Source organism: Littorina saxatilis, unplaced genomic scaffold (assembly GCF_037325665.1).
Source record: "Littorina saxatilis isolate snail1 unplaced genomic scaffold, US_GU_Lsax_2.0 scaffold_159, whole genome shotgun sequence".
In the NCBI taxonomy this organism is placed as follows: Eukaryota; Metazoa; Mollusca; class Gastropoda; order Littorinimorpha; family Littorinidae; genus Littorina; species Littorina saxatilis.
Window position 1 is genome coordinate 6,752 of NW_027128822.1, and position 133,249 is coordinate 140,000.

The 133,249-nt window shown below is 41.8% G+C and overlaps 1 protein-coding gene and 2 long non-coding RNA genes across 3 annotated transcripts; 2 read left to right on the top strand and 1 right to left on the bottom strand.

Annotated features, from left to right (window-relative positions):
- Window positions 1–31,790: 31,790 nt before the first annotated feature.
- On the top strand, window positions 31,791–33,493 carry LOC138957139 (uncharacterized). Its single transcript, XR_011452938.1, has 2 exons — window positions 31,791–33,093; window positions 33,424–33,493. It is a non-coding gene; the product is annotated as an uncharacterized lncRNA (long non-coding RNA).
- An 8,573-nt stretch (window positions 33,494–42,066) lies between these two features.
- LOC138957141 (uncharacterized) lies at window positions 42,067–116,057 on the bottom strand. The gene is made up of 6 exons (XM_070328308.1): window positions 115,343–116,057; window positions 103,884–104,086; window positions 103,414–103,601; window positions 75,306–75,600; window positions 63,024–63,388; window positions 42,067–44,756 (listed from the first exon to the last, which is right to left on the bottom strand). The coding sequence occupies exons 1-6, from the start codon at window positions 115,784–115,786 to the stop codon at window positions 44,182–44,184; spliced, it is 2,070 nt and encodes a 689-aa protein (XP_070184409.1). The 5' UTR covers window positions 115,787–116,057; the 3' UTR covers window positions 42,067–44,181.
- Window positions 88,986–92,101, top strand: LOC138957140 (uncharacterized). Its single transcript, XR_011452939.1, has 3 exons — window positions 88,986–89,481; window positions 90,400–90,519; window positions 91,875–92,101. It is a non-coding gene; the product is annotated as an uncharacterized lncRNA (long non-coding RNA).
- Window positions 116,058–133,249: the final 17,192 nt, after the last annotated feature.

A 133,249-nucleotide genomic window follows, 5' to 3' on the forward strand; every position in this document is an offset into this window, starting at 1 on the left:
CGAAGTCCGGGCTTCGTCGAAGATTACTTGACCAAAATGTCAACCAATTTGGTTGAAAAATGAGGGCGTGACAGTGCCGCCTCAACTTTCACAAAAAGCCGGATATGACGTCATCAAAGACATTTATCAAAAAAATGAAAAAAACGTTCGGGGATTTCATACCCAGGAACTCTCATGTCAAATTTCATAAAGATCGGTCCAGTAGTTTAGTCTGAATCGCTCTACACACACACACACATGCACACACGCACATACACCACGACCCTCGTTTCGATTCCCCCTCGATGTTAAAATATTTAGTCAAAACTTGACTAAATATAAAAAGATAAAACAATAATAAAGTTTTGTTATGTATTGCAAATCCTGACATGGTTCTGGGCGTTTCACAAAATTAATGTGTTAACAAAATTACAAAGCAATGTACATAATGAACATTTTAAAACAAAACCATTTTCTCCCTATAAAAATCAACTAGTACTGTGGCATCAGCATTAACAGGGAAAACAAATCTGAAAATTATTAAAAGCACAATCACCTACAAGATGCACATTATAATACATTATTTATCCAGAATCTATCATAATATTGATTGTTTGTTATTATGTGTTTGCGGCTGCCAGTTTCGGTCAAACTAACGTTCACAACCTGTCTTTCACAACCTTTAAACTCATGTTTGTTTTGAATTTATTTTTTTTTAATGACATTGTACTATCTCTACATCACCAATAAATAAAATTCATACACTACCATCTCGTTATACCGACTGCTAAACGTACCAGGCGGGCGGGACGGCTCTGAGTTAGCCGAATGCAATCACGTTGTCTTCTGCGCTTGAGCGCACCCCATACACACCTCTTGACATACTCTTGAAAGCGATAAGACACCACCCGAGTAGCCAACGGCGGCTTTCTTTAATTGCGATAACAACTCGTTTCAAACTGTCGTTAAAGACAGGTCCAACTACACTTACTTGTAAGATGTTACATTATGGAGGTCAAAATGGCCAATTTTCTGTAGTTTTCGGGGGAGAAATCTATCCTGTTACTGTATTAAAAAAGAAGCTTAAATTTGTCAGCACATTATTTTATTTTAGTACCAGTTCAGTGCCTCATATGGCTTTTTGACCAATCAGGACGGATTCTAGGTGACCCTCTAAATGTTATAACGTTCAAGCAGGGACCCTTTTTGTTTATCAAGCAAAACATTGACAAGACAAAGTACAAATTTAAATCAACAATACCAACGTGATTTATTCTAAAGAATGACACTTCAAATGCTGCGAGATAATACTCTCTTTATCTAAAAAAAAAAAGTACAGAAAAGCTAGTTTTGTCGGTGGGTGCTTCACGGAATAGCAAAGCACCGCCCATCCTCTGAGTGTGCAATGCCGACCCGCTCACTTGGAATCTAAATGATCAAAGTTCGAAAAAATCTAGTGAAATTGCGTCACTCGCTTTACGTCAAATGTATCTTTACAGCATTTCCCATCGTCTGGAGTCGGTTCTAAATCTCTCTCTCTCTCTCTCTCTCTCTCTCTCTCTCTCTCTCTCTCTCTCTCTCTCTCTCTCTCTCTCCTCTCTCTCTCTCTCCCCCTCTCTCTCTCTCACTCTCTCCCTCTCTCTCCCCCTCTCTCTTTTTCTCTCTCTCCCCTCTCTCTCACTATTCTCTTTCTTTCTCTCTTTCTATCATCATCATCATCATCATCATCATCATCATCATCATCATCATCATCATCATCATCATTTTTCTTTTCTTTTCTTGCTCCTCTTACAGTATCACGGTAAATGTTCCCAAATAGATCCTAGTTACCTCAGAGGACGTTAATCCCCAAAGTCAGCCAGTCAGTCAGTCATTAAAGGCAAAAGCGAGGTAACGCACAACTGGGTCCGACCAGTAAAGCCGTCGCTGCCTGTGTGACAACCACCATAAAAATCTACCACAGCGGGAAACTTTCAAGTTAAGTATTTTCAACCATCATGTGCCCGCATTCAACTTTACAATCAAAGGATGTCTGTTGAGATAATCGAATGGATCAAAACTTTGAAACCTGCGCGCATATTCTAAGCCGACTAACACATAATTGTTAAGGACATCATAAAATGGTTCTCGGTGAAAACTTGACCGAGGGCCATTTTACGACGTCCTTGACTCGAGTGTGTGACGTATACTCTTATGCTCTTGGGCAAGGTAAAGAACACCGAAAATATTTCAATGCCGTTCTCAAGCTACGCTGACTTTTACAAAGGGTACAGCTGACACGGCTTACGTAATCTGGTTTCCTGGTCATTTGTGTGAAAAATCTGTCCGACAAAGAAGAAAAAGAAGAAGTGCGCGCAGAGAGAGAGAGAGAGAGAGAGAGAGAAAGAGAGAGAGAGAGACAGAGACAGAGAGACAGACAGACAGACAGACAGACAATCAGACAGACAGACAGACAGACAGACAGATAGACTTTCCGCACTCGTTAAAATGTCAGTCGATACTGGAATGAATGTTGAAACATTGTAAACCTAAAAAAAAATAAAAAAAAATATTAAAATTAAACATTCATACGAGTTACTATCTGTGACAAGAACGCATAAGAAGTATAGCAACTAAATATTAATCCGCTTACCCATTGCTCCTCTTCGCACCTCGGCCTGTGAGTCGTCCTTTTCCTGAGTACTTGCACACAAGTTTTGCGTATGCATACTTCAGTTCGTCTGGAAAGGGCTGTTTTGAATTCTTGTTCGCAAGTTGAACAGCACGACTGTATTTGACCACGTACACCAAATCGTTCTTTCTGGAAAAGTCTGCCAGCCGTTCAGTAAGATCATTCCAACTTCTGAATGTTTTCCCCAACTGTCATTTGTGCCATTTCTCAGCGATTGATCAACGGTGTGGTTATTATGGATGTAGTAAGTGTCGAATTGTGAGAATGCACAGTTCTGTCCGCCAAGTGGTTTTAAACACTGCGCGTATTTGCACCAAGTAATAACGTGTCACATCAAAATAGTTCTTTACCTGTCAGATAGTTTAGCGCCAAAAACATGAACCAATGATAGCCCATGGATTAGTAAGTCATATGATGTTGGGGCGGGGCCAATGAACTAATGTCAACACAGTAAGTATCAACCAATGTTTGGCTCCGCCCCCACATCACGTGGACTGGGTGGCCGAGTGGTAACGCACTTGCGCTCGGAAGCGAGAGGTTGCGAGTTCGACCCTGGGTCAGGGCGTTAGCAATTTTCTCCCCCCTTTCCTAACCTAGGTGGTGGGTTCAAGTGCTAGTCTTTCGGATGAGACGAAAAACCGAGGTCCCTTCGTGTACACTACATTGGGGTGTGCACGTTAAAGATCCCACGATTGACAAAAGGGTCTTTCCTGGCAAAATTGTATAGGCATAGATAAAACAATGTCCACCAAAATACCCGTGTGACTTGGAATAATAGGCCGTGAAAAGTAGGATATGCGCCGAAATGGCTGCGATCTGCTGGTCGATGTGAATGCATGATGTATTGTGTAAAAAATTCCATCTCACACGGCATAAATAGATTCCTGCGCCTTGAGTCCGAGTCTGGAGATACGCGCGCGATAGAAGACTTCATATATATATAATCACGTGACCCATAAACCCATCGCCTGTAATTAGATCATACTATTACCGCTTCAGTTCTGAGACATCCTGCTTGCTGGCGCGCGCGCAGAGAAAAAAATTCCCTCTTTATCTTCGCTTCTGATGCTCATCCTATTGTTGTTGGCACTCGGGTTTGTTTGTTTGTTTGCTTAACGCCCAGCCGACCACGAAGGGCCATATCAGGGCGGTGCTGCTTTTGACATATAACGTGCTCCACACACAAGACAGAAGTCGCAGCACAGGCTTCATGTCTCACCCAGTCACATTATTCTGACACCTGACCAACCAGTCCTAGCACTAACCCCATAATGCCAGACGCCAGGCGGAGCAGCCACTAGATTGCCAATTTTAAAGTCTTAGGTATGACCCGGCCGGGGTTCGAACCCACGACCTCCCGATCACGGGGCGGACGCCTTACCACGAGGATTGGAACTCGGGTAACAGGGAGCGAAGGGCAGTGCCCCACCTAGTGATCGAGTGCCACAACCCAGACTTTTCCCTTAATATATACATAGGTTTTAAACATCGAACGCAGAAGAAGAAGAATACATAGGTTTTAAACTCCTGCTTCCGGATTATACAAAACACATTAAAACATGTATTAAACAATGGCGACTGGACGTGAGCGGGAACAATAAAGAGACCAAAAAGCAATGTACTCACGTTAAAATGACGAACACGGAACGAATAACAGCGACGTTTCGACCTAAGGGTCTTCTTCAGGCACAAAAACACAAAAATACACACACAAAAAAGAAGAAGAAAGACGATAGAACAAATGAAGAGAAGAATAACTGACAAAACAACTGCACTGCACAAACCAACAAATGACAAAGACACAACACTTCGAATTAACCTAAAATAAATCTCATAACAAAATAATTGTAATCATTTTTTTTTTTACAGGAATGTATATGTTTCTGTGTTTGTTTTTGTTTTAATACCAAAAAAAAACCGTGATCAAATAATCAGAACTCTTTCAAAATATTCTGAATAAAATATATTAAATGCAATAACTTTTTTTTTTAATTCAAATAAATGTTTTAGTTTAACTGCATTTGAATAGAAACTGAATTCTGATGAAAGCAGTTACTGTAAAGTCATTTGAAGTCACATGATAAAAATCACATGGTTTAGTTGAGCAGACCAAAAAGTGCAGAGCTAAAATATGTGTATGAATCTGTGTGAAAATCCAGTCCGTTTGTCCACAGGGATGCTAGGAAGCAGTCAAATGGGGTCGCTCAATCTGCTCAAATCCAGTCAAATGGGGTCGCACGGGCCGACAAATGGGGACGTCCCCGTTTGTCGGAAGCGTCCCCATTTGACTGCTCTCCAGTGACAATCGTCCCCATTTGTCGGTAAAACCACCTACACACATACACATACACATACACACACACATACACCACGACCCCCGTCTCGATTCCCCCCTCGATGTTAAAACATTTAGTCATAACTTGACTAAATGTAAAAACGGCTGCGAGTCACACGAACTTATTGGCGGCGGCTGGCTTCAAAGAAGCAAGCGCTAGGCTGAAAATTCGTCTGCTTGGACAAACACCATCTTGCGTGACCTGCTTCCGGGCTCCTTTTTACATTTAGTAAAGTTTTGACTAAATGTTTTAACATAGAGGGGGGAATCGAGACGAGGGTCGTGGTGTATGTGTGTGTGTGTGTGTGTGTCTGTGTGTGTGTGTAGAGCGATTCAGACTAAACTACTGGGCCGATCTTTATGAAATTTGACATGAGAGTTCCTGGGTATGATATCCCCGGACGTTTTTTTCATTTTTTCGATAAATACCTTTGATGACGTCATATCCGGCTTTTTGTAAAAGTTGAGGCGGCACTGTCACACTCTCATTTTTCAATTAAATTGATTGAAATTTTGGCAAAGCAATCTTCGACGAAGGCCGGGGTTTGGTATTGCATTTCAGCTTGGTGGCTTAAAAACTAATGAGTGAGTTTGGTCATTAAAAATCGGAAACTTGTAATTAAAATTATTTTTTTATTAAACGATCCAAAAACAATTTCATCTTATTCTTCGTCATTTTCTGATTCCAAAAACATATACATATGTTATACTTGGATTAAAAACAAGCTCTGAAAATTAAAAATATAAAAATTATGATCAAAATTAAATTTCCGAAATCGTTTTAAAAACTATTTCATCTTATTCCTTGTCGGTTCTTGATTCCAAAAACATATAGATATGATATGTTTGGATTAAAAACACGCTCAGAAAGTTAAAACGAAGAGAGGTACAGTAAAGCGTGCTATGAAGCACAGCGCAACCGCTGCCGCGCCAAACAGGCTCGTCACTTTCACTGCCTTTTGCACTAGCGGCGGACTACGTTCAGTTTCATTCTGTGAGTTCCACAGCTTGACTAAATGTAGTAATTTCGCCTTACGCGACTTGTTTACATTTAGTCAAGTTTTGACTAAATGTTTTAACGTAGAGGGGGGAATCGAGACGAGGGTCATGGTGTATGTGCGTGCGTGTGTGTCTGTCTGTGTGTGTGTGTGTGCGTGTGTACGTGTGTGTGTAGAGCGATTCAGACTAAACTACTGGACCGATCTTTATGAAATTTTACATGAAAGTTCCTGGGATTGATATCCCCGAACGTTGTTTTTCTTTTTTTATATAAATGTCTTTGATGACGTCATATCCGGCTTTTCGTGAAAGTTGAGGCGGCACTGTCACGCCCTCATTTTTCAACCAAATGAGTTGAAATGTTGGTCAAGTAACCTTCGACGAAGCCCGGACTTCGGTATTGCATTTCAGCTTGGTGGCTTAAAAATTAATAAATGACTTTGGTCATTAAAAATCTGAAAATTGTAAAAAAAATAAAAAAAATATTAAACGATTCCAATTTACGTTCATCTTATTCTTCATTCATCATTTTCTGATTCCAAAAACATATAAAACAAGCTCTGAAAATTAAATATATGAAAATTAATATGATCAAAATTAAATTTTCGAAATCAATTTAAAAACACTTTCATCTTATTCCTTGTCGGTTTCTGATTCCAAAAACATATAGATATGATATGTTTGGATTAAAAACACGCTCAGAAAGTTAAAACGAAGAGAGGTACAGAAAAGCGTGCTATCCTTCTCAGCGCAAGTACTACCCCGCTCTTCTTGTCAATTTCACTGCCTTTGCCGTGCGCGGTGGACTGACGATGCTACGAGTATACGGTCTTGCTTCGTTGCATTGCGTTCAGTTTCATTCTGTGAGTTCGACAGCTACTTGACTAAATGTTGTATTTTCGACTTACGCGACTTGTTTACATTTAGTCAAGTTTTGGCTAAATGTTTTAACAGAGAGGGGGGAATCGAGAGGAGGGTCGTGGTGTATGTGCGTGCATGTGTGTGTGTGTAAGTCTGTGTGTGTGTGTAAAGCGATTCAGACTAAACTACTGGACCGATCTTAATGACATTTAACATAAGAGTTCCTGGGTATAATATCCCGGGACATTTCTTTCATTTTTTTGATAAATGTCTTTGATGACGTCATATCCGGCTTTTCGTGAAAGTTGAGGCGGCACTGTCACGCCCTCATTTTTCAACCAAATTGGTTGAAATTTTGGTCAAGTAATGTTTGACAAAGCCCAGACTTAGGTATTGCATTTCAGCTTGGTGGCTTAAAAATTAATTAATGACTTTGGTCATTAAAAATCTGAAAATTGTAAAAAAAAATTTTTTTTTATAAAACGATCCAAATGTACGTTCATCTTATTCTCCATCATTTGCTGATTCCAAAAACATATAAATATGTTATATTTGGATTAAAAACAAGCTCTGAAAATTAAATATATAAAAATTATTATCAAAATTAAATTTTCAAAATCAATTTAAAAACACTTTCATCTTATTCCTTGTCGGTTCCTGATTCCAAAAACATATAGATATGATATGTTTGGATTAAAAACACGCTCAGAAAGTTAAAACGAAGAGAGGTACAGAAAAGCGTGCTATCCTTCTCAGCGCAAGTACTACCCCGCTCTTCTTGTCAATTTCACGGCCTTTGCCGTGAGTGGTGGACTGACGATGCTACGAGTATACGGTCTTGTTGCGTTGCATTGCGTTCAGTTTCATTCTGTGAGTTCACCTTGGATGTTCACAAACGGTGATTGTTTAAACGAAAGGTTGTTTGTACTGTGTGTAAAAGCCTTACAGTGTCTGTGACCAGAAACTGATGGTTTACGTGACGCTGGGTGTGCCTTTAAATTACCCAACCCTCGTTTATATGACTCTTGGCATGTCATCATATTCAAAATTCTGTATCATAAAGTCTTTTTGATTTATTTCAGCGATTTTGTTGTGGGCAATCGGTGTGCAATGTCTCTAAACTTTTGTGACGCCCCCTCGAACTAGGTTCCCAGACAATTCTACAGCGGCACCCATTCAGTCTCCGATACAGTCAACGCTGTGTGATGGATTGAGCTTTTTAAAAATTATATTTTATTATATATATTATGATATGTTACTGGAGCAGTTAATGAAGAAAGTTGTCCTTTTTTCTGCAGATCCAGTGCTATATTCACAAACAAACATTCTGTTTTTTGATTATGTTAGTGTTCGTTTTTGTTTGTTGGTATGTGTTGATTTGTGTGTTTTTACACGATGTCCTTATTATGCTTGTGATTGCTGTACTGTAATTAAGGAGTTTATACCCTGCTGGGTGGAAGATAAACTTAGACTGCAGTATCCGTTGTGACATGTCCTGGTTGGCAATTGACAAGACAGTTGTTATTCGTTATTATATCAAGCATGGCGGTTATGATTGCCATTGGCCGTCTCTGTGTTGTTGAAAATATTATCTGCTGTTATCCTCTGTTTATGTGTCAGATGGTGAGTTTTTGTGCATGTATTTTCCATTGAACCTATGGCAAGTAATTCGGGAAATACTGTTACCTTTTAGTCGATGAATGTTAATTTGTTGCATGATTATTTATTCATAAGAATGTGTTGGCATATTTATTGGGCCAGAATTGACTTCTTTGTTTTACATTTAGTCAAGTTTTGACTAAATGTTAAAACATAGACGGGCAATTGAGACGAATGTGGATAGTGGTGGTGGTGGAGGTGTGTGTGTGTTTGTGTGGAGCGATTCAGGGAACTTTACATGAGAGTTTCTGAATATAAAATCCCCAGAAATTGTTTAAATGATTTTGATAAATGTCTTTGATAACGTTATATCCGGCTTTTTCTAAAAGTTGAGTCGGGACTGTCACATCCTCTTTTTCTCGATCAAATTTTGTTGACATTTTGGGTGAGGAATCTTTGAGGGCCCCAAATGGGGGGGGGGGGGGGGGGGAGTATCATCACGATCACAGGAAGGGAAATTAATTTTAGCTTTCACGATCACAGTTACCTTGATTTTTGTTTTCACGATCACAAACACCAGTGGCAAATCACGGTCACGGTAAAAGTTGCAGGTACAGAAAGCACGTGTCAAAGTAAACAACCACACAGTAATTCGCTCCTCTGGATCTATTGTTTATTCAACACAAAGTGACAACTGTTGCACTTTTTTATTATTATTTTTTTAATTCTCTTTCATACACACATAGAAACACATATCATGATTTGTAATCAGTAACAAGAATGTTGTTTTCATTGTTTTTTCTCCCGCTCTCTCTCTCTCATACAGACACTCACAGGAATATACACTCAGGGGCGGAGCAGTTAAGCCAGAGGGGGGGGGGGGGGGGGTTACAACCAGGGGTCCAGGGCAAGGCCCCAGAAGCTGAAGAGATTTAGCTATTTTATGAACAATTTATGGCTTATCCTTGATTTTAAACATGATGAACTGGTGTCAGCAGCCACTCATTATTTCTTTTAAACTTAAAGTTATTATTATTATTTTTTTTAATTATTGTTTTGACAGCCTGGGGGGGGGGGGGGGGTTCCGGAACCCCTGTAACCCCCCCCTCCCCCTAATCCGCCCCTGCACTCATGTGGAGAAAAGTGCAGTGCACACACATTTTTTGGGTATCTCTTATTTCCCCCATAGGAGCCTTGTAAGTGTACAAGAGGAGATACAGTACGAATAGCCAGTGCGTTGAGCAGAGAAAGTAGGTCATTTTAAGCTGAAAACTTTTGTGCAGCCAAATTGGGGTTTTACTCTATTCCTTGGCAAAACTCCGGTACCGAGCGAGTTAATTACTTTCACATGTGTTGCTGAGGCGAGCGTGGCTGGCCCACTGTGGGCTGGCCCTGGGAAGCCGACTGACCACAGAGGGGCCTTTGTTCTAGCCCCCTCTCCCCTCCCGCAACTTGACTTTACCCCCCCATGTAGCTGTAGCAGAGACTATAGAGTCTCTGGCTGTAGGAAATGATTCGACTTGAAGATTATAGGCCCATTGCAGAAACTCAAGTTAACAACAGCATTTCTACTCGGCGCGCGCGGTATGAGAATCACGGGTCGTAACTCTCTGGAATTGGTCATCCGCCGCCATGTTGGATGCCTTGCACGATCTCTGACAGTGCTTGAGCGTTGGGTGGCGACTCGACAAAAATGAAAATGACACGTTGTGTGGCCAAAAACTGCAGTCAGCAGGCACACTTTAGGATCCCTAAAGTTGTTTACCATCAGGGTGACAACTGGAAGGAAGTTACTGAGCGGAGAAGACGATTATAACTGGTTATTTTTTGCTGTGTGCAGTGCGCTAATCAACAATTGTCCATCGGTTGTGCCTTTAGAGTGAACACTGTGATAGGATTCTTTGAAAATTATACTTTGCAGTAGTTACCTGAGCTGCATTGTACCTCATTTGCCTGTCTTGAGAGCTTTATCTTGTGAATTTTGGTGCACTGTCTGCATGGTAATTTGAGATAAAGAATAAATAAATGAATATAATAATGTATTCTTGCTTTACTTTTTATGTTGTGCTGTTGTGTTAAAAAGGCAGATCCCCTTTGGACTCATGCATGCACAGTTTTCTTCATTTTGTCTGCATACACAGTGAAATACGCAAAAAGAACAAGAGTGCAATGAAGAAAACTAACAAAGACGGCATCCAATATGGCGGCGCGAAGAGAGTATGAGCGGAGTTGTGCCCCTTCGGGCTAAAGCTAGCCGATCCATTTGATAACGTCACGCCGAGTAAGAAGAATGAATTGGACCTATAGGATCTTCTTTGCCCTACCTTTTCTTGTAATGTTTTAATCACATCGTTTTTGGATACAACACATAAAGTCCCTTTGTGTTTTAGGACCATCTTTGTTAAGTTTTACGGTCAGTTTTTATGAAGGTTTAGTGAAGAGGGGCGTGCTCTTCTTACCCTCTCTTTCGTTTTTTCCACCCCCTTCTTTAGTTTGTTGATTATTAGGCTTGACGTTTCCTTCTGCTATACTCACAAACGCATACCCCCTCTCCCTCTCTCTCTCTCTCTCTCTGGAAGAAGATACGAAAATGCCGGTCGTTGGACTACCATTGACAGTGGCAGTGACAGTGTAAGAACAGAGAGCGATACAGCGGGACCTGTCGAACATCAGTTGTCTCTGCTGAAGCTGAGAGGTATGCCTTACAAAGACAAAGGGACTACAACCTGGAGGTAGTAAAATCACTCGCTTCAGAACTGACCCTCAACCCCACGACGCGAAAAAAACTGAAGTCTGTGCAAGATAAAACAAGGAACACCTTTCTGACCAGAGTGGTCTTTCTTTATTTATTTGGTGTTTTACGTCGTTTTCAACCACGAAGGTTATATCGCGACGGAGGAAGGGGGGAGATGGGATAGATGGGATAGAGCCACTTGTTAAGTGTTTCTTGTTCACAAAAGCACTAATCAAAAAATTGCTCCAGGGGCTTGCAACGTAGTACAATATATGACCTTACTGGGAGAATGCAAGTTTCCAGTACAAAGGACTAATAAACATTTCTTACATACTGCTTGACTAAAATCTTTACAAACATTGACTATATTCTATACAAGAACCACTTAACAAGGGTAAAAAGTAAAGAATTTTATGGGTGAGAAAAGGAAAGTAAAAGGACTTTGGGGAGGCAGAAATAGAGAAGAAACAAGAAAAAGATCCTAATTAGGTTCACGGCATCGAGAGTGATGCGACCTTCTCTCAGAAGTTAGTAGAGAAGGCTCCCCCATCCACCACCCGGGGGACGCGCCTCTACGCCAATTAGGGGGCGCGAGGTTCATCTAAACAGTTGATCGCAAAATCTGATGATTTCATGTTCACCTACGACTGTACTAAAGCTAAAACACTGTCCTGGGCGTTTCTCAGGGACAAAGCAGACATGATGTGGGGTGTCGGACCAAACTAAAAGACTGACATTCATTGAAGAGACCAAAGATGTGCGACGAACCCACTACCGACGCGAGATAGACCATGTGACCAAGGACTTGCATGTACTGGTCAATCTTCTCAGGGTTTACTTTTACAGTTGAACTTTCGTGTGTGAAAGACTGTATCGGTAACACATGCGTCTGACATTGGACATACCATGTCAGTCAATTACGGGTGTACGTGTACGCGATCGATCTCGATATGCGCGATGAGTATTGTACTATGCCAACGCCGCCCATACCCCCGGTTCACCCCCTACCCCCCTTGGTCATGGAAAAATGACCTAACCAGTAAACCATTTGAGTCTTGAGTCTTGAGTCTCTCTCTCTCTCTCTCTCCTCTCTCTCTCTCTCTCTCTCTCTCTATTTTATTTCGCCATTCTTTTCCTCGATATTCCTTGTATTCATATATTCAATACATGTATCAATTTAATCAGTAGAATGTAGGCGCTATGTTAATCATATATGTGGCTAATGCGAATGTATAAAGACGGATGAAACCGGTGTGTGCCGACGTTTTTGTTATGGCAAGGACCGTTGTTGCTTTGAGCACGCAGCGTTTTTGTGGGGTTTTTATGGGCATGGATTTGCCGTTTGATACGAACGTCTAGCGTACGTTTTGTGTATTAAAGAAGAAGTATTTGTGTGTGCAACATAATTGCTCAGTCTTTAAGAGACAGAGTGTAATTGGAAGTTTTGCAGTTCGTCGGCGTTTTTGTCTACCTACAAGTGTTTGGTATCTACAGATACGTTGTAAGGTTTGTCCTTTAATGACATGTTTGTACAGTCCAACTCGCTTAAGACGAATCACTGGGGATCGGAAAAAAAGTTCGTCTTAACCAAAATTCGTATTAAGAAAATTGATCGATTATTTTTTTATTTTATTTTTTTTTTAAGTCTTGTACATTTTATGGTGTTTCAATTTGTTTCTTTCGCAACTTTCATGCTGCTTCACGTTTAGACAATAAAGTGACATATTCAGGTACATGTTCATGTGTGTCTCATGTTGAGTGATGATTGTTGAGTTTGAGTGAGAGTGAGCACACAGATGTTTCATCCAGTTGTTACGTTTTTGGTCACACACACGCGCACACACTGACACTGTCCACATTCGCGGTGTTCCTATCATTTGTCCGGAATCACTTACCTTGGCGACGGGTAGCAAACCTTGGCCAATTTAGTTTTTGTTTTGTTTTGTTGCAACATGATGTTCAAATCCAAATCGAAAGCACTGACTGACTGATAAACTATCGCGAACCGGCGAACGCAAACGTTGAGAGTGTGGTTTCCCTTGTCCAAGGGAAACCACTCTGGCATCTATATTTTTTGGAAATGGCTTCCGTTCGATGTTTCGTTTTTGGTATTCGCGAAGGAAATAAACGTCAGTCAGTCATTCATGTTCAGTGTCTGAGCTATCAATCACTTTGATTCTAAATTTGAAATTGTTTTGTGAGTACAGTGTAATCAGTTTAACTTTATTCAGTGATCGGTTGAGCAATGGTTCAAGCAGTCGACGCAAGGGAAGACTTTGACACACGTGTATTCAAACTTCTCAAATTCCCATGATATGTCGATCTCGGGACGAGTTTAAAGATTTCGTCATAAGCGTGAGTAAATTACAGACATTATGCATGCTTGGGAATCCAAAAAGTGCTCGTTATAAGCGTAAATTCGTTATAAAGAATTCGTTTTAAGCATTTTTTTTAAGCATGAAAAAAGAGGTATTCAGTTGGGAACTTAAAACTAATTCGTTATAAGTCAAAATTCGTAACTAGCGTGTTCGTTTTAAGTGGGTTCGACTGTACATGGTTTTTCATAGCTTTTGTGTATATTTGAGGAATTTAACTTCAGTTTGTAAGGAGGCTGGCAGCCGGCTCGGAGCCCTCCACCTCCCCTCCCTTTTGCTCCCACGCTGCCAGAGCGAGATTCTCATTGGTCCTGCTAGGGTGACGTGGGAGGAAGCCCCGTTAGCTATAAAAGCCAGAGTCCTCATGAGGTCGGGAGACGTATGAGAGAGCAGGGTGCCTAGTAAGTGCCCGAAGCATGCGTCTCTTCTGTTTTAGAGTCAGGGTCATCAAAACTACCACTTGGAGAGATACACTGAGTTGGGCAAAAGGTGCGATAACCTATGCCATCTGCTTGGTACCTCTCCCTGGGGATACATTAAACTGGGTACAAGGTGCTCGAGCCTAGGCCTATGTTTGATGTCTCTCCAGAGTTGCGTGTGGTTTTCGATATGCAGCTGCAGTCCCACTCGGTTTCCACAAGGCTAATTAGAGTAGTGCGCGCTACTCTAAGGTTACCAACAAGCAGTGATCGAGCGGCGTCGCTCGATTTTGTCCAGGCCCCGAACCCCTGCCCGATTTTTCCTGCAGATTAGGACTTAGGTTTTGTTTTTGGAGAGTAAGTTAGGTTGCCAGGGTACCTACGGGTCATGCCCGATTTTTCAGAAGTTTAAGGATTTAGATTTTATTTGTTAGTATAGAAGAAGAGACTGTGTTTAAAGCCAACCTAGATTCTTTATAGATATATTTTCTATGGAAGAACCCACGTATGTTTTTTTGACTTGTTTTGTCTGAATACAATTTGAAATCCTATTATACTCTTGTTGATTTTGCCTTTTGTTCGTCTGGTGCGTGTGGTCTGAATGCCATCCTGACAAAGAAATGTCCTTTAAAACCGCACGCGCAGTAACACCTTAGACACACAGTTAATATTCCCGTGAAGCTACCACCGCTCGGCTTTACACTCATACACATTCAACTCCCACACCCTCACTCACACACATGAATATATACTTGCACAATTTCACATTTCCAGAGCTAAATCTTTCAAACCCATTTTCTCAAAAACTATTGTGTGGATTGAAATTAAAGTACATGTATGTGTGATGGTAGAGTCTATAATTCTGACTGAAGGTCAGTCTAGGAATCATGAAGGTGGGTGAAGGAATATACACTCATACACATTCAACTCCCACACCCTCACTCACACACATGAATATATACTTGCACAATTTCACATTTCCAGAGCTAAATCTTTTAAACCCATTTTCTCAAAAACTATTGGGTGGATTGAAATTAAAGTACATGTATGTGTGATGGTAGAGTCTATAATAACAAAATCCCCAACGAACATGACTTTGGTCGACTTTGACATGAGGATCAAGTGACCCAAACTGGCACGTCTCCCCGCCATAGTTCCTGAATTTAAACCATTGTTCATAAGTTTACAGGCGCTAAAATAAATCCAAGCTTAATGCAAAGAAGCGACAATTAGAATCTATGCCAAGCGTGTCCACGTTGCTGGGATGAAAAACACATTTCTAGTTTCGGTTTTGGCTACACGCAGACTCGATCAGACTCGAGCCAGTCGAGGTCACACTGAGCGAGTGACAGCCGGACGTGGCAATGTCAATGATCTCAATCAAACTCAAAGATCTTGAACAAATTTCAAGAGCTTTGCCTACATTCAGAACAGTCATAGAGCAACATAGACAGGGCCGGACTAGGGGGGGGTTACAGGGGTTGCGCAACCCCCCCACCCCCCTGGCTTAAGCATGTACCTCCCAAACGCATTTTTTGTGGGGGAGGGAGGGGGGGGGGGTTGCATCTGGATCATCATGAAATCCGAGGAGAAATCGTACTTCTCACCCCCTTTCGAAAGACATTTTTCTTCAACGATTTTTGTGATGAAAAGTATGAGTCCTTACAATCTCAATTCTTCTTCATTGCCTATACAGCTTGCTGTCGAATTTACCTTTTTCGTTCAAGGAGAGGCTTCCTTTCCCTCCAGAAACATAAAAAAACGTTCAGCTTCAAGGGGCTTTGCCCCCTTGCAACCCCCACCAAGGGGGCTTTGCCCCCTGGACCCCCACCAAGGGGCTTCGCCCCCTTGACCCACATCTGTAACCCCACCCAACCCCCCTAGTACTTACCTAGTCCGGCCCTGATAGATCAACATACCTTGACATTTCGTCTTCGGAAAGACGAACCTGTAGCCTGACCTTTCCACCAAGGAAGGCATTCTCGCCGCCTGCTTTGAATCCACAAAAGATAACAGATGTTCGATGACAGAACCGCTGCACGCCATTTTTGATCTTCGAATTCGAATTTGACTGAATGCACTCAAAACTTTAGCACGAAGCCCTTCCATTGGATGAAGTTTGGCAGACTTTTGCAATTCGCCTTCTGATTGGATGTCTTTTTTGTGTGATTGGTTCTCTTAAAGGGAAGCAATCGCTGTCAAAATCATATTTCTGAATGTGTTGTTGCTTCCCTTCAATCGGAATTAGCTCCTTGACGAATAGAGGATCATACTCATAGAGTGATACAGCTGTGAAAAATGTACGTTGAAAATAAAATGCTTTGCAATAATGCCCATCACGATCACGAAAACAAATGACAATCACGATCACGAGACTTGATTTTTTTGTCATCACGGATCACGGGCAAAGTCCCATCACGATCACAGAAATGGAAATTTCGGCAATCACGGTCACAGAAAGGTCAAAAAACACCAATCACGATCACGATTTTAAACCCTTTGGGGCCCTCAATTCTTTGAGGAAGCCCAGACTATGGGATTGCATTTCAGCTTGGTAACTTAAAAATTAATAAATGAGTTTGGTCATTAACAATCTCAAAATTGTAATTAGAATTAAAATTTGAGTAATCTACCCAAATATTATTTTATCTTCATTTCTCGTATTATCTCCTGAATCCAAAAATATATAGATATACCATGTTTACTGTGAACATTTACTTAAAATCAAGGAAAATATGTAATTTAGGACCGGCACGGTTGGCCTAGTGGTAAGGCGTCCGCCCGGTGATCGGGAGGTCGTGGGTTCGAACCCCGGCCGGGTCATACCGAAGACTTTAAAATTGGCAATCTAGTGGCTGCTCCGCCTGGCGTCTGGCATTATGGGGTTAGTGCTAGGACTGGTTGGTCCGGTGTCAGAATAATGTGACTGGGTGAGACATGAAGCCTGTGCTGCGACTTCTGTCTTGTGTGTGGCGCACGTTATATGTCAAAGCAGCACCGCCCTGATATGGCCCTTTGTGGTCGGCTGGGCGTTAAGCAAACAAACAAACAAACAAATGTAATTTAGGCAAAATCATGATTACATTGAAGTTCATGGGTTGAATAAGGTAACAACTAACATTTCGTGTGAAATTCTGTCTGACACGAAAGAGTGAGTTGATACATGGACTGAAGATCCCATGATCCTGTGCAGGAACTTAACTATAAAACATGTGGCACCAGAGACAGAACAACACACACAAACTTGAGGACATAATTCCTTCCTTATTGTTGCAGTTTGAAAAAGTATGGTATTCTGTTGGTGTTTCAGATGAAAGAAATATAACCGCTGAAAGCAGCGTTAATGATACATTGACAAACTGTTACAACAAAGACTGTCAACTGGTTGGTGTTGGATGTTACACCAGTCACAGTGAAGGTAGCCACAGAATAATGACTTCTACAGATATCTTTCAAACCTATTTTTATAATGGACTTAGAGAATACATTGAACATAAGTGTCAAACTTTTACGTACATTTAATTTTGATGTCTATACATTTCAAGTCTTCACTGTGTCTTGTGAAACATCCGACAGTACGCAGTACATACACATTCCACTAGAAATCACACAAAGACAAAATACTAGTGTTAACAACAAGAGTTTTCTTTAATAAACAACAAACAAACATCAGTATTCACATTGCTAACAGTAACATGATTTCTTACTAAATTGGATTATCGTGCAAACCAAACCACATACATACCCTTCAAAAAAAGTTAAGGACCACTTTTTCAAACGCATGCCATACAGAAATGACAAGGTTAAATGATTTCATTTTTTTCTGTATTGTTTTATTGAAGAACTGAGGACTGTCTCCAAAAAGTGTGACGTCAAACATGCCAGCAAAAACAACGCTAGAGCTTGTTACTCTAGACAACCCTCTTATTTCAAATTTACAACAGTAGTACTTGTATTTATGTCAACAAAGAACTGCAAAATCTTCAGACAGCGATCACTAGTTAATCTCCCACTAATCGGTAGTGAGATGCCCTACGACGTAAGGTGATATCTCCCCAGACCATCACAGATCCCCCATCAAACGATTTCGTTCTAGAATAGCGCCATCTGCAAAGCGCTCTTTGTGAGCTTCCAGACTCTGATGCGTCTATCAGCAGGATCCAAGAAGAGGCGGGACCCATCTGTAAAAGAGAACTGAGCCCTACGATGACGTAAGCACAACAAGATACAAGAAATGTTATTGTCCTCATCAATACAAGGAAATGTGGCATGTGTGTGGCAAGACATAATACACTGATACAAAGACATTTACAAAACACAACTGAAGTTCAATATTAGCACACCCTTACGCAAACATACCCACTACTTCAGACTCACAGGCTACATGTGCCCCTCGGACGTACACAACCCACAATTCACCCAGCCCTACTGGTTACACTTCTCAGAGCCTACCTTCAGACTTGAAATTTGATCGCTGTTGTATCACATTTACCTATCATTACATGCTGCTTCTCTTGCAAAACTTGTAAGCACTACTACTATTTTGCAGCTGATACTGGTAAAACGTTATTACTCTATTATTGTATTGAAACATTTTTGTACATAATGCACTGGGAACATTTTTTAACATAATGTCTCACGGTTCTTGACATGTTATTGATGCAAATTGTACTGTAGTTAACTTCTATTTCACCTCAATGGGCGAGGGTGGGATGAAAAAAAAGAGCATTTTAGCATTTCTTATTCTGTTACAGTGTTAAGATAAAGATCAATTCAATTCAATTCAATGCAATGCAATTCTACCCCCCGCGGGTTAGGGGGAGTCCCATATTGGTTGGAACGAGAAAGAATTTACCCGATGCTACCCAGCATGTCGTAAGAGGCGACTAACGGTTCTGTTTCTCCTTTTACCCTTGTTCAGTGTTTCTTGCATAGAATATAGTCAATGTGTGTAAAGATTTTAGTCAAGCAGTATGTAAGAAATGTTAAGTCCTTTGTACTGGAAACTTGCATTCTCCCAGTAAGGTCATATATTGTACTACGCTGCAAGCCCCTGGAGCAATTTTTTGATTAGTGCTTTTGTGAACAAGAAACAATTAACAAGTGGCTCTATCCCATCTCCCCCCTTTCCCTTATCCCATCTCCCCCTTTCCCTGTCGCGATATAACCTTGAATGGTTGAAAACGACGTTAAACACCAAATAAATAAAGAAAATGCAATTTCCTCTCCCTCATTCTCATAAATCAGACTCAAACCATCCGTTGTCAGGCTACTGACTGGATTGGAGATACTCTTATGTCGCCTAGCGCCATGTAACTGATGAAACCATTCATAGCACCGATGCCGTGATTGTGCAGATCTAGCTCTGCGGTTTTGGACGACCCCATTTCACTGCTGTACAGCAAACATCGTCCCCAAATACCTGGGTTTTTTTCTCTCTAAAAATCACGCTGGAGGTTGCATTTAATGTAATAACCTCCTGCAGAGTGTGTGTGTTTTACTGTCTTGCTCTACAGTGTGTGTGTGGTTCTGCTGAGTGTTTGTGTTATACTGCCTTGCTCTGCTGAGTGTGTGTGTGTGTCACGTTTCGCTATATCACTTGAGGTGATTATGAAACGGTTAGTTACTTCTAACTAACTAACCACACCACGATCCACTCTCGCAGTCATACAATTTAATAGAAACAACAAAAGTATAAGTTTCAGACGCCTGTTTATGTAATAACTCGCCACCTCCCTCGAGACTTCACTCCCAAAATGTTCTTTTAACCAATGGTCACTGACAAAATGCCAGTTAGAATATAGAAAATTATAGTAACACGCTGATCCCGTGTAAAGTTAGGAAGATATAGCTGATCTGCCCAAAAGTGCTAGTTAATGCAGGTGTCACACACCCCACGTTGTCACTACTCGAATATAATCACAAATAGCAAAGATGACAACGGTGGTCAACGGGGTGCAAAGACATGGTGCACTTAGCTTTGTTTTGCCACTGGGTGGACGGCCTGTAATTTGTTCATAGTCTCCACAACTGCTCCGTAGAATGTAGTGCCGGCTGGCGTTGTTACGAAGCAGGGAAAAGTGGAGACATCAGGCGCCGCACCCAGTCGCTGGTTAGCTGGTTAGCCGGTTTGCTGGTTAGCCGGTTAGCTGGTTACGTCAGATGACCCCGGTTACAGCGTCTGCAGCTAACAGTGTCCCGCAGATAGGCAGCCAAACAGAAGATAGAAAGGCTGCAACAGAAAGCACCGGTGCACTAAACATGCCAGCTACCCCTCAACCTCCACCTTTAAACATGTCATCTTTACATATCTCATCGAGCACGTGGGCCTGCACAAACGGACTTTTTACAACAACAAATCAGCCATTTTCCGTCCTTCTCTCCATATCTGCAAAAACCATATGCAGATTAATATTTTAGCGTCACAAAGAGCAAATTATGCGCTAACCTGGAAAGAACAACAGAGAGTATTTCATTCCACAAACACAGACTCGTCAACAGCGTTAAATAATGATTTATTACCTCAAAAAGCCTATGAATGTAGCACTCTCATGGAAGCAAAAACCGCTTCCTCCCTGGAATGGCCTCTGTTCGTCAACAGTGACACACCATCCAACCTCTTGCCGAATACTTTATGCGGTGAAGAACCATCCCCGCACGGCGAAGAGAAATTGACGACTCGTCCTCAGCAAACATGTAACAGCGAAAAGGTGGTATCTCGTTGAAGTTCCATTAGAGCCCTAACTGTGCTAGCAGAACGGCACGTAGATAGAAGTGAAACATCTAGTCGTGATGAAAACCATCATACTCTAAGGACGCAGACACCGACCCTTCTCCTCTTGCCGCTGATTGTCAAGTGTCCAGTTATCATGTCTCAGACAGACAACCTTGACGAAAACACGTGACTAACCTTGTCACATATCAAGTTCAGCTATCGACAATTCTGCCTCGACAGCAGAAATCACCCCGTCAGTGAAATCCGTGCGACACAATATCCGTCTTTGTCCTGCGCTGTCAGCAAAACTCTGCCGTAGCCCAGACTCACGCACAGGCGCTTTCTATCATAATTGACCAAGAGAAGGCACCCCACCGAGTGACACTTTCTTGATCCATGTCACTAGATCGTGACAGTGTCACCAACTTAGTTGCTCTGCAGAGTGTGTGTGAGTGTAATACTGCCTTGCTCTGCTGAGTGTGTGTTTGTGTTCATTACGGTCTGTCTGTCTGTATATTCTTTTGTCTGTCACTCTGTCCCTCAAGGGTAAGGGGGTGTCCTTAACCTCTCCTTTGTTGTCTCGGTCTGTCTCTGTCTCTGTCTCTGTCGCTCTTTCTGACACTCTCCCTCTCAGCGGAGATCAAAGCCAGTGAAAAAAACCACATCTCTGAAGCAGTTTTAGCTTGTGCCTCCATATGACTGCTGTACAACAACCAAACCTCATCTGACTGTTGTTTGGGAAACAGTCCCCAATTCACTGCTGTACACCATTTACGTATCATTACATACTGTATCTCTTGCAAAACTTGTGAAGCACTACTACTATTTTACAGCTGATACTGTTAAAATGTTAATACTCTATGATTGTATTGAAACATTATTGTACACAATGCACTGGGAACATTTTCAAACATAATGTGGTTAACTTCTATTTCACCTCAATGGGCAAGGGCGGGATGGAAAAAAAGAGCATTTTAGCATTTCTTATTCTGTTACAGTGTTAAGATAAATATCAATTCAATTCAATTCAATACAATTCTCACTCCCTCATTCTCATAAATCAGACTCAAACCATCCGTTGTCAGGGTCGTGAATGCTACTGACTGGATTGGAGATACTCTTATGTCGCCTAGCGCCATGTATCTGATTAAACCATTCATAGCACCGATGCCGTGATAGTGCAGAGCTGCTCTGCGGTTTCGGACGACCCCATTTCACTGCTGTACAGCAAACATCGTCCCCAAATACCGCTTTTTTTCTTCTAAAAATCACGCTGGAGGTTGCATTTTATGTAAAAAAAACCTCCTGCAGAGTGTGTGTGTTTTACTGCCTTGCTCTACAGTGTGTGTGTGTGGTTCTGCTGAGTGTTTGTGTTATACTGCCTTGCTCTGCTGAGTGTGTGTGTCACCGACTTAGTTGCTCTGCAGAGTGTGTGTGTATAATACTGCCTTGCTCTGCTGAGTTTGTGTGTTATACCGCTTTGCTCTGCTGAGTGTATGTGTTTGTGTTCATTACGGTCTGTCTGTCTGTATATTCTTTTGTCTGTCCGTCAGTCACTCAAGGGTAAGGGGGTGTCCTAACCTCTCCTTTGTTGTCTCGGTCTGTCTCTCTGTCTCTGTCTATCTGTCTCTGTCGCTTTTTCTGACTCTCTCCCTCTCAGCGGAGATCAAAGCCAGTGGAAAAAAACACCGTCATCTCTGAAGCAGTTTTAGCTTGTGCCTCCAAATGACTGCTGTACAACAACCAGACCCCATCTGACTGCTGTTTGGGAAACAGTCCCCAATTCACTGCTGTACACCATTTACGTATCATTACATGCTGTTTCTCTTGCAAAACTTGTAAAGCACTACTACTATTTTGCAGCTGATACTGGTAAAATGTTAATACACTATGATTGTATTGAAACATTATGGTACATAATGCACTGGGAACATTTTCAAACATAATGTGGTTAACTTCTATTTCACCTCAATGGGCAAGGGCGGGATGGAAAAAAAAGAGCATTTTAGCATTTCTTATTCTGTTACAGTGTTAAGATAAAGATCAATTCAATTTAATGTAATTCAATTCAATTCAATACAATACAATTCTCTCTCCCTCATTCTCATAAATCAGACTCAAACCATCGGTTGTCAGGGCCGTGAATGCTACTGACTGGATTGGAGATACTAATATGTCGCCTATGTTTGAGTTACGTTCACTCACAATGAATCCCAAGGCGTTGTTAACGGGAACGTATGTTTATTTTAACTCTTGTAAGCTTTTAACAACATGAACTAACTCCAGAACTGAACAAGAAGATGGCGACTGCCCACAGTGGTGCGCGATCACGTGACCCTTACTTTCGCGCCATATGACGACCACAGGACGTCATCACAAAATGACGTAATATCATAACATCTCCCTTCCTTTGAGATTGGTTATTAAAATGGACATTTCCAACTTTTTAAAATGTACTGAAACGAAAATTAGGGAGATCCAAACAAAATGTCTTCACGAGCGTTTCTGGACTGTCCCTCACCTCTGGAATGTCTTGTTAACTCGAACTGATATTTTTACTTCTTTCATCCATTGTCAATTCTTTCACTCATTCTCACTAACTTTGTAAACAATGTTCCTTTAAACAGTATTTTATTCGTAAACAGACACATGATAATGTAACATCATCATTAAGAAGGAGCACAACAAGTTTAAAACTTATGGTAAGTGCTCACATAAACATTCCTGAAATTTCATGGCGGATTATGATCAATGCGACACATTTTTGAAAAATGAGATGAGACAAAAAAAATAAGCTACTCACAAAAGGTTAAGGATCACTTGCACACAAATTCATAACTTTCCAAATAAGAAAGCCAATGCGTTGGTATTTGGCAAACGTTTAATTCAATGCTTTAGTGATAACGATACAACATTTCCTTCAATTTAGAGCAATCGTTTGGTCTGTACATTTTATCAAAGTGTGTACGTATCGAAATTTAATTTAACAGAGTCGTTAAAATCACAAGACATAGCATTCAGATGCTCCCAAAAGTTCAGTAATGCGTGTAACCGCCCTGGCTGTTCTGCCACTCGACGCAGCGAGTCCTCCTTGAGTTGACCAGAGTGGTGAAGATCCTCTGCGGAAGCGCCTGCCACTTAGCCTGCAGCATATGGTAGAGGTGCTGGACTTCCCTGGGAGGGGACTGCATGCTGGCCACTAAATTCTGTTGACCCCAGACTGCTGCAGGAAGTCGTTGACCACCCTTGCCCTGTGGGGGCGAGCGTTGTCATCCTGGTAGACAGCCTGCGGTCCCATCTGCTGCAGTGTAGGCACAGCCAACGGTCGAAGGATCTCATCCCGGTATCGGAGGCCAGTCAGGTTACCCTGTACATGAAACAAGGGTGTTCTGTGGCGAAGGCTGAAGGCCCCCCAGACCATTACAGAACCTCCACCAAAGGCCACCTTTTCTTGGACAGTGGCGTCAGTGTAGCGTTCCCCTTGGCGCCTCCAGACCCTCAGTCGGTCGTCGTTATGGTTCAGGGTGAATCGTGATTCATCACTGAACAGGACCTGGGACCATTGCTGACGTGTCCACCTCACGTGACGTCTGCAGAAGGCGCGGCGTGTTGCCCTATGGGCTGGAGTTAAGCGTGGCCGTACAGCTGGGCGACGAGAACGGACGTTAAACCCATGAAGGCGATTCCGTATGGTCTGCTGGCTGATGCTGGAGTTAGTAGCCACCCTCAGCTGCCTTCGAATAATGATGTAAGAGGCTGTTCTTGTTTGCAAGGTTAGTCGTTCAATGAGACGATCTTCATGTGGAGTTGTCTTCTTTGGTCGCCCAGGTCTGCGTCTTTCCTGGACCCTCCCAGTGGCTGTGAAACGTTGAATCAGTCTGACAATGACCGAGATGGACACGTGAAGTCGCCTGGCCACTTCTTGCTTGGGGACACCATCTTGGAACCATGCAACAGCTCGTCCCCTCTCAAACTCGTTCAATTTTCGTCGTTAGGCATTGTCAGATAATGCCTAATACTGGTGGTATGTCTTCTCAAAAAGCCAAGCAAGTGACAGCATCTCACACATAAACAGCAGTGCTTGCCCGTGCATAATGGTTTTTCCATGTGGCTATTGCAATGTGTTCGGGCTGAACGGTCCAATACAAGGTCCTTTTTCGCAAGTTTCCGATTTTTTCTTTTGCTGCCAAGCTCAGTAGTAGAGAATCCCGTGCAATGTTCCCACTAACACAACATCGCCCACTTACAGCTGAACAAGAATTCATAACAATTTGGTTTGACTGAGAAATAAATAACAGTAGCGAACTGATTTTATTGAGCACCTGTTTTCTCATAGTGATCCTTAACTTGTTGTGAGTAGTGTATATATATTAAATTTTTTTTTTTTTAAATTAAAAAAAAATTAAAAAAAAAGAAAAAAAAAGAAAAGGAGAAAAACAGCAAGGAAAACTTAGTTTGAATTATTGAACACAATCTGTGTCAATACCGAAAACGAAAACAAATACAAAACGAGAACGAAAGACACAACAAAATATCAAAAAAAAGATGGGCCCCAAGTAATATATTTAGAAAAACCCACACCAACATCGAACTAAGGTGTCCCAAAGCGGTTTGATTTCTCAATATAGCTTTGGACAACAACAAAAATAGCACTATTTTCAAATATGGAAATGTTTGAATCACCTGTCAGGAGTGTGTCAATATTAACAAATTCTGGAGCTAATGTACCGATTGTTGCGGTTCTTGCATCTTTAAACAGGGGACATGATAGCAAATAGTGATGAACAGTTTCAGCAAAATAACCACAAGAACATTCCGGGTTGTTTACTAGGTGGCGATTAAACATATCATATTGTAAATCACTCATTCCAAGTCTTAACCTGCAATGCAAAACTTCAGTTTTGCGATTTGGGGAATAGTAATATGGTGGAATTGAAATATCAAAAGCTGTGAAATGTCGCTTGAACAGACCAACAGAATCACATTGTTGTATCACCATGTTAAACCAAAGAGCTCAGCGAGCACATATCAAGAAGAAAAACAGCTTGCTGACAGATTTGACCATTACGAATCAAAGCTTTCTAATAAGATTATGCAAACGATTTATATCAATTTTAAAATTGGAAAACAAACTTTGATTTGCAAAAGACATATATATCTTCTAGCACACTAATTAAATCAACACTTAACCGATTTCACTTCTTGTGAACATTTCCTATTTCAAGCTCTCATAACCATGATCTACACCGAACTTGTTTCGTGCTCTTTGCACAAATAGCCTACAACAAGTTCTCATGATCAATTTACACCGAGCTTGTCATGTGTATGCATGTCACGAAATAACAGCTTTTAACTTTAAACTTTTGAAACTCAACTTGCAAACTTGAATTTAGCCCGTATCTTCTCTGAAACGAAGAGGCTTACTGGCTGTGTACCCGTGCGATGCTCGTATGGAATGGTATTGGGAGACGACCCCGTGATGTTCCGTGAATCGATGTCCTGTGAATCATGAGAATCCGTGATGTCGGGAACAGCTGCTGGAGTACCGCCGGAATCGCTAATCCTGAGGGGCGTCGGCAGTTGTTGCAGATGTTTCCTGTTGCGTCTGAATACCCCGGATGGAGAGTTGACCAGATATGTGCGGTTTACCGGATCTGTGGCAACCACTGTCCCTTTCATGTCTTAAGTCCGTCTTCATCAGGACCGGGTCACCTGGTTTCAGCGGTGCAAGGGGAACAACCCCGTGTCTCCGGTCGTATTGCTGTTTGTAATTCTGTTTGTAGTCTGCATCTGCTTCTCTGAACATGCCATCGTTCACAGCCACCGGTCGCAGGTTCTCTGGTAGTACTGGCAGCTTAGTTTTCAACTGCCTTCCCATGAGTGCTTGTGCTGGGCTCACACCCGTACTAGAGTGTGCAGTAGCTCGGTAGTTGAGTAGAGCAACATCCAGTGATTCTTGCTGAAGAATCTTCTTTGCGATTTTCACACCGCTCTCTGCTTCCCCGTTCGCTTGTGGAAACGCTGGACTACTAGTTTGATGCTTAAAGTCAAACTCTTGTGCGAATTCTCGGAATTCTTTGCACTGGAATTGCGGTCCATTGTCTGAAATGATCATGTCCGGTATGCCGTATGTGGAAAATAGCCGACGGAACCGTTTGATGGTTGCTGCTGCGGTGGTCGAGAAAAGTTGCTGTATTTCCAACCATCGACTGTAATAGTAGATTACAATGAGATACTCTTTTTCTTCGAATGTGCAAAGGTCTGCTCCCAACTTTTGCCACGGACGTTCCGGCAATACAAGATTGATGGACGTAGAGGCTCACTCCTCTGTGACGGTCTATTTTCTCTGCATATTCCGCAAGAGTCCACAAGCTGTTTCAAGTCCAAGCTCAGTCCCGGCCACCACACAGTAGCTTGTGCGTCTTGTCTGCATTTGTGAAGTCCCTGGTGTGTTTCATGCAGTTGTTTCAACAACTCTTTCCGTTGACTCTCAGGAACGACAATTCTGCCGTTGTAGACCAACAAGCCATTTACAAGCGATAGTTCACCCTGCGCTTGTCTGTATCCCTGGAGCTTGGTAGGCGTTGAGTAAGGCCAACCATTCAGCACGTATCCGATGACTTGCTGAAGCTCTGGATCATGTACAGTGGCTGCTCTGAGTTTTCCTAGTCGATTTTCAGTGACTGGCCAACTCGATTCGATCGCGTCAACGTAAGCGGTCACAGCTTCGGCGTCTTTCTCGTCGTCGGCGGTGTGAGGAATTGGACTCCTGCTGAGTGCATCCGAAATGATTATCTCTTTCCCGGGTATGTGCACAACAGCTGCGTTGAATCGCATCATGCGGATCAAAAGTCTCTGACAACGTATCGGAGCTTTATCAATGTCCTTGTTTTTCATCAGTGGCACAAGAGGTTTATGATCTGTCTGTAGTTCAAACTGACTCAGTCCAATCAAGTATTTTGCAAACTTCTCACACGCCCACACAGACGCCAAGCATTCTTTCTCGATCTGAGCGTATCGACGTTCCGCGTCTGTGAGAGTTCTGGAAGCATAAGCAATCGGAATGAGCTGATCTCCGTTCCACTGCATGAGAATGGCTCCGAGACCATAACTAGACTACTGCTATCAGCGCTCACCACTGTCTTTCTCTCTGGACTGTAAAATCCCAAGGCTTGCGCTGAGGATATTTTCTTCTTCACTGCGTCAAACGCCTGTTGCTGATTTTCTCCCCAATGCCATTCAGTGTTGCCTTTCATCAGATCTGTAAGAGGTTTCATGAGCGTTGCCAGCCCTGACACAAATTTGGACAGATAGTTCAGCATACCACACACTGTGCGTAGTTCAGTCACTGATGACGGTGCGGGCATTTCAGTGATTGCCTTCACTTTCTCTGGATCTGGACGAAGACCCGACGCGCTGATAATGTGCCCAAAGTACTTCACCTCCTTCTTCTTGAAGAAACATTTGGACTTGTTCAGTTTCAAGCCGGATTCCTTTATCCGCTCAAGAACTGCGTTCAGCCTTTTGTCGTGTTCTTTCTCAGTCTTCCCGAACACGATTGTGTCGTCCATGATCGTGCTGCAGCCTTCTAGACCTTCAAGCGTCTCTTTCATCTTTTCTTGGAACACTTCCGGTCCAAGACTGATGCCCATGGGAACACGCTCAAAACAGAATCTCCCGAGAGGCGTCATAAACGTTGTCATGGTCATGCTGTCTTTGTGTAGAGGAATTTGGAAAAATCTAGAGGAAGCGTCCAGTGTCGAAAACACAGTGGCATCTGCCATCTTCTGCGCTATGTCATCCAAGTTGGGAATCATGCTGTTTGGTCGTTTGACAGCCATATTGAGGAATTTGAAATCCACTGTCACGAATTTTTCCGTTGGGCTTCACGACAGGAACCATGGTGGCGCACCACTCGGTTGGTTCTTTGACCTCACGAATGATGCCTGCTGCCTTCATTTGTTCCAACTCGTCCTTCACCTTCTTCTGGATGGGAAAAGTAACTCGGCGTGCAGTTGTCACACAGTACGGAGTAGCGTTCTCTCGTCTGATTTGCACTGGTTCTGTTTTCAAGAGTCCCGTAGCGCCGAACACGTTTTCGTACACTTCATCCAAACGTTTGATCAGTCCCATTTTCACAGCGGCGTTCCTACTCAGTAGGTTGCTTCCACTTAGGTTTCGAACAACGATAACTCGGAACTTGTACGACTTTTCTTTGTAGGAAATCTTTGCAAAGAACTCTCCTCTTGTCATCAACTTGCCAGCTGGAGACGTAAGATGAACGTTCGTATGGCGAAGTTGTGGCTTGACTTTCATTTTCTCAAAACTCTTCTCCTTCATGATGGTGATGTCAGCACCAGAGTCAATCTTGAACTTGATGTCTGTTCCTTTGATCTTCAAATCAACCATCCAAGCTTCTGTGTCATCTTCAATTTCAGCTGAATCTAGCGAGAATTCTTCTTCCTCTGACTCGGTCAAAACTGTTTCTTGCACAGACCTGCACTTATTCGCATAGTGTCCTTTTTTCATGCATTTTCTGCAAATTCGCCCTCTTGCTGGACATTCCGATTCTCGTCCGTGTTGTCTACCACACCTGTCGCATTCAGAAAAGTTCCGCTTGTCTCTTTCCTGACGAAATCTGCCTCGCCCACGGCTGCTTGATGACGCGTTCTTTTGATCAGAGTGGTGACTTAGCTCGTTCCGATTTCCTGCGTATGACGTATAACGCGTGGTTGACGTCATGTCCTCGTCTCGGTTCTGTCTGTGAGGCCTAGATCTAAATTCATCTCTCGCTTCATCAGACGATGCATTGAAGCCTTGCTGCTTCATCTGTTGTTTGATCTGCTCATGCTGTCTTGCAACCTCTATGGTTTTGCTAAGAGTGAGATCATGTGTTAACTGAAGTTTTTCTTTCAGTTTAACGTCTTTGAGTCCGACCACAAAACGATCCCGAAGTTGGTCATCTATGTCTGTGTACTGGCAATGTGCTACCAAAGATCTCAAAGAACGATAAAATTCTTCAACAGTTTCTGTTTCTTTCTGCTTTCTTTCTTGGAATTGCGTGCGTTCATGAATTATGTTTCTCTTTACAATGAAGTAGGCATCAAACTTACTGATCAACGTCTCGAAGTCTGTGTCCACTTCTTGTTCTTCCCTGGCATCCGTTCCTTCCCCTACAGTGTGAACTCGAAATTCCAGGTTCGACAGAATCTTCTCGGATTCGCGACCCATCACGTACAACAAAGTGTCCCGTTGAGTTTCACCACTTTTTTGATTTAGTTCTGATGCACTTCTGAAGCGTTTGAACTCTTGAATCCACTGGGGCCATTCCTCAGGTTTGAAAGAGAACTTCTCCGGCGGTTGTAATGTCGACATTCTTCTTCTTTTGGCACTTTTCGTTTACTTCTGACACCATGTTTGAGTTACGTTCACTCACAATGAATCCCAAGGCGTTGTTAACTGGAACGTATGTTTATTCTAACTCTTGTTAGCTTTTAACAACATGAAGTAACTCCAGAACTGAACAAGAAGATGGCGACTGCCCACAGTGGTGCGCGATCACGTGACCCTTACTTTCGCGCCATATGACGACCACAGGACGTCATCACAAAATGACATAATATCACAACAGCCTAGCGCCATGTATCTGATGAAACCATTCATAGCACCGATGCCGTGATTGTGCAGAGCTAGCTCTGCGGTTTTGGACGACCCCATTTCACTGCTGTACAGCAAACATCGTCCCCAAACACATGTTTGTTTCTAAAAATCCCACTGGAGGTTGCATTTTATGTAATAACCTCCTGAAATGAGTTTTCACACTTTAGAATGGCATTTAATGCTCATTGAAGTTTTAAGAAACTTTCTGACACCTAAAACATTCATAGCACCGATGACGTAATTGTAGCTCTGCACTTTGTGGCCACATACGTCCCCATTTCACTGCTGTACAGCAAACATCGTCCCCCAAAACCTGTTTTTCTAACAATCACGCTGGAGGTTGCATTTTATGTAATGTGAATGCCCCTGCTAAGGAGCCTTTTGTGTATTTTAGATTCTTTTTGTTTTGTTTGTGTTTTTGGTCATGCTTCTAGCTTGACTCGCATGCGACTTTCCGTGGTGGTGGCTTCCTTTTTGGCTCACGTAAGTGTAGCCTATGCGATGCTAACTTTTGTCTGTCTGTGCGTGCGTGCGTGCGTGCGTGTGTGTGTGTGTGATAGAAACTTTAACATTTCCGAGTCTATGGATAAAGCTCGCATAAGAAGATTACGTCTCGGTCAAAAGTGTTTGACGTGTGTGAAGACGTCACATTATGACGTAAGAGGGTTAGACGTTACGCGAAGGAATTACTGAGTCTCGGTCATTGTTATTGTGAGCGGGCCGAGACTAGTTGGCAGATCTAGTGTCTCGCTTTCTTGCACAGTTTCACCTATGCTTACTGTGTGTGTGTGTGTGTGTGTGTGTGTGTGTGTGTGTGTGTGTGTGTGTGTGTGTATGTGTGACGGAGTGATTGAGTTTGTGTTACTGTTTGTCGATTTCTTACGGGAGCCTTGAAGGCTTTGCCTCTTGTTGCTTTTAACTCCTTCTCACCTCTCTTTTCTTTAACTTTTCTTTCCTTATCTCATTTTTGCCCCTATTTGTTCCCATCTTGCAGCCACCTCTGTAAGTTCGCGTGCGGGTCTAGCTTGCTTTTGATCTTTTATTTTTCTTTATAAATTATGAGCGTCCTGGTACGACTTTTTGCAGATCACTGGACGTTAAACAACGTAACTAACAAAATTATAAACGAGTGTGTAGCCTACGTTATTTTGATATTAATTGCATGTGCCTGAATGGCTTACGCTAGACGCCATTAGCAAGCCTATGGAGATTTTCCCCACGGAGCGCACGCTTTGTAACTGTGAGCCTAGTTTTTGCTGTCACGCGTAGTAATTTTTCGCTCACCTTCGCGGTTTATCATCTCTATTCTTTGTCACTTGCTGGCAAGCCGTTGAAGGATCAACATGTTTTAGAATAGATTTATTATTTTTTGCTCTGTTCCTGGACCCAGTTTTCTGCCAGCTTCCAGTTTTTATGAAATTTAATTTGTAATGTTAACTGTTCTGTATCCAAGAGTTGTTTTTCCTTGGTTTGTGTTGGGTGACTTCCCTTCCCCCTTTTTGGTTTGGCAGCCGCCATTTGTACTGGGCCGGAAAGAGAGTGTGTGGCTCCATGGATCGAGAGACCTTTTCGGAAGCTCTCTCTCCACAGAGATTTCTGACACCAAGTTTCCATTGGTTGCTCCTGATGCGGACAGTGAAGTGAGAGCCTGTGTGTGCAAGACAGAAGTTGCAGATGTTCCCTCATCTTTGACCTCCCGATTCGAAAAGTTCTCCAGTTGGGAAACCTTGGTCAACTCTCTGTCTATCCTCAGACACACCTGCCGCAGCTTCTCTTCGCCTTCAGAATCCTGCAAAGGCTGGCATCAGTGCTCTCATCACCGTGACGCAGATAGCCTCAGAGCAACAGAGGCCTTCATCATCAGCGCCGTCCAGAAAGACGCTTTCGGACCAGAGATAGAATGCCTCTCCATAGGTAAGCCCCTTCCCAAGTCCAGCAGCATCATCTCCCTCTCACCCTACCTGGACGAGGAAGGTCTGCTTCGTGTTGGAGGCAGGCTCTGCAATGCTAAAGAGACCATGGGGCTAGCCAGTGTGCACCCTGTGATACTTCCCAAGAACCACCACGTGTCAACTCTGCTAGTTCGACACTACCACAAGAAAGTGAAGCACCAAGGTCGGCATTTCACGGAAGGAGCACTTCGATCCAACGGCTTCTGGATCATCGGTGCAAAGCGGCTTGTGCAGTCCATAATCCAGCAGTGCTTCTTGTGCAAAAGAACATCGAGGAAGGCGATCTTGTTCTTCTCAAGGATGCAGAGACTCACAGAAATTACTGGCCAGTTGGTTTGGTGATTCGCACTTTCCCCAGTGACAGTGACACTTTGGTACGGTCAGCAGAAATTCGTGTGATCAAGAACCAAAAGCCTGTGAACTATACCAGGCCTATCACAGAGCTTGTGCCTTTGTAGGCCCCTCATGAGTTGAACTCAGACAATGCTGTTATTCGCGCCGTCTCTTTTAAAGCCTTTTCAAGCTTCATTTTGACTTTAAACTGCGCGTGTGTTGTAGCTTAAAGCTATTCAGTCGTTTTTAAGTTTTGGGTATATTTTGAACTCTAAGAATAGTGATATCAAGAAGATATCAGACGGGGAGTGTTCTGTATCCAAGAGTTGTTTTTCCTTGGTTTGTGTTGGGTGACTTCCCTTCCCCCTTTTTGGTTTGGCAGCCGCCATTTGTACTGGTCAGCCAGCACCAGGTCCCGCTTGATTCTGAAACATCTTTAGTTTAATGTACGCTCACATGTTGTAAGTACAGTCATTTTATTTCTAAAGGTTTCTTTGAGGTATATGTTCGATAATTTGTTTGTGTGAGGTGGAGTGGAATGCGTGTCGTTGGATTTATTTTTGGGGTTCATCGCCACAACGTGCTCTTGCTTTTGTTCAATTTGATTTTACGTACTCCGATATTTGGATGCTTAGTGGGGCGGCATCAGTGGAGATTGTTTTATTGGTGTGTGTGGTTCCGTGGTACGGACTCGTTTGCCAAATAGTGTTTTGATCTTATGTTATTATTGATGTTAAAACGACGTTAAACACCAAAGAGAGAAAGAAAGAATTATTGTTGTTGTTTTTCAGTTTTTCACCGCAATGACGCATGACGGGAGAAGCAATACTCAAGTCAATTAAAATGGTGACACTATCTGCGCACAGTTTGTTGTTGAGTTTCTGAACGAACGTGGAGGCAGAATATTAACGTTAGTTGCTCGCCTTGAGCCTGTTTAAAGTAGGAAGATGCTGTCAAAGGCGAGTATACATTTCTGCCTCCATTCTGCTCTTTTATTTACCAAATTCGCGAAATTTCGATTTGAATCTTTGTTTGTCTGACTTCTTTCCTTCTCTTTGTCTTACGTTTTATCCATGTGAGGGGCGAGCTGAGACTGGTTGGTAGTGGCCTCATTTCCTAGGAGGTTTTTCTTTTTTATTATGATTTGGCCTTGAGCCGGTTTTGTTTGCTAACAATTTGTAAGATTTTAATTGGTTCATGTTTGTGATAGTGGGGCTCGTATGTTGAAGACGCACTAATCAATCAATCACATCTTGCAACAAACATCATACTTTGTGATATTGTTCCTTATAATTATTTAAGGGATTTCAGATACAGAGCCACTTCAGATATCGGTTTTTTTGGTTTTTGATAGGGAATAAAAGGCTGCATTTACAGCAGACGAAGTTCGTACCATATTCCCAACTCAGCAAATGTAAAATTCAATGGTTTACCATGAACCAGAGGTTGTCTGCTGATAACACATGCATGACATAAATACTCTTGGGTATTTTTGTGTCCTGGTATTTAATTTGATCGTTTTTAGAATGTTATATATCCACAGCATGAAAATTCAAGATGGCGGCCTCCGCAACATTGCGTGTTTTGATTTGAGCAAAAACAACGTTTCTGAAGGTAAGTTTTCAAGAATACGCATCCATTCACCAATGTCACATCATTTTACTGTTTAATTCTCCCCTGGTGTCTGTTATTCATCGGGTGAAGCGCTGAAATGCAGAGACTTTGTTTAATCTTGCAATAGCTCATCAGCTGGATTGTGATGCTGATAGATCTAGATCTATCTGTTGATTACAAGTAAGGAAATCATGATCGGAAACGCGAGCGACGAATCTGGGCCCTGTCTGCAAGACCTGTTAAAAAAAACCTTCCCCCAAACAGTTCCGCACTATTTTAACAAATGCAAAAGCAAGCGAACCCTGCTCTGTAAAATTCTGGTTACATAAATATAATATTTCCATTGACGAGAAATATTGGCTCTTGGCAATTAAATGTACAAGCGAGGAAAGATTAAAGTTGCTTCAATGGAAAATATTACATAATATTTACCCCACAAACATTTTACTCCACAAGATGAAGTTGAAAGAAAATAATTTGTGTAGTCTTTGTAACGAAATAGATTATATTGAGCACTTTTTTTGGAAATGTAGAAAAATGAAGTTATTTTGGGAACATGTTATTAGATGTATTTTTGTTAATACGAAAGAAAATGTTATATTAACAGAACATGATGTATTGTTTGGTTATTTACCAGGAATGCATACCCCAACAAACAAAATTATAAATCATATTTTGTTGATAGCAAAAATGTGTATCAGCAAGTTTAGATATGGTAGGCCTATTGATTTAAATATAATGTTTAATTGCGAATTAGGGTTGAGACGTTTGAGTATTTTGTAAATGAAAATGATTAGGTATATGTGCATAATATGCATATGTATATGTGTGTGTGTGGATTCCTGGTTATGTTGATGTCGCAAATTTTGACACCGCAGACACAACCGCATAGATTAATACCTTCTTGTCCATTTATGTATTGTAAGAATTCGCCCCAAAAGTAAATGTTAAATGTGCTGTGCCACAGATTAATGTACAGATAAACATACAGATACCAAGTGTGTTATATAATGTTAATGTCACACGCATTCCTTCTTTGCCACTACTAAAGCAAACGTGTGCAAGATTGTATGTTACACGCTTTGATGCCGAAATCAATTATTTTGATGGTGCATTTATTTCTGAAAATGTTTACCTTTACATACATTCAGTCACTACCTTAAACACTTATGTTTTCAGTATTCATTTCAAGTAATCACGAACGTAGATAAATGGGTATCAAAGCGTTGTTACATTTCGTTGTGCATTCTGAATAGTGTGCCAACAGGCCTTGGTCAGTCAATCACGTTTTATCTGTGTACTAAGTGTTTGATGGTAAAAGAATAACACCAACCCCGTTCTCCTGTATACCGAGAGGCATAAATTCCGCAAACTGAACTTTAAAAAATCACAAAAAATCAACTCAGAGGTGAATGTTTTCAATGTTTGAATATTTTATTTATTGGCCATGTTAGTGTTTATAAACCTTCGCTTTATTGATTTTGAATAGAACATCATGAAATGACAATTTTTCAAAAAAACTGACTGAGTCCAAGCGCAATGATTTCGGAAAACGTTCAGTGTTTATCACGTTCAATGCTTTGGCCAGCTCTAAGCATCCCAATCGCTTGCTGTCTCTCTCCTTCATCAAGTCGTGGCATGATTGCGATATCTGATACAGCCAAACAGCCTGTTGCATTTTATAGGGCCATACACTATCTTTTTTACGTTATTGTCTCCCGTTCAGCCCATTGTCTTTATTAGCACAGTGAGCTGTGGCTGGATCAGCAATACTGCAAAGCGCACGCTGACAGCGTGAAACATTTGCTCCGACACTCAAGATGTCAACTACAAATTACAGGTTCAATCTGATTTTCGTTTGAGAGCAAAATCGTTCAATGCACTATTTGCAGAATTTATGCCTTTCAGTATATATAACTGAAAGCCACATTTTCTTCTTCATTCAATTTCTGTTTTCAAAAGCTTCGTCAACTTTCCACTTACACGACACGTCCCTTTACCAAGCTTCACTGAAGAACCCTGAATACGAAAGGCCAAAACAAAACAGTAGGTACTACTTTCACTATCGTCGTCTGCAACGAAAACCGAAAATGGCGAAACGCTTTGCTACGTATACAGAGGACGAAATTGCAAAGAAAAGATCGAACCTTTCACCTGTGACTAGGAAAAGTTGCATAGATAGTTCCGTGCGGATCTTACCACGTATCAACGTACATCCGATGCTCAGGACCTAAAGATGGGTGACGCTTTGGCGATTGAGGCTTCGTCTTCAGCTCTAACACGCACGCAGACAGTCAGGCATGTCTAATCTGCACTAGCGGTGATGGAAGGTTTGGATTTAGAAACACTCGAATGTTACTTCGACAAGATAAACGAACCAAAAGACGAAAGTGTGCCCCAAATTTGGAAAATATTCTTTCAAAATTGCACTGTAAACAACATCAACATCACTGTGAGAAAAAGAACAATCCAAACACAACCAGTTCCCCTGTGGAACATTTCGGGTGGACTTTCCCACGACCTGACCTACAAAAATTCTCCGTGTTCGTTCGCGCTTTGCATTCAATCTGTGTTAGTGCGCGCGTGTGTTTGTGTGTTTAGCTTTCGTTGGTTTGTGCTGTTTGGTTCAAAAAAAGTTTATTTTTTTCATTGAAAGATTCAGAAACGTTGATTGATACTTTGTTAAATGCATTCAACCAGAAAAAGACACGACACGAATTGGATCTATCTTCTGCGCGCATGCGTGTGTACGGTATGTGTGAAAAGGCAATTGTGTTGTCAGTGTGGTTTTGTGCCTGTTATTTCGTCCCCAAAAACTCATGTATATCTTTCTATGCCTATGCTGTGAGACATAATCGCCATTACGAGCTAGTCGTGTGACAGAGAGTTTTCTTGCACACTTGACTGCTGCTGTTTCACTCCGGCTGAAGCCGTCGTGAAACATCTACAGTCTCGTGTGCAAGAAAACTCTCTGTCACACGACTAGCTCGTAATAGCGGGTATTGTTTATCGATTAAAAGGGCACGCTTAAGCGTCTTCCCAAAAGTCAAAAAAAAAGAAAGAAAAAAAAAAAGTAATGAAATCATGATCGCCACGCTGGTGATTTTAAACAGATTAAACGAACTTTGAATAAAAGGCGAGGAGAAAGAGATTGTTCATGGTATGATAATTAGTCCTGCCTACGTTAAGTCTCTAAACGGCTGAGCTGGGGAGGGGTAGAGTCAAAAACTGAGTGAGGGTAGGCCAGATAGTAGGATGACCAGCTGGAGATAAAAACACTCCACTCCCCATGTCTTTACAGTGTTGTGATCAAACTTTCAAAGACGGTAGGTAACAGACAAAAGCATACAGTGTATGCTAATCAAATGAGATAAGTGGTTTTGAAAAATGAAGAGGTAGATCTACTGCTCTTTGAGTTTTACAATTTTGGTTTGTTGCTTGTTTCTCATCCTTTTGCTTAATATTTTAAGTTGACCGTGCATTGGTGTGAATTTCTGGAACGCCGAAGAAGAAGAAGAAGAAGGTGTGAATTTTATTTTTACAGGATATACAAGAGTTACACCACATGCTGGTTCCTGGGAACAAGCGTTCTGCAATTATACCGGTGCCACAGAAGGGAGCTGATTTCACTAGTACTATCAAGGTTTGTTACCTAGCTTAACAGTAAGCTTTTTTTATTTTTATTAATTGGAACATGTTTGCACATAATTTGTAAGCAACCTCTGTGAATTTGGTGGGTTTACCGTACCCTCACTATGATCAACATTCTGTTAGCGACTGTTTGAAGCGAATAAATATAGCGGTCAGAAAGATTCCAGAATCAGTTGGGTCACTGGAAACTTTTTAAAATTTTTTTTAACCTGAAAGTGAAACAGTAAGAATTATACGAATTCATGAAATAAAATGTTCTTTCATTTTGGTCTGTTGTGTGAAGGCTTGCTACCCCGGCTTTGACAGACTCTCTGAGATAGTACACATTATTCAAATACATTCAAATAAAAATGTCACTTTTCATTTTTTGCGTAAAGGGTACCCCAGGCTGATTTCCTGCACCATGGATGTAGAGGAGGCCAGACAGTCTGCTTCTCATTCCAGCTGTGTTGCGTTTTTTTCTGCTCGTGAAGTGTATCGCCACATTGCCAAATCCATTGGCCAAGAGAAGTCACCCTGTCTGCCCATTTTGCATAGCCTTACAGGCTGTGACACTATGTCGTTCTTCAATGGTATTGGGGAAACAGAAGGCTTGGGAAGTATGGCAAGCATTTGAAGATGTCACTTAAACTTTCTTCAGGTTGTCTGCTCCTCTTTGTAAGCCGAGTACCACTGACAGGGCAGCACAAGAGCTTTTTGGTGTACATCTGTAGGACAAAACCAGCAACGTACTGCCCTGGGTGTGAACGGTACTAGACGGTACCTCTTCAGTAAAAAGAGCTGCCAAATTGATCATAAGTGAGGTGCTGCTGAAGGACATGAGATTGAGAAGAGCCATTTACCTATTAGACTACCCAACTCTGCGGGCTGGCAGTTCAAGGCTGGAAAGTGGGAGTCATTCTGGATGAGCTTTCAAGAGGTATCCAGCGTGTGCCGAGAACTCATGAAGTGTGCCTGCAAGAAGGGCTGTACAACAAAACGCTGCAAATGCTGCAAAGAAGGACTGCAGAGCACTGCTCTCTGCAAATGTGCTTGCATGCCTGTGGAAACTGTCAGCATCTAAACTGTGCAAAAGTATTATTGCACCCATTTTCATACCCCAACTCAAACATTTATTCCTGTGTCATTTTATTCAAACTTTCTATGCCATTAAAGGCTCGCATCTTCGCTATCTTTTTGTTTGTTTATTTGTTGCTTAACGTCCAGCCGACTACGCAGAGCCATATCAGGACGAGGAAGGGGGGGATGAAGGGATCTTCGCTATCTGGCACATTTTTTTTTTTTACATCATCATTTACGCCGTCAAAATAAGGATACCCTTGACGTGACACCTTTTAAAAAGCCGACGACAATTCCTGAGGCACAACTGGGTCACTGTTGTATACGAAGAGAAAGTCAACTTGATTATCCATCCAGAACAGGTTATTTTATTTCGCCATCTTGCATATTTCTAGTGTTGTGCCATTGTACCTACTGATGTATGTGTCGATCTCACGGATGAGATGTTTTTGTGTCAAATTTGAGGGATACCCAAGTCAACTGAAATCCATGTATTTTAGCAATGACCAAGTGGGTTGCGTTGAAACTTTCAGGAATGTGTGTCTACACACGAGGCGTAGTTCAACCGTTTGAGTACACTTTCGAATCTTCACGAAATAATATTTTAAAAACTGCCACAGGTTTGTTGACTTACATCCCACATATTTTTGACTTCGCATGTATTATGACAGACTAGATAAATGGAAGAAGTAGAGCCGAATACCCGGCTTTGCCGGGTGAAACGCGAGACAGAGTATACAGCGTGGCGCACCGTACGCGATTGACGCCACACGAAGGAAGGGAGACTAAACGCGCAAAACACTAGAGAAGATAAGGAAGAGTTACTGGGAATGGATGTACAGAAAAACCATAAAAACCAAAATCGGTTCACCGCGCCGCGCTTAGAGCACGTGTTGAAATTTTTCATCGACCGGATTGTGTCCGGGGTCTACCTGAATATGCCCACCAAATTTGAAGCAGATCCATCGAGAACTTTGGCCGTGCATCGCGAACACACGGACACACACAAGCCGTATATAGTTATATAGATGGTTGTTTCAAGTACTGCCACAGTTTCTTTTGAGTATAGACACTTGCCGGAATGTGCTAGTTGTGTATAAAACACATGAGAACAAACGTTTTGGAAATACAGCGATTATGAATTTTAGTCGACTTTTGAGTTGATACATTACATTTTTATCAGTTTTATTTTGGGGGTACCCTTATTTGGGCGGCACTGTCAAATAACCCGGTAAAGGCCACCTTTTATCTTAAAAGTGTTCCAGTTAGCCAAGTTGAGTGCCCTCAATAGTATACATTGAATACAACAGCACAGGAATGAATGTTTTCGTTTTGGTATAACAATTAGTGCAATATATTTATTTTTGCACAGTTTAGGTAATCCACAAATTCTTCAACCCTGCCACTCACACCGTCCAATCATTCTCTGCACCAACAATACATGTATTGTTTTGTTTAAAAATGTTTTTGTGTTAGTTTCTATTGCAAGAGAATGTCTTGTCGCATCAAAAATGCCTAAATACCCTTTGCATTGGCGGCCATTTTGAAAATGTTTAAAAAAAAACTACTGATTTCTTAATTTTTTCACGGTGGCTCTGTATCAGGTTTTGTTAAGCAAAAGCAAATGTCCATTTACGCCAAATTTGCTGTTGATCACATGAAGTGAAATATGCCTAACATACCCAACCGTTTACACTGGCGGCCATTTTGATTTTTTTTTTAAAACTACCCATTTTTGACCCACATGCGAAGCAAAAGTGAGTCTATGTACTCACCCGAGTCGTCCGTCCGTCCGGAAAACTTTAACGTTGGATATTTCTTGGACACTATTCAGTCTATCAGTACCAAATTTGGCAAGATGGTGTATGATGACAAGGCCCCAAAAAACATACATAGCATCTTGATCTTGCTTCAAGGTCAAGGTCGCAGGGGCCATAAATGTTGCCTAAAAAACAGCTATTTTTCACATTTTTCCCATTTTCTCTGAAGTTTTTGAGATTCAATACCTCACCTATATATGATATATAGGGCAAAGTAAGCCCCATCTTTTGATACCAGTTTGGTTTACCTTGCTTCAAGGTCAAGGTCACAGGAGCTCTTCAAAGTTGGATTGTATACATATTTTGAAGTGACCTTGACCCTGAACTATGGAAGATAACTGTTTAAAACTTAAAAATTATGTGGGGCACATGTTATGCTTTCATCATGAGACACATTTGGTCACATATGATCAAGGTCAAGGTCACTTTGACCCTTATGAAATGTGACCAAAATAAGGTAGTGAACCACTAAAAGTGACTATATCTCATGGTAGAAAGAGCCAATAAGCACCATTGTACTTCCTATGTCTTGAATTAACAGCTTTGTGTTGCATGACCTTGGATGACCTTGACCTTGGGTCAAGGTCACATGTATTTTGGTAGGAAAAATGTGTAAAGCATGTGAGTCGTATGGGCTTTGCCCTTCTTGTTTACTTTTTCGCGGTGGCTCTGTATCTGGTTTTGTTAAGCACATAAAACTCTTCATATTTGCTAAATATACAAGCCCCACTATGAGTTGTATTTGTTTTTCTCCGTCCTGTAATGTTGGTCAGCTTTCCTTTCACTGCGTGTTGTTTCTTGTCTAGTTAGCCTAGTATGTCATACGTTTATTTTTTCTAACATTGTTTGCCTTGGTTTTCATGATAGCTTTAGTGATTTTTTCTTGATTTGCCGCCATGTTGGTTTTGGTCCGCCATCTTGTTTCGGCCGCCATTTTGTTCCGGTTCCTTCCAGTTCTGGCATCCATCTTTGATGTTTATGTTTTTAGGACAGTGTTAGGTTTAGTTTGAAGTTTCAAATTCTAAGTTTAGTTTTTTCTTTTATCAGTTTCCACCGCTCCGCGCTCTACCGCTCCCACTCCACCCAAGCCAGTGATGTCTACTCTACGCCCTAGCATCATTCCAATTTCCAAACTTAGATTAGCTTTTTTCCGCCACACTCCTATACAAAACCATTGACTCTCCATAGACTTGTTTAGCCCTTTCTATAATAATTTTGATGAACTGCTCGCTATGACTGTATGATCAGATCTACAATAAAACTTAGATTAACTTTTCAATCCTAGTGTTCGTTTTGCATTGTGAGCACGTTGGTTCTTTGCAGCATCCAAATAACATCCTCCATTAAATCACATGAGTCATCTCAGGATCTTTCAGTAACTCAAGGGCAAGCACATGTAATAACCTCCTGAAATGAGTATTTACACTTTAGAATGGCATTTAATCCTCATTGAAGTTTTAAGAAATTTTCTAACACGTAAAACAAAAGAGACCCCAAATGCCTGTGTTTTGAGCAAGATGGCATTTTGATACACAGCCGACCCCAAATAACTGCAAAACCATGTATGTGTGTGTGTGTAGATCGATTTCGAGAAAACTACTGGACCGATCTTCATAAAACTTCACACGAGAGATCCTGGGTATGTTGGACCAAGGTAGGTCCCACAGTTGTGGCACTCAACCCCACACTTTTGTTGTGTTTATGTAATACTGTTGCTGAGGCATGGCTCAGGCTTGAGCCAATGCTGGATGACATACTTTTGGTGAAAAATGTTTTCCTAATATTTTAGTGCTCAACAGTGGGTTTTTTAATAATAATTTTGTGTTTATTTGCTGCAGCGGTTGTCCCGCCTACAGAGTACAAGATGTAAATTTTTTTGTGCAAAGATCAAAGTTTGTTTTAGCGGGACCACCCCTATTCTAATCCAATTGGCACTTATAAAATACAGTTGGCCATTATTTATCTTACTCTGTGTCCCTCTGAGTTTGTGCATAAATGGTTGTATGCGAGTGTGCGAACATAAAGGACATCAATTTATGTCTCAAAGGATGGAAGGACGTTGCTTTTTGGTTTTCAGTTATTGGTACAGGAAGTAATATGAAAGAACAATGCATGCTGGACTTGATGCTCTATCACTTACTTTCGCCCAAACATTTTCAAGTTGGACAGCTCAGATTCTTTGCTGACCCTCCATCCTCCCCATGTATTGTTGTTGGTTTTTTTTGCTTAACGCCCAGCCGACCACGAAGGGCCATATCAGGGCGGCTCCCCATGTATAATCGACCTTGTATGATTTTTCAACTTGTCGTGTATTTGTTTATTCTTTTTCATGTTGCGGTCAACCCCACACTTTTGTTGTGTTTATGTAATTATTTTAATGAGGCATGGCTCAGGCTTGAGCCAATGCTGGATGACATAATATTTGTGAAAAATGTTTTCTGTACATTCTAGTGCTCAACAGCACATTTTAATGTTTTTATAATTGTGTGTTTATTTGCTGCAGGGGTGGTCCGATCTACAGATGACAAGATGTACATATTTGTGCACGATCAAAGTTTGTTTTTGCGGGACCACCCCTATTTTAATCGAATTAGCACTTTAAAAACAAGAAGAGCAAACGCTCGATCGAGTCACTTTCGCAGTTCTGAATATTATATGAGGCATCAGATGGACAGGAAGAAATTGCTATTCACAACACAATGAGTCACGTTCACATAAAATTTGAGCCCGGTCACTTTTATAGTTTCCGAGAAAAGCCCAACGTTAAGTTGTGTGTTGCCGAACAGAAAAGGCTAGTTATCTCCCTTGTTTTTCTGATAACGTTCGTAAAAGGCTACAGATGTAAATACTTTGATGTAAAGAATAATCCTACAAAGTTTCAATCACATCCGATGAACTTTGTCAAAGATATAAAATGTCTAATTTTTCCTTTGACGCTGACCTGTGACCTTGAAAAAGGTCAAAGGTCAACGAAACCATCGTTAAAGTGTAGAGGTCATTGGAGGTCACGACTAAACAAAATATGAGCCCGATCGCTTTGATAGTTTCCGAGAAAAGTCCAACGTTAAGGTGGTGTCTACGGACGGCCGGCCGGACGGCCGGCCGGCCGGACAGACTAACACTGACCGATTACATAGAGTCACTTTTTCTCAAGTGACTCAATAAAATGGAATTGATCAATCTTACTCTGTGTCCTTCTGAGCTTTTGCATATATGGTTTTATGTGAGTGTGCGAACACAGATTAGTGCCTGTATAGTGGTTGTTGTGTTAAAGACTGCCATGGTGTTGGTGGAGGTTGTTGTGTAGAACAAGAATTAGCGCATGTTATAGTTGTTGTGTTGAACAAAAGCTGTTGTTTGTTATGGCTGTTGTGTCGTTGAACATAGGGCTACTGCTAGTAGTTATTACAGCAGGAATCCTTTCCTTTTAACCCAGGCCACTCCACTTGGGTCAGAGTCACCCTTCCTTGATTTTGTTTGACCTTGCATGGGACGGTCGTTGTATGATGCGTTGGCGTTGCCGTCGCCCTCGTGATCGTCTTTGTTGTAGCTAAGAGCAATGGGAGGAGGTACATCTACCATGATGAGCTGTGTCGTGCAGCGTGATGCTGCAAAAAGCCTGTCATTTACATCCAGCATCTCGTCAGACACACCAGTATCAAATGCCTCCTCCCTGCCTGGCAGTATCACCACCACACGCCGCTCCAAGCCTTTCACATAGCTACTGTCTGTTACTGTGATACGGTCTTTTGCCGCCACCGCCACGTCGTGCACATCTCTCTCAAACCTCGCCATGTTGTGTCTCAAGTCTTGGTCCCCCAGCACACACACCGGTAAGCCTTCATCACGCAGACCACGCACCACGCCGCTAGCTGGTGACGTCACCTGACCTGCGTCATCCTTGATGTCATCATGTAGTTCTGAACTCCGGGTAATTATAAGCACGTCGCGGTAGCTCAGTGGGGCGACGAAAGAAAATCCTGGAAAAAATAACTAGTTTATAAACCATGACATTGTAACAACAAAAATCTCACTCTTTCACGAACCCTCATCATGGCAGTGTTGTAACATGATACGGTCCTGGCTCTGTCGGTGATAAACAACTATAATAAAACAAAAGTTGGAAATTTCCAAAGTGTGCATTTTTGTCCCATAATGTGGACCGGTTTAAATGATGAGAAGAAACATAACAAAAATAAACTCACATACAACTCACCAACGTCATAGGTACAGGGCCGTAGCACAGCTCCTAAAAGTGGTCCGGCCATAAAAAAAATAAAAAGGGATCTATAGTCTTCACTTGTGAATGTCAATTAGTGACAATTTCTCGCTTAACGCTGTCATTGTGCGATCTAAGTCACGACCCCTCCTTCCTCCTAACACAGCGCTGAAGCTTATGAAGACGATTTTTTTTTTGGTCCGGCCATTGCCGGAGTGGCCGGTAGGGCTGCTACGGCCCTGAGGTAACATGAATCAGAAACACATTATCCACTGCAATATATGTTCACACGCTCGATCATAGGACTTTCAACAGACTTTCCCTAAAATAATCTCCATGGCTACAAGGACATTCACGAACATGATAATTGCCTGTTATATATCTATCTTTACTATATATAAAAATGGATGTAAGTGTGTGTGTGTGTCTGTCTGTGGTCGCCATACCTCAGAGATGGATAGAGGCAGGAACAAGATAAAGTGCATGCACACTCCATAGGAGCCGCAGATGTGCACCTGGGTTTTAGTTTCTTGATTCATTGTTTCCTTCCTCAGATCATGAATCTCCCTTTCAATAACAGCCTATATAGTGCAAAAAAGAAGAAGAAACAAGTCGCGTGAAGCGATATAAAAACATTTAGTCAAGCTGTCGGCATCAAAGTAACAGATTAACACCAAAAAACAGTCATCGCCGAGACCATATTAAGATAGTCTCGACTAACAACACCGAAAAACCGAAACGGGTCACGCTTGTCTTCGCGTCGCGTGCGAACGCAGTACTTACTTAAACCTACTTTCTGTAATTCTGAGCACAAGTTTATAGTAAACATGACATATGTATATGTTTTTGAAATCAGGAGAAATTGTGGAATACGATGCAATCATTTTTGAATCTGTTAGTGAAAATTCGATTTTAATGACAACTTTAATGAGCAAACTAATTAACTAATTTTTACGCTGCGGAGCTGAAATTCAATCCCATAGTCCGGACTTCGTCGAAGATTGCTTGACCAAAATTTCAATCAATTTGATTGAAAAATGAGGGCGTGACAGTGCGGCCTCAACTTTCACAAAAAGCCGGATATGACGTCATCAAAGACATTTATCGAAAAAAATTATCAACAACGTCTGGGGATATCATTTGCAGGAACTCCGCATGTTAGGTTTCATGAAGATCAGTATAGTAGTTTTCTCTGAATGGCTCTTCACATACACACAGACATACACCTCACCCTCGTCTCGATTCCCCCGTCTATGTTAAAACATTCAGTCAAAACTTGACTAAATGTAAAAAGACAGGACAGTTCCGGAAAGTTGTAGAAGCGAAGGGAGGTATAACTCTTACTTGGTTATACCTTGAAGGGAGGTAACTCTGATTATGCAGGCATGTCTGATTGGGAAATCAGAAACACCGGGCGAAGCCGGGCCCTGACTGCTAGTTTCATCTATCTATCTATACATATAATAAAAGAGAGTGTCTGTCTGTCTGTCTGTCTGTGGTCGCCATACCTCTGAGATGGCAAGAGGCAGGAACAAGATAGTGTGCACGCACACTCCCTAGGTGCCGCAGATGTGCACCTGGGTTTTAGTTTCTTGATTCGTTGTTTCCTTTCTCAGATTATGGACCTCCCATTTATTGAATACAGCCTATATGGTGCAAGACCAGTTCAGTGCCTACTGTTCACCTGTAGCAAGCACATCATGCCAGTGATATTAGAGACTCGCTATTGCTCCTATGAGGGGAAGAAATGAAGAATGAAAAATTAACTGGACAGTTCCGGAAATTTCTAGAAGGTAAGGGAGATAACTCTTTTTTGTCTGTGGTCGCCATACCTCTGAGATGGCAAGAGGCAGGAACAAGATAGTGTGCACGTACACTCCCTAGGTGCCGCAGATGTGCACCTGGGTTTTAGTTTCTTGATTCATTGTTTCCTTTCTCAGATTATGGACCTCCCATGTATTGAATACAGCCTATATGGTGCAAGACCAGTTCAGTGCCTACTGTTCACCTGTAGCAAGCACATCATGCCAGTGATATTAGAGACTCGCTATTGCTCCTATGAGGGGAAGAAATGAAGAAAGAAAAATTAACTGGACAGTTCCGGAAATTTCTAGAAGGTAAGGGAGATAACTCTTTTTTTGTATCCAAACAAAGGAGGTAAAGCTAATGATAATGGGATAGCGAGCGTCTTAAATTGCTACAGGGCTCCGCTTACTCCCGGGCGAAGCCGGGCTTAACTGCTAGTACATATAATAAAAGAGAGTGTCTGTCTGTCTGTGGTCGCCATACCTCTGAGATGGCAAGAGGCAGGAACAAGATAGTGTGCACGTACACTCCCTAGGTGCCGCAGATGTGCACCTGGGTTTTAGTTTCTTGATTCATTGTTTCCTTTCTCAGATTATGGACCTCCCATTTATTGAATACAGCCTATATGGTGCAAGACCAGTTCAGTGCCTACTGTTCACCTGTAGCAAGCACATCATGCCAGTGATATTAGAGACTCGCTGTTGCTCCTATGAGGGGAAGAAATGAAGAATGAAAAATTAACTGGACAGTTCCGGAAATTTCTAGAAGGTAAGGGAGATAACTCTTTTTTGTCTGTGGTCGCCATACCTCAGAGATGGCAAGAGGCAGGAACAAGATAGTGTGCACGTACACTCCCTAGGTGCCGCAGATGTGCACCTGGGTTTTAGTTTCTTGATTCATTGTTTCCTTTCTCAGATTATGGACCTCCCATTTATTGAATACAGCCTATATGGTGCAAGACCAGTTCAGTGCCTACTGTTAGTGATATTAGAGACTTGCTATTGCTCCTATGAGGGGAAGAAATGAAGAATGAAAAATTAACTGGACAGTTCCGGAAATTTCTAGAAGGTAAGGGAGATAACTGTTCACCTGTAGCAAGCACATCATGCCAGTGATATTAGAGACTTGCTATTGCTCCTATGAGGGGAAGAAATGAAGAATGAAAAATTAACTGGACAGTTCCGGAAATTTCTAGAAGGTAAGGGAGATAACTCTTTTTCAAGTTGTCTGTGGTCGCCATACCTCTGAGATGGCAAGAGGCAGGAACAAGATAGTGTGCACGTACACTCCCTAGGTGCCGCAGATGTGCACCTGGGTTTTAGTTTCTTGATTCATTGTTTCCTTTCTCAGATTATGGACCTCCCATTTATTGAATACAGCCTATATGGTGCAAGACCAGTTCAGTGCCTACTGTTCACCTGTAGCAAGCACATCGTGCCAGTGATATTAGAGACTCGCTATTGCTCCTATGAGGGGAAGAAATGAAGAAAGAACAAGAGGCGAAGCCATCAAGGCTCACGTAAGAAATCGACAAACAGTAACACAAACTCAATCACTCCGTCACACATACACACACACACACACACACACACACACACACACACACACACACACACACACACACACACACACACACACACACAGTAAGCATAGGTGAAACTATGCAAGAAAGCGAGACCCTGGATCTGCCAAGAAGTCTCGGCCCGCTCACAATAACAATGACCGAGACTTTCAGTAATTCCTTTGCGTGACGTCTAACCCTCTTACGTCATAATGTGACGTCTTCAAATAGTTTCTATCACACACGTCGAACACTTTTGACCGAGACTGACGTAATCCATAGACTCGGAAATGTTAAAGTTTCTACCACAGACATACACACATACATACGCACGCACGCACGCACAGACAGACAAAGTTTATCATCGCATAGGCTACACTTACGTGAGCCAAAAATTAACTGGACAGTTCCGGAAATTTCTAGAAGGTAAGGGAGATAACTCTTTTTTTGTATCCAAACAAAGGAGGTAAAGCTAATGATAATGGGATAGCGAGCGTCTTAAATTGCTACAGGGCTCCGCTTACTCCCGGGCGAAGCCGGGCTTAAGTGCTAGTTACATAATATAAACATGGATGTAAGTGTGTCTGTCTGTGATCGCCATACCTCAGAGATGGCAAGAGATAGGAACAAGATAGTGTACAAGCACACTCCCTAGGAGACGCAGATGTGCACCTGGGTTTTAGTTTCTTGATTCAGTTTTCTTGCTCAGATTATGAACCTCCCCTTCATTAACAGCCTATAGTGTAAGACCAGTTCACTGCCTAGCGTTCACATGTAGCAAGCACATAATGCCATTGATATTAGAGATTCTCTATTGCTCCTATGACGGAAAGAAAAATGACCGGACAGTTCCGGAAATGTGTAGAAGCAAAGGGAGGTAACTCTTACTTGGTTATACATTGAAGAGAAGTAACTATGATTATGCAGGGGAGATCGGAAACACCCGGGCGAAGCCAGGTCCCGACTGCTCAAGTATCTAGAATGTTCCCACGGAAGGGAGATAACTCCTGTGAAAATTGTTTCTTTAACAATAAACGGTTAAATCATTTTGGTGTTAGATTAAGCAATAAACAACATAAGCTAGAATTTTGATTCATGTCTACTCTCATGCGATGCCAACAACCGGGCGAAGCCGGGCCCTTACTGCTAGTCTATCTTTACTACATGTACAGTATATATAACAAGTCGCGTAAGGCGAAAATACAACATTTAGTCAAGTAGCTGTCGAACTCACAGAATGAAACTGAACGCAATGCAATTTTTCAGCAAGACCGTATACTCGTAGCATCGTCAGTCCACCGCTCATGGCAAAGGCAATGAAATTGACAAGAAGAGCGGTTTAGTACTTGCGCTGAGAAGGATAGCACGCTTTTCTGTTCCTCTCTTCGTATTAACTTTATGAGCGTGTTTTTAATCCAAACATATCATATCTATATGTTTTTGGAATCAGGAACCGACAAGGAATAAGATAAAAGTGTTTTTAAATTGATTTCGAAAATTTAATTTTGATAATAATTTTTATATTTTTAATTTTCAGAGCTTGTTTTTAATCCAAATATAACATATTTATATGTTTTTGGAATCAGAAAATGATTGAGAATAAGATGAAGGTAAATTTACATCGTTTTATAAAAAATATGGTTTTTTTTACAATTTTCAGATTTTTAATGACCAAAGTCATAAATTAATTTTTAAGCCACCACGCTGAAATGCAATACCGAAGTCCGGGCTTCGTCGAAGACTACTTGACCAAAATTTCAACCAATTTGGTTGAAAAATGAGAGCGTGACAGTGCCGCCTCAACTTTCACGAAAATCCGGATATGACGTCATCAAAGACATTTATCGAAAAAACGAAAAATATGTTCGGGGATATCAATCCCAGGAACTCTCTCATGTAAAATTTCATAAAGATCAGTCCAGTAGTTTGGTCTGAATCGCTCTACACGCACACACACACACACACACACACACACACACACACACACACACACACACACACACACACCACGACCCTCGTTTCGATTCCTCTCTATGTTAAAACATTTAGTCAAAACTTGACTAAATGTAAAAAGCAAAAAATAACGAGCTCAAGAAAAACAGTAGGCTGTACGACATTTGATCGAACACCTCATAACATCTCTGGTAGATCTGCACACACGTGCGTGCGCTTTGTCTGTCAGTGAGCGTATGCATACATCTGTGTATGTGCGCTTACGTGGACAACTTATGAAAGCTTGAAAGTTACTGCCAAGCTGTGTGAATTCGACACAACGAAGACGAGGAAATGGGCAGAATAAAAAACATTTAAAAAAACACACTGGCGATTAAACGCGCTTTCTTTTCATTATTAATACAGGGACTATCACGCGATTCATATAGAGATAAGCACAGGGCTTTGATGTCTACATACGTATTTGCAAGTTTACGTCAAATTGAGGCGAATCAGTGCAGAAACACCCAAGCTATAAGTAAGCGATGAAAAGCACGCGTGAGTGCACAATCACACATAACTTAGACATTTGTCAATCGATTTGCTAGATATTTTTCCCCAATAAACACTATAGGTGTGGCATATGTCGTGCCACAGTTCAGTCTTATCGGTCACTAAACACAAGAGTTATGGGCAAACAAAAGAGTGAGGGACAGATGAACAGAAGCATTCACTAATTCTGGCCAACTACGCCTGGCTGTCTGCCAGCTTAACACTTATCAATCCTGTGCCTCTTCTGATTCATAAATGCATCTGAAAGCAGTTTCTGCAGAAATTGACATAGCTGTTGTAACATTTGTCTTTTTCATTATACACACATTTCGTTTTTAGATGTTAGAGTGTTTGAATGTTTCCTCGCTTTCTGCGTGCAACGGTTCTACGTGAGATTATAACCAGGGTCCCCACTGGTTTTTAGAAACAAAATTCCATGACTTTTCCATGACTTTCCATGAGCCTCAATAACATTTTCCATGACTAGATCCACAGCCTCGGCACAGGTCGCCATTTCCGAACACGCAAACTTTTTACGTCTTGTCACTGCCAGTTTTGACACTGGCTTGCTTTGCACTGAATTTGAGTCAGTTTCTACGCAGTGTGTCTTCGACAAGCAAGTCAAGCATTTGCTACGCAGTCAGATTATCGGTAATGTTTGCTGGTCCTGTCATTTCACTAAACTGGACCAGCCATTGTTTGTATCCATCTGCACTTTCGTAAATTTCGTTTCGTAACCGCGTCACTGTGACTTGACGAACTGTCATTTTTTCACCGCGATACACAGTTCATTGCGAAGATCTTCCTCGGTAATTCGTTCCAATTCCGCATACTTTTTGTTGTCAAGAAACAACTCGAAAGAAAGTTTCAAACTCATCATCCTCCATCTTGCTTGTCGAAGCGCTAAAGTACTTTATCGATGCAAAAACAAAAGCAGAAAACTTCGACGAAACCGACTCAAATGCAGCGCAGACGACACGACAAGATAACGGAAGGAAGTGAGCCTCGCTTTGGCTCAAGTGCCGTTAAAAATACCGTTATTCTCGTATGCAAATACGAACGAGAAGTTGGTCATACGAACAAGCCTTGTGCTGGCGACGCAAATCGCTGCTGGCTGGCAAAGGGGGGGAGGGGGATGGCTGGGCGACGAAAATCGCCGCTGGCGTGCTAAAGGTTAATTTTTTTTTTCTTTCTTATTTTTGTTAAATTCCATGACTTTCCATGGCTTGAATTGAAATTCCATGACTTTCCAGGCCTGGAAAATTAAAAATCAAATTCCATGACTTTCCAGGTTTTCCATGACCTGTACGAACCCTGTATAACGGACTCCGTTAGTAAATGGCTAGTGTAATACATGTCAGGGTTTAGAAGGTAATGTTAAGCAACTGAAAAGTAGTTGATGGAGTAAATATTGTGATTGTTCTCGTGTTTTATCGTGTAGAATTAGTGTTCTTTCGATGATTCATGCAACAACACGTCACTTCCAAGTGACGTCATTAAACATTGGGTGGGTTACACAGTTGATCTTGTATTATCTTATGTTTTACGGATACACATCCCGAAGTTGCAGTTCTTTGATATTCTATAGAATGTTGATGGCTGGGAACACTTTTCATTTTTCACTGCCATGTCACGCATGTGGCTACCTTTGCCAGAGAACGACCCACATTACCTGCTATTGAGACTTGATCGTGTGACAGACGTTTTCTTCCACACGAGATTACGTTGATTGTCTAACAAAACCGTCAGGCTGAGTTAGACATCAGCTAATCGAGTGTGGAAGAAAACTCTGTCACATTTTCACTTTTCTGCATAATGTCAAATCTTATCAAAGACTTTTTGTATGCCACGATCTAATCAAATACATATCAGAGGTAAGTGCATCGGGTTTTTAGTTGCAGGTACCTCTGATGAGATAGCTCATGAACACTAAGTGTGAGAGTTCATTTCCGAAGTACACCCCCTAATTTTGTAAGTCAAAGTTATGTTATGAAAGCCTTTTGAGAGGCACTATCACAGGTAAGGGTGGAGTGTAATGGAATTAACATGTACGTTAATACATAGTCAAATGCCTGCTGTAAGCGTAGGTGAAAAATATATAAAGATACCTGTGAAGAAATTTATGCGCGAGACGATAACTGTGTGATGAGTCTCATTCAGTGAAATAACGCCTTTAATTGCTTTTCCTTACATTTTCAGGCAGTACTGGTTTTGATGAGAGTTGCTATTGAACCTCTAAAATGCCCGTCAATATAAAGTAAGAAGATATGTTGTAACTGTGATTGACAATGTGCGCCATATTGATTGAACATTCACTAAAAAAATCGGGTGCATACCGTTTTGGGCGGTTTTACGTTTCACTGAAGGAAAAACGGAATTTAGTGTGTTATACAAAACTCTCTGGTTAACACGATTTACATAGAATAAAGAAGTACAATGTATGCCATGTAGTTACGGAATGTAGGTTGAGCTTGCGGAATATTGTTTGAATATTGCACCTGCAACGATGACATCACACGTGACGTCAAAGCTACAGGTAAGCGAGGTGTAAAGTTTAGAATAAGCACTGTATACTATTTGGTGAGACTTACTGCCTACAATGCAGTACTTTCGCGAAAAAATTGAATAGCATGGAAGACATATGAATATATTTTCTAAATTGTTTTGTCGTGGAACTCAGCAGTAGCAGCGTTAATTCACAATTCGAAGGCAAAACATCCCAACGACACTGAACACAAAAAAGAGAGGATATTTCTTCAGTGCTACAGATCTCATGGTAAACAGCAGTGTTTGGGCCAGTAATATATGGGTATATGACGATTTGCCTTTCTTCTGCTCAAAATTGGTTTAAAGGATTTGAGCATTATTTGGGTATGACGTCACAGGTCCCTGTTAATACCTACTCACAAAAATGAGGGGTTTTGACAGCATGATTCTCTTTAAACAGTGAGGCGAATAAAAGTTAAAACTAAACAACATTTCACATGTTTTACACCAGTGAGTTTCTTTGGAGTCTTAGCTAACAGGGCATACTCATGTCGTTTAAATCTGACGCGCAGTCAGGCTGATCTAACATGTGAAAGAGAGCGCCCATTAGATTGAAAACGACAAGAAATCCTGGTTTTTGAGAATGTTTGTCCTGGGTAGCTGCAGTTGATATGCAATAAATCTAAAACTACACGAAGCAGTTTCTTCAAATTACACAGGACGCTGACAAATACTCTCTTCTCTATGCGTGTCATATGTGGAAAGAAACAGAACATGAGAATAGACGTTGTAACGGTTTTCCGTTAACACTTTTTGAACGTTATTAACGTCACTGAGACAAATGCAACATCATTGAAATTGTGCATGCTTAGGAAGTGGTTGTATCCAAGTGTCAAAAGCCTTCTTGCTCGGGATCAAAAGTTGTGTCCGTTTCAAAAGAAACACAAAATACTATGATTGGTGAGTTTCGCGCAATCTTTTTCAAAGGACACCTTTTATAATGATTTCGTTCCCGGTCTTCCGACAGGACGTATACTGTAATATCTTTCATTCGTCCGCTATCAGTGATAACAGGGAATCAACACAGCTCGTGTGTTTTGTTTGATATTTATTCAGGTTTGGCACATGGTTGTGAATGGTGGTTGAGTGCTGGGCGGAAGTGCCAAGACTCCCAGGGTGCAATATACTAAATAGTATGTATAAAACATGGATCGGAATATGATCGGAATAATAGGGTCATGGACACAACATTCCTCCTCAACTTAGGATTACAAAGTTAATTGGGATTTTACAAAAATGGAGCATTCCGGTCATAAGCAGATTTGGGTATACTCAGACAAATTTTCTAACTCTGTTTTTGTTTGAGCAAACACTTGACTTGATAGAAGTCTTCGGAAATTTAGGTAACACTCAGTAACAGTTTTCAAAAAAATAACATTGTTCTTGTAAAGCACTTTGTTTCAAAAATATTGTTCTTGTGAAATTACAGTTCTTTCTTTTCCTCTACGGTAGAAATTGTCCACAGGCTTGAAAACTTTAACGCAAATGTCCAGAGAATAAAACTTCAGGAACTTCTACAGTGTGTTTGCATGTGCTTGTGTGCATGAATATCTGATAGAATTAAATCACACATATACTGTTCACTGTCCACTTGTGTCGTCATATGTATGTCAATACTCAGACTGTAGTGAGAATGAATGAAAATAAGAATGAAAATAATGATTGTCAGCACATGAAAATGATCGTCAGCAAATTATGTCTAGGTCAAGTCGTAGTCTTTTAAGTGTGTAGGTGCATGACGTTGTCGGGCAGGCCTGGATGCAATGCCGGACATCTCGGCTGTCGATGGTGTAGCTCGGACAGGCGAGGGCGTTGCTGCAGCGGGCTGCGTTGTTGACAGGCGTCTTCCTGGAGATGTCAGATACTGTGGTGGTCCACTGGAGGGTGTGTAGGGTGGAGCAATGGACGGCGGGGCGTCTTCTTCCTCCTCTTCTTCATCCTCGTCTTCAGGAAGGGGACCAGGCTGGACCTGCTTGAAGTGTGACGAGTTGCGGGTGATGAGATGTTGGTCACCACGCTGTGCAGTGATCATGCTGCCCTTTTTCTGGATTATGGTGTAGGGACGGGGATGGAAGGGGGTTGTGAGAGTGTTCTTCTTTCTCTGCTTCACCAGCACCCGATCACCAGGTTGGAGTTGTGACGGACTTGTGTGACGGTGGATATTGGCATATGAAGCCATCTTCTGCTTGCTGACGTTGTCGTTGTGGGCAAGTCGGGCATGTAGAGGGGTGGGGTTGACAGGTGCAATGTTGGGAAGGCCAATATTCATTTTGCGGCCATGTAGCGCCTCGAAGGGAGAGACCTGTGTTGCACTGTGTGGTGTCCCTCGGTACAGACGGAGGAAGATTTGGAGTTGCTTTTTCCAGTTCAGATTTTCTGCTTCTGAAGCTCGAATGTTGGCTTTTAATGTTTCTATGAAGCGTTCAGCTTGGCCGTTCGCCTCTGGCCACAGGGGAGTCACCTTCCGGTGCTTAAAACCACACATGGACGCGTAGTTGGAGAACACTTGTCCCTGGAACGGAGCACCGTTGTCTGATTTTACGGTTTGGGGAAAACCTTGCCTCGCAAAGATCTCGTCCAGCTTCGCGATGACAACTTCAGCAGATGTGGACGTGATGATTTCTGCTTCAGGGTATCTGCTGTACTCGTCAGTGACAACCATCACGTAATCACCTGTGGGGAACGGACCAGCAAAATCAATTGCTATGGAAACCCATGGTTCTGAGGGAAGAGGGGTAGGAATGACGGGCTCTCGGACAGATGGGCCAGGGTAGGATGCTTGACACGGGATGCATGTCTTCACGATTTCTTCTACCATCTTGTCGATTCCTGGAAACCAGACCTTTTCTCTGATCAGTTTCTTGGTTTTGACTATCCCTTGGTGAGACTGATGCGCAATCTCAACGACTTTTCGTTGGAGACTTGCGGGAATGATCAGTCGGTGTCCTCGTAGTATCACGCCATCATGTACAGAGAGTTCATCTTTGAATCGGGCGTATTCTGTCAAGTTGCAGTCCCATCGTCCTGACTGAACTGCACACATCAGGTTTTCTAGCGTGTCATCCTGTTGAGTGGCATCTCTCACTTCCTGTACTGTCATTGCTTTGGGGATTGCGTTTCTGGTGACGTACCTTATGTACTCTTCTCCAGCGTTTTCCCGTTTTGGTGGCGTTTGAGGGTGGCGGCTGATGTAGTCTGCTGGATTTAGATCATCTCGTCCTGGACGATATATCAGGGTCATGTTGTATGGCATCAGTCGCAACCTCCACCGTTCAATTCTGGCTGTTGTCGGCTTCCGGCTTTGCATGATTCCAAGGAGCGGCTTGTGATCGGTGACAACAGTGAATGAAGATCCATGAAGATACAGGTGAAAATGTTCTACTCCGTAGACAACCGCCAACATCTCTCGGTCTGTCTGTGAGTAGCGTTGTTCTGTGTCTGTCAGTGCTCGACTGGCATAACAGATGACCTTGTTCTTCTGCATCAGAATAGCTCCAAGTCCAATGGGGCTAGCATCAACCAAGACTGTTGTGTCTTCCGTTTGGCTGAAGTACGACATGACAGGAGTGTTTGTCAACGAGTGTTTGAGCTTGTCGAACGCTTGTTGTTCTTCTTTTGTCCATTTCCACACAGTCTCTTTTCTTGTCAGCTTCCTGAGGGGTTCTGTGATTGAAGCATAGCCGGGGATGAATCTTGACATGTACTGTGTCATCCCGAGGAATGATCTCACCTCACTGACATTTTCTGGTGCGGACGTGTTTGTGATGGTCTTCACCTTCTCAGGATCTGCAGACACTCCTTTCTCGCCAAACTTATGACCGAAGAAAGTCAGTTCATTCACAGAGAAGACACACTTTTCCTTGTTTAGTCTGGCACCGTTCTCTTCAAGTCTTTGTAGAGTTATTCGCAGACTTTCGTCATGATCTTGTTGTGATCTGCCATGTATGATGATGTCATCTGACAAGTTTCTTGTGCCGGGGATGCCTTGGAGTAGACCAGCAATGGTGTTTTGAAAGATTTCTGACGCCGCGTTGACACCAAAAAGTAGACGCTTGTACCTTCTGAGTCCAACATGGGTCGTGAACGTTGTGATGTACCTGCTGTTCTCTTCAAGTTCCAGCTGGTGGTAGGCGTTTCTCATATCAAGTTTTGAGAAGACAGTAGATCCATTGAGGTCTGCTACAAGATCATCCATTGTAGGCATGGGGTGTTTTTCTCTTGAAATCGCCTTGTTTGCTTCTCGCATGTCGATGCATACCCTCACGCCTCCAGTCTTCTTTGGAACAACAACCACTGGGCTGATCCATGGGGTAGGGCCTTGCACTTGTTCAATGATGTCGAGACGTTCCAATCTCTCCAGTTCGGCTTCAACATCTTTACGCACGTGGAATGGAATGCGCCTATGTTGTTGTGCCACAGGTTGAATGTTCTGGTCAATGTGAAGTTTCACCTTCACGTCCTTGATTTTGCCGACTCCATCACTAAACAATGAAGGAAAGTCATCAGCGATAATCTTTGGCGAGCTTGTCGAAAAAGCAAACTGGATGATTTTCAGCGCCTGTGCTGTCTCGGCACTCAGGAGATTTCCGGTACCTTTTGTATCCGTTATGTATATCTTGGCGTTGACTGTCTTTTGGCGAAAAGTTATGTCAATCATGAAGAAACCTTTCATCGGAAGTGGTGTCTTGGATCCAAATGCATAGATGAGCGGACATGGATTGTGAAGTGTTGCTTGTGGGCGTAATTTGCTGAAAACGCTCCAGGAAAGAACATTCACTGTCGCACCTGTGTCGACTATGAAAGGTATCTGGGTGTCGCATATGGTCGCGTGGACGACCGGTGTCTTATGAATCGCTGTCTTCTGTTTTACAGCAAAAACTGACTCGTCGCTTGACGTCTCACATCCAACTTCTCTGGAAGCTGTGATATCTTCCACCACCACATGTCTGACCTTTTGGCTTTTGCAGACACGTGCAAAATGTCCGACTTTCGCGCAGAGTTTGCATGTCTTCCCTTTCGCTGGACATCCTGCTTTATGTGGGAACTGTCCACCACAGTAGAAACATGTCTTGCTGCTTGAAGCCGTGTTATGCGTGCGTTTGAAATCCTTGTGACCATCCTTGTGACCATCCTTGTGGGACTGTGAGTGTGATTGTGAACTGCGAGAGTGATGTGATCCACGACTCTGAGAATATCTTCTCTGCTTGTTGATAGAGAGCGCGTTGACTGATCCCTCAATTTCTACAGCACGAGTCTCAGAAAGTTCCAAAGCACGAGCTTCTGCTAACAGATGGTCTAGGTCAAAATTGTCACGCAGAGCTCGTCTTCTTAGACGTTGTGAGTGACAACCCTGTAGAATCTGAGTGAGTATCTCTTGATCATTGTTGTGGAACTCACATGTAGATGCGAGTGCTCGCAGTCTAGTGTGGAATGTATCTATCGATTCACCCTCTAGTTGGGTCGACTTTCGAAATCGGAGCACTTCGTATGCAGTGTTTTTCTTGGGGGTAAAGTACTCGGTCAATGAGTCTCTGAGTGTAACATACTCGTTTGGTACTGCTCGTCCTTCAACCTGACGCGTAGCACCAGCTCCTTTCTTCTCCTCGCTGAAAGACTCTACAATGTTGTACACTTCGTCACCACAAAAATGGAGAAGCAATGCCTTCTTTCGAGCATCTGTTGTTATGTCAAGCGCACAGAGTAAGTTTTCGAAACGTGCTACCCACCTTCTCCACCTGACGCCGGCAGATTGTTCGTCAGAGAAAACGTTGAACTTCTCAAACGATGGTAAAGCAGCAGCCATTGTTCTCACTCGGATATCCTCGTCGCCAGTGTAATATCTTTCATTCGTCCGCTATCAGTGATAACAGGGAATCAACACAGCTCGTGTGTTTTGTTTGATATTTATTCAGGTTTGGCACATGGTTGTGAATGGTGGTTGAGTGCTGGGCGGAAGTGCCAAGACTCCCAGGGTGCAATATACTAAATAGTATGTATAAAACATGGATCGGAATATGATCGGAATAATAGGGTCATGGACACAACATATACAACCGTCACAGACTATGGACAGCTAGCTCAGAAGCGGTTGCACAAAAAATAGGCATGGTTTTTTTTTAAGTCTTCGCTGTAAAACAAAAAGCGAAAAAAGGAAAAGCTTGCAAAGGCAGAAGAATGAACACATGACGTCATATTCCAAGAAATATGAATTATCACCAGCAGGACGACTGGGATTTATTTACCTATCGTGTTTTGAGATGGAGAATATTAATATACACATATGTTTCCGACCGAAATGCAGCTGTTTTTCATGAGGTCTATAGCACTGAAGAAATATTCAATCCTGTTTGTGATCAGGGTAGTTGGGATGTTTTGCCTGCGAATTGTGAATTGACGCTGCTACCGCTATGGTCCACGACAAAACAAGTTAGAAAGAATATTCATGTCTTTAATTTCACAGGGCACAACTTTGTCGAGGGAGTACAGATTGCTCTGTGTATTGTATGCAGTCTATCTTTCCGAACATTATACACAGACTCCTCTTTCTAGACCGGCTCCACACGTTGCGTACCTGTAACCTTGACGTCACGTGTGACGTCATCGCTGTTGTTTCGATGTTCAAATAACATCCTGCAAGCTCAAACTACATTTAGTAACTACACAAACAAAATTGTATTGCTTTGTCCCGGTCACATGAAATTCACTAGAGTGTTTTGTTTTACACATGAAAAGCATGTTTTCTTCAGTGAAATGTAAACTGACAAAAAACAGTTCGCAACTGATTTTCTTGGTGAACATTTAGGAAATATGACACACATAGCCCACAGGGGCGGATCAGTTGCTTTGTAAGGGGGGGTGCACTTTGAATCGAAAGTGAATGTGATGGGCGCGAAGCGCCCGAATTTGCTAGGGGGGTCCGGGGGCATGCCCCCCCCGGAAATTTTTTTGGCCCAAAGAAGCAAAATGGTGCCATCTGGTGCCATTTGAACTCAGAAATGGTCATAGAATCAGCTTTCCAATTTTTTTTATTTTTTTTGTGCTGGAGGGGGGTGCACTTGCACCCTGTGCACCCCCTCCCCCCCCTCGTCCGCCCCTGGCCCATCGCGGATACATTTGATCATCTAACTTTGAATTGAGGAGCAATTAGGAAAATAAAATGCAATTCAGATAAAAATCAGTTCTAGCTGAAAATGTAAGGATGCGCAATCAAAGGCGTAATTTGTGTAAGAAAAGCTAATAACAAACAAAACTGTCTCTCACAATAACGAAATGATAACTTTGACAGGAGTATTCTTTCAAAAAGACAAACATTAGTTTTCGTATAGGGAATTATCCAGGCCAGCGCAAGTCTTGCCCAGACGAAGCTGACTCATGTCACAAAATGGCGACGTCAAAAACGATGTGTTTCCGCGTGCGGTTAAAACTCACATGACAGTGGAGTAACAAACATGAACACTTTCCTCAAATGTATCTCTCTTATCTGACAAATGACAAACAGAAGAGTGTCGGGTGTTATCAGCGGAAGCACATAGTTAGTTCTTAATAAGGCTTTGAATAACCACACCTTCATTGTCAACCTTTTACAGAGAATGACCCCTATATCTAGATAACAAGCTAAGCTGGTTTAATCATGTTGATGCTGTTTTTATGAAGACGCAGTCAGGATTGTTTTTCCTGCACAAGCTGAGATCATTTCATGTTTGTAACAAGATGCTGTACATGTTCTATCAGAGTATGGTGTGCAGTGTGATGGTGTTTGCATCAGTGTGTTGGGGAGGGAATGCCACTGCAAGGGACACTGGCAGGCTGAACAGGCTGATAAAGAAAGCGAGTTCTACTGTAGGCCAGAGCCTTGACACCCTTGAAGTCCTTGTTGAAAGAAGGCTTGCCAGTAAGTCCAGAGCTATTCTGTTCGACCTAGGGCATCCCCTCCACGACGCACTGATGGATCTCCGCATCACACGGAACGCTCGGTTTCTCATGCCTAGGTGTCGAACGGAGCGTTTTCGGCGTTCTTTTCTTCCTGCAGCTGTGAGATATTTTAACAGCAACCGAGCCATTGTCCTGGCCACAGACTATCAGTGATGCCTTTTAAATGTACCTCTTAGTGATAGATTTAATATGATTTGATGACTGTTTGACCTTTGATCATAACTAGTGCTGTGATAATGAGCTTTAGCACTGTTGTGATGGTGTTGACACTATATTTTGCCCAATTGAGTCTAACTACCTGATGGCTAATCTACTGTGATACCTGTGATAACTGATGATGATTACTGTGATTGGTTTTATGTGTTTGGTTGGTATCTTCTTTTGGTAGTGCAATAGCGTTAATTATGGATTGTTGTTATCATCATTTACATAAAAACTTATCTGTTAATCCAAACAATGATATAATTACTGTGATGTTCTTAACTACACTTTAACATGGAATGTATGTATGTATGTATGTATGTATGTATGTATGTATGTATGTATGTATGTATGTATGTATGTATGTATGTATGTATGTATGTATGTAGGTATGTATGTAGGTATGTATGTAGGTATGTATGCATGTGTGTTGGTGTGTCGGTGTGTCAAGTGTGCAAGTAAAAAGGGTATTGTAGTTGTACATATATTACTTCAGATTTTTTTGTTTTTTGTTATCATGGGTTTTATGAATGTTCTTCTCTTATTCTTTTATAATTATTAATTAATGACCTATATGTGCTGATGACCAATTTAATTTCCTTTGTTGGATCAATAAAATGTTATGAGTTATGAGTTATGAGTTATCTTAGACACTTGCGGGACCTCATTTCTGACACTATGACATCATAACATGATGTCATCACAAATAGTCTTACACAAACCCAGACACTTAAGCTGTGACCAAATCAAACAATGATATCATAGCTTGATGACCTCAACAGTTATTTGCTTGACAGCTCAGTGGATATTTCAGGGGTAAAAATCTTCTCCAGCAAACATTTTTAGGCTGTGACTGATATCTGATGAAAACAAGCCAAATTGGTCATGTCTGCTGATTATTCATACCAACAATTCTGTGAAATTTGGAGGCTTTTGCTCTCCCAAAAATTGAAAAAAATATCAACGTGAAGTTTTTACGAACATAACCCCGCTGTGACCCCAAATTAGAATTATGTTGGCAGATTATCAAACCTTTTAAGTGTTTAAAGTTTCTAAGCTCTAGCTTCGAAAACACCTGGAATAACGTCAATGTTAGGTTATTACGAATAAAACATGACCTCCTCACCTGTGACCCCAAAACTTGACGAGGGTCAATCAAACTCAGGTCAAGTCGGGAGATTATCAAACCCTAAAAGTGTGCAAGGATTTTAAAGCTATAGCTTCAAAATCATCCGAAATAACCTCAACGTGAAGTTTTTGTATGAAACGAACATGATGCTGTGACCCCAACATCTGACGAGGGTCAACCAAACAGGGGTCACTTCTTAATATCATGTTGCAGAGATAACCTCAACGTTATTGTTTTTGTCCACTGCCGGTCAGCCGACCGTCCATACAGACTGACACATATGAATCCTAATACTCACCAATTACTCAGGTGAGTCAAAAAGTGGTCCATAATAATATAATGTCACAGTTTTCATCATCACTTCTCACCTGCTGCACTGCCCACACCAAGACGACGAAGTTCAGCGGCAATGTTGTGTCCGCACTGAGTGCATTCCACTGGCCACCGACATGTGTGAGCGTTGCCATGGTGACTCTGCCGTATCACGCGCAGCCCGTCCCCGGGGGCTGGTACACCGCTGTCGCTGAAGTGGACCATACCTGGGATCCTGCCCACCGCTGTCTGTATCTCCCGCACCACGGAGGGAGCACAGCGCAGAGGGACGGTGAGCGGTTCAGGCCGCAGTTGTGGTGGTACATCGGTATGACCAATGCCGGCTGCCCACAGGTGGAGCCTTGGAACGCTGCGAGTCAGTGCTTCGATCAGTTTGATGTGGCGGGCACCTGATACAGCGCTGTAGGAAATAATGGACTGGTGGAGATATGTTCAAACACACGCACGCCCGCACACGCACACACACACACACGCCCGCACACGCACACACACACACACACACACACATGCACACACAAGCACGTGCATTATTTGCCTACCATTGTTCCCGTTGTTTTCTGGTTGATGTGTCTATTAAGAGTGGAGGACTGTTAAAATTCAATCAACAACTATATCCCCCGAAAACCTGAGACCGAACAAGTCTTCGGAAACATGCGAACATTGAACCGATTTTCCTGAATAAAAAAAATGTAGACTGAACATTATAATTTCACTTTAAAAAAATAGTATATTTCGACTTTTAATGAACAAAATTAATCAATTCATCAATTTACAAGCTAGTATGAACCAGAACAAAATTATGATTGACCCAAAGTTAAATCGCATTAATTGGTTGAAAAATGGGATAGCCACGGTGCCGCCTCAACTTTAATAACAAGAATGCTGAGGCATGATTAAAGTCCCATTCTACCTCACAGGAGGTTAACAGAACGATAGTTTTTCCCCGAAAAAAACCCAATATAATCTGATGGAGGGCCCCGGGTGACACACTTTTTCACACATGCTACTGAGCAGGTTGTTCGCATTATCCGTGAAGCCTACGCATCCTATCGGAGAACAAAAAACAAAATTATAGAAAAGGTCCTTAAAAACAATTGCGCGGAAAACACCAGGGACAGTATTTTTCACCTCTTTTCAAACGGTCATATTTTTTGAGCCCGTGAAAGAATGTTTCTGAAACTTGGCACACATGTAATGGCACCATTCTTTGCAAAGTACACAAAGATAAGTGCATGTCACATGTGTTCCTTGGACGTTACGAACGTTTGCAATTTTTTTAACGGATTCTGTTTCTGTTTGCTCTAAATACTGGAACATATACAGATATATATCTTTGTCATCGTTCTGTGAAATTTGGAGAGGCTGCTAGTGCTATTTGTAGTTTTAGATTTATTGCATATCAACTGCAGCTACCCAGCAAAAACACCATAAAAACCCTGGATTTGTTGCTGTTTTTCCTGATTGTGGTCGCTCGCCTTTACACGCTGGATCAGCCTGCATGACTGCGCGACGGATTTGAACGAAATTTGTATGACTTGTTAGGTAAGACACCAAATACACTTTTTGGTGTAAAAAATGCAAAATATCATTCAGTTTAAGTCACCGTTTCGACGGTTGAAAGGGAATCATGCCGTCAAAAACCGCCATTTTTGAGGGTAGGTTGATGGTCACGGACCTGTGACGTCATACCCAAATATTGCTCAGATTCCAGAAACACATTTTTGAGCAGAAGAATCTGAAAGACAGATCTTCAAATACACGTATATTTCTGACCAAAAAGCTGCTGTACGTATATGTATGTATGTATATATGTATGTGTTGCATGAGCGTGTGTGTGTGTGTGTGTGTGTGTGTGTGTGTGTGTGTGTGTGTGTGTGTGCAAGCGTTTGTGCTTGCTTGCGTGTGCACTTGCGTGCGCGCACGTGCGTTTGTGTGTGTGTGTGTGTGTGTGTGTGTGTGTGTGTGTGTGTGTGAAGGTAAAAAGTAAATTACGCCACAGCATGGTACTTTAAAGGCACAGTAAGCCTCCCGTAAACCATCACAGATACTGTTAGGCTTTTACACACAATACAAACACGCTTTCATTTAAACACTCACCGCTTGAGAACATCCTAGGTGCCCTCCGTAAAGAGCGAGCAATTTTCAAACAATTTATTTTTGCGTGGTTTATTTTACCCCTGAGCCATGGTGAACCCGTGTGATCCTGTCACGTTTCAATATATCACTCAAGGTGATTATGAACCGGTTAATTACTACTAATTAACTAACCACACCACGATCCACTCTCGCAGGCATACAATTAAATAGAGTCAACAAAAGTATAAGTTTCAGACGCCTGTTTATGTATAAACTCTCCACCTCCCTCGAGCCTTCACTCAAAATATGTTCCTTTTACGTTCTCAACACGTAAAAAACCAGTGTTCACTGACAAAATGCCAGTAGTATGTAGAAAATTATAGGAACACGCTGAACCCGTGTAAATATAGTTAAATGAGAATGTTCTGTTCGAAAAGCTCTAGTTCGTGCAGGTGTCTCACACCCCACGTTGTCACTACTCCAATGAAATCATAGATACGAAAAGACAACGGTGGTCAACGGGGTGCGTACGACATGGTGCACTTAGCTTTATCTCTGCTGCTGCTGCTTAGCCGGTATGCTGGTTAGTCGGTCCGCTGGTTAGCCGGTTCGCTGGTTAGCCGGTCCGCTGGTTAGCCGGTCTCCTGGTTAGCCGGTCTCCTGGTTAGCGTAGCTTCATCAGTTCCCGCCAGAGTCAGCCGTGCAGATGTCACAGGAACACGAAACGAACGAATCGGATCGAACGAACGAAGGCTGCAAACAGAAAGCATCGGTGCACTAAACATGTCAGCTACCCCTCACCCACCACCTTAAAACATGTCATCTTTAAATATCTCATCGAGCACGTGGGCCTGCACAAAACTGACTTTTTACAACAACAAAACAGCCATTTTCCGTCCTTCTCTCCCTATCTGCAAAAACCATATACAGATTAGTATTTTAGCGTCACAGAGAGTAAATTATGCGCTAACCTGGAAAGAACAACAGAGAGTATTTCATTCCACAACACAGACTCATCAACAGCGTTAAATAATGATTTATTACCTCAAAAGCCTATGATTGTAACTCTCAATGGAAGCAAAGTCCGCCTCCTCCCTGGAACAGCCTCTGTTCGTCAACAGTGACCAAAACCGTCCAGAACCCCTTGTCGAATCCTTATGCGAAAGCCATCGCCGACGAAGGAAAATTGACGACTTGTCCTCAGCAAAATACGTGGCAGGGAGAAAGGAAAAACTAGTGGAAGTTCCCCTAGAGTGCCGAATATAATACTCGGTGAAAAACCATCATACTCTAGAAACTGTATTAGATCCTTCCTCTTCTGCCGCTGGGTGTCAAGTGTGCCGTCCTTGAGTCTCTGACAGACCACCTAGCCAAATACACGTGACTGACCTTGTCACCAAACCAGTCCAGCTATACACAATTTTGCCTCCCCAAGCAGAAAAAGACACGAGAAACTCAATCCCTGAAAATCCCGTGTGCGCTGTCAGCGAAAAACCGTCAGCCCTATGATAGCAGAAACCCGCACTGTGAAGCTCGTGCGTTTCAAAACATCCGTGCTCGGGAGCACTGTCAGCAAACTCTGCTGTGTCCAATATCACGCACAGGCGCTTTCTATCATAACCGACCAAGAACAGGCACTCCACTGAGTGACACTTTCCTGGTCTCTGTCACCCGATCGTGACACACCTCCCCTCTTCAAGACGAAACCTCGGTTTCGCTCACAGTCATGTTCTCCTCTACAGCCCGAGAGAGAAAGTCAGCTCCAACATTGTTGGCGCCCGGAATGACGCGTACCGTGAATTGGTACGGTTGGAGGATCAACGCCCAGCGCATAAGTCTGGCGTTTGCCAACCTTGCAACCTGAAGATATTGCAGAGGTTGATGGTCTGTTTCCAGACAGAAAGGTCGTCCTCAAGAACGAGCAACCCCTCGTTTCACCCCTGATGACTGCAACCTTCTCTGTCTTCTTGTCTTTGTTCTTCTGGTCTTTGTTCTTCTCCCCGTAGGCTGTCCTCTCTATGTAGGCGCGCAGCAGGTTGGCGTGGTACAGGCGTGCTTTCCCGTGCATCATGATCCTGTAGTCGTTCTGGCCCACTTTCGCTGTCACCTCAAAAGGTCCTTGCCACTGCAGTTGTAGCTTGTTGTGTTTGACAGGTAGAAGTAGCAACACCCGTTCTCCAATCTTGAAGCTGCGCGGCCGTGCCTTGCGGTCGAACCCTCGCGCGTAACGCTGTGCTGCTCTTCCCAGGTTCTCTTGAGCCAGTTTGCAGGTCTCTTCAATCCTGTTCCTGAGTTCTACGATGTAGGTCGCCGTCGTCTGCACCTCCTCGTCAGCTTCTTCGTCTGTCCAAGCCTGACGCAGGATAGCCATGGGACCGCGTACCTGTCTGCCGTACAACAGCTCGAATGGGGAAAAGCCCAAGCTCTCCTGAGGAACCTCGCGGTATGCAAAAAGCAATGCTGGGATGTACCTGTCCCACGTGCGTGGTTTCTCCTGAGCTAGTTTCCTCAGCATGGTCTTCAAGGTGCCATTGAACCTCTCCACCAGTCCGTTGCACTGAGCATGGTAAGGAGTGGTGAAGTGCTGCTCCAGTGATAGCAGTCGTGCTGCCTCCGCCATCACTCCTCCCGTGAACTGCGTGCCTCTGTCGGTGAGTACCTCTGATGGAATTCCCAGCCGGGACCACATAGTAACCAGAGCCTCAGCTACTCGCGTGGCTTCAATCGATTTCAGAGGGATCGCCTCTGGGTATCGAGTAGCGTAGTCCACCATGGTCAAAATGTATCTGTTTCCGTCCTCAGACGCAGGCAAGATGGGCCCGATGATGTCCACTGCCACCCGACGAAAGGGTTCGTCGATGAGCGGCATCTTCTCTAAGGGGACCTTCCTCACCCTTCCTTTGGCAACCACCTTCTGGCACTTATCGCAGGACGCACAGAAACGTCGGACATCCGTGCAGATGCCTGGCCAGTAAAAGTGGCGCCAGACACGATCCGTGGTCTTCTTGGTGCCAAGATGCCCTCCCAGAATCGAGTCGTGTGCCGTTGCCATGACACCCTCGCGAAACTCGCGAGGCACGACAACCTGTTTGAATGCACCTTCCTTGTTGCTGAACTCACGGTAGAGCAACTTCTTGTCCCTGAGGAACCTTGACCTCCCATGCTTCCCGCTCAGCTTCACCTTCCCCGACTTCGCGTGCTCCCGAGGAGTAGCTAAGGTCGGGTCAGAATCCTGAGCCTTCGCGAGAAGCGCGGGGGTCACGTTCCCCAGGGCAGCTCGTGCAGCAGGTAGGGGTTTGAGAGGTTTGTCCTCTCGCTCCGCCTGTGCCCGCGTGAGCACTGAAATGACGTCGGGAGACCGATAAACGGGAACCTCCCTGGTGACGCCGTCCACAAACTGAACCCGGTTTCCGATGAGCAGGTCGCATGGAGGATCGTCCATGACGACGGCCACAATGGTCCCCGTGAACAACGGTGTTACGACCTTGATCACTGCCGTGTTCAAGTCGTAAGCGTGAGATGCCTCGGCCATTCTCACTCTGATGCTGTCTCCTGTGTAGGCCATAGCTGGAACTAGACTCGCCCGAACCACTATCATGTCTGCCCCTGTGTCCCGCAGACCTTCGCCCTTCACTCCGTTAACGTAGACGTTGCAGTGGGGCTGGAAATGTTTCCTGGAGCACGGAACGCAGAGTTGTGGAATGGTGCATGAGCTCGTGACGTCCCTTAACTCCTCGCTGCCAACGAAGTGAACGCCCTTCTGGTCAGCCTGTCTCCTGTGGCAGTCCTTCTTCACGTGGCCCCGCTTGTTGCAGTAGTAACACTGGATGTCAGATCTGGAACTCGATCCCTTGTGTCCCTGATCGTCCTTCCCGTCCTTGGGTCCTGAAGAACCCGAATTTCCCGATTTTCCTGGCCGTGAGCCTGAAGATTTGCCGGAGATCGCCTGGGCGTCCTCGTGTACTCTGATCCAGTCGGCTGCTTCCTGAGTAGTCTTAGGCTGGTGTTCCTGCACAAAGGTCACCACCTCAGGTCGCAGGCTGGACATCAGTTGCTCCATGACAATGAGGTCGGCAAGGTCGTCGACGGTCCAGTTCTTTTCGGCCATCTCCACCCAGCGCCGCAGGTAGAGATTAAGGCGTGCCACAAACTGATGACTCAGCTCGCCGCTCAGTCTCTTGCTGTTACGCAGACGTCGTCTGTAGGCTTCAGCAGTCAGGTTAAAGCGCTGGAGTAACGCCTTCTTAAGTGCCTGATAGTCTCTCGCCTCGTCGTCCTCCAAAGCGTTGTAGAGCTGCAATGCGCGTCCTTTCAAGCAGGTGCTAAGGCGGCTAGCCCACGTGGCCTCTTCCCACTTCTGGTCCGATGCAATGCGCTCAAACCGGCGTAAAAAGTCGTCGAGCTCGTCCTTGTCATCGTCGAACGTCGGCAGTCTCGTACGGTCGGCAACAAACGTCGGCGCGCTAGCCTGAGTAAGCGTACCCTTCTCGGCCTGTAGCCTAGCTAGTTCTAGCTGGAGATCGCGATCCGCCTGCTCTTTCTCTTTCCGTTCCTGTCTGTCACGTTCGGCCTGTCGTTCTTGTCTCTCAAGTTCGTCTTTCTTTTCCTGTCGGTCACGTTCGGCCTGTCGTTCTTGTCTCTCAAGTTCGTCTTTCTTTTCCTGTCGGTCACGTTCGGCCTGTCGTTCGGCCTGTCGTTCCCTTTCTTGTCTGTCTCGTTCATCTTTCTCTTTCCGTTCTTGTCTGTCACGTTCGTCTTGTCGTTCCTGTCTCTCACGTTCGGCCTGTCGTTCTTGTCTGTCAAGCTCTTCTTTCCTCGTCTGTCGCTCTATGTCTTCCTTACGTTCTAACTCCTTGCGCTTAAGCAAACTACGCGCTCTAACGCGTGCGTCTCGCTCTGTCTGTTCCTCGCTACCAGGAGTCTCAAAAGTTAATCTCTTCGTAGGAGATCCCCCTGTAGCCATGGTTAGTTTAGCAAAGCTTTATCACAAAAGTAAGTCTAACGCAGCTATAGCTAGAATACGCGGTGATGAAAGCGATGGATACAAAAATCCAGCAACCAGAAAATGCAGAAGAAAAATCCAAACGGTGTAGAACAAATCGCGTAGCCTACTTTATGGCTGCTTTTTGCGGTGAAACAAAGTGTTTCCCACAGCCGTGGCCTACTTTAACGGCTGCTTTTTGCGGTGAAACAGAGTGTCTCCCACAGCCTTGGTTAGGACAGAAGTCCTCGGACCCTTCCCCCCCAAAATTCCAACAAAGTCAAAATATGGAGAAAAATCCAAGTAAAACAAGACTATAGAAATGTAACCTGCTACAGAATGCGAAACAACAATGTAGAGAAAACTGAGTGAAACGAATAACAAATCCGCTAACCCCGCTCAGCTCTCTGCAACGGAAAACTCTGAACGTACAACAACAAAGATTCACAAACAAAGGAAAGGGAAATAATCACAGTTAGCGCATACAATAGCTTACAAATTACAATTTACATTTCCTGCAAGATGTGAATCGCTTAAGGTGTGGTATATGATCAAAACTATAAACAAAAAAGGGTAGCACCAAGCAGAAAATAAGTCGAGCACTGACGAGATTATCTGCTCTTAGTTATCCTTAATTGGTGGGTCTTTATCAGTTGGAAATTAACTGAGTAAATCCCGGCTTGGCCCCCATGTGTCACGTTTCAATATATCACTCAAGGTGATTATGAACCGGTTAATTACTACTAATTAACTAACCACACCACGATCCACTCTCGCAGGCATACAATTAAATAGAGTCAACAAAAGTATAAGTTTCAGACGCCTGTTTATGTATAAACTCTCCACCTCCCTCGAGCCTTCACTCAAAATATGTTCCTTTTACGTTCTCAACACGTAAAAAACCAGTGTTCACTGACAAAATGCCAGTAGTATGTAGAAAATTATAGGAACACGCTGAACCCGTGTAAATATAGTTAAATGAGAATGTTCTGTTCGAAAAGCTCTAGTTCGTGCAGGTGTCTCACACCCCACGTTGTCACTACTCCAATGAAATCATAGATACGAAAAGACAACGGTGGTCAACGGGGTGCGTACGACATGGTGCACTTAGCTTTATCTCTGCTGCTGCTGCTTAGCCGGTATGCTGGTTAGTCGGTCCGCTGGTTAGCCGGTTCGCTGGTTAGCCGGTCCGCTGGTTAGCCGGTCTCCTGGTTAGCCGGTCTCCTGGTTAGCGTAGCTTCATCAGTTCCCGCCAGAGTCAGCCGTGCAGATGTCACAGGAACACGAAACGAACGAATCGGATCGAACGAACGAAGGCTGCAAACAGAAAGCATCGGTGCACTAAACATGTCAGCTACCCCTCACCCACCACCTTAAAACATGTCATCTTTAAATATCTCATCGAGCACGTGGGCCTGCACAAAACTGACTTTTTACAACAACAAAACAGCCATTTTCCGTCCTTCTCTCCCTATCTGCAAAAACCATATACAGATTAGTATTTTAGCGTCACAGAGAGTAAATTATGCGCTAACCTGGAAAGAACAACAGAGAGTATTTCATTCCACAACACAGACTCATCAACAGCGTTAAATAATGATTTATTACCTCAAAAGCCTATGATTGTAACTCTCAATGGAAGCAAAGTCCGCCTCCTCCCTGGAACAGCCTCTGTTCGTCAACAGTGACCAAAACCGTCCAGAACCCCTTGTCGAATCCTTATGCGAAAGCCATCGCCGACGAAGGAAAATTGACGACTTGTCCTCAGCAAAATACGTGGCAGGGAGAAAGGAAAAACTAGTGGAAGTTCCCCTAGAGTGCCGAATATAATACTCGGTGAAAAACCATCATACTCTAGAAACTGTATTAGATCCTTCCTCTTCTGCCGCTGGGTGTCAAGTGTGCCGTCCTTGAGTCTCTGACAGACCACCTAGCCAAATACACGTGACTGACCTTGTCACCAAACCAGTCCAGCTATACACAATTTTGCCTCCCCAAGCAGAAAAAGACACGAGAAACTCAATCCCTGAAAATCCCGTGTGCGCTGTCAGCGAAAAACCGTCAGCCCTATGATAGCAGAAACCCGCACTGTGAAGCTCGTGCGTTTCAAAACATCCGTGCTCGGGAGCACTGTCAGCAAACTCTGCTGTGTCCAATATCACGCACAGGCGCTTTCTATCATAACCGACCAAGAACAGGCACTCCACTGAGTGACACTTTCCTGGTCTCTGTCACCCGATCGTGACAGATCCAGTTTCCCTTTTTCACAATGTTGTCGTCAGTTTGTAATTCGCTGTGATCTGCAATAGCACGTTATTATGTACCTCTGACTATGCACGAAAGAAACGGCTGTGGTTCACAAAAAGTCTAGCGATGGCTTTTGACTGTTCAGAGGAACTGGCGATAGCATAAACCGTCTTCTGCTACGAGAACCACGACCTTGCGTGACCCTGCTTCCGGGCTTTTTTTTTTCAAACTTTCAAAACTTCGAATTGTACTGATCTTGTCTTGATGAAAAAAGAATTCTTTTATGATTTAAGAATGTTTGTGTAACAAGCTGTCAATTTATTATTTAGATTTTGAAAGTTAGGTCTAGCGCCAAAACGCACAGGCGCCCGATGGTGGTACAGACAATCCGGCTGGCCAATCAAAAATAAATTCTTTGAAAAATGCCCGCTCTTTAAGCCTGTCTTACACTGTGCCGAATATCCTTACGAATATGAAAATGTTGTATTCGGCCAAAAAAGAGACGAATGGACAGGAAAAAACAGAAGAAAAATCGAAGGCTTACGAATCCTTGAGAATGTCATACGAATGGTTGCGACTGCTTGCAAATGTCTACCGATCATTGCGATTGTATACGAATCCATATACGGATATATTACGAACGTTGCGAGTGGCCTTGCGAGTGTTGCGAGTGCTTGCAAACATTTTACAAATTAAACGAGTATGCAATTCGCATTGTTCGTAATGTTGCTCTTACACTCTGGCGAATTGCCCTTGCGAATATAATTCGCCAATAACTCGTAATGATCGGGACATGGTCGCAAGACATTCGTAAATGTTCTTAACCATTCGCCACCATTCGTCTCTTTTTGCGAACATTAGCAACATGCTCCTAATATTCGCAAGGAAGTCATATTCTGAATGTTTCGCAACGTAATCGTAAGTATTCTCAAACCATTCGTAATCATCGTAAAGGTATGCGTAGCGCTCGCAAGCATTCGTAAGGATTTTATTCGTGCACATTTTGCCAACATCTTGCGAATGATTGCGAATTCATTACGAATTTCTCAGGAATGTTTTGACCATTTCTTCCCAATTCATAAGAAGGTTGCAAAAGCCTTACGAAATGCTTGCGAGTGACTGCAATTGCTTGCGAATGTTTTAAAAACAGTAAGAATATCTTGCAAACGTCTTGCAACTAAACGGCGATTTTGATGCGTATGTATTCTCAATGATCGGTACACATTCGCAAGCACTCGCAACCATTCGTAAGACATTCGCAAGGATTGGTAAGGCTTCCAATTTTCTATATTATTCATGGCCATGTGTCTATTTTTTTGCCGAATACAACATGTTCATATTTGCAAGGATAATCGGCACAATGTAAAGACAGGCATAACGAATGGTTGCGAATGGCTTGCTAGCGCCACGAATACATTGCGATGATTACAAATGTCTTGCGAGTACGGACGGGGGGGGGGGGGGGGGGGGGGGGACGGACGGACGGACGACTCGGGTGAGTACATAGACTCACTTTTGCTTCGCATGTGAGTCAAAAAACCAAGAGAACCGACACTGTCGATCATGGACGAACAGCGCTTAAAATGTGTGACCAAAGAGATGGAGTGGACCTTTGACCTCTCAAAATATTTCTAACTGCAGTTAACGTTACTGTGCTTCTCACTTCAAAGAACATGGAGCCCCTAGGGCTTTCAGTCATGCCTCCATATGATATGATAATACATTTCATTTACCTTCTTGCAAGGAATCGAAAACTGCTTTTTTTTTGACGAAGTAATGTTCATAATTGTCCTGGCAGGACAGCGTTAGTCGCAATGAGACCCTACATTACCTAATTATGACAAAAGCCAACATACAAGTCTGTTAGTTTCTACGTAAGAGAGAATTCTTTCCACCATTGGTAGTTTACGTCAAAATTCACAACTTTTCGACGCCGTTTTAGGGGCACATTTCTTTAATTTTACTCTTTTTTTTTCTTTTTGTTTACAAAATCCACACAGGGTATGCCGATTTTTATGTTAAGAATGCAACTTGTTTGTAATGTGAAGTATCTAGCTACGAAAGTGACTGACCTCAAATTGTGGACTGGGTGGCCGAGTGGTAACGCACTTGCGCTCGGAAGCGAGAGGTTGCGAGTTCGACCCTGGGTCAGGGCGTTAGCAAGTTTCTTCCCACCTTTCCTAACCTAGGTGGTGGGTTCAAGTGCTAGTCTTTCGGATGAGACGAAAAACCGAGGTCCCTTCGTGTACACTACATTGGGGTGTGCACGTTAAAGATCCCACGATTGACAAAAGGGTCTTTCCTGGCAAAATTGTATAGGCATAGATAAAAATGTCCACCAAAATACCCGTGTGACTTGGAATAATAGGCCGTGAAAAGTAGGATATGCGCCGAAATGGCTGCGATCTGCTGGCCGATGTGAATGCGTGATGTATTGTGTAAAACAAATTCCATCTCACACGGCATAAATAAATCCCTGCGCCTTGAATATGTGCGCGATATAAATTGCATAACAAAATAAAAAATAAAAATCCCTGCGCTTAGAACTGTACCCACGGAATACGCGCGATATAAGCCTCATATTGATTGATTGATTGATTGAAAGAATTGTAACATAGACATTTCATGTTTCTCTGAAAATTTGCTCAAAACTTATTACAATTAATTGCATGCTTTACGGGGACCACCGTGACCCGTATCGGTCTTCGGCTTGCCAAGTTTCAGGCTCACATATTGACGAAATGCTTTGATATCGCGTCATGCAAGTGATTCAATATTTTTAAGTTTGGTTTACCAAAAGTACCCTTTGACATGACCTGAGTGGCTATAGGATTCTACTGCGCGGTTTCCGTTAAAACTAGTGGAGCCGATTTATTATCTTCCAAAAACACACACACACACACACACACACACACACACACACACACACACACATACACACACACACACACACACACACACACACACACACACACACACACACACACACACTTAGTTTATAGATGACACTCACCGGCTGTCAAAAGACACTTCGTCGAGGAGAATATACAGCCTTCCGTTTTTCACATTCGCCAAAAGGTCACTGATGGCATGCTCCAAATCTGCCTCACTGCTATGGAAATTGTATTGGTTGAAAAAGATGCTGCCTGGTGTTAGGGAAGGTGTCAGGTCTGCTGTTAGTGACAGCTGTAGCTGCTCCCTAATCATGAAGCTGGCAGCCCGGGTGGTGTATTCTGTTGAAATGAGGTGCACGTCTTGGCCCTGCAGCAGCCACTGCAACCCCTGCAGTATCAGCACAACCGTTTTGCCTGCTCACAAACCAAAATACAGTATGTTGATTATTTAATAGCAACGGGAAAGCAAGGCGTTGTAACATACAGACGACTTGAACGTCATTCCCTAAGGTAGAAACATCAGCCTCTGCAGCAAAGCACCACCTCATGTAGAGCAAGGTGTCTGTGGGCCCACAAAGGCAGTGCCCCCCCCCCCCTTTTTTTTTAGCGCAAAGCTCTTTCCCATTTACATGTTTTGCTCCCTAATCAAAGACTTGCCCAGCCCCCTTCTTGTGGTCGTCATCCTCATTGATTAGAAGTCATTACCGCAAGCTCTAGCAGGAGAAACCAAGAACAAAAGAGATGTGCAAACTGATATCCTTTCTTTTACACATCAAATAATGATTAAAGTGACAGCTTTGTCCTAAATGTGGCAACCTTTCCTGGAGGAAATCAGGGGCAATGACCTAGCCGACAAGGCGGCAAAAGAGGCTCTATGTCAAATTTGACTGTGAATGACATCAGGCTCTCGTGCATGGAAGCCTCACAGCTGCTCACCAAACTTAAAAGAAAAGAGAAGAAAGAAAAAAAAACCCATCTAAAACAAGTGTGGGCACCACAACTTCCCCTCTCACCCATGATGCGTCGTTTTGTCTTCTCTTCCAATTTCCATACAAATCTATGAGTGTGCAGGACTGGGTCATTCTTGGCAAGATGCTAGCATAATTATACAGGTTGTCTACAAATTGAGATGTTTCTGGTATGTAATGAACAAATAAGTAGAGGTTGCATGTCGAGTCTCAGTGATTATTAAAAATACTGGTCGAAGTTAGCGGATCATGAAAAATGTGTGTAGTCATGAATTCTTTGAATTCGGCGGAAATGAACTGGGGACCATTGTCCGATTTCAGGGAAAATGGTAGCCCATGTGTTGTGAACATTGTTTCCAGACACTCCACAATTTTTTCTGCTTTTGTATTTCTCAGAACTGCGGTCTCGAAATACCGGCTATAGTAGTCTACTACTTCTAGAATCGACTCTCCACTTGGCAACGGACCAAGCAAGTCAACTGCCAAGTCTTCACATGGACCATCTGGGAATGTGGTTCGAACCATCGGTTCCGGCTTTGACGGCATTCCGACAATTTGACATTCGTGACAAGAACGTACACATTTTTCAACATCTTTGTCAAGACCGGGCCACCACACTTTGGTTCGAATTCTTTCTTTTGTTTTCACCACCCCTTGGTGTCCCTCGCGTGCTATTTCAACAACGCGTTCTTTCAGTGCTTTGTATGCTACGTTCGGGCATTTTTCCCAGTTTCCTGATTTGATACATTCTCTCACTGCAGACAACTCTTCATCTACAGCTGATGCCTCTTTAATTTCATGTGCTGTCATTGCCCTCGGTACGGCCTTCTTTGCAGCGAAGTACACATATTCTTCCGCAACGTTTCGACCACAAACACGTTCAGTGTCTTGGTTCACGAGTCGCGACAACGAGTCGGCAATGTTCTGTGAGCCCGGCTTGTATTCCACCGTGAATTGGTAGCTCTGCAACCGAAGCACCCATCGCTCGATACGCGCCGACGGTTTCGAACGTTTGGAATAGATGAACTGCAGTGGGCGGTGGTCGGTTTCAAGTGTGACTCAATACCGTACACATACAGATGAAATCGCTCGCACGCCCATACAAGAGCTAATGCTTCTTTCTCAGTTTGTGAGTAACGTCGTTCGACATCCGACAAGCTACGGCTAGCATAGTAGATCACTCTTTTCTCACCGTTCTGAACTTGTGTGAGAACTGCACCTAGTCCGACTGGACTCGCGTCTGCAACAATACGCGTCTCGGCTTTCGGACCGAAGTACGCGACGTTTTCAGCTTTCGACAAATCATCCTTCAAAGTTTGAAATGCCTTTTCTTGTTCTGTTTTCCACTGAAATGGTGCGTTCTTTCTGGTCAATTTTCTCAGTGGTTCGGCTTTGGTCGCCAAATTTTCTATGAAGCGAGCGTTGAAGTTCACTAACCCCAAGAAGCTTCTGACTTCCGACGCTAAAGTCGGCTGTTTTGCGTTTTTCACAGCTTCTACTTTTGCGGATGTTGGCCCTATCCCTTTCTCCGAGAGTAGGAACCCCATGAACTGAAGTTCGGACATCCGATAGACACATTTGTCTGGATTGAGTGTGAGGCCATTCTCTTGTAGTGTGCGTAGTACCTTGTCGAGTCTCCGGTCATGTTCCTCGACTGTTTCTGCATGTATGATGATGTCATCTGTCATGTTCCGTGCACCCGGACAATCGCGAATCACGTCTTGGATAGTATGTTGGTAGATTTCTGGCGCTGACGTCACTCCGAACATCAAACGCTTGTACCGAAATAATCCGATGTGTGTTGCGAATGTTGTGACGGCACACGACTCTTCAGACAACTCAAGCTGATGAAACCCCCACTTCAAATCAAGCTTTGTGAAAACTTTGCTTCCGTTCATTTCGATCAGTGTTTCTTCGATAGTCGGTATAGGAAAACGTTCACGCTCAACTGCTTCATTGGCCTGTCTCATGTCTACGCATAGCCTAATGTCATCACTGTTGGGTTTAGGAACCACTACGATCGGGCTAGCAAACGAAGTCGGACCTTAACTTCTGCGCGCTCGATAATGTCGAGTTCCTCTAGCTCCGCGATTTTCTTTTCAACCTTTTCCCGGAGGCTGAATAGAATCCGGCGAGCTGCCTGAACAGCTGGTTTTACATTGTGGTTCACATGCAGTGTAATCTTTTGATTCTTCAGTTTACCCAACCCTTTGTACAACTCTGGGTACCTCTGTTCTGGTTTGTCTGACAGTGACACAGATCTGACAGTTTCAGGTTCTCTTGGCAATCCCACTCTCAAAACACCCAGTTTTTCTGATGTTTCTTTTCACAAAAGAGACTTTGCCTTTCTCTTCAATGACAACAAATTCAGCTGTGTGAATTAGAGAAGCAAAAGGTGCCCATGCACGGGCACGTGTAAAATTTATTGAAGACGGGGAAAAAAACACTAAATATTTTCTCAACCTAGAAAAGGCTCGAGCAAATAGTAAAGTAATGGATAGACTAACTAATGAGGAAGGACAAGTATTGAAAAAAAGACAAGATATTGTAAAAGAGCAAACTCGTTTTTATTCAAATAGATACAAAAAAAGAATTAACTTTGATGAACAATATGTTGAAATGTTTTTACAAGACGTAGAAGTTCCACAATTGACCGAAGAACAGAAAAATAGCATTGAGGGCATTTTAACTGAAGATGAAATCTCAAAGGCTTTAAAAATAATGAAAAATGGCTCAGCACCAGGCGGAGATGGTCTAACAACTGGTTTTATGAAATTTTTCTGGTGTCAGATAAAGACAATGGTTATATGTTCCTTGAACGCCGCTTTTGATAATGGTCAAATGTCTCCGACCCAAAAGAGAGCAGTTATAACATTAATACACAAAGGGAAGCAACTGTCAAGGGATGATCTGAAGAACTGGCGACCAATATCTTTACTAAACTCAGATTATAAGTTACTGGCAAAGTGTCTAGCAGTACGCCTAAAAAGTGTGCTTGGAACAATAATTCATGAAAATCAGTTTGGTTTTATGAAAGGCAGAAATAGTAGCACAGCAGTTAGAATGATTGATGATATAATTACACATCTCAAACAAACGAACAAACCAGGGCTACTCCTAGCTCTAGACTACAAAGCTGCTTTCGACACAATATCAAAAGAATACATAATGTATGCCTTTAAACGCTTCAATTTTGTTAACACTTTTGTTAGATGGGTCACTACGCTCATGAACGAAACAGTAAGTTGTGTAAATTATATGGGGTGGTTGTCAGAGCCTATAGAAATGAACGCTGGAATTCGACAAGGCTGCTCATTCTCACCAATGGCCTTCGTGCTCGCCTTAGAGCTGCTGGCAGTCAAGATGAGGGCAGATCAGTCAGTTAAAGGGGTATTCTTGCCATCAGCCAATAGTACTAATCAAGAAAGACTATTGAAAATGATCTTGTACGCTGATGATATTACGCTTTTTCTGAAAGGCACTGATGATGTGCAAAATGCTCTGACATTGGTGTCATATTTCTCCAAGTTCTCAGGACTGGCTGTGAACAGACTGAAATCGGAGGCCATGTGGTTGGGTTCACAGAAGTACTCTGAGGAGCAGCCATGTGGCTTCAGATGGAAATCAAAAGTCAAAATTCTTGGTATATATTTTAGTAATAATTTAGAAGCCTCGGAAATCGAAGAAAACTGGACGGAAAAAATTAATCATATTCAGAGCACAATGATTAAGTGGTCTAAGAGAAACTGCAGTATAATGGGAAAGATTTGCCTTGTAAAATCACTTTTGATCCCTCAATTAACACATGCTTTGCAAGCTTTGATTATACCCGAAAAGATCATATGTAAACTGAACTCAATGTTTTTCAGATTCATTTGGAAAAAAAGATTTTCAAACACAAAAGCCTATGAAAAGGTAAAACGAAAAGTTATGTGCCAGGAAACAAGTAAAGGTGGCCTAAATATGATTGACTTGGGTGACTTTCAAAAATCCTTTGTACTTGGATGGTTTTCGAAATTACTGCAACCAAACGAAGAAGCTTGGAAAAGTATTCCACTCAGTATGTTCTCCAAACTCGGAAAAAATCTATGCTGCTTTCAAGCAAACGTCAAACCAGCCTTATTTAAAGGGTTGGGGTTGATTACAAACAAGTTCTGGAAAAGCGTTTTAGAATGTTGGCTTGACAACCATGAAAAGATATTACCATGCGTGAAAAAAATGACCCAGCTGGAGAATTTATGCCTATGGAATAACTCTCTAATTGCTTATCGTGGCAAGACAATGTTTCTACGTGATTGGGTTACATCTGATATATGCTATGTGAAGGATTTATACGAGAATACCATTTCACAGCATTTGTGAAAGAGTTGGGACTATTTGAATATGGGGCAATTCGCACAGCAATAGCATCCCTTTTTTTTAAGATGAATGATAATGGAATACAAGCTATGAAGGTAATGGATAATAAAAAAATAAGTACATTTAAAGGCATATGTACTCGATGACTATACACGCTAATTGCTTTACCAACAGCTGGAGACATGCTAAATTAAGTTCCCTGCAAAATATTGTGGTCTAGGACCCCTTCAATGTTGAGATATGTTAATTTTCATTTTGATCTGGATCGTCCTATTTATAGATTTGGCAACACATGTAACGTTGATGCAAGGGAGCTAACACCGCGGCTTTGTTGACATCCTCACTTTTTCAGAGGCTAGAACAAGCTGTAATGCATGTATTATGGTCCGCGCATGGTGACATATCGTCATTATATGGTCTTATGGTGCGTTTGACATCGATTATGGGCAAACTACACTTTGTAAACACGGGAGCGCGTACATATGCCTTTAAACCCAGGCAGTTTCGTAAATTAATGGTAGACGCTTATCAAACTGAGACTATTGCAGTCAGTTTCTGGAAAAGAAAGATGGGAATTGAAATAAACAAGGACATTTTGCAGATAGCAAGCAACGCATCAAAAGAAGTAAGATTGAGACTGCTACACTGGAAAATAACTCATAACATTTATCCAACGAACATTATATTGTATAAAATGGGCATTGCTGAGAGTATTAGTTGTACACATTGTACAGAAGAGACAGATTATATCGAACATTTCTTTTATTATTGTATGAAAATAAGCAAAGTGTGGAATCTTGTTGAAGAAGCCTTCTTCACCGCTTGTTCAAAAAGAATTCATGTTGATGTGCGGGATGCCCTATTTGGCCTAGTTAAAAGGAATTCTATTTCATCCGCTGAAGCAAACTATGTCAATTTGCTGATCTTGATTGCAAAAATGTGCATAGGTATTTATAGATACGGTACCCCTTTAGAGATCGGATGTATTTTTGAAAAAGAGTTAAGTTTAAGAAAAATAATTGACTTGTGACTCGCATATATGTTGCTATCTGTGAAATTGAAATAAAGAAACGTTAGGTAACAAAAGGAGAAATGATGACGGAAGAAAATATAGGACAAAATGTATAAAATTAAAAAAAGGTGGAGAGAGAGAAGATAGAACGAGAGGAGACAGTGAGAGAGAGAGAAAGAGAGAGAGAGAGAGAGAGAGAGAGAGAGAGAGAGAGAAAGAGAGAGAGATTGGCAGACTATGGGAGAGAGGGGGAGAGAGAGACCGACAGAGTATGGGGGAGAGGAGAGAGAGAGAGAGAGAGAGAGAGAGAGAGAGAGAGAGGGAGAGAGAGAGAGAGAGAGAGAGAGACGAAGCAAAAAAGAAGAACAAAGAAGAAGACAGAAAATTCCGAAGAACAAAATTCAGAAAAAAACAGACAAGTCGAAGAGAAAGAAAGTGGATGCAGAGAAAGACAGACTAGGGAGTGAGTGAGAGAGAGAGAGAGAGTGAGTGAGAGAGAGAGAGAGTGAGTGAGAGAGAGAGAGATGTTGTGTGGACAAGTGTGAGAAAGAGAGAGAGAGAGAGAGAGAGGAGAGAGGAGAGAGAGAGAGAGGAGAGAGAGAGAGGGTAAATGTAAATAAAAAAAAAATAAAAACAATTGTCCATGATCTGTTTACTGTCCATTGAGTGTGAAGCTGAGAGAAAGAGTGAGACTGAAGGAAAACAATAATAACTTAATAAGAATTAAAATGATTATAAAAAAAAAAACTTCCGATTTAAACAAATATTAAAAAAACGCACGCACATGTGTGATTAACAATGTCTGATCTCCTACAAACAAAAAACAAAACAAAAAAAAAATGCTGTGTGAATTTCTGAAACCCCAGGAACAACAATTTCTGCCTGAAATGTTCCTGCTTCTGTCAGAGGTGTGTCCTGCCCATAAGCATACAGCTTTCTTGGTTTGTCAACTTTCTTGCATGTAAACTTCATTTTCTTTTTCTTCAACTGTTCCCAGTTTTGCCTATCAACAATGTTGCAGCTTGCCCCAGAATCTATCATCATTGACATATTGACACCCTCCACAACAACATCAATTGTGGAATTGTAGAATTTGTCAACAACAAATGCATGCTCATCATCATCATCACTCTCACGCACATTGTTCAGATGCTTTGATTTTGATTTGCACACAGAAGCGAAATGGTTCATTTTTTTGCATTTTGTGCATTATTTACCTTTTGCGGGACATGCCGAATCTTTTGCAAAATGTCCTGTCTTTCCACACCGAAAACATTTCAGTCCGTGTTTGTCTGACTCTGTTTTAGTCTTTCTGTCAGTGCGGTCAAACGGTTTCCTGGGTCGTGGTCTTGAAACAGCACTAACAAGTTCAGTTTCCTTTTCACTTGCTCTGCCATCCATCTGCTTCACCTGTGAAACTGCCGCCTCATGAGCTTGTGCTTTTTCAAGTAACTGTCCCAATGTCAAAGCTCTCTTCGCCAGAAGTTTCGCTTGCAGTGTTCTGTCTGGACATCTGTCGATGACTTGATCTCTGATGCTCGCATCGCGTGCAGCACCGAAGTTGCAGTTCTCTGCTTTCTGCCTCAGACGTGTAACGAACTGCGCCGTCGTCTCACCTGCCTTCTGCGTCATCTGCCTGAACTGGTGGCGTTCAAAAGTCTCATTCTGCAGGGGCTTGAAGTATGTATCCAGGGCAGTAATTGCCTCATCGTAGCTTGCTCCCCCATCCAGTGTATCAAAAATGTTTTGAACTTCCACTCCAGCACAGTGGAGCAACAGTGGACGTTTCTGGTTATTCCCCACATCTCCTCTTGCAGCAATGTACAACTCGAAACTTTTCTTCCATCTCGTCCATCTCGAAGACACGCTAGATGGGTCACCAGTTGGATCGAATTTGTCAACACAGAAAGTGTTCGCTGCCATCTTTCTGAATACGTCACAGTATACACACAGTTTTCAATGACGTCACGATTTCACTCGATCGACCGGCCAAGAAAATGACGAAAAACTTGATTAAATCTAAGTTACTTCACAGATCCTCATCGCCAGATTGTAGACCCGCTCCCAAGGGTAAGACAGACATAACCTGCTCGAAGCACAACCGTACTAATTCACTCGAACTCGTAGTTCATTTTGGCTGCCTGTTTATTCGTACTGTCTCACTCCGGTAGGTGGCATTGGCGAGTACACATGTAAGGGAGACAATTCTCCAATCACATCGGGAACGCGGAATAACGCCGAATTGCAATTGTCGCCAAAGACCAAATTCCATTTGTCGCCTAACTTAGAATTTGTTCTTTAGCCAAATGTCGCCTAATGTCGAATTGCCAAAATGGCGCCTAACACCGAATTCCTATTGTCGCCTAACATAGAATTCCAAATGTCGCCTAATGTCGAATTGCCAAATGGCGCCTAACACCGAATTCCATTTGTCGCCTAACATAGAATTCCAAATGTCGCCTAATGTCAAATTGCCAAATGGCGCCTAACACCGAATTCCCATTGTCGCCTAACATAGAATTCCAAATGTCGCCCAATGTCGAATTGTCAAATGGCGCCTAACACCGAATTCTCATTGCCGCCTAACACAGACGGTCCCGAACAGACAAGATAGATAGACAGACAAAGAAAGCTCACTTAATGTCTTCCGCATTTTTATGGGAAATAACGTGAAAAACATATTGCCAAGACCAGAACGAAAAATAAAGAAAAGAACACCAAGTTGAGCTCTATTCACAATTGAGAAAGGGTAATGTTGAGCTTCACGTAAATTTCACGTACATTTCGCGTTGAGTTTGGCGTGATGTGAACAAAGTGTTTGGAGTCCAGCTATGATGGCCAACATTGAAAACCAGCATCATATAAAGTCACAACGAATCAAAGCAAGTTACACAGTTCCGAGTCTGCCACCATGTATACCACATTTGAAGGAAGAAGGAAGGACACCACTTTATGTGTGTAAAATCAGTCCATTTTATCTTGTGAAATTCTGAATAAAATCGTGTTTAAACCAAATATATTCAAATGCCAGCCTTTTGTAATGGAGTGAACAATTGGATTAAAAACAGTTAAAACAAAAAACAAAAAAGTAATTCGGTGTTAGGCACCATTTGGCACTTCGACATTAGGCGACATTTGGCATTCTATGTTAGGCGACAATGGGAATTCGGTCTTATGCTACAATTGGCAATTCGACGTTAGGCGACAATGGACAATTCGACGTTAGGCGACAAATGGAATTCGGTGTTATTCATGTTACCCATCACATCAATAACGTGTCGTCTGCTATGCTACAGTGTGTATTCTGTTCATGTTTTGGTATCGCTTAGGATATGTTCTTTCTTCGAATGGGACTAGCAGACGAACTTTCGCAACCGTGTTCCAACGTTAAAAACTGTATGGAGTTCAGTTTTCTGGGGCAAAATAGTGTATGAAACCGCTGTATATTCTTTAAATTGATGAAGTGTGTGCATTTGGTTGCGTGTGATCTGTTTATAAAATGAAATATTGTTGAAAAGTAACCGTCGGATTGCTGTTTTTTGTCCAAGCAACTCAGTTCAGAAAATTTGAAAGGGGAACTACTCTTGTCGCTAGACAGAGTACGAGAGTTACTTGCCTTGGGAGCTTGCGTGCACTCATAAGAGATCTAAAGTGAGTTTTTCTGCACTGATCGTTAGATTTGGATTGCTTTCTTTCTTTCTTTCTTTATTTGGTGTTTAACGTCGTTTTCAACCACGAAGGTTATATTGCGACGGGGAAAGGGGGGGAGATGGGATAGAGCCACTTGTTAATTGTTTATTGTTCACAAAAGCACTAATAAAAAAATTGCTCCAGGGGCTTGCAACGTAGTAGGCCTACAATATATTACCTTACTGGGAGAATGTAAGTTTCCAGTACAAAGTCAAAGGACTTTTTTTTTTTTTTTTTCCTTACACCTGTTCCATGTCCCGTTGTGCTCTCACGCCGCCCCGTCCCTGCACTCGCTGTTCCATCCACATCTGAATTTCGTCCCGCTGCCAGACTTGTCGTTTTACAGACGCTCCAGGGAGGGATGTCGGGTCGTTGCGGTAGGCTACCCTCGGAAGATGACACTGCACTTCTGCTGAATCACTTCAACGGTGTTCAGTAGTGGGTCTGTCCCGAGCTAACGGACGCAGCCCACTACCTACTATGCCCCCTACTAACGACATTGACTGCTAAGTCGCGGAGCCAGGCTGAGTGAGGGTCCCCTCCAGAGAGCAGACCGCCACCACGTCCCTCCGTCGACCCCCCAGAACGTCACACGTTGAAGACTGACAGCAGAAGTACTATTCAGGGAAGGATGGAACAGGAACACTGAGACCAAGGTCACCATGAGAGCTCCGGGCATGAAGGGCCACAAGAGCAAGGACAATTTAACATTAACATTTCTTACATACTGCTTGACTAAAATCTTTACAAACATTGACTATATTCTATACAAGAAACACTTAACAAGGGTAAAAGGAGAAACAGAATCCGTTAGTCGCCTCTTACGACATGCTGGGGAGCATCGGGTAAATTCTTCCCCTTAACCCGCGGGGGGTAGATTTGGATTTAGAAAACAACCGAACTCATGGATTTTATACAAGATACAAGATACAAGATATTTATTCACCAATTTTGCAAAAGGATTTCATCTTGGCACGGCACGGTAAAAAATAAAATAAAAACCAACCAGACACATATGCAGACACACATCACCATGCATGCATACATACGTACATTACACTGTCATGCACACACAGACACAACTCACACACACACACACAATTATTTACATACTCACACATAACCAGCCACATATCTACATCACAAATTCACATCGTCGCCTTGTAAAGGTAAAAACCATATCAGTTTAAAAGGGGTGCCAGTAATATCAATACAACATTAGTGAATACTAGAATACCTAAAATTTATAATCCATTTAAAAGTAAGTAGTACACGTAATCATTTAGTCAGATCATCACATAAAATTATATAATCATAATCTAGCCAGTTAGACAGTTTAAAACAACAGTATTAACAGACTATCACAGATCTATTCTAGAACCTGAACCTGGAGTCGCATTGCACAAAACTACTACCATCACAGAACTACTCCAGCACCTAAAAATTAAGGAGATTAATGTGTTCAAGCCTGTAGTTGCTAGTTTAAATGCAGTTTGTTTGTATTGTTTGGTCCAGAGATGTATATTTCGTACATTAAAGCGTTCGGAACGTTTCAATCGCTAAAGTAGTTCCCTGAAAGTCTAGCTCATCAACCTGTGAGCTATCGAGGATTTTTTTTTTTTTTTTTTTTTTTTTTTTGCCAAGCACATCATTGTGGGGCTTTTAATCAATAACATGCATCCGTCTACAATTTATCATCATTCATCCATCAACATTTATAATAGATATGTTTGGCAAGTATACACAACACACAGCATTAGGACATAACAGACAGACGGACATATACCGTTCTCCTGCAAGTAAGGCCGGAGCTTAACATAGCATGCAGATTACAATACTTGACATTATGGACGTATTACCTGCTTAATAATAATACAGTCAGTTAATAATACCGTCAAACAAAGACAAAAATAGAAAAGAAACAAACAAAAATCAAAGCCAAAACACATATCATCACATCTCTGCACAACCTAGCGTAGGCCTACTACCTAACCAACTCTTCATATGGGGACCATAATTCTACAAATTTGGTAATGTTACCAGATTTGAAACTGGAATATTTTTCTATTTCAAATCTGTATTTCAAATTTCTTAGAAATATTTCTAACAGTGGCCTTGTCTCTTGTAACTTACTCTTATAAATATAAAACTTTGCAAACAAAATGATAAAATCCAAAACCACATTGTTCATACACCCAAACAAAATAAATTCTTCTGTAAAATGAACATTTGCGCGGTAAATACCACTTCTGTTTAACAGTTCTTCCAAGTCAGTCCAAAATTTCCGACTAAGCGGGCAGTACCAAAATATATGTGAAATAGTTTCATTTTCAATTTTACAAAAGGCACAAAGGGGACTGTCAAGAATCTTTTGAACAAATAGCCGGCAAGCAACACCAAGAATGCGGTGAAGCAATCTGGTCTGGAACCATCTTAACTGTGTGTCCTTAGTTGTTTTGAAACACTTATCAAAAATCTGTTTCCAGTTCAGGTTGTAAAAATACATATTCCATCTGTTCATGCCTGCAGGGTTATCGTCAAATTTTGATTTCAAAAGGACTTCTTTAATTGCCTGTTTGCCTCTACAAATAATCTGCCAGGGTTTATAATCCCTAATCTGAAAACCATTCAACGAATCAATTTTTACTTTTCTCTGATATTTTCGTAGGGACTTAATTACTCCCTCATAGAATAAAAAATTAGTTTGAACAAAAGGAACATTTAACCTAAAGTCTTCAAAGGTAAAGAAATTTCCATTTAAATGTACGACATGCTGGGGAGCATCGGGTAAATTCTTCCCCCTAACCCGCGGGGGGTAGATTTGGATTTAGAAAACAACCAAACTCATGGATTTTATATGGAGATTAATGTGTTCAAGCCTGTAGTTGCTAGTTTAAATGCAGTTTGTTTGTATCGTTTGGTCCAGAGATGTATATTTCGTACATTAGAGCGTTCGGAACTTTTCAATCGCTAAAGTAGTTCCCTCAAAGTCTAGCTCATCAACCTGTGAGCTATCGAGGATTTAGGCCCGTTGGGTAAGTGATTTTGGTTGTTGGGTAAGTTACTGAAAAATAACTAGCCCTACACGTTTACAGAGAGAAAGAAGCAGAGGGGGGAATAATACAACTGTATCTCGTCTTCCCTATTCTACGTTTGACAATGACCGCATGAGACATCCAGGGGCAGACGAGGGGGGGGGGGGGGGTGCACAGGGTGCAGGTGCAACCCCCCTCCAGCAAAAAAAAAATTTAAACAAATTGGGAAAGCTGATTCTATGACCATTTCTAAGTTCAAATGGCACCAGATGGCACCATTTTGCTTCTTTTTTGGGCCAAAACAATTTCCGGGGGGGCATGCCCCGGACCCCCCTAGCAAATTCGGGCGCTTCGCGCCCATCACATTCACTTTCGATTCAAAGTGAACCCCCCCTTACAAAGCAACTGATCCGCCCCTGACATCTGGGCTCCAACAACTTTTCACACCAACTGAAGTAAAGACAGCTTCACGTAATATTTTTGATTGGTGATTATATTTTGTTGGTTTGTCGAGTACAAACCAAATATTACAGAAAATAAGAACTTTTGAAAATATGGTGATAATGGTAACTTTGACGCACAAAAACGCAATAACGGCAAAATCGCCTGAAAAGAAGACACACGTGTATATGTCGAGCTCAATTCACGGAATTGCGGAAATCGCGGAATCGGCAACATTTTGCTGAAAACGCGTCGCAAAAGCAGCAGCCAGTTTGTTACTTTTTGTGTCACCAGTAGTGGAATGCATGAATGGAGACTATCAAGCTAGTTGGGAACTAAATCCAAAGTTCGAAACTATCGCTCTAGTGCGCAATGCATGGCACGATATTTTCAAATGTTCCGACCTAAGTTGGTGACTAACTTGCCTGAATTTGGTCCTCCTCCGAGGAGGACCAAATTCCTTAGTTTCGAACTATTGCAAAAATACAAATGGCGGCCGCCATGACAGTCTTTGATTTTGCTGTACAAAAAAATCAAATATTCGGCAGTCCGACGCATGAACCAAAGAATGATGTCGACAAAGAAGTTGAAACATTGATTGCGCTTTGGAGGGGGTTCAAATACAAGTCGTGAAGTGACCGGCACAGCTGATTTGGGACACGATCTACCTTGAGTCGGGAGATTTGCTATGAACATTGACTAAATTTCCACTTTTTACATCAGCGACTGTACAAATTTGGCTTGTACATCTTCCTGTCGCTGATTTTAATCGGTTTGGATCATCCAACAGGTAAGAGCAAGATTCATCCGTTGTGTGCGTGTAGTTTGTGTGTCCCACGGTGTGTGTGTTCGTTTGTGCGCCTCGGTGTGTGAGTGTGTGTCAGATTATATTGCAATATGAATAATACATTTGTTAGAAAGTGAGAGCAAGGGTAGATCTAGATCTATGGGCCAGGCAGTACTGTCTGAGTGTCTCCGAAACCGTGTTCAGTGTCATAGGAAAATAGGCCTACGAGCCATTGTGTAGTGGTGACGATGAAAGATACAGTTGTTGTTTTTCTGACAGTGACATTGACAATGAACGATCGTCAATGCATCAATGAATATATGCACAGCAGCATCGGTTTCTTCGGAACTGTGCACTGTTGACTGAATTTCCCACGGTGGAGCAATGAACAGTAGACACTAAAACAAAGCTAATCTAATGCATTGAAGCATCGCTGTAGATCTATCTCATTCAACTAACAATATAATGCAGTGAATGGCAAATCTATCTCTGAATGAACTGTTGTGTATCCTTATTTGCTGTAAATGTCCTGCCTCACACTGCACTCCCAACATTAGAAGTATGTTTTCTAAGCTGAATGCATGTATAATTTGATATAGTAAGTGTGTAAAGCCAAGAGTAACACTAACTGGCCCAAAACAATTTTTGTGTGTATACAAATGAAGAAAGAAACTGACTTCACTTGAATCACTGCCACTGAAAGTGTGTCTATTGTGTATTTTTAGAAGGGTTATTCAACAATGACTTATTTTTCTGTTTAAATACTTGATATTTACTCTGCATGAACAGAGTCAGAGGTAAATGCTGCTGTATAAACTATGATTGTGAAAGAGGGAATAAAAGAATCAATGAGCGAGTGGTTTAATTATAATACAGTTATTATTTATTGTTAATTAATTATTTTATGGTGGTTTTTTTCAGGCCTCCTAAGAAACCAGAGATGATGTGTGATGAAGTGTTCATACAGCTCTTGCATTCAGATATTATTCTGGAGAGGATTCAGACTGAGTGGACATGCTGCTTTACAGACTACCATGAAGAGTCGAGTAAGTCACACATTTCTGTACCACTACCAAGTACCTGCTTGTGCCTATTAAATTGTTATTGTAAAATTGATTTATGATATGTAAATTGGCACTGGTGATAGTAGTTTGAAGCTGTATAGATGTTTTTGGCAGACTTTTGTACGTTGTGTTGTAAAGAGATCTGCGTTTCACATTAGATGCACTTACAATGATAGATAGATACATTCAGCTATGTCAACACTTGTTACATCTGAATCTGAGAGTAGTGGCAGGAGATGCAAGTTTATTGACACAAAAACATTACGGCTTTGTATAAAATAAATTCTTACATCTGTATCAGTGTATGTATCCTTGCATAGTACAATTTGTACTATTTATACAAAATGGTACATAAAGCTTGGTTTTAGTTCTCTTTCTCTTCTCAAATCTTTTGCCACTATTCTTGAAGTAATTTACACCGTGTGAATGAACTAATGCAGCACAGGAAAGTAAAACAAAATTGCAAGATAAAATGAAATCATTACTAATTTACTGGAATTATTTTAAAGGCACATACAGTTATTCTTCCCTTGGCTCACCATCCTAGATCTTGCCAGGCTTTTACATGGAATAAGAATGAATCTGTTCACTCGGATACTTCTAAATTCAACACCCTGGCTTCTTCCTGCTCAGAGTTAGATTTTGTTGTGGAAACCACTCTCAGATTAACAAAAATGTTACTTCTTTACTTCTGCGAGTGACTTTTGAGAAATTCGTTCATAAACAAAATTCAACTATGCACATGAAGCAGTCACTGACTGTCAGGGTGTCAATATTTTATGTGTCTGGGTGAAGTTATGTTCCTATCCCATGTACAACTGGCCAGATCTGAAATGGCCAAAATCAATGGGATCAACACACATCCCCAGAATCTTCATCACTGGAAAATGTGGTGGGTTGAATGTATTTTAATAAAAAGGCTGACAGGCGAGTGCTTTGGATCCTGAAAGTTCTGTTTTGGACTGAAATCGAGACACATTTCCCAATGAAACTCAAACTGTATAGTGTTGATGCTGAAGAGCGAAAGTGTGTGGGTTGAGGGCACACTTGTTTTTGACTAAAATCGAGAAACATTTCTGCCGAGCACAAAGTTCATACACGCACAGATTTTTTTAATAGTTTAGATTATAATATCACACACACCATCCCCGATCCCAATGGTCATGTGAAGAGCAAGTGCTTCCTCACCCCCCCCCCCCCACACACACACACACACACACTGCTCAACACGTACACATCTTCTCCCCCCAACACACACCCTCCCCTCGCTAACCAAAACCCAACCCCGTGAATACTGAAGGTGCTCAGTTATATGTTTTCTTTATTTTTCAGGAAGGACCGCTACATTAAGGGAAGGCTGTTTGCACCTTGGTTCCTGGGTTCGCTGGGGACGATGATCAAATTCAGAGTACCATCACAATTCTGTGCTTTTCCATCTGATTCGGCTGAGAATGCTTGCAGAGGTTTCTACACTACCCGTCATAAAAAGTAGGCTGATGCGTTTGAGGGCAGATCTTACTGATGAGGCTGTTGATTGAAAAACCAAGTATATGACTGAAAAGGCCATGAATTTCCCTACTTTATTCAGGAACAAAATTGGGTTTTCATGACGTAGTGTCTATGCAGTGAAACCTGCAACACAGACATCCCCCCTCCCCCTCCCACAAATCAAATTCACAAAATCAAGCTTCCCGTGTTAAAACCTCGCCCCGTGTACACTACATTGGGTGTGCACGTTAAAGATCCCACGATTGGCAAAAGGGTCTTTCCTGGCAAAATTGCTTAGGCACAGTTAATAATTGTCTACCTATACCCGTGTGACTTGGAATAATAGGCCGTGAAAGGTAAATATGCGCCGAAATGGCTGCAATCTACTGGCCGTATAAAATTTCATCTCACACGGCATCACTGCAGAGCGCCTAGAACTGTACCCACGGAATATGCGCGATATAAGACTCATTGATTGATTGATTGATTGAAAATCAACAACACAAATCAGAACAACTAAACCGAAGCATGTTTTGCATGTCATTCGACAGAACAATCAAATCTTTATCCAAAACAGTCCGTTTTGTTCACATATATCTTGTCTAACATGAACGCTATGGCATGCTGAGCGTGTAGTTGTCAATCCTCTCAGTTTTTGAAGTCGTTTTAGCGGGTAATGAGACCAAAAATGGTACATTTCAGAACTCCTCAACGCATTGTCTTAAAACTGTCAGTGATTTGTGCTAACACACGTCGTTAAGTACAAAAATGAGACCAAAAAATGGTACATTTCAGTAACTCCTCAACGCATTGTCTTAAAACTTGTCAGTGATTTGGGCTAACACATGTCGTTAAGTACACACGGAATCTCAAGTCATGTGAGATATTAGTTCTGCTGTTGCGCGACATGCCAGAACGAATTTTAAAAATAAAAATGTACCCTGTCCAATGAACTGAATTTGTAAAAAAATTAGCATGCATGAAGAAAAATTAAAGCTTCAATTTACCTTTAATTTCATACATTTTCAACTATGACTGTTCACAGCGCACTTGTACGCACACACACATTCTTGGAAAATGCTCTTTCAAGAGCCATGATCAGTTAAGCGTGTCAGCCGTGAGCTTTTCTAGGCGTAGGCCTACATTTGCGCTCAGCGCTCTGAATGAGGCAAAATATTAATGTTCGCGTTGAAATCCTCATACCGCCAATGTCTGATAAAATATGTACATGAAATTTAATTGTGTGACGCATCTGTTATTGTTCTTGAAGATAACAACAAATTAATTGTTTTTCAATGAGTCAGCGAAGACCTACCATCAATTTAAGAACTCTTTCTGGCATGTCAATTAACAGCAGACTAATGTCTCAAATGACTTTAAAATCCGTATGAACTTTCCCACATGTGTTACTACTGTTAGCACAAATCACCGCAACGTTGAAGGCAATGCGTTGAGGAGTTACGAAAACGTACCGGTTTTTGTCTCATTACCCACTAAAACTGCCTTTTACAGCTTCTCAGAGGAATGACACCTACACAAATCAACATGCCTTAATGTCAGTGTTAGACCAGATATGTGAACAAAACTGACTGATTTGGATGCAGATTTGATTGTTTTTAAATTTAGTCAAGTTTTGACTAAAAATTTTAACATCGAGGGGGAATCGAAACGAGGGTCGTGGTGTATGTGCGTGTGTGTGTGTGTGTGTGTGCGTGTGTGTGTGTGTGTCTGTGTGTGTGTGTAGAGCGATTCAGACTAAACTACTGGACCGATCTTTATGAAATTTGACATGAGAGTTCCTGGGTATGAAATCCCCGAACGTTTTTTTCATTTTTTTTATAAATGTCTTTGATGACGTCATATCCGGCTTTTCGTGAAAGTTGAGGCGGCACTGTCACGCCCTCATTTTTCAACCAAATTGGTTGAAATTTTGGTCAAGTAATCTTCGACGAAGCCCGGACTTCGGTATTGCATTTCAGCTTGGTGGCTTAAAAATTAATTAATGACTTTGGTCATTAAAAATCTGAAAATTGTAAAAAAAAAAAAAAAATTTATGAAACGATCCAAATTTACGTTTATCTTATTCTCCATCATTTGCTGATTCCAAAAACATATAAATATGTTATATTCGGATTAAAAACAAGCTCTGAAAATTAAATATATAAAAATTATTATCAAAATGTTTTTTTCGAAATCAATTTAAAAACACTTTCATCTTATTCCTTGTCGGTTCCTGATTCCAAAAATATATAGATATGATATGTTTGAATTAAAAACACGCTCAGAAAGTTAAAACGAAGAGAGGTACAGAAAAGCGTGCTATCCTTCTCAGCGCAACGAATACCCAGCTCTTCTTGTCAATTCCACGGGCACTGCCTTTGCCACGGGCGGTGGAGTGACGATGCTACGAGTATACGGTCTTGCTGAAAAATGGCATTGCGTTCAGTTTCATTCTGTGAGTTCGACAGCTACTTGACTAAATATTGTATTTTCGCCTTACGCGACTTGTTTCTATTGACGTGCAGAAGATGTTCTGACTTTTGTGCTCTATTTCAAAAAATAAATTCCAAATTCGGCGGTCGATTCACTAAAACGAAGTTTGACCATGAACGGTATCAATACTTACTTAATTTAAACCCTCCAGACTTTTAGCTTTTATATTATCTGAATGTCTGAGTATACACCCCCTAGATCATCGGTGACCTGAAGAAAGCCGTTATATACTCATAGACAGACGCGTGTGAAGCATGTTTAAATGTGGAGTACGCTCATTTAAAAAAAAAATACACCAAGTTTGTTTGAGAATACTCCAAGTCCAAAATAGGGATTCCCAGGTCTGAATGTTGATTAAGGTATACTTTTGTGATTCGAATTGCCCCGAATGTTACAATCTTGAGCGCTTAGATCGGGCAAGTTTGGCTACCGCTCAATTTTAAAACCCGTACCGTTGAGTCGATCCCCAAAATTGGGAACTTAATTTAAAATTGCACAAAAGTCAGCCTATTTGATCTTCAAAATTGTCACTTTGTAAAAGGGTCATGCATAGGCTGAAGTGTATATCCACAAATGTAGGTTATTAACTTGTTGTGGGTTGCATTGTTTTTGGGTCAACCTGTATTTGGTTTTTTTAATAAACGGCCTCATCATAAAGATTTGCCCTCAAACGGATCTGCCTACTTTTTATGACGAGTATCATAGTTGGCTCAGTGGCTAAAGAAACATTCTACAGGATGAATAAACAAACAAACAAATCTCATGATTCTCTGTGTTTTAATGTGTGTGTGTGTGTGTGTGTGTGTTTGTGTGTTTTGGGGAGTTTGTTTTGGTTTTTAGTGAGAGGATGGCTGGTGGTTTGGATGGGGTGAAAAGCTGAGTGACACTGTGATTGTGGATAATTAAATTGTTGTTGCTGCTGTCAGTTTCAAGGCACCGTTCTTCTTGCAAACGCCAAGTTTGGCTTACTATTTTATATCTGCATGGGCTCTTACATGAGGTTAGGCCATCTATACACTTTGATACATACCAAACATTTACATTCTGACTGGGTCATGTGCAAAGTTGGAATGTTTGAATGAATACATTTTGCGGATTGATGCCAGTAGAAGTTAAACAAATTAATTGATCAAACATTCCAACACTTCAAAGTAAACACACGTGTTTTTGACAGCTGGTATATGTTAAAGTGGAGGGATGGTTTTATTCCACGTGAAGCCTGCATGCCACATCTGAGACGTTGAGCGAAATCGTTTACACAAAATATGCAATCATTGTTTATCATCATTTAAATTAAAACGTTCATACACAATGACACAACAAATGTTGTCGGAAACTCAAAAGAACACAAAAGAATAAAAGATGATCAATGCAGCAAAACGCGCCACTTGTACAGAGTGGGTTACAATTTCATGTTTGTTTAATTTAGCCTTCACATTTCCCTTATCATATCTTATATTTTAACATCGTTCTGTTCTTGTCAGCTTGAAATGTTTGCAGTTTTTACTCACGAAACAGGTTAGTCTTCTGAAGTCAGTGCAACATCAAAGCTAAAATTTCACACATGAGATGCATTTTGATGATCAGCTCTACCATACCGAAGCAATGCATTTAAACTGGCGCAGATTAATTTTCAAATGATGTTCAAGCAACAGCTAGCTTCCTTATAGACAGAGTGTCTAAGTTACAAAATATAGTCATCTCAGTATCCAACTTCATTACCTCTGTTTCTTTGCTTGCTTAGAAGAACTTCTCAGAGTGTTTGCGGCATTCATCAAACAAGATCATACACATTAAAATATTGTCACTTCCTACTCATTGAACAATGTATTCATTGTATCTAATTATTCATGTTAAAGACCAGCACAAAATTGCAATCATTTAAATATGTCACTGACATAAAGTATTCTACCCGATCTGGAAAAAAGGAAGAAAATCATAAGTGCATGATTCAAATCACTGATGATGTCTTGTAATTCGGTAGTGTTTCTAGTTAATCTTTTCTCTTTGCATCTCACAATTCTTTTACTAGTTTATTTTGTAAGTAGAACACCAGGCCAAAACATTGTTGGCTCCTTTTGTATGACATCACACATTTTCAAGGATTTGCTTGCTAACTTGCTTGTTTCTTAATTTGTTTAATGATCGCTCCAAATTACATTCCTTCCTTTATCTGGCACTCTTGTTCTCAACTTTGTCCCTCCCTCTTAGCGGTTTAGAGAGAGAGGGAGAGAGTGAGTGTGTGTGTGTGTGTGTGTGTATGTTAGTGTGTGCGTATGCCTGTGTGTGTGTGAGAGAGAGAGATAGAGACTGAGAGAAAGAAAGAGAGAGAGAGTTGATCTATTGTCTTGATTCCCTCATTCAATTTTCTTTTGTTGTATAGTGTAGAACTTAGACAGCTTCGTGACATACCTGTGGTGCGGTTTTATGGTCGTTTAACTCTCCATCGGTGAACCATGCAATTATTTCTCTTCAACGATTACTCGGTCTCTACTGACAACTCTAAACTCCACAAAACACGACTTTTTTCAGTTCAGAAATGTCAGTTTCGCTCCCATAAATTGAAACACAAACTTAAATACATCCATACATCATTGTCTGTTGCAAAGTTCCAGCTTTGCTTTAAAATGCACAATCAGTATGAGGGACACGGACCTTTTCCCAGTACATACCGACTGAGCCATCACTCAAATCTTCGACGACACTGACTCAGCCTATATGCTGCGTACATCTCCCCGGTCGGGCAGTTTTAGCTCTCGTAATGTGCGGAAGAACTGAGAGAAACATTTGCGTTCTGCCTATGTTTGTCTTGTTTGCTCGCCAAAATAATATTGCATCGATCAACCACTCAAGTTCGCACTGTTACCATGCTCCCAATCACATGCTGGGTTGTTTACCACTTTCGAAGGTGAAGAGTTCACCGCGCCTGCGCAGTGACGGGGATTCCCCGTGACGTCACTTGAAAGTTATGACCTACTCTTTTTGTTGGTAACTAAGTAGTCTCGACCAAGTTCGCTATCATGCATTGCAGACTGACTAAATCTGTAGTTACGAACTGCGTAGTTCGAACCTACGTTTAGTTGCTAACTATAATAGTCTCCATTCATGCATTCCACTACAGAACATTGCATTCGCATTACTTTACTTCCCTATAACGGATGTTATGGTCTGTGTTGGTCTGTGTCGGGTATAACTCCGGAAAAATACACCTTTTTACATAACTTGCCATACTTACTACTTACTTATGCCTTTGACCCCGTCCGGGGCATAGGCCGCCAACAAGAGCTCGCCAGGCACTCCGATCCTGGGCCAATCTCTCCAGTTGTCTCTGTCAGTGTAGCCGATGTGTTTCACCTCTGCCTCCAAGTCACGACGCCAGGTGTTTCTCGGCCGGCCTCGTCTCCTCTTGCCCTGCGGGTTCCATGTGAGGTCCTGTCGCGTGATGCTGGTTGTCGTCTTGCGGAGTGTGTGGCCAATCCACCGGAAGCGTCTTTTCAGAATGTCCTGTTCTACGGATAACTGGTTTGTTCGCTGCCAAAGGCCTTTGTTGCTGATGGTGTCAGGCCAGCGAATTCGGAGGATTCTTCTGAGGCAGGTCTTAATGAAGGTCTGGATTTTTCTTGTGATGGCAAGTGTAGTTCTCCAGGTTTCGGCTCCATGCAGCAAGACTGACTTCACCGTGGTGTTGAAAATCCTGAGCTTGGTGTTGATGCTCAGGTCTGCTGATGCCCATACGTTCTTCAGTTGAAGGAAAGCTGCTCTTGCTTTGCCAATCCGGACTCTAACATCAACGTCCGTGCCACCCTGCTTGTCGACAATGCTTCCGAGATAGGTGAAATTGTCTACCTCTTGCAGTGCTTCACCATCCAGCGTGATGGGGGTCGTGTTGGCTGTTGCGTTGGTCCTAAGGACCTTGCTCTTCCCCTTGTGGATGTTGAGGCCAAATCGAGCGGAGTTGTTGGCCACAGTGCTGGTCTTCTCCTGCATTTGTTGTTGGGTATGGGAAAGAAGGGCCACGTCATCTGCAAAGTCCAGGTCATCCAACTGTGTCCAGAGTGTCCACTGGACTTGCCATAACTTATCGATTATTGCGATATTTATCTATTGAGTATCTAGCTGTCTAAGGGTAATGATATCCCAGGCATTTGAGAACTTTTTAACTAAAAAGTGGCTTCGGACTTCGGAAAATGGGCACATTTTAGAAGTCTTTAAGCGTTTACGGCAAAACTTTGCCTTTTCGCGTAATGGGCAGCGTTTTGCCGATTACGCGTAATGGGCACAAATGTTGCCGATTCCGCGAATTCGGCAATGCCGCGAATTCGGCACGACATATACATAATCATGAACACCTCCAAAGTCACAAACAAATGCCCAGTTTGAGTGACAGACACTGAGAAAAGTTGATACAACTGACAAACATCATCAGTGAGATCGAAAAACAAAAGTAGACGAAAAATCGTGAAATATCAAAATAGCCGCTCCTGCCCCATTCTAATTCTCCCCATATTTATTCTCGTTCTCGTCCAAACCACTTCCATCTATTCTACCACCTCCCCCCAGGCCTCCACCATGCACCAACACTCCCTTGATTCCTCCGATTCTCTTTTTCTCTGTCTTGCAGCGGCTTTTACTCCCCAAAACGTAAAGAAAGTTGAAACTAGACGACACTTACGAGTACCTCACGTATGCGACTTAACACACACACACACACACACACACACACACACACACACACACACACACACACACACACACACACACACACACACACACACATATATATATGTGTGTATAGGTTACAACACGAGTGTTTTTTTTTATATGGCTTGTATTTCAGTCATGACCCAGCGGATGAATATCATATCATATCATATCAGAGATCCACGAGCCTGCGCCCAGGCTCCTAATATGGACCTTTTGTGTTTTTTTCTGTATTTAATTTTTGCTGAATATCTATCAAAGCTATTTCACTCTAATTAGGCCTAACGGTTAACCTAAGAGAGAAGGACTACCAAACACAAAATGAAACTTCTTCGCAAGAAAACAAGCTATTTATCGGCATAAAACAAAACGTGGTCCATATTAGGAGCCCTTCCCCTACCGATAAGAGCGTGTGTACCGAAACGAGCACGCCTGTAACTTCATAGGCATGAGCATAGCCTGAAAATAATAGCAGTGCTGGTCGGACGGACCTGGTTGAACGATTGCTAGTTTGACATTATAAGATGTTTGGTGGCTTGTTGACAGACCAGCTTTTTTGTTGGTCCAAGGGGACCATATAGTATTTTGTTTCATCTTTATCGACCAAGGCCCAAGGCCGCGGTTGATAAATATGAGACAAAAGGCGATATGCTCCCCGAGGACCAAAAACAAAATGCTGGTCTGACGACAAGCCACCAAACATCGTTTTTGTCATCATTTTGGTTGTGCAACAAAATGCACAATAACCCACAGGGAGACGAATTTTTAGAATCCAACTCCGGGCCACAAAGCATCGTCACAGTAGCTCGAGATAACACGTCAACCTTGTATGTGACATCAAACGTAGCTTGTTGACGCTTTTCTTCCAGTCTGAAAATGTACAGAGCTGCGATCATACGTGTGAGTTCAGTAAGTGTTGAGCATATATTTCTTTTCTTTTTAAGTGTTTATGACTTTTCGTTGTGGATTTTGCGATTACAGAGATAAGTTGCAAATTGACCATGAGTCGCCGCGGTAATTATCAACATTGATTGGGTCTTTGAGAGTGAATGCTTACAATCGTTGTCCTCGGAAACACAAATCCAAAGCCGCGATGGTTCCACACATCAAACAATCAGCCTGATTGGCTTTTACTTTGACAATCCACGTTTCACCTGAAAGCTCAAACCCATTCACCACCTCGATTTATTGCATGAGGAACATGAGATTTATTTCCCAGGTGTTTGTGAATGAAAACTCGTGAAAATTATGACAAAAATTTTAGTTGAGAGAGCCGGCACCAACGAGCGCACACACTCACACACCCACACACCCTCGGTTTGTCATATTTATCACAAGAGAAAAATAGAACAGCGAATAGAAGGAAACAGATAACAGATTACGTCCCCAAAATATGAGGCGATGGACCACAGACGTCATGAAATCTATGACGCTGTGATGATAGTCTCGGCAAGTCGAGACTAAAGCTCTCTGAACGACTCTCGCGCAAGTTCTCAAACCCGTGGTAATCCCCTGCACATTCGGTCAACAGGTACATGCAGGGGTGTTGCTAGACATGTTTATGTTTGGACATTTGGCCAAAACTGTCAGAATGCTTTAGGACATTTTGAAAAAATTTCGGCCATTATTTTGGCTCATCGAAAGTCATCGCAACATTGAAGCACAAGAGGTAATCATTGTCTTAGGAACACAGAACATATGTTGCATACTGCAACTGAAACAATCAGCTTTGTTGATTTAAGTAAAACACAAAGACACCAATTCTTTAAAACTTTTTCAAAGCTTTAACTTTAATGTTATGTTTAATGTTTAATGAACTCTTTCAATCTTGTGCAAATCTTTCAGTTGGAAACATGACTGGTAAAACACCAATAAAACATAAACACACTCTGACACCGTCACATAACATTGTGATTTTATCAAAGTTGACTAGAAGTAGAACAAGTCGCGTAAGGCGAAAATACAATATTTAGTCAAGTAGCTGTCGAACTCACAGAATGAAACTGAACGCAATGCAACGCAGCAAGACCGTATACTCGTAGCATCGTCAGTCCACCGCGCACGGCAAAGGCAGTGAAATTGACAAGAAGAGCGGGATAGTACTTGCGCTGAGAAGGATAGCACGCTTTTCTGTACCTCTCTTCGTTTTAACTTTCTGAGCGTGTTTTTAATCCAAACATATCATATCTATATGTTTTTGGAATCAGGAACCGACAAGGAATAAGATGAAGGTGTTTTTAAATTGATTTGGACAATTTAATTTTGATAATAATTTTTATATTTTTAATTTTCTGAGCTTGCTTTTAATCCAAATATAACATATTTATATGTTTTTGGAATCAGAAAATAATAAAGAATAAGATGTACGTAAATTTGGATCGTTTTATACAAAAATATATTTTTATTACAATTTTCAGATTTTTAATGACCAAACTCACTTATTAGTTTTTAAGCCACCAAGCTGAAATGCAATACCAAACCCCGGCCTTCGTCGAAGATTACTTGACCAAAATTTCAACCAATTTGGTTGAAAAATGAGAGCATGACAGTGCCGCCTCAACTTTCACGAAAAGCCGGATATGACGTCATCAAAGACATTGAAAAAATGAAAAAAACGTATGGGGATTTCATACCCAGGAACTCTCATGTCAAATCCAGTAGTTTAGTCTGAATCGCTCTACACACACACACAGACAGACAGACACACACACACACACACACACACGCACACACACACATACACCACGACCCTCGTCTCGATTCCCCCCTCTACGTTAAAACATTTAGTCAAAACTTGACTAAATATAACAAAAATGAATATGGCAGAACACCAGTAACACGAAAACAGACTGTCACTGATGTGTGTCCAAAATGTGAGTGTCCCGGAGTGAGAGTGGTGTACCATGACTAGGAAACATGAGATTGAAGAACAGTTAACCCAAAACATGCTCAGCTGTCAGTCACACCATCCCTGCATTGTTTCATTTTCCATAAAGATGTCATAAAATGTCGCCCCCCCTGTTTTTGTGGTTAGTTTACTGTCCAGGTAACCAGTACTTATGATCAGAAGGCCAAGCAAGGATGTTGAACTTTTGTTTTAATTATGCACAATGGGTGTAGGGTGAGCCAATTTGCTTGAAAACCACGATTTGGATGTCGCTTTTCATTCTCAGCAGATGTCGATACGCGGTGAATGTGACTGTCGTCTGCTAAGCTTGTGTCGTCTGCTTCCATCGACTCGACAACACTACCCCTATCAATCACACTCACACTGTCCACGTTCGCGGTGTTGCTGTTATTATTTTCAGAAGCACCTACCTTGGCGAAGGGTAGCACACCTTGGCCACTGATCAATTGAGTTTTTTTCTTTTTTGGTTGCGACATGATGTTCGGCGAACGCAAACGCTGAGAGCGGTCCGCTGAGAGTGTGGTTTCCCTTGTCCAAGGGAAACCACTCTGGCAGCTATAGTTTTTGTCAATGGCTTCCGCTCAAAACACTGATGTTTCGTTCTTGGTATTCACGAAGAAAATGAACGCCAGTCAGTTGACTAAGTACATCGGCAGCAGTTTTATCAATCAAAGCCTGACCAATAAAAAAACCGGACAAACCTTGGCCGATTCAGACGAATACTATTCGGACATTTGGCCGATAAGTACATGAAAGTTTCGGCCAAAGTAAAAAAAAATCGGCGATTCGCCGAAGGGACGATCCAAACGACACCCCTGTACATGTGCACTGTGGAATGTCAAGGACAACAGAAAGTAGTGCTAGCTATGATGTATTTGTTGCACCCTTATTTATCCACTATTTCATGGGTTATAAGAGTACAATTGATACACCATATGATGTAACAATAGTACTCTTAAAATACACGAAATATACCCATACTAGATTTACAGAGACAAAGAAGGGAGGTCATGGGATATATATACATTACATTATGGGAAATATAGCGTGCATTACACGCCCCTGAGGAAGGTCTTTGACCGAAAATGTGGGTAGCCAATCTTTTTTGTTCGTATTTACTGTTCAACTAGTGTTTGCTGTATACACACACACAAACACACACACACACACATACACACACACACACACACACACACACACACACACACTTGGGTTCTCTCCATATAGGTATAACAATATGTGCTCTTAGAAGTCTGACAAGAGGTGGATGTCTCATGTTACCTGTTCCTGGTGGTCCGGTGATGTACACCAGTGGCGGGTTTCTATGCAACAGATCGAGCTGCTGCAGGGTCAGAACCAGAGGTGCCAATCCCCACCCCAGTTCCGCCACCGCCTGTCCCGCAGTCCGTACCTCCACACGGGCACCGTTGTAGCAAGGAACAGACACCGTGGTGGCCGGTCCCACAAACCTGTGACAAAAGTTAAACTGGAAAACTCCCGTTTGTTGAAGCGAAGAGGTAATCATGCAAGTAGTGCTCTAAATGGAAATGGGAGCACGAAGTAAAACTGGGTGCCACACAAACAGACGGGATGCAGCTGGGGGTGGGGAGTGGGGTCCGGATTGATTGAAATGATTATTTCTTGTGATTTCAACCAGTCAGACCCCGCGGCTTGTTCCCATCCCCAGTTTTGCTTTGTGTACCTCAGTCCAGAACTAGCAAGGACAATCATGAAAGGCTTTAATTCCATACCTCGCAACAATGTCCAGATATTTGTCATCAGTGAGCAGAGTGTCCACAGTACAGGCCATCCTGTGTTGCCACCAGGTGCTCAGCTGTGATAACACGCCGGGTGTCACGTGCCAGTACGATGCAGGCTGGGACAGTTGGTCAGAGCAACAGCACAGGTGCACCGCCTCTGATGCATTTCCTGCACCAAGACTCCGACACACCGCCTGGGACAAAGAGGTATGACTGCTTCTATCAAGATACACATATATACAAACCAACGTTTAAAGACCACGGACACAGAATGACCTACAAAAATAGATTTCGCAAAAGCCTGTGTTATTTTTAGAGTGTGTTGAAACAAAAGTGAAAATATTAGAGCAACTAATCAGACAGACTTATTTAACAGACACTAAATTGTAACATTATGACGAGCTTACCTGAGTAAGTGAAGTCTAATGAGCTCTTTTGCTGAGCGAAGGGGAGTAACCCATTATGACTTGGCCGCTAGGGGCGCCGGTGTCACAGGACACAACAATGTTTGCGAAGTTCACGCTGTGCAGTGTTTTCATGCGTTTCGGCGATCACATTTTTCATTATTACACCCCCGGTATAGGGGTGTGTATAGGATTCGGTCGATGTGTTTGTTTGTGTGTTTGTGTGTTTGTGTTCGCATATAGATCTCAAGAATGAACGGACCGATCGTCACCAAACTTGGTGAACAGGTTCTATACATTCCTGAGACGGTCCTTACAAAAATTGGGACCAGTCAAACACACGGTTAGGGAGTTATTGGTGGATTAAGATTCTACAAGGACTTATAGAGGGACATATTAATGGTCAAAGGGAAATAACCTTCTCAGTTGGTGGCAGTGAGAATGGTAAGGACGGGGGTGTTTTTCCTACCTCGGAGGAATTTCTTGTTTTGAGATATTTTGCAACTGGTGAAATTAGAAAATGGCAACACCGAACGGGGAGTGGACTTTGCAAGAGATAAAAGCAGAGCTACGTCGAAGAAATGCACGGGTTTCTGGACGAAAGCTTGATTTGGTTGGCTTGTTTGACTGGTTGTTTTGCCTCTTTCGGTTCTTTACTGTAACAGTAAAGTGTACTTCTTGTTTCTCGCATTACTTTGTAATTCATGCCATTGGTTTTTGTCATTTTTGAGCCTTCAGCTTTACGTCAGATTTCTAGATCTGTCGAAGCAGTTGAGTTTAGGTCGAACGAATATTATTTTAAAATTTAATAGGGTGATCCTGTCGTCGGTTGCCATTCAGTTTATCATTCAGATTCATTTGCTTCGCCTAATACATTACACTGGTACAGCCTACTCAGTTTACTGAACATTGATTGAATGTTGTTGTACACACTCAGACACTGGGTACAGCAGTATCATGAGTCTGTCACTGCCTGAATCCATGTCACGGCCGCGCGTCACTGCCAGTGTGCTCTGGCAGTATAATTATTTTAATACAAGAAAAAAGACACTTATTACACTAATAAGTAATATATATGCAATCTCATTAGTTTCGTCTGATTACCTGCAGCTGTTGGTCCGCTGAGAAAGTCATCTTGTTTAAAATACTGCGAACACACAGTGCTGTGTGGTGAGGGTACAAATTTCGTCCCAAATTTCGTGGTTTCATATGGACCACTATGTAGAGAGGAAAGGGATAACGTGAGAGCGAACAGCGGGAAATCGTCATGTTTAACGACGTGCACATGTTGGGGAAAGAGATAGGAGAGGAAAGGAATAGGGAGGGTAATATTGAAAGTGATAGCAAGACTAGCAAAAAACTGTCTTTCATCACCCCGAGAGCTATACAGTTTAGGCTGGGGGCTGTAGTTATGTGACCCCACACCAGGAATACTTTAAAGTAAACGTTTGAGCGCTGAGTTACTCTAAAATTGAAAATGGGTGTGTTTTGCGAGGGAATCCCAGACTGTAGGCTAATTCTCATCGTGACGCCTTTTTGCGCCAGTCCTAACTTTCGTCCTACCTTTCGCCCCTGAGTGTTCCTAGAGGTACATTTTTTGAAATTGCCGAGAGCTACAGAATTCGTTTAAGGTTGAATAGATGACAACACACACGAGGAAGGTCTAAGAGTTAGTGTTTAAGCACTGTCTTTTTCAAATCTAAATGATGTGTTTAATAGTCGTTTTAGACCGTGATAATCGCCAACGGACAATGTGTTTGTTGGTGCAATGAGAAGCAATTTGGCCCTATATAGCACAGAATGTGCATGCGTTTGTTAGACTGTTGGTTTGACTTTCTCAATCCAACGGTCTTAGTCTGCTTTGATGAATGGGTATATATGAGGACTAAATAAAATATAATGACCAACGGAAGTCCGGACTCCTGACACAGGAGAGTTATAAAAGCAAACTGCTGAACCAATTCTGCGTATTTCACAGCTGAACGACCAGCACGTGACTTTTAGCAAACAGTGGTAAGCAGGAAATATCTTATAAAGACCAGTCTATTGTAAGGCAACTCCAGCAAACACATCTAAGTTATATATTCACCATACATATGGGCTAATAAATAGAGAATACCACATGGCTTCCTGTGAGGTACAAGATTTACACGAGTTGCTTTTTGACTCACCTGAGTAATGGGTGAGTATTAGGATTCATATGTGTCGTCCGTCCGTCCGTCCGTCCTTGGACAAAAATACTGAACGTTGAGGTTATCTCGAAATGTTTTAAAGCTAGACCTCTGAAACTTTGCACATTTTTAGGGTTTGATGATCTCACGAAGTGACCCCAGTTTGGTTGACGCTTGTCAAATTTGGGGGTCACAGCGGGGTCATGTTTGTTTCATAAAAACTTAACGTTCAGGTTATCCCAAATGTTTTGAACCTAGAGCTTTGATAATATGCACACTTCTAGGGTTTAATAATCTACCGACTTGACGTAAGTTTAATAGACCCTCGTAAAGTTTTGGGGTCACTGGGGGGGGGGGGGGGGTCATGTTCGATTCATGATAACCTAACATTGACGTTATCTCAGCCTTTTTTAAAGCTAGAGTTTTGAAACTCTGAACACTTTGAGGGTTTGATAATCTACCGACGTGACCCTAGTTTGGTTGACCCCCGACACATGTTTGGGTCACAGCGGGGTCATGTTTGTAAAGGCTTTTTATTGAGGTTTTCTCAGTTGTTTTGGGAGCAAAAGCCTCTACATTTCCTGAAATTGTAGGTGTTGGTAATCAGCAGACACGACTAAAATTTGGCTTGTTTTCGTACAATTGTAGAGTCCCATGATGAAAATGTTTGCTGGAAAATATGTTACAACTGAGAATGTCCACTGAGCTTTCAAGGATATAAGTCTTTACCTCATCAAGCTATGATGTCATTGTTTAATTTGGTCAGTCTTGGCTAGATTCTTCATGTTATGTCATAGTGTCAGAAATGATGTCACTCAAGTGTCTGAGTATACATATTTTGTCTGGGATAGCCAAAACTCAATTTGGTCAGTAAATATCTCGTAGGATTCTTGTTAAAAAAAATCGCTTTTTTCAAAAATAATTTGGTGGATGTTGAATATGTCAGGCTAGTGATGGTGGTGGGAAGGAGGTTGGTTTGAATATATATGTGAAATATTCTCAGGGTTGAATAACTAAATGGATTCATACAGGTCATATAAGAATCAAGTTTGTGTCAATCAGTCGGACATTGGACGTTATTTTATGGAGCTGGATCAGCTTCTCTTTTTACATTTAGTCAAGTTTTGACTAAATGTTTTAACGTAGAGGGGGGAATCGAGACGAGGGCCGTTGTGTATGTGTGTCTGTCTGTGTGTGTGTGTGTGTGTGTGTGTGTGTGTGTGTGTGTGTTTAGAGCGATTCAGAGTAAACTACTGGACCGATCTTTATGAAATTTTACATGAGAGTTCCTGGGTATGATATCCCCAGACATTTTTTTCATTTTTTGGATAAATGTCTTTGATGACGTCATATCCGGCTTTTCGTGAAAGTTGAGGCGGCACTGTCACGCTCTCATTGTTCAACCAAATTGGTTGAAATTTTGGTCGATCAAGTAATCTTCGACGAAGCCCGGACTTTGGTATTGCATTTCAGCTTGAAGGCTTAAAATTTAATTTATGAGTTTGCTCATTAAAGTTGTCATTAAAATCTATTTTTTGCAAACAGATTTAAAATTGATTGCATCGTATTTTTCATCACATTCTGGCTCTAAAAATATATACATATGTCATGTTTACTCTTAAAATGTGATCACAATTAACGAAAATAGAATAGTTAGTCTTACGATTAAAATGTAAAAAATCGATTCAAAAATGATGTCATCTTATTCGTGATCATTTCCTGATTCCAAAAACATATAGGTTGTATTCAACACAAGCTCAGAAAGTTAACAAGAATACAGAAAAGCGCGCTTTCCTGCTTAGCACAATACGCTACCGCGCTTATCTGGCGTGTCAATATCACTACGTTTTGCACGTGGAAGGTGAGCGATTTCCTTCACGCGGGGATTGACGAAGATGTATTGTCTTGGTAAAAAAATACAGTGCGTTCAGTTTCATCCCGTGACTGAGTTCGACAGCTTGACTAAATGTAGTAATTTCGCCTTACGCGACTTGTTTTCTTTGTTTTAGGGGGGCAGGGGGGCGGGGTTATAGGTAGTGTAATCTTCCTTTTAAGACCTATAAAACCATAATGGAGATGATGAAGGAGAGTTGTATAAAGCATTTGGTTTTCTTGTTTAAATATTGAGCTGCGAGCGAAAGCGAGCTTTTCAATATTTGACAAAGCGACGAGTGTAAATCTGGTACAACACAGCAAGCTGGTTCTGTTGATCAGTCCTACAAATTAAAGACACTTCCCTCGATCTCTTCCAATTGCAATGTGTAATTGTTGACGTCAAAGTAAGGAGACGTCACTCTAGATTGTATCACGGGTTGATATTGATGTTATTATTATAGTGTATTATTATTGGGTTTTTTTAGTGTGTGCCTGTGTGTACGTTGAAGGCAAACCTGACGCAGACAAATTCTCTTGGCCATCGCGTAGTACAATAGTAGCTGAGTAAGCGGTATTTTGCAGGGTAAGCAATAAGTAGCGGGCAGTAATCAGGCACAGCCGCGTGTGTATCGTAGGGCATTTCCTAATACGCTATAGCCGCACGTTACCTGGCGATAGGTGCCACGACGGGAATCTCTCTCTCTCTCTCTCTCTCTCTCTCTCTCTCTCTCTCTCTCTCTCTCTCTCTCTCTCTCTCTCTCTCTCTCTCTCTCTCTCTCTCTCTCCCCGATGCTGGAACCTGTGACGTTGGTCTCCAAAAATGGGAAGACGGCACAGGGCCCAAGCTTACTTAATCTAGGGGGACAAAACGGACTGCACACACAAAAACGGACTGCAGGGATTTCTTAGAGGACGGAGCTAGAGACCAGACCAGAGGAAATAGGGCTAGGGAAATAGAGTATAGGAGTGTTGACCAGCAGAAAAGATAATACAAGTGATTACTTAGAATAAGTTAGCATAGAAACAAGTGATAGCTAGGATACGACAGTTGAAATAGAGTGCCAAGAGAATTTGTCTGCGTCAGGTTTGCCTTCAACATACACACAGGCACACACTAAAAAAACAATAATAATACACTATAATAATAACATCAATATCAACCCGTGATACCTGCATAGGGTGACGTGCACGTTCTCAAAATCCTTCAAGGGGAAACAACGAGCACAAATGTGTTCCCAGAATGACGTTTGTCTCGGTGACTGGGCATCACGAGCGATGGAAAATCAGGTCCCTGCCAGAGTTGGTTCACACGAGCTCATTCACATGAACTGTGGTTTGAACAATATTGTTATCTCATGAGTGGTATTTCTCACGTATGTAGGATAATAGCGCAATCACTATGGAAGCAACTGAGTCAACTCCATTCAAATCATGACTACCTCATAAACTGCACCTATAGGTGCCGTTCACTGTTTTGTCTACCATTATCACCACTGGAGTCTTAATCTACTTGGACCACAGTATGGCGATCAGGCAAGTGACCTAATGTCATTGCTACAAATAGTCTCGCCAACAGTCAAGTTTCTCCGGAAAAGTCAGAGCACAGGGCTATTGTGCTACCCATGTTATCAGTGCATGCTACGTAGAGGTTACATGCCGAGTCTCAGTGATTATCAAAAATAATGGTCGAAGTTAGCGGATCATGAAAAATGCGAGCTTTAGCGAGCTTTTTCATGACCGCGAGCTCGCTAAACTCGCATTTTTCATGATCCGCAAACTTCGACAATTATTTGTAATAATCACTGAGAATCGGCATGTAACCTCTTTATTCCTCCTTTCTTCAGTTATTCAAAGAAAAGAAGAGTTTTTTTGCGAAAGTTTGATCGAATCCTATTCTCTCAACCAGTCAACCTGCGCAGGCGATCGATTAATGTGCGGTTGTATAGTTCCGTGCAAATCATTCCATTCTGTTAACACTTCTTGTCAGTTTTGCCATTTTGGGCTAAAATCAAGTTCACAGATATGCTGTTATTCTGCTGTGGCGGCAAAGGCAGATATTGTGTGTTCTGTATATGTTTTGGTGTCGCTTAGGATAATGTTTTTCGTCAAATGGGACTAGCAGACGAACTTTTGCACCCGTGTTCCAACGTTAAAAACTGTATGAAGTTCAGTTTTCTGGGGAAAATAGTGTATGAAACCCCTTTATGTTGTTTAAATTGATGAGATGTGTGCATTTGGTTGCGTGTGATCTGTTTATTAAATGAAATATTGTTGAAAACTGACCGTCGGATTGCAGTCTGTTGTCGAAGGAACTGAGTGAAAAGAAGGGGAACTACTCTTGTCGCTAGACAAAGTATGAGTTACTTGCCTTGGGAAATTGCTTGTGATGAACGGCTTGAGCACGGCAGATGAGATTCAGAAAACAACCGAACTCATGGATTTTATATGGAGATTCATGTGTTCAGGCCTGTAGTTGTTAATTTAAATGCGGTATGTTTGTATTGTTTGCTCCAGAGATGTATACTTCGTACATTAGAGCGTTCGGAACTTTTCAGTCGCAAAAAGTAGTACCGAAACAGAACAACCTCTCAACCCATTGCACTATCGAGGATTCAGGCTGTTGCTGGGTCGTTATTTGTTTGGTTGCTGGGTCATTATCGAAAAATAACTACCCCTACAAGTTTACAGAGGTAAAGAAGCAGAGGGGGGAATAAAACTGTGTTATTGTCTGTAAGTACACCTGTAACTCGAAGAACGTTACACATCCCTCTGTGGAAGGGATTTCAAGGCAATTTTGACTGTATTGGGCTATACACGAGCTATGTGTTTTAAACGTCTTACTTTGTTCATGCCACTCCAGTGGTTCTTCCCGAACACTCCGCCACCCCCCCCCCCCCCCACACACACACACATTTTTCAAAGCCTTGGTACAGTTAGGTGTATATATTCACCAGTAGGCATACCTCTGTTTACCTGGAAGTCCACCAGTGGTGCTTTGAGACAGGCGCAACTGCTTTGAATCGCCATTGTAGCATCAAAGTTTCCCCTTTTCAGCAGGGAACGATGGATTCTAAGCGACATGTAAGCCTAAAAACCCACTAATGCAGTCCATACTCCTGATTGGACAGCTACCCATTTGTGACCCTCCACCACGGAATGAGTCGCATGTCACCTTTGCATGATTTTCATATTTTTACATTTTCAGTTTGTTTATGCTCTATCCAGTAGTGAAAATCGTTTTAGAAAAGAGTGGAAACTGTTTGAGTTATAAGCCTGTGACTAAGGTGACCCTCACACTGTTACCAGACACTCCCCGGACTTATATTAAGCCTAGCGCAGAACCGCGCGAGGTGACATGCGACTCATTTCGTGGTGGAGGGTCACATTTGCTATAACGTCAGCTACCCCCATTATTATGCCCCTCCCTCGTTTTTGGTATAATGTACACAGACCCCTTTTCTGATGAAGGGACTTAAAAACAAACAACCATTTATAGATGTGTGATGATCTATGCACTGTATTGCTTGTTTGTTTTGTTAAATGCAATATATGGCTAAGAGCACCGTGTTTTAAACTTTGTTGTGTCAGTGCAATCTGCTCTATACTGCTAAATTCACACCAATGAACTCGCAATTTCCCTCTAAACAATGCATTTTTGTGTACATATGTATAATGTGTTCTTACTTCTGTTAACTGTTAAAAATGTAGAAGTGTTTTGTTTGTCTTTACTGCTCAATCAATTACCCTCGTTAAATAAAGAATTGTCATTATCGTTGTCAATATGAACGTGTGTCCATGAGCTAATTGAGCTCTCTGTGCAAATTATATGGTTCCCGAGAGGCCAAAGTAACGACCAATATCTCATGCGAGTCAAGCTTTATAAACCCTAAAACGCGATGAATTAAAAAGGTTTGGTCGCAGGGACAACGCCCATTACAGCCAGCAAAGCCCTATGAGTCTTTTGCATTCAAAAAGTGTTTTCATAGCAAAGGTTCAGTAAATCAACAGGTTATGAACAGCTAAAGCGTGAGTGGCCGAGAACCGGCTCGAGTTGCTTAGTGAAAATGTTGGGTGAATCCAATCAGACATGTAGCTCTGGAACGGGCAAGAGGTAGCATTCACATTTTCTTACTATGAGTTGAAATTGAACCTTAAACTCAGGGCAATTTGGATGGGGAAACTGCCGAATGCATTGAAGCAAAAAAGCATTCGTTACAATGATGACATTTTATTTTCAAGGTGTCCCTTTTGAAATAAATTCGGCGAAAGTGTGAAGTTATTCTGTCGTGGTATTGCTGTGCGTCAATCGCATCAGCTGCAGGTCCCTGTCTCCATGACATTTGTCGCTGGGGCGTTACGAGCGTTTACAAAAGTTCACACGAAAAACGTTACAACGTCCATTCTAAGATGCTGTTTGCTCTAAGAACTGGAACTAATACAGATGAGGGTCTTTGTCATCGTTCGGTGAAATTTGAACAGGCTGCTCCGTGAAGTTTAAAATGTATTGCATATCAACTGTAGCTACCCAGCAAACCACCATTAAAAACCAGGATTTCTTGCCGTTTTCCAAGAATGCGGTTGCGCTATTTCACTCGCTAGATCAGCCTGACTGCGCAGCAGATTTCGACGGAAATGGTATGCTATGTTAGGTAAGACACCACACAAACTTTCGGATGTAAACACAATCTGAAATATTGATCCGTTTCAATCACCGTTCTGACGGTTGAAAGTGAATCACGCCGTGAAAAAAAAGCAATTTTTTGGGGTAGGCGTGGTCAAGGACCTGTGACATCGTACCATAATATTGCTCAAATACAAGAAACACATTTTTGAGCAGAAGAAAGCAGATCTTCCCAAACACATATGCTTCTGACCAAAACACTGGTGTTTAACATCTGGCTTATACCCCTGAACAAATATCCTTAACTTTTAGTGCTCAGTGTACCTCCTCCCCTACTAGCTAATCCTTGATACTGTTACCTGAAACCTATCCTTTCCAGTTTAGTTTAATTTGAAATGTGTTTCCCAAACTGTCATTGAATTATATGTGTACCCCTGGCCTTGATGAAGAATCCTGCTGTTAAAATTGAAATAATCAAGGACTTCACCCGATAACAATTTTCAGGGCATTAGCAAGTCCACACCAACTTGCTTTCGAGCAGCAGAATTCCGTGCAAATAATAACATTATTATGATTAAAGGGAAGGGAACTCCACCCCCCCCCCCCCCCTTGGACCTCATTTTGTACTGAGTCTGTCCTGTCTGTCAACATTGTCCTGTCTGTCCTAACCTAGGTGGTGGGTTCAAGTGCTAGTCTTTCGAATGAGACGAAAAACCGAGGTCCCTTCGTGTACACTACATTGGGGTGTGCACGTTAAAGATCCCACGATTGACAAAAGGGTCTTTCCTGGCAAAATTGTATAGGCATAGATAAAAATGTCCACCAAAATACCCGTGTGACTTGGAATGATAGGCCGTGAAAAGTAGGATATGCGCCGAAATGGCTGCGATCTGCTGGCCGATGTGAATGCGTGATGTATTGTGTAAAACAAATTCCATCTCACACGGCATCAATAAATCCCTGCGCCTTGAATATGTGCGCGATATAAATTGCATAATAAATGAATTAATAAAACAATAAATAAATCCCTGCGCTTAGAACTGTACCCACGGAATACGCGCGATATAAGCCTCATATTGATTGATTGATTGAACATTTAACAAAAAACATTCTCCTTTCTGCTATGATGACTTTGGTTAACGTTTTTGATTATTAGTTTGTTGAGTTTCTAAGACAGCGTACATCCTGTTTCTCATAATGTCGTGCGCTCTTCCTCAACCCAAAACACGTTCAAGGCTATGCTACGGCAAATCTTAGCGCGAAGTCGTTCAGTGTCTAACCGTTTGTTTTCCCCGAAACCTGACAATTGTTTGTATTCCGATCTTTCGGTTTATAAGTAAGGTCCGCGATGAGCTGAACAATTGAAGGCAGCTTGCATCTCGAAATAACTAAAATCTTGTCTCGTATCTTCGCATAATGGTCCAAGTTTCTCTAATCAGCGCCTATTTGAGGATCGGAGAGCAGTGGGGAAGTATTCTCTAGTGACAGTAGCCTACACATTTTCGTCCCTCTTCACAGCTCTTGCCAGTGGCTTGTGAATATTCTCTCCGACATTACAGAAAATGAGCTCGTATCAAAAATCTTGTCTGAAACGAAATATGATTTCTCGGTCAATTCAGTTGTTCAGAATTCTTCCTTGAACTGACTGCGAACCGAAGCACCGATTAATTTTTGCGACTGTCGGCTACTTTCGGTTTACCGCGATGTCGAAGCGCTGATGAGAGGTAGCACTATGCAGTCTATGGAAACTACGGTTCTGTAGAAACCACGGTCGTGTATTCTAACTTTGTGACAAATAATTCATAATATTCCAATTAGCACCATAAACTTATCATGTTGATTATGGAGATGCCTGTCTTACACTGCGCCGAATATCCTTGCGTTTATGAACATGTTGTATTCGTCAAAAACAAGAGACGAATGGACAGGAAAAATATTGAAAATGTGAAGCTTTACGAATCCTTGCGAATGCCTTACGAATTTCTACCGATCATTGTGACTGTAAACAAATCCATTATACGATATTCCTGCGAATTTCTTACAAATTTTGCAAGTGGCCTTGCGAGTGTTGCGAGTGCTTGCAAGCACTTTACAAATAAAGCGATTACGCCTATTCGCATTGTTCGTAATTCTATTCTTACACTGGGCCGAATTGCCCTTGCGAATAGAATGTTTTTGATGAATACAAAATGTTCATATTCGCAAGGATATTCGGCAGTGTAAGACAGGCATAAGGAATTCACAACCATTCACAATATGTTCGCAAGGACAAGACCTAACAGTTGCGAATGCCTTGCGGGCGCTACGAATACATTGCGATGATTACGAAAAGCTTGCGAATCTCTCTCTCGTTCTCTTGCTCTCTCTCTGTTACAGTACCTCTTCTAACTGTGGATCGTTATCCAAGGCCAGCTTGAGTTGCTCAGTTCTGACGTAAGGCAGGACGAGAGTTTTCCTCACAGTCAGGCCAGGTGCCACGTCACTCACAAGGTGCCTCACCACTGTCTCCGACCTGTCCAGCTGCTTGACCGCCTTCGTCACCCTCTTGGCCACGTCAGCATTGGCCTGGGCTTGTGTCTTGTTAAAAGCTGCCTGGTTCTTGCCCACAGACTTGAGCTCTCCGATCAGAATGCCGTGCTGGCGGTGGATCAGCAGAAAGTCAAAGTCTCCATCACGGTATCGCGGTGCTGAGTGTACGGGGCGTGGGAGCTGTGCAGCGGCTGTGGCGTAGGCAGGCTGGTTGAGATAGTTCCCGAAGTTGAGCTGAGACAGTATGAACATGGCCTCGCGACGACTGTTGCCGAGTTTTTGCAGGTTGAGCATCACGTGGTTTTGAGCAAAGTCATCCCGGAGGTCGCTCTCCTGCACACGACTAGGTATGGCTTGCGGCTGTTACTCCTGGGTCCACAGGCTGTACTGTGTTTCCGGGACTGGCCGCTGACTGACCGGGGGAACATTGTGGACAGGGGCGGCACCGGATGGCGGGACTGGCCGCTGACTGACCGGGGGAACATTGTGGACAGGGGCGGCACCAGATGGCGGGACTGGCCGCTGACTGACCAAGGGAACATTGCTGACAGGGGCTGCACCAGATGGCGGGACTGACCACAGACTGACCGGGGGAACATTGTGGACAGGGGCTGCACCAGATGGCGGGCGTAGCACAAGCACAGAGTGACCGGTTCCGGGTAAAGTGCCCCTGGCGTAGGGAACCCTGTTGAAGTGTACCGGGGGGACACAGTACGTACGGGTAAGGGCGTCCGGGTAGAGTGAAGTAACAATCTGCCGCAAGCTGCTGGTCTGATGACTGAGTCCGGGTCCCGCCATGTGTACAGCGTTTCTGTGTGCAAAATGATGAATTTGACGAAAGAATCGCAACATGATTAAGGCATAACACAAACACACAAACAAACAATAGCAAAACACACACACACAGACACACACACACACACACACACACACACACACACACACACACATCAATGCATCCCAGTGTCATTAATTGCTATCATACTTAACTGTGCAAAAACATGTTTGCAACAGATTTCGCTCTCAAAATAAAGCAATAATTATCGTGTTATTTCATTCAAACTTTATCTGCCAGTTAAGGCCGCTCACTTGGCTATTTGGATCACCTTTCGGATTAAGCTTTCTTTCACAGGGATTACGCGACCGCCACTCAAATAAGGGTACCCTCAAAATCGACTGGACAAAAACGGAAGGGCCCAATTAAAATTCGACACAAAATCACAACAGGGAACACTTTGCAACGTTAACAAACGAGCAAAAAGCCAAATCCATGATCTATCCAGAACAGGTTGTTTTGTTTAGCTAGTGTGCGTATTGCAAGTGCTATGCTCTTTCTACTGATGCAGGTGTCGATTGCAAGTGCGGTCAAAAACGTGAGGTATTTCGTCATTTGGTTGGGGTATTGTGACAAAAAGCGCTGTATTTTGAGAAGTGACTTGGTGGGTTGCTTTGAAACATTTCAGAATACTTTAACATAGTAGACGTACTTCAAAGAACATTTTGGATTGTAACGCTTATTTATTCAGGTGTTATGCAATGTTTTAACAAAAGTTTGTAAACTCGTCAAAGGATTGTTCACTTGTGTCCAACAAATTCAGGACTTCGCATGTCTTTAGACAAATGATAAGCATACTCGTATAAGCACTGACGCAAATTTGCTAGGCCCGTAAACAATCCAATGACGAGTTTAAAAACTGTTTCCGCAACATTGCGTAACATCTGACCAAATGAATGTAAAAATCCCAATTACGTTTAGTATGTTAGTAAAATATTCCGAAAGTTTGAAAGCAACCCATCAGGTCATTGTTGAAATACAGCGCCTTTTGTCACAATACCCCCATGAAATGACGCAAAAAGTCACGTTTTTGACCGCTCTTGCAATCGACACCTGTATTAGTAGGAATAGCATATAGCACAGGAAATATTAAAGCTAGCTAAACAAAAAAACTTGTTCTGGATAGATAATTCATTTTGCTTTCTTCTCGTATGTAAAAGTTGCAAAGTTTGTCTATTGTGATTTTGGTGTCGATTTGTAATTGGGCCCTTCCGTTTTTGTCCAGTCGATTTTGAGGTTACGCATATTTGACGTGATCCCTTTGAAAGAAATCATCAATCCCAAAGATGATCCAGATAGTCAAGTGAACGACCTTAACTGACATGTAAAGTTTGGATAAAAGCACACGGGAATTATTGCTTTTATTTTGGTACGAAATCTGTTGCAATATTTTTTGAGCACAGTTTAGTACAAAACAGGCCACATGAAGCAAAATTAATGCATTTAGTCAATCTGTCGAACTCACAGAACGCACTGCGGTATTTCACAATATTGACGATTACACCGTGAATTTGCGATTCCAAAGAAGTATGTGAAAAAGTGGACGTCACATACCGCTTCGGCTTTTACCGGAGGAACACCGTGTGCCACACACTGCAGTTAAACTTCGATCACGTATGAGTCATTCAGCGATGCCACCTTGATTATAAGTTGATAAAGTTATGTTTTCATGCAATATCAAAGAACTTAGTTTTTATTTTGTTACTATTACAGAGAGAATCAAACAACAAGAAAGGTAAGTTGTTGGAACGTTTGTTTGTTTGTTTGTTTGTTTGTGTGTTTGCTTGTTTGTTTGTTTGTTTGTTTGCTTGTTTGTTTGTTTGTTTGCTTGCTTGTTTGTTGGTTGGTTTGCTTGTTTGTTTGTTTGTTTGCTTGTTTGTTTGTTTGTTTGTTTGCTTGTTTGTTTGTTTGTTTGTTTGTTTGTTTGCTTGTTTGCTTGTTTGCTTGTTTGTTTGTTTGCTTGTTTGCTTGTTTGTTTGTTTGTTTGTTTGTTTGTTTGTTTGCTTAACGCCCAGCCGACCACGAAGGGCCATATCAGGGCGGTGCTGCTTTGACATATAACGTGCGCCACACACAAGACAGAAGTCGCAGCACAGGCTTCATGTCTCACCCAGTCACATTATTCTGACACCGGACCAACCAGTCCTAGCACTAACCCCATAATGCCAGACGCCAGGCGGAGCAGCCACTAGATTGCCAATGTTAAAGTCTTAGGTATGACCCGGCCGGGGTTCGAACCCACGACCTCCCGATCACGGGGCGGTCGCCTTACCACTAGGCCAACCGTGCCGGTAGTTAGTTAATCTCCTCGCGCCCCCTAATTGGCGTAGAGGCGCGTCCCCCGGGTGGTGGATGGGCGAGCCTTCTCTACTAACTTCTGAGAGAAGGTCGCATCACTCTCGATGCCGTGAACCTAATTAGGATCTTTTTCTTGTTTCTTCTCTATTTCTGCCTCCCCAAAGTCCTTTTACTTTCCTTTTCTCACCCATAAAATTCTTCACTTATTACCCTTGTTAAGTGGTTCTTGTATAGAATATAGTCAATGTTTGTAAAGATTTTAGTCAAGCAGTATGTAAGAAATGTTTAGTCCTTTGTACTGGAAACTTGCATTCTCCCAGTAAGGTCATATATTGTACTACGTTGCAAGCCCCTGGAGCAATTTTTTGATTAGTGCTTTTGTGAACAAGAAACACTTAACAAGTGGCTCTATCCCCATCTCCCCCCTTTCCCCTATCCCATCTCCCCCTTTCCCTCGTCGCGATATAACCTTCGTGGTTGAAAACGACGTTAAACACCAAATAAAGAAAGAAAGAAAGAAAGTTAGTTAATCTGATGTCACCTGACAGTTTATACTGATTTGAAGCTGATCTAGCTCACGTTGGTGGTCGATCTTTCACTGTGGACACGACAGAAAACAAATTAAATTTCTTAGAGTATCACATTTACCCCTGGATAGAAGGCGATGTTGTGTAAATGAAAAGGACGACTAATTTTAAACAAAAAATTCTGTCCATATAAAGTTTAAAATAATTAGTTTTGTTGATTATACATATGTGTCAATGGTCAGAGACACAATGACGATCAGGTTATTAGTTTCTGGTAGGAGAGGTAATAGCTTAAAACCACTATAAAGAAAACCACACACGTTTAAATAATATAACAGTAGGATGAAGATGTTCTTTTTTAGATGTTCAACACTTCAGACAAGGTATTAGTCAGGCGACAAAGAGAAATCAAGAACATTATGAAGAAGGTTGAATGTTGATTGGTCATAATACCGCATTACGTGTCTTAAAACAAAGAAAAAACCCTAAGCTAACAATGAAGTGGTCTTTGCAACAATAACAACAAACAAGTCGCGTAAGGCGAAAATACAATATTTAGTCAAGTAGCTGTCGAACTCACAGAATGAAACTGAACGCAACGCAACGCAGCAAGACCGTATACTCGTAGCATCGTCACTCCACCGCCCGTGGCAAAGGCAGTGCCCGTGGAATTGACAAGAAGAGCGGGGTATTCGTTGCGCTGAGAAGGATAGCACAAGTCATGTCGGTGCCACATAATGCTGACACACATGTTCCTGTGCATAGTTTATGGATAACGTGTAGTTGGGAAGTTAAGAGTAGAAATAATTAGTATTTAGTGTAGGAGGAGGGTTGGGGGTGGGTAGGGAGGGGGTGGGTATGGTTTACTTTGAGCAGGTCGGTTTCAGTTTTAATAAACAATTCTAGAGAATTGTGTATCTTATATTTGAGTCTTTCGTGTTTTAGACATTGATGCATTTAATAGTTTTAACGAGTTGCCTTTTGTTTTATCATTCTGGTGTTTATCTAGATGTGCTGTGTATCTTATAAGAAGTTCTTAAAAGTTTAAAGTTATTTGAGCATATAGGTTTTTTATGGTCTTAACAGTTAAACATGTATTACGTTATCATTAAGATTCATCCTTTGTTAGTACTAAGCAGTTGTTTTAATCAGTCTGGTTTTCTCTTGTTTTCATCTTATGAACATTCTAAATGTTAGACTAACTTATTGTCTTGTACAGAATAACAACTGTGTGAATGGTGCTATACTGAATGAAAGAGTGTGACATGAAGTTCTTGTACATCATTGCAAAGAGTGTGAATGACGTTTTAGTTTAGATGTCAAGCGCTTAGAGCAAGCCTTTTTAACGAAAGTTTTTGATTTAGCGCTATATAAATGTTCTTCTTATTATTATTATAGTACGCTTTTCTGTACCTCTCTTCGTTTTAACTTTCTGAGCGTGTTTTTAATCCAAACATATCATATCTATATATTTGTGGAATCAGGAACCGACAAGGAATAAGATAAAAGTGTTTTTAAATTGATTTCGAAAAAAAAAATTTGATAATAATTTTTATATATTTAATTTTCAGAGCTTGTTTTTAATCCGAATATAACATATTTATATGTTTTTGGAATCAGCAAATGATAAAGAATAAGATAAACGTAAATTTGGATCGTTTTATAAATTTGTATTTTTTTTTACAATTTTCAGATTTTTAATGACCAAAGTCATTAATTAATTTTTAAGCCACCAAGCTGAAATGCAATACCGAACCCCGGGCGTCGTCGAAGAGTACTTGACCAAAATTTCAACCAATTTGGTTGAAATATGAGGGCGTGACAGTGCCGCCTCAACTTTCACGAAAAGCCGGATATGACGTCATCAAAGACATTTATCAAAAAAATGAAAAAAACGTTCGGGGATTTCATACCCAGAAACTCTCATGTCAAATTTCATAAAGATCGGTCCAGTAGTTTAGTCTGAATCGCTCTACACACACACACACACACACACACGCACGCACACACGCACGCACATACACCACGACCCTCGTTTCGATTCCCCCTCGATGTTAAAATATTTAGTCAAAACTTGACTAAATATAAAAACAAAACAAATTGTTTGGTCATCACTTTTGTTCTAAGTGACTGGAATTTTCAGCCTAGAGGTTTGAGACAATGAGTATTTCAAATTTGTGACGCTCTTTATTGGAAGTTTAGCGAGTCTGAGAGAGATTGTGGTATAGTTAGTAATTTGGACGTTCATTTTAGTTTTTCAATATGTTATAATTACAAACATGATATAGTTATTTAAATACAAAACACTCATTATCTGAAAAGTGCCAGATATGATTGTCTGTATTTTCACTGTAAAAACAATGCTGTTCGTGTTATAAAAAAACAAGTCGCGTAAGGCGAAAATACAATATTTAGTCAAGTAGCTGCCATTTTTCAGCAAGACCGTATACTCGTAGCATCGTCAGTCCACCGCTCATGGCAAAGGCAGTGAAATTGACAAGAAGAGCGGGGTAGTAGTTGCGCTAAGAAGGATAGCACGCTTTTCTGTACCTCTCTTTGTTTTAACTTTCTGAGCGTGTTTTTAATCCAAACATATCATATCTATATGTTTTTGGAATCAGGAACCGACAAGGAATAAGATGAAAGTGTTTTTAAATTGATTTGGACAATTTAATTTTGATAATAATTTTTATATATTTAATTTTCAGAGCTTGTTTTTAATCCGAATATAACATATTTATATGTTTTTGGAATCAGCAAATGATGGAGAATAAGATAAACGTAAATTTGGATCGTTTTATAAATTTTTTTTTTTTTTTTACAATTTTCCGATTTTTAATGACCAAAGTCATTAATTAATTTTTAAGCCACCAAACCAAGCTGAAATGCAATACCGAACCCCGGGCGTCGTCGAAGATTACTTGACCAAAATTTGAACCAATTTGGTTGAAAAATGAGGGCGTGACAGTGCCGCCTCAACTTTCACGAAAAGCCGGATATGACGTCATCAAAGACATTTATCAAAAAAATGAAAAAAACGTTCGGGGATTTCATACCCAGGAACTCTCATGTCAAATTTCATAAAGATCGGTCCAGTAGTTTAGTCTGAATCGCTCTACACACACACACACACACACACACACACACACGCACGCACACACACACGCACGCACATACACCACGACCCTCGTTTCGATTCCCCCTCCATGTTAAAATATTTAGTCAAAACTTGACTAAATATAAAAAGAAGTTTTTTTTCTCACCCAATATTTTTCCCATATTTTGGCCACAATTATTCAGTACTTGGTCACATACAGAGAGAATGTTGTTGGTTGGCTTTCTTGATTATAAACTAACTGTACCTGGGGGCTGTGAGATAATCCTCACTGTGACAGTTATGACATGTGTTGTTGTTGTTTGCTTTGGAAAATTGACCGCTGTTCCACCACACGAGTGCCGCTGCTCAAGGGTTTGCTACACAACATTGTGTCAAGAGGGCCTTGTATTTAGCAAAATCTTCGCCCATTGTCGGGGTCTGACACTCGGACATTACTTTTTGACCCTGAAACTATGAAACACCTGTCTTGTCAACGTTTTTCCTCGGATATTGACTTCATAGAATTGCTCTGTCCATTTTAGCTTTGGGCTTAAAGCTATTATTCTTTACAAATTAATGACGTCATAACTGGTGAGATGAAGAACACGAAACTTGGCATACAACTTTTAATTATGAGTGTGCATAATTATGTGTGCCTAAATCCATTGCATTTGCTAAACTCTTTCGTGTTTTGATCAAGACATTTCTTAACAACCGTGTTTTATAGTCAAGCGAAACGGGTCACCTTGTGTTATGCCCAAATATGTATGGCAATCCGAATGGTGCAAAAGTCCCTTTTAGCTCTTGATGTCTAAATAACACATTATTTAGCTAAATAACGCGTTATTTAGCTAAACAATGCTTTATTTAGCTATATCATGCATTATTTAGCTAAATAATGCATTGTTTAAATTAAACAATGCATTATTTACAGATACAGAAAAAAGAGAGCCCAGAGCACTAAATAATGCATTGTTTAGCATAAATAAGAGATTGTGTTTGTAAATAACTCATTATTTATAAATAATTACGCGTTTTCTCTAAACAATATATTATATGTAAATAAAGTGTTATTTAAATAAATAAAATATTATTTAGATAAATAAAATATTATTTATCTAAATAAAATATTATTTAGATAAATAAAATATTATATGTAAATAAAATATTATTTATCTAAATAAAATATTATTTATCTAAATAAAATATTATTTAGATAAATAATTTATTATTTAGATAAATAATTTATTATTTAGATAAATAATTTATTATTTAGATAAATAATTTATTATTTAGATAAATAATTTATTATTTACTGTTTTTGCCTTGAAATAGTATTATTACACTAAATAATGCTTTATATAGCTATATAATAGGTTTCCGCTATATAATTCATGATTTGGTAAATAATACATTATATACCGTAAATAAAATATTATATACCGTAAACAATTCATTGTTTAGCGCATCGCGAAGCCGTTTTTTCTCTTGTTGTTTTTTTCCACGTGTTTCCGTGGATCCACGAGAGCTCTGTTGATTCTCAAACTGACCAATCAGACAACTAGCATCTGTACACTAATTAAAGTCCCATTGTTGAGTGTGACGAAAACTCGTGGTGACGATTTTAAAACATGTTGGGTCACGCATGGTCCAATCTTACATGGTCCAATCTTACATGGTCCAACCTTACATGGTCCAACCTTACATGGTCCAATCTTACATGGTCCCATCTTACATGGTCCAACCTTACATGGTTCAACCTTACATGGTCCAATCTTACATGGTCCAATCTTGCATGATCCAATCTTACATGGTCCAACCTTGCATGGTCCAACCTTGCATGGTCCAATCTTACATGGTCCAACCTTACATGGTCCAACCTTACATGGTCCAACCTTATATGGTCCAATCTTACATGGTCCAATCTTGCATGGTCCAATCTTACATGGTCCAATCTTACATGGTCCAACCTTACATGGTCCAACCTTACATGGTCCAACCTTACATGGTCCAATCTTACATGGTCCAACCTTACATGGTCCAATCTTACATGGTCCAATCTTACATGGTCCAACCTTACATGGTCCAACCTTACATGGTCCAACCTTACATGGTCCAACCTTACATGGTCCAATCTTGCATGGTCCAATCTTGCATGGTCCAACTTTACATGGTCCAATCTTACATGGTCCAACCTTACATGGTCCAACCTTACATGGTCCAATCTTACATGGTCCAATCTTACATGGTCCAACCTTACATGGTTCAACCTTACATGGTCCAATCTTACATGGTCCAATCTTGCATGGTCCAATCTTACATGGTCCAACCTTGCATGGTCCAACCTTACATGGTCCAACCTTACATGGTCCAACCTTACATGGTCCAACCTTACATGGTCCAATCTTGCATGGTCCAATCTTGCATGGTCCAACCTTGCATGGTCCAATCTTACATGGTCCAACCTTACATGGTCCAACCTTACATGGTCCAACCTTACATGGTCCAATCTTACATGGTCCAATCTTGCATGGTCCAATCTTACATGGTCCAACCTTGCATGGTCCAACCTTGCATGGTCCAACCTTACATGGTCCAATCTTACATGGTCCAACCTTACATGGTCCAACCTTACATGGTCCAACCTTACATGGTCCAATCTTACATGGTCCAACCTTACATGGTCCAACCTTGCATGGTCCAATCTTACATGGTCCAATCTTACATGGTCCAACCTTACATGGTCCAACCGTACATGGTCCAATCTTACATGGTCCAACCGTACATGGTCCAATCTTACATGGTCCAACCTTACATGGTCCAACCTTACATGGTCCAACCGTACATGGTCCAATCTTACATGGTCCAATCTTGCATGGTCCAATCTTGCATGGTCCAATCTTACATGGTCCAACCTTGCATGGTCCAACCTTACATGGTCCAACCTTACATGGTCCAATCTTACATGGTCCAACCTTGCATGGTCCAACCTTACATGGTCCAACCTTACATGGTCCAACCTTACATGGTCCAACCTTACATGGTCCAACCTTACATGGTCCAATCTTACATGGTCCAATCTTACATGGTCCAACCTTACATGGTTCAACCTTACATGGTCCAATCTTACATGGTCCAATCTTGCATGGTCCAATCTTACATGGTCCAACCTTGCATGGTCCAACCCTGCATGGTCCAATCTTACATGGTCCAACCTTACATGGTCCAACCTTGCATGGTCCAATCTTACATGGTCCAACCTTACATGGTCCAATCTTGCATGGTCCAATCTTACATGGTCCAACCTTACATGGTCCAATCTTACATGGTCCATATATATTATTGGACCATGTAAGATTGGACCATGCAAGGTTGGACCATGCAAGGTTGGACCATGTAAGGTTGGACCATGTAAGATTGGACCATGTAAGGTTGGACCATGTAAGGTTGGACCATGTAAGATTGGACCATGCAAGGTTGGACCATGCAAGATTGGACCATGCAAGATTGGACCATGTAAGATTGGACCATGTAAGGTTGGACCATGTAAGGTTGGACCATGTAAGATTGGACCATGTACGGTTGGACCATGTAAGGTTGGACCATGTAAGATTGGACCATGTAAGGTTGGACCATGTAAGATTGGACCATGCAAGGTTGGACCATGCAAGGTTGGACCATGTAAGATTGGACCATGCAAGATTGGACCATGTAAGATTGGACCATGTAAGGTTGAACCATGTAAGGTTGGACCATGTAAGATTGGACCATGTAAGATTGGACCATGTAAGGTTGGACCATGTAAGATTGGACCATGTAAGGTTGGACCATGTAAGGTTGGACCATGCAAGGTTGGACCATGTAAGGTTGGACCATGCAAGATTGGACCATGCAAGATTGGACCATGTAAGATTGGACCATGTAAGGTTAGACCATGTAAGGTTGGACCATGTAAGAATGGACCATGTAAGGTTGGACCATGTAAGGTTGGACCATGTAAGGTTGGACCATGTAAGATTGGACCATGTAAGATTGGACCATGCAAGGTTGGACCATGTAAGGTTGGACCATGTAAGATTGGACCATGTAAGGTTGGACCATGTAAGGTTGGACCATGTAAGGTTGGACCATGCAAGGTTGGACCATGCAAGGTTGGACCATGTAAGATTGGACCATGCAAGATTGGACCATGTAAGGTTGGACCATGTAAGGTTGGACCATGTAAGGTTGGACCATGTAAGATTGGACCATGTAAGGTTGGACCATGTAAGGTTGGACCATGTAAGGTTGGACCATGTAAGATTGGACCATGCAAGGTTGGACCATGTAAGGTTGGACCATGTAAGATTGGACCATGTAAGGTTGGACCATGTAAGGTTGGACCATGTAAGATTGGACCATGTAAGATTGGACCATGTAAGATTGGACCATGCAAGGTTGGACCATGCAAGGTTGGACCATGTAAGATTGGACCATGCAAGATTGGACCATGTAAGGTTGGACCATGTAAGGTTGGACCATGTAAGGTTGGACCATGTAAGATTGGACCATGCAAGGTTGGACCATGCAAGATTGGTCCATGCAAGATTGGACCATGTAAGGTTGGACCATGTAAGGTTGGACCATGTAAGATTGGACCATGTAAGGTTGGACCATGTAAGGTTGGACCATGTAAGATTGGACCATGCAAGGTTGGACCATGCAAGGTTGGACCATGTAAGATTGGACCATGCAAGATTGGACCATGTAAGATTGGACCATGTAAGGTTGAACCATGTAAGGTTGGACCATGTAAGATTGGACCATGTAAGATTGGACCATGTAAGGTTGGACCATGTAAGGTTGGACCATGTAAGATTGGACCATGCAAGGTTGGACCATGCAAGATTGGACCATGTAAGGTTGGACCATGTAAGGTTGGACCATGTAAGGTTGGACCATGTAAGGTTGGACCATGTAAGATTGGACCATGTAAGATTGGACCATGTAAGATTGGACCATGTAAGGTTGAACCATGTAAGGTTGGACCATGTAAGATTGGACCATGTAAGGTTGGACCATGTAAGATTGGACCATGTAAGGTTGGACCATGTAAGGTTGGACCATGTAAGGTTGGACCATGTAAGATTGGACCATGTAAGATTGGACCATGCGTGACCCAACATGTTTTAAAATCGTCACCACGAGTTTTCGTCACACTCAACAATGGGACTTTAATTAGTGTACAGATGCTAGTTGTCTGATTGGTCAGTTTGAGAATCAACAGAGCTCTCGTGGATCCACGGAAACACGTGGAAAAAAACAACAAGAGAAAAAACGGCTTCGCGATGCGCTAAACAATGAATTGTTTACGGTATATAATATTTTATTTACGGTATATAATGTATTATTTACCAAATCATGAATTATATAGCGGAAACCTATTATATAGCTATATAAAGCATTATTTAGTGTAATAATACTATTTCAAGGCAAAAACAGTAAATAATAAATTATTTATCTAAATAATAAATTATTTATCTAAATAATAAATTATTTATCTAAATAATAAATTATTTATCTAAATAATATTTTATTTAGATAAATAATATTTTATTTAGATAAATAATATTTTATTTACATATAATATTTTATTTATCTAAATAATATTTTATTTAGATAAATAATATTTTATTTATCTAAATAATATTTTATTTATTTAAATAACACTTTATTTACATATAATATATTGTTTAGAGAAAACGCGTAATTATTTATAAATAATGAGTTATTTACAAACACAATCTCTTATTTATGCTAAACAATGCATTATTTAGTGCTCTGGGCTCTCTTTTTTCTGTATCTGTAAATAATGCATTGTTTAATTTAAACAATGCATTATTTAGCTAAATAATGCATGATATAGCTAAATAAAGCATTGTTTAGCTAAATAACGCGTTATTTAGCTAAATAATGTGTTATTTAGACATCAAGAGCTAAAAGGGACTTTTGCACCATTCGGATTGCCATAAATATGGCGATCACAGTCAATCAATCAATCAATCAATATGAGGCTTATATCGCGCGTATTCCGTGGGTACAGTTCTAAGCGCAGGGATTTATTTTATTTTTTCAATTTTTATTCAAGGCGCAGGGATTTATTTATGCCGTGTGAGATGGAATTTTTTTACACAATACATCACGCATTCACATCGGCCAGCAGATCGCAGCCATTTCGGCGCATATCCTACTTTTTACGGCCTATTATTCCAAGTCACACGGGTATTTTGGTGGACATTTTTATCTAAGCCTATACAATTTTGCCAGGAAAGACCCTTTTGTCAATCGTGGGATCTTTAACGTGCACACCCCAATGTAGTGTACACGAAGGGACCTCGGTTTTTCGTCTCATCCGAAAGGTCACAGGTCACCTAGAAGATGTTTTTGACGCTAATAATTCCGCAAAATGGATGAACAAACTGCAGACAAATCGCCGTGCTTTCTCTAAAATGTGCAGTATCGACCTTGTCTTCGACCCTTATCGCCTTAACTATATGATTGCACACTAAGTTGTATCACGTTATTTTTACATTTAGTCAAGTTTTGACTAAATGTTTTAACATAGAGGGGGAATCGAGACAAGAGTCGTGGTGTATGTGTGTGTGTGTGTGTGTGTGTGTGTGTGTCTGTGTGTGTGTGTGTGTGTGTGTGTGTGTGTGTGTGCGAGTGTGTGTAGAGCGATTCAGACCAAACTACTGGACCGATCTTTATGAAATTTGACATGAGAGTTCCTGGGAATGATATCCCCGGACTTTTTTTCTTTTTTTTCGATAAATACCTTTGATGACGTCATATCCGGCTTTTTGTAAAAGTTGAGGCGGCACTGTCACACCCTCATTTTTCAATCAAATTGATTGAAATTTTGGCCAAGCAATCTTCGACGAAGGCCGGACTTTGGTATTGCATTTCAGCTTGGTGGCTTAAAAATTAATTAATGACTTTGGTCATTAAAAATCTGAAAATTGTTAAAAAAAATAATATAAAACGATCCAAATTTACGTTCATCTTATTGTTCATCATTTTCTGATTCCAAAAACATATAAATATGTTATATTTGGATTAAAATCAAGCTCTGAAAATTAAAAATATAAAAATTATTATCAAAATAAAATTTTCGAAATCAATTTAAAAACACTTTCATCTTATTCCTTGTCGGTTCCTGATTCCAAAAACATATAGATATGATATGTTTGGATTAAAAACACGCTCAGAAAGTTAAAACGAAGAGAGGTACAGAAAAGCGTGCTATCCTTCTCAGCGCAACTACTACCCCGGTCTTCTTGTCAATTTCACTGCCTTTGCCACGAGCGGTGGACTGACGATGCTACGAGTATACGGTCTTGCTGAAAAATTGCATTGCGTTCAGTTTCATTCTGTGAGTTCGACAGCTTGACTAAATGTTGTATTTTCGCCTTACGCGACTTGTTTAAGTATAAGAAGGCTTTTCATAGTGATTCGCGAAGGCCTCTCCACTGGTCCATATTAGACCAGTGTTGTGACATTTTTCTGTATCTATTGTTTGTTGAATGTCTATCAAAGCTAATTTGCTCTAATTAGGCCTAACAATTAACTTAGAGTAGGACTACCAAACACAAATAAAACTTCTTCGCAAGAAAACAAGCGAGTTATCAGCATAAAGCAAAAAATGGTCCATATTAGGTAACTATCCCCTATCAAAGAGAAAAGATTGACCATTCAAAGGAACTTGTCGAGTGATTTCATAGCGGAGTGTAGAGTGGCACGTTCAAGATCGATGGAAAAACGACAGTTCATATTTTCTTCAAAAAATAACGCATTTTGGTATTTGGAACAACATTGCCTACTTTGAAAAATATCAAGTCGCGCAAGCCATAGATTGCTCATCGCAACTTGCGTCAGTGAATAACGGTGCAAAACAGTCAGAGAAGACGCTGGAACGCGGTCAAGTTGTTGTTCTCATGTCGGTACTATCGCTGCACCGATAGATTTGCTAAACGCTACTTGTCTCCAATAAAATCAAAATATACTTACCAAGAAAAAGTCGGATGTGAATAAAGGGCACTGACTACGTGATCACCATGAAACCTTTCCCAGTTTCACTTAGCGGCCATCTTGAACAGAGTAATTAGTCGTGCGTTTCGTCATTTGGCACAACCACACTTTTCCTATTTACGTCAGTTTATGTTGAACACTGCCGTTGTGACCACAGTACACAAGTCGGAATACAAGCACTTTCTGTCGGAACATGCCTCATGTTTATTGTGTCTGTGAAAGACACGAAAAAAGGCCCCACTACCACCGGCAGGTTGTGCATGATTTCAACAAAGGGGTTGAGCTCACGCATTCTGTCAACAGATCGATGATAGCGAACACGGACACATGACGATACTTTCTGTTGTGCCTTGAACTGTTTCTGGCAAGATAAATTGGACACGTGAAATGTAAAAAGCAACCATGACGCAGGTTTGGACTCGACTATTTTACACCACTCCTTGTACAATGCGGATAAGCGTATAGTTCATGAATCTTGCTTCAATTGCGTCACAACGTCACGTGGCGATGCGTCACAGATAGGGCGGGCCTCAATCGGTGATTGACACCATTGCCTCATGGGAAAATGCAGGTTCGCTCATTTACAAGGAAAATTGATCAATGAACAGTTTTTGAAAAATGTATTGCCAAAGAGATAGAAATGATAGAATACATTGCAGACCTACTTACACCCACAAACACTCAAAACCTCGATATTAGGCAACCTTCACCTTTGGAAAATTCCCTGGTTTGTACTAACTCTTTAAAACAACATCTTGAAGTCTTGAGCGTTTTCTGCATGTCAGCCTGTGCTTAATCCATCTCAATGCAGTGCAGATTTAAAAAAAAATCTTATCTTGGTTTACTTGGGCAGCCAGTGTCGAGTTTCACCCATGAAATAAACCACACACGTACGCACGCACACAAAAAAATAATACAAAAGCAACGATCACGTTCTGAGTACTGACGAAATGGAAGTGGAAGTAAAAAAACAACGACAACAGTACTCTTAATAACAGTCATGGCGTATTATATGAGAATGGGAAAATATGTGGCATTGTTCCGGTTGAAAAGAATGGGTTTTTTAAATTCTCTTTTTGTGGAGTTTTTGTTTTGTTTTACATGTATAGGCTTTACATTACAGGACAGCACATAGACAAGAGGGCAAATTCACAAAACCGAACACACGTGGACAATTACAACACACAGGGGGGGGGGGGGGGGGGGGGGGCTGGTCATGGCTTGGTGGTCGCAGTATCAAGAATATGTAAAGGAAAAGGTTGAAAAGAATTAATGTAGACTCGTAAAGTGTAACTTCCCTTGTGTGTCAACAAGCCTGCCAGAGTTGCTTCCCCAACAACCCGACAGCTTTGCGTTTGAAGTACATTAACGTCTGCATACGTTCAAAACTTACACTAGCTGTTGGTTTGCATTTGGCAATAAGACTCAGAATCGAGACAAGGTCTGTGCGTGTGTGTGCGTGTGTGTATCTGTGCGTGTGTGTGTGTGTCTGTGTGTGTGTGTCTGTGTGTGTGTGTCTGTGTGTGTGTGCGTGCGTGCGTATGTGTGTGTGAGTCTGTGTGTGTCTGTGTGTGTCTGTGTGTGTGTGTCTGTGTGTGTGTGTGTCTGTCTGTGTGTGTCTGTCTGTGTGTGTATTTTTGTGTGTGTGTCTGTGTGTGTGTGAGTAAGAGAAATACGAAGAACACTACCAGAAGGCTGTTGATCAATCTTTGCGCACTCTTCAAGAAAATATTCCAACACTGTTATTTCTTTTACGATAAATGTATCTGATGACGTTATTTTCAGCGTTTTGCAAACATTGAGGCCGCAGTGTGCTAACCTAATTTTTCAATCAAATTGATGGTCATTCTGGTCAAGCAGTCTGACTCAGTCCAGACTATGGGATTGCATTTGAACTATGAGGCTAAGAAAACACTAATTAATCTGTTTATCATAATTCTAAACGTTTTTATTAAAAATAAAACTTCAATAACAGATTACAAATTGAGAGCATGCATGGTGTATTTGTTATTATTTCATGAATTGCAAATCGTCACGCTCATAAAAAATACCTATCTCAATGTTAGACATTTCTGTAGTGAAACTACAGGGGAAGCTGCTGGAAGGGTATTTATTATGTGTTAGAGAGTACAAACTCTCAGACCATCGGAAACCATTGCCACGGTAACGTAAGCAAAACTGCCGATCTCGTTTCTTGAGTTAGGCACTTTTTTTTATGATACAGAAAGACGTTTTGAGAATGTGAAAGTATGCACAAGCTCTTTGTGGGTTGTTATGCAATTTTGCTGATTGAAAATTTTGCTGTCAGCTCTTTATCTCACGTTTATCCAGCTGTCACCGCTAGAGATATGCAGTTTGCAATTTGCAACTTATAACTAAAATGAGATAGGCAGATTGTTCAGAAACCAAAGAAAGTTTTTTGCGTTTTTCTCAAAACATCAAAAAATGACATAGGCAATTATCTTATGAGCGTGACGAAATATATATACCTATATTATGTTTATTAATTAAAAAAAAATAATTCAAAATTGAATACCATCTATTTATGCAATAAAGGTCCTTTGTTTGCATGTTAAGCACGATGCTTCGCGAGACCAGCTCAACCTGTTTCGCTTTACGGGTTTCGGCTTTCCAGGCTGTAGTACTCTCGGTGATGGCAAATACCTGGTTTTCAGTGGCAATCTTTTTGTTGCAGGCTGACAAATCAGTTGACTGAATGCCTTGATTTTGCTTGACGAATCAATATTAGGACAGCACACACAAACATATGGTCACATTTTTGCCAAGGAGGATTCCTCAGGACGTTGAGTTTGTTGAATAAATGTTAATAAGATTATGTGGAGTTTTATGCTTTAAAATTTTCTTTTTATTTCAGATTTCGAGAGATCCGTGACACTGGAATACTACGTGACAAGATGTACTCTTCGCAG

Coding starts and splice junctions, on each gene's coding strand:
- LOC138957141 (XM_070328308.1), bottom strand. CDS start 115,786: ATGCTCAACCTGCAAAAACTCGGCAACAGTCGTCGCGAGGCCATGTTC. Junction 104,087..115,342: donor ACGATCCACAGTTAGAAGAG/GTACTGTAACAG, acceptor TCTTTGTCCCAG/GCGGTGTGTCGGAGTCTTGG. Junction 44,757..63,023: donor TGGTGTGGGCAGTGCAGCAG/GTGAGAAGTGAT, acceptor TATTTTTTCCAG/GATTTTCTTTCGTCGCCCCA.